The sequence below is a fragment of the Xenopus tropicalis genome, chromosome 3, assembly GCF_000004195.4.
Source record: "Xenopus tropicalis strain Nigerian chromosome 3, UCB_Xtro_10.0, whole genome shotgun sequence".
Classification (NCBI taxonomy): domain Eukaryota; kingdom Metazoa; phylum Chordata; class Amphibia; order Anura; family Pipidae; genus Xenopus; species Xenopus tropicalis.
Window position 1 is genome coordinate 112,193,656 of NC_030679.2, and position 141,846 is coordinate 112,335,501.

Below are 141,846 nucleotides of genomic sequence, written 5' to 3' on the forward strand. Positions count from 1 at the left end.
ACAACACCCCTCCCCTCCTAGATAACATAATCCTCTAGGTAGCGGGGCTTTTGAATGGCCCTTCGGGGCCGCTCCAGTGGGACACTGATAACCTCTCCTTGTAGATTGGCCTCAGTGTTATCGGGTACCCTCTCAGGTACATCTTCTGTTTGTTCAGCTGCAGGAATCTCTTCCTCTGGAAAAGCTAGAGGAGTTAAGTCATTTTGCAATCCAGACTGGCCATGGTTGCCCTCAGTGTTAGGACAAGCATTGTCCCCTAGTCTGCTCCGCAGCTGATCAACATGTCTTCGAATAACACGGCCATCCGCAATCTTAACCTTGTATGAGACAGGGCCCGTGGCTTCAACAATGACTGCTGGTATCCATTTTGGTCCCATTGCATAATTTCTGGCATACACACTATTACCTGCTTCAAACATCCTCACTGTGGAGGTCTGTGCATTCTTATGGAATTGATCTTCTTGTTTATTTTGTAAATCCGAAGCCAGGTCAGGATGCAGTCTGTCCAAACAGGTTTTAAGACGTCGGTTCATCAAAAGTTCTGCAGGGCTGCAGCCAGTGCTAGTAGAAGGAGTTATATGCTGCTGCAACAGAAATTTTGCCAGTCTATAATTCCAGTCACCATCAATTATCCTTTTTAATGCATCCTTTGTAGTCTGGACCATTCGCTCAGCTTGCCCATTTGAGGATGGATGGAATGGTGCTGTTGTCACATGACGAATAAGATTACTTTCCATAAATGCTCTAAAGTCTGCAGATGTAAACTGTGCTCCATTATCTGATACAATTGTGTCTGGGAGCCCATGTGTGGCAAACAACTTCCGCAACACTTGAATGACTGCATTGGTGGTTGCAGATGCAACTGAAACAACTTCCAACCATTTGGAAAAGGAGTCCACTACAAGGAAGAATGTTTGACCTTGAAATGGGCCTGCAAAATCTATATGTAGCCGAGACCATGGGCTCCGAGTCACCTCCCATGGATGTACCCCGGCCTTAGCAGGGGCATGGCGGGTGGATTGGCAAGGAACACAACTTTTTACCCATTTTTCAATGCATTCATCCACTTTAGGCCACCAGACATAACTTCTTGCAAGGGCTTTCATATTTACAATACCTGGGTGACTCTCATGCAGGGCTTTGAGAACATGGGTTTGCCCAGCTTTGGGAATTACCACTCTATTTCCCCACAAAAGGCACCCTTTGTATGCAGAGAGTTCATGCTGGCGTTTCTCAAAAGGTGTGAACTCTTCTTTTAAACTTATTTTTGGCCACCCCCTCCATACCCAGTTCAACACTCGAGACAATACTGGGTCGGTAGCTGTCATGCGAGCAATATCTGATGCCTGTAGAGGGGGACTAGCTAAGGACTCTAGCATGAGGACCTCGGACAAGGCCGGTACTTGAAAATCAGGAGTGTTTAGAGGCAAACGGCTTAACGCATCTGCATTACTTATGTCTTTCCCTGGACGGTACTGCAACTCATAGTCATAAGCATTCAGCAATAAACACCATCTTAGCATGCGTGGAGAAATTATCTGTGCAGTAGGCCCAACAACGGCTTATGGTCAGTAATAATAGCAAAACCTCTGCCATACAAGTACTCATGGAATTTTTTTACACCTGCCACAATGGCTAGAGCTTCCTTATCAATCTGAGCATAATTCCTTTCTGTGGTACTCATGGTCCGTGAATAGAATGCAATTGGAGCCTCACGACCACCACTTACGGTATGACTTAAAACCGCTCCTATTCCATAGGGAGAAGCATCACATGTCAGGGTAAGAGGTTTATTCAAATCATAATGTACTAACACACTGTCTGATGATAAAAGTCTCTTGGCATCACTAAATGCCTGCTCATGCAGGGCTGACCACTTCCAGGTAGCATTTTTATCCAGTAGTCTGTGCAGTGGCTCAGCCACAGTAGCTTTGTCTTTCAGGAAGGAATGGTAGAAATTTAATAGGCCAAGAAATGCTTGCAGCTCCTGTTTATTTTTGGGGAATGGAGCTTCATGAATGGCTTTCACTTTTGTATCTGTTGGATGTATTCCATGTGCATCAACTTTGTATCCAAGGAAATCAACACTTGGTACCCCAAAAACACATTTTTCTTTCTTAAGTTTTAATCCAGCATCTGAAAATTGCTTTAATACTGCTCTCACCCTTTCAGTTAATGATTCCACAGAGTCTGCTCCAATGAGGACATCGTCAAAATATGGCACCACCCCTGGCAGGCTGGAAAGAAGGTCATCCATCAATTTCTGGAATACGCCTGGTGCAATGCAAACACCAAACTGCAATCTAGTAGCTTTAAATGCTCCTTTGTGTGTGATAATTGTTTGTGCATCAGCAGCTGCATCATCCACCGGCAACTGCTGGTATGCTTGCGCTAAATCAAGTTTGGCAAATAACTTCCCCTTAGCCAAGGTGCTGAGAATTTGATTGACAGCAGGAATTTGATATGGATGTTCTTGTAATGCCTTGTTGATTGTGCATTTATAGTCAGCACATATCCTCACTTCTCCATTTGGCTTCAGTACAGGCACTATTGGGGTGGCCCAAGTTGGGTGGGTTACTGGAATTAGTGCTCCTTGTTGCACTAAGCGATCTATTTCGTCATCTATTTTTGAACGGAGAGCAAATGGTACAGGCCGGGGCTTCATGCGTATTGGGACAACTTTGGGATCCAGTAGGAATGATATTGGTGAGCCCTTAAATTTACCCAGGCCTTCTTCAAATACACTGCTAAAGTCTTTGATGACTGCTTGCAAAGAGTCTGCTGTTGCATAATTTACTCCGGTTAACTGAATGCCCAGGGGTTCAAACCATTCTACTCCTAATAAACTTGCTCTTTGACCTTTAGTAATGATGAGGCGTAGTTTTCCTCTGTCTTTTTCATAGAGGACTTTAACAAAACATGCACCCACAACATCCACAGGCTTTTTATTGTAATCCACAAGTCTAACGTCACATGGTAAAATAGGTGGGCAATTAGTGGGCCATAATGCATGGAAGGTTTCCTCTGAAATTAAGGAATAGTCACAGCCTGTATCTACCTCCATTCTACACTTAGATCCTTGTAGTATTACATCAGTGTATTTCTTTTTGCACATTGGCTGATTTTCAACACTATTTATTATTTCAGAGATATAGATACCTGTATCTGCCTCTTTCTCAGTGGTGTCATTTTGGATTTTCACTATATGGGTTGCATTCCCAGATAGATTTGCTCTGGCTTGCTTGGGTCTCTGTAGATTATCAGCTTGGCGGCAGACTCTCTGTATGTGGCCACGACGCTTGCATTTGTGACACACAGCATTTTGGAAACGACAGTTGCCACGCAGGTGGCCTCCCCCACAACTATGGCACATTACTTTTGCTTGATCTGATACTTGTGCTAATGCAGGCTGCAGTTTAACATCAGGCTTGTTATACACTTGATGCAGCTCCGGTGCAATAACTGAACTGGGTGAGGCCTGTATTTCCTTGGAATGCACAGATGCAGCCTCATAAGCAAGTGCTTCCTCCTGGGCCAAAGCAAAGGTTAGGTTGTGCTTAGCTAGCAGCCTTCTTTGCAGTGCTGCATCCCTGACCCCACACACAATACGGTCCCTTAGCAAGGATTCCAAGCTGCTGCCAAAATTACAACTTTCTGCCAATCTGCGCAGCTCTGCTATATAGGCAGCAATACTCTCATCCGGCTGCTGGCTGCGTCTGTTAAAGTGGAACCTCTTAACAGTCTCAGATATGGTGGGTGCAAAATGATTTTTAAGTTGCTTAATAATTTCCTCAAATGAGCAGTCACTGGGTTTAGTGGGGGACACCAGAGAGCGCACAATCTCATAAGTCTTTGAGCCTATGACACTGAGCAGCACTGCACGTCTCTGCATAGGGTTTGTCACATTATTTGCTTCTAGAAAGAAATGCAATCTCTCTGCATAGGAATCCCAGGAGGATGGCCTGGCAATATCAAACTCTTCTATGTGGCCCAGGGACACCATTATGGAGCAATAAGGTCTCAAGGTTTCTGTTTACTCACTGACTCTTGTAGATTTTTTTTCATGCGTTAATCCCAATCCTCGTCGCCAGTGTTGTATTCTGGACACAGTATTATAAAAGAGGCTCACAGCAGCTGTAGTGGAACAAACTTTACTTAGAACAAAACATGGCTGAACTGCCAACAAGTTGGGAGGAAGGCAAGGATAGACAGGCAATGCTAGGGGAAACAATTATTAGCAGAACCGGATGACACATATCAGTTTTGTACATGTAACAGCGCCATCTAGTGATCACACATTAACAGTCAATACACAACAAAACCTATGGAGGGAGCTCAAGCTCAGAGTTGCACAGAGACAGCCTCGAAACCTTAGGGATTTAGAGATGATCTGCAAAGAGGAGTGGGACCAACATTCCTCCTAAAATGTGCGCAAACTTGGTCATCAATTACAAGAAACGTTTGACCTCTGTGCTTGCAAACAAGGGTTTTTCCACTAAGTATTAAGTCTTTTTTTGTTAGAGGGTTCAAAAACTTATTTCACTCAATGAAATGCAAATCAGTTGCTATCTTTTATTTAAAGTTATTTTTTCGATTTTCCTTTTGATGTGCTATCTGCCACTGTTAAAATAAACCTACCATTGAAATGATACTGTTCTGAGACTTTTCATTTCTTTGTCATTGGACAAACTTACAAAATCAGTGAGGGGTCAAATAATTATTTCCTCCACTGTATATATATATATATGAATATACTTATATATACATAGTTTAACTATATTTTGTATGCTAACAAAATTTTTCAAAGAGTGACCATGTACTTACAGAAATATATTTTCCCACTTAGAAGACTGCCACCCCTGTCCATCAATAATGGCATTTGAGCAACAGAAACAAAGTTCAATATTATTTGCTTGTATAAAGAGTGGGAGGGAGCAGGTCTCTAAAATGCAGCGGTGTTGGTGCCAATTTACAGGGAGAAGGAAAGAATAAAGATACAGTATGTTAGGCAAGTGGCTCGGATTCATGCTGCTCAGAACACTTTTTCAATTATCTGTACATTTACATGGCTGGCAGGCAATGCATTGTGATGTTGAAAATGCCACCTTGCAGCTTATAAATTGGGGGCAGTTCTGGGAAGGTGGATGTACTGTGAAAGCTGAAGGATTTCTATTTTTAAATTAAAAAAAAGAGCAGATACATCAAATAACATTATAGACCTACATTCCAGTGATATAGATACAAACCCCAGTTTAATACTGGTTTACCATTCCAGGACAAACCATTATACTATTTATACTATTTGACCTGTTTGAGCAAACAGCATAATGAGAAATTAGTACACATCCCTGACTGAGATAGTAGTGCAGCCAATCAAATCTGGGATCAAAAATAGCCCTAGGGTTATAAAGTGAAGTAAACTGCAGTGAGACATCAACAGCTTGACCATGTTGACAGTTATTAGAGGCAATGACCTCACAGCCTGCCTGGCACCTGTCGTATACTGTAAGTTTATATAAGAGACAGATGGCAGCACAGCAGCAGGTACTGGCAGAAATACCCTTTCTGTAGAGCCTTGTCCGCTTAACTAAACAAGCAGTCATGATGGGAGTTATAGCAGAATTTGACAGATCTGTTTCAAAACAGGTTCATTTGCAGGTGGGCACAGACTGTCCTGCTAAAAACATGAGGGATCCCTTAATGGGGTAACCCAACTTTTAGATGGTTGTCAAAGATTACCTATTCACGGTGTAAGTCAGTGCTCTCCAACTTATTACACATAATGAGCCAGATTAAATTAAAATGATGATGTCATACAATGAAGTCTATGGAGCCTAAGCAGACGGAGGACCATAACAATCCTTTTGAGGGCCACATTTGGCCTGTGGGCTTATTTTAACTTGTTTCAGTTTGAAAATATTTCCTCCAGGCAAATGGCATACATAAATGTTATCCAAGCCTGTTACTTGGGGGTTCTCTGTAACAAAGACAGTGGCAATAAGCAGCAAAAGCCCACCTTTTGCCATCCTCAAAATTTTGCCACAAAAAATGTGTGAGAAAACCAATGTGAGAGAAAAAAAACAGAACTAAAATGCCCATTGATTTCAATACATTTTGCACAAGAAAAAGAATTTAAATAAACACTCAAGAATGTTCAGCAAAAAAGCTGACCATTGACATCAATGCATTTCCTGCAAAAGACACATTTGTGCTCAGGGGACAGATTCGCTCATCACTAAAAATCAGTGGTTGAACTGCTTAAATGGACACCTCCTTCCTTTTTGGACAGATAGTTTCATGGCATGTGGACTGGTTTCTGCTTTTATTTTAGCAAGGCAGAAAACTAGCCAAACCTACGTGAAACGCGTAGAGCTGTTTGTGATACATTTTATTCTTACCTGGATACTGTAAGTAGCCGGTACTGCAGCAGGACTATTTTTAATAAAGGGTATTACACTATATTTTGTTTTTATCTTTTGCTTCCCCAAATTGAATGGAGACCTTGAACCTACCTCTATCAACAGTGGATTTCATTTACCTCTGCATATCTTAACTACCATCTGGTGAGTGTGCAACTACACCACACTGCGATTTGTATATTTTATGTGCACCTTGTTGTTATTTGGAGTTATAGGCATAACTCTTACATTTCAGTTTGATTAACTTTTGAAACCTATTGCATTTTGTATTTTTATTTTTTATTTTTCATGCGCTTCCAACACATTGGGTCTAAACCTGCAATGTTGCCTGGCATTGACAGTATTGGAAATCAGTCTGCTTGATTCATGCTTTTTAGTCCTCCATCGCAGGTTACCCAGATATGAGAATATACTCTGTGTATTTCCTATAGAGCTTCTGCTCAGTTAAACATCCCTTATTATACTTGCCATGCATATTTATGTATATTTATTCATCCCCCAGTTTCATCAATCTGAGTTTGCACAGAGCTCCAGACAGAAGGAAAAAGATTGCCAGCACTCAGTTTCAATCTCTGTAAATATGAATATCTAATACAGAGAAAATGAAGGTGCCAGTGTGACAGTTTGGTTGAAACACCCACACTCTTGTGCAGCATCAAGACCCCTCATTATAACTGAGTCATAAACTAGCATATTATTAAATTAAATATTGTGATAGATTTAGAATTCTCAGTCTTTTGCAAGAATATGCATTAGGTCACGTGCAGTTCAGTGTTAAAACTAAGCTCACACAGCAGAAAATGAAATATTTTTAAACCCCCGCTTATTCTGAGGCATATCTGCATAGTTACTAATACAGGTATGGGATCTGTTATCCAGAATGCTCTGGACCTGGGGTCCTTCCGTAATTTCGATCTCCATGCCTTAAGTCTACTAAAATCATTTAAACATTAAATAAATGCAAGAGGATTGTTTTGCCTCCAATAAGGATTAATTATATCTTAGTTGGGATCAATTACAAGGTACTGTTTTATTATTACAAAAAAAAGAAAATCATTATTTAAATTTGGATTATTTGATTAAAATGGAGTCTATGGGAGATGGCCTTTCCTAAATTCAGAGCTTTCTGGATAATGGGTTTCTGGATAATGGACCCCTTACCTATACTTATATAGGTAAGTAATAATAATAACTCTACTTTAGAGCTGAACAGCTATCATTATTTTTAGCTACCAACCTGTTCTTGATTCTTATACAGGTATGGGATCTGTTATCGAGAAATCCGTTATCCAGAAAGTTCCAGGTAGTTACGGGAAGGCCATCTCCCATAGACGTCATTATAAATGATTTCGTTTTTCTCTGTAATAATAAAACAGTACCTTGTACTTGATCCCCAGAGATAATTCATCTGTATTAGAGGCAAAACAATCCTATTGGGTTTAATTAATTTTTAAATATTTTTTTAGTTGACTTAAGGTATGATCTAAGTTACATAAAGTAACCCGATGACCCATAGCAAAGTGCAAGGAAGCAGGGGCATGAGCTGTAGGGTTTGTGAAGCCACTCCCAGTTGGTGGAGATTGGTGGCTTTGGAAGTTGCAGGGAGAAGCGTTAGTAGGAGTATAAATAGTGAGAGGATTCTTCCCGCTTCCCATTCCATTTTAGGCAGCACAGTAAAACACTGACCCTCCCTCCCTACACAGGTGTTGGTACTGAAGTGTTGGTGGCGGGGTGGTTGAGCCAATGGTTAGGTTAGGAAGGCAGTTGCACAGTTAATTGGCGCTGGCACGCCTGGAACCTCAGGGGTAAGGAAGTGTATCAGGAAGTGAATTTTATTGGGGTTCTGGGCTAAAATAGCAGCTGGCGGGCTAGTTGCGTTGCACAGTTATTGGGATGTTATGATGCATGGTTATTTAAGAGTAACATGTGTTACGTTGGACTGTCTTATGAGATGTTTATGATATGCTATTTGTTCTTAGTTGTTATTAACAAATGTTCTGCAGCCATTTTCATCCAAAACTGGTGTCTGTGTGTTTCCTGGGGATGGAAAGTAAAGGATTGGTGGGGTTTAGTTGTCAAGGGGCAGGGAATAATCCAACGATACTCCTGTCAAGCCCTTATCTGAAAACCCCCGGGTCCAGAGCATTCTGGATAATAGGTCCCATACCTGTATTGCATTTCGCAAAGATGATATATTTAATTCTGCTGAAACAGAATCTTGTGAGGTGTACAGAATACATGCAAAGGAGAAACACGGAGAAAACAGAAGACTTAACAACATTAAAAATAAATAAGGATATAGAAAGGTCACAGAGAAGCAACAATAAGGGAATGAGGGTAACAAAGAAGAGAATAGTTATTAGCATGACTGGCTATGAACTATTAATGCCAAGTTATGAAGATTACAAATTATCATTTGTGAAGTTCTCATTAAAACTGGAATTTTTTTAAGGCCATTACTGAGTGACCTGGTAGGAAAAAAAAAGTAGGTTTCTTCAGGCATAACCGAGTGCCCTTAATGCCTTTTTAATAAATGTCTGTTTAGGTTTACATATATTATTTTTTTAAACATTCTAGGCATTTTTCACAGAATGTTAAATGCATTTGTAACCCTAATATAGATTCCGGCATGGATGGAAGAATTATACCCCAAATATATTGTTTTTATAGTGCTGATATATTCTGCACATCAGACCCTGGCCCATAAACATGAAAACGTTCTTTGGGGATGCCAAATAATGACTGGCCTGCAGGAGGCTCTGCTTAGAGTAGAACATTATCTCTGTGCTTCTCAAACTTGCCTCCAGGCCAGAAATGTAAAAATGGGCACCTACTCTGAGGCCACTGGGAGCAACATCAAAGGGCTTGGTGAGCCACATGTTACTCCCGAGCCATTGGTTGGGGATCATTGCTTTAAGGTATCCTATATTCCAAAGTCCTTTTTATGTACTTCTGAACTATTATAAAGCATCAGAGTTCTCTTTAGTAAATAAACCCTACACTTATTTGTAGAAAACTGACATATTGGGCTTACATGCAAACCCGACCTGAATTCTCAGATCTTTACAACTCTTTTGTGCAAATACATTTCCTTGGCACAACGTATGTAAGTAAGTATGTATAATTTATTTTTAAATCACTACTTACACAGCTGTGTATAATTTTACAATATGGATAAGTAAACATAAGGAAGATAACATTATAATAAATAAGTATAGTAACATAGTAAGTTAGGTTGACATATTCACATGTTGAGTCTGTCAATCTTATGTTCTACCTAAGTTTGGCATTTTACTTGGCATTTCATTTACTATGAGCAGGCACAGGCGTTGGAGTGCTAATGGGTAAACAATTGCACTCCTTAGAGTTTCTTAAACTAACTAGAGGTCAATAACTAAGACTAGATCCCAGCTATACAATTTAATGTTCAACACTGGTAGTAGGAAAATCCTGTCTTATAAAGGCCATTGGTATTTCTGGAATCTTGCATTAACAAAATATAGAGGTAACAAAGATTGTAGAAGATGTTTTTGAGTGCTATTTACAAGGGCACACTTAAGAGGCACCTCTTTTGTCAATAATTGTGTAGCCTTTACCAGGCAGGATCTGACATAATGTTGCATGTCCAATAAACGTCCCTTTGCCAATTTTCCTTACAGCTCATGGCTTTCTCTACATTCAGCTCCTCAGCCCTTATTCCTCTGTGTCTGGCTGTGAGGTTTCTGCTTTCTGAATTTAATGGGCTTAGGTCTAAATTGTGCTCACCATTTATCCTCAAAGTGACACACGTCTTCTTTTCTGTGGAATGTCTAGTCTATCAACCTCATCGATGTGCCAGGATCACTTCTTCCGGACTTAACTGAACATAAGTCTGACCCATAATGTTTGAAGTTGCACTGCAATGGTGGACAGGAGGGACATTGGAATCAATAATTAGTAATCTCATTATATATCACAATGCCGGCCTACAAGTCATGCAGCAGTACGATTCATGTTGACAGCCCTATGCCATGCCGCTGTCTGCATTTTATTTCACAGAAAGTTTAGTTTGTTTATTGCCCTTGCATATATTTTTTAGTAAATAAGATAGCAGCTTCCTTCACATTAGTTTCTTTGGGGTTGTGATTGGTGGCTTTCTGTATGCTAAAATTGGAAGTTACAGGAGGTTCATTTCATTGTGTTACTGTCTGCATAAAATCAGATCTATTATTTGTTTTAATATCTTGCATATTTACTTTATTGCTTATGTATGTCTTTTTCTCTATGTGTTTTTGCAGGTGTTGTTCTTATTGTTGTTGTTTGCTGTTTGGGTTTTGGGCCATTATATTGTAGCAGGTGTTCCTGATGCTTTTCACATTCTCTGGTACTAATATTGTTACAAGGACAATAAAATGAAAAAGGGAATTAAACCCAAATCATGCATTATCATCATAGCTGGGATTTTTCCGGAAACCCTGAAAAGGGATAATTAATATACTTCAAAGGATCTAGTGAATACAGTTATTTGAATCCACTTTTAGAATATCCAGTCATTATCCAGATTTCTTTGAACTTATACATGAGAATAGTACTTTTTTCCTCTATGTACAATAGGAGTGAAAATATGCAGTTTCCTCACACCAGATTCTATAAAATGTGGAACTATCATTCTAAACATGGCCTGTGTATATACAGTATATGCGTCTTAAAAGGAATCATCAGCATTGCAATCATTCAGATACCGTGTAAAACTGTCATTGACTTATCTTGTTTATTAGATCAAATCCCTTCATGTTGTAGATGACACCTCAGAGTAGTGATGAGCTAATCTGTCCCGTTTTGTTTCACCGGAAATTCGGAAACAGTGAAAACCTTGCGTGCACAACAATTTTTCTCGACGCAGGCGACGTTTTTTTTACACAGGCGACAATTTTTTGACACACAGCAAATTTTCTTGCTGCCAATTTTGTGGAAAAATCCACAAATGCGAAACACAGAAATTTGCCACGAACCCATGCCTGCCGAATTATTTCTCCCATCACTACCTGAGAGTCTAGGTTGGCGCATGTGTGTGGAATGGCCAATGATAATTATACACAGATGCTCTTTTAACAGCTTGTGACTTATGTGCATAAAAACATGTTGTGTTAAATAAAGAAGGTAGCAGCATAGTTCCAGCATCAGTATGTCTGTTTCCCACATTCTTTTGCTTGAATCGACTGTGCCGTGGGACCTAAAGTTAAAGGAACGGATACAAACAACATATATCCACAACCTGGTTCAACACCTTTTTACTTTACTAATTTGCAATGCGGAGCTTGTGCTATGACAACATTATCCCCAGGCAGTTATATAGATTATTTGTGGATACCAGACTACATTGTTTCTCAACATATATCAGTCTTGCCTATCTTTCTCATTCCTGGACACTGTTTCATCTATGAGCATTCAGCAATATCTTTTCTACCAGTTTGTAGGTTTACCCAGATGTTGTGTCAGTATGCTTTACCCAGGGCATATTGTCCATCTCCCTGCAACATTAGATTCATATATATATCTGTCAGGGTATAAATCCTTGCCTAAAAGTAAAAGGGAAATCAAATGTATGTATGTATATATAAATATATATATATATATATATATATATATATATATATATATATATAGTCCAAGTCGTTTCGATCCTCATAGGATCGTCATCAGGATCCTGATGACGATCCTATGAGGATCGAAACGCGTTGATGCGATGATTAAATAAACAATAATTTTTTACTTTATATTTTGATGCCGTGAGTGCTTTCTATAAACCTGCTATATATATATATATATATATATATATATATATGTAAATATTTAGCATATAAGTAAAACTATATTATCAAAATATTTTGCAGCACTGAACTTCAAGGTCATTTATATATTTAACATGTATATATGTTTTATTAACATATATAATTGGCTCCTAGCCTACTTTATAAAAATGAGGCGAAGCCTGTGTGCTCTTAGGGAGGAAATGGACTATCCAGAAATGCTTTATGATCTGTCAGTTGCTAGGGGAAAGATCCTTTATGATAATTTATTGGAACAGATAAATATTTGCAATGGAATATATTGTGAAGAAGGCACACTGTGTTCCTAATGACCAATGAGAAGGTCATAAACTGACCTCCACAAATTCTTGCTTTAATCTGTGCTCAAGACATGAGACATTGGAGTGCCACACTGTGTCATGGGATGAACTGAGTTATCATGTTCATTGTCTAAGTTATCATTTTGGGCCATGTATATACTGTAGCTGTATTATTTCCCTTCACATTAAAATAGTAGTTAATGATTTATTTGCTTATCAAAAGGTTCTTACATATAATAAACAGTACAACAATGGCACAAAATGTAGCAATAAGCATTTTGAGGTTTTGTTTTAAATAAATTCTACAAATCCAAGCTAAACATGGCAACTGATGTAAAATACAGATTTAAAGACGTGGCTAACCTTTAAGTGAACTTTTACTATTTTATAGAATGGACAATTCTTAGCAACTTTTCATTTGGTCTTAATTTTGTATTTTTTTGTATAGTTTTTTAATTATTTGCCCTCTCCTAACTCTGTCTGGCTTTAAAATGGTAGTCACTGACCCCGGCAGCCAAATCTGTTGGTCTCTGAGGCAACGATTTTATTGTTATTGATACTATTTCTTTCTTATCTTTTTATTTACGCTCTCTTCTATTCATATGCCAATCTCTTATTCAACTCACCGCCTGGTTGCTAGGATTATTTGGCCCCTAGAAACCAGACCAAATTGGAGAGCTGCTGAACAAAAAGCCAAATTAATTAAAAAACACAAATAATAAAAAAATAAAAGCAATTGCAAATTGTCTCAGAATAGCAGTCTCTATTTTTTAACCCACAAAGCTGCATTTTTCTCACTATTCCAGAAACATTGCAACCATAAGGGGAGTTGTGTGTGACCAAAACAAAAATAACTGCACTCATGTTTTGGTGCAAATCAAATGTAAATTGCAGCTGTTCATAGTGGGGATGTAAATAGTGCAAGTCTGCTGTTCCAGCATCTGGAATCCTTGAATTACTGCCACATTCACTTGCTCTCGATTCAAAAGATGGGACAAGACAGACACACTGGTGTTAAGTGCAATTATACAGGAGTGAACAGAGAGCCTTTAGATACTGTACAAGCACCTAATAATTGGCATGCACTTGCATTCATGAATGAGCCCTAATCTCTTTAACTGATATGGGACCAAACAAATTAATAAATCCAAGAAAAACTCCAAAAAGAGGTTTCATTTGTACATACATAACATACCAAATATACATTACCAAATAAGAAATCTACTTTTTCTCCTATTATTCAAATATTCCCAAATAAGATATAATTAATTCTTATTGGAGGCAAAACAGTCCATTGGGTTTATTTAATGTTTAAATAATTTTTTAGTAGACTTAAGGTATGGAGATCCAAATTACAGAAAAACCTCAGGTCCAGGAAAGCCCTGGAGCTATAAGCGCAGGGGCTGCATGACAAGGGGTCCGAATAACCAGCAGCCAGATTACACTGGTTTATGTTTAGAGATGCACCTGTTAAAGAGTTAAGGCAGGAGAAGGCTGGCCTGGGGAGGGGCGTAGAAAGAGAGGGATGTGATGTCAGAAAAGCACTCACTTCCTTATCTTCTGAGCAGGTAGAAACATCCCACCCTCCCTCTTTTTGCATATTTTGCAAAATGTCAGGAGTTTCTCTTCTTTTGGTTTTCATATTATCTATTAATAACTGAATGTGGAATTTTACCTGAATGCATTGTTATATTGTGCTTTCTGTATCTTTATATGGTATAAACTTGAGAGTCAGCTTTGTGTTTAATTCATGTTAACAACGATTTCTTGATCCAGGGAATGTTTCCGATCGCATGGGGGTCAGGAAGGAATTTTTCCCCTCTTGAGGCATAATTGGCACTAGCTTCAGGTTGGGTTTTTTGCCTTCCTCTGGATCAAAATAGTGGATATATGATAATATATTTTAAGTTTTATTTGTCACAGCAGCGGTAGGACCTTGCCAGAGTACTGCACAGGTCATTTTAGCAGAGGGAGAAAGGAGGTACTACTGCTTGTGCTAGGTGATTTCCTATCATCGAGACACTGCAGATCCAGGACCGGCAGCAGGGCTGCTGAACTTCTCTCATGGTTGGTAATGCAGCTCCTGCTGGTAGCAGAGTTTGGGGCCATCCTCTCTGTAGGTAGAGGCAGCCTAATACTCATTCAAGTCTTCAGCGAGGAACGGCAGAGCATAGTAGCGACCTCTTATGGAATTATGGCTTTAGAATATTGCCTTGGGTTAGGCTGGCAAGGTCCTATTTATTTGATAAAATGTGAATAAATGCTGTGACCATTTTCTCCACCTCTGTCTCCTGGTGTTTCATTAAGGTAGGTAACAAGGGGGTTCAGTGGGGTGCCTCAAGGCGAAGGGTCAATTGAGGAGTCCCCTTGTCATGAGCATTCTGAATAACAGGCCTCATACCTGTATTAACATATACAATATTTTTTTTTTGTGTTGTTAGCAGCAGGTACTCCCTTGAGTACAACACACAGCGAGGCAATAATCAATTGGCACGGTGTCATCAAATCCAGTCCTGCACTTTAGGCAAAGTGTCATCCAGGAAAAACTCCCAATTACTCTCTTCAGTAAAGTTGATTTTGCTCCTTCTATCTGTTCTATTTAGCGACAGCAACTTTTTTTGATGTGACTGCAACTTTTTTATGCGACCCTGACTTTTTTGACACAATTGGGTCTTATTTGACACACCACCCCTATTTTTGATTTGATAGTTTTTTTCCCTCACTATGCAAATGACTACTTCTATTCACTATATACATATTACTACAGGGGGCCCTGTTTCCCCCAATTTTGCTAAGAGGTTGACTTTCCTTAGGGTACAAAAACTATAATGAGGCCTTGTTCTCTATGCTCCCCATCACATCCACCCCTGGAAACTGGTGTATGGGACTTGTTATCCAGAATTTTCAGGACCTGGGGTCTTCCAGAAAATGTGTCTGTAATCTGGATCTCCTTATTTTAAGTGTAATAAAAAAAATGATTATATATACCCAAGAGGATTATTTTGCCTCAAATAAGCATTTATTATATCTTAGTTGGGATCAAGTACAAGGTACTGTTTTATTATTACAGAGAAAAAGGTAATCAATTTTCAAAATTGAATTGTTTGGTTAAAATGGAGTAATTCAGAGGCTTCTGGATAGTGGGTTTCCAGATAATGGATCTTATACCCTTGAGTAAAGCAAGTTTAGCAATGTCGTGTTGTTTCTGTTATGGTTTTCTGTTTCCTAATGTCTTTCTGTGTGTGTATTCTCATTGTATGTGAATAATGAAATTGTCTTCAGGTAGATATATATCTAGAAGGAAGGAAGCCTAAGGGCTCTTACACACTGGCTTTTTTGTGTGTTTGATGCATGTTTGAGATGCAGGTTTGACAGTACCTAAACACATTAGCTTATCGATTCCATTCTATTCTGCCTGGCTGTACTCATGAGCGTTTTATGGCATTCAAGTTTCATTTCTTTTTTTTTTTTAAGCCACATGCTGCATTTTAATAGATAGAATAGAGGGTTGCCTTTGGAAGTGCCAAAAATATACATATGAACACAATATATGCATTTTAGTGTGCTTAGAATGCATTTCTAAATGCCCGTGTGTAAGAGCCCTATTCATCATTCTGACAGTAAGTAGTTAAGCATAGCAGTCTTCTACTGATGGCGTACAGGCCAAGAGTCCAAGTCAAGTGGGACAGGCCAGAAACTACACATTCAGAGTAAAGCCCAGTGTTCTGTTGTTGATTATGAAAAATTGTGCAAATAAACAGAGAATTCCACACAAACTTCCATATTCCATTGTACAATGAACCTGTGCATGCTAACTGAACCCTACACTTTACATTTGCAAGCAGTGGGCTGAACTGGATGAGTTGGATGTCTATCACATAGCAAATACAGGTAATAAATGTTAGTTTTAGGCGCATATAAAATGGGCACTTTATCATGAAGCCACTTTAAACGCCCCTTTGGCTGAGCAGGAATTTCGTTAAAAGGTAATAGATCATCTTTGAACCGCGTAAAAGTGTTCATTATAAATGAGTTTTCTATTTCCACAGGGAACGCTATGTTTAGAAAAGGTTTCATAAATCTAAAGCAAATCCATGTAAAAAGGAACAAAAGCAAAATGTAAGGTATTATGAATGCCCCTTATTTGCATGCCATTACCCAGAGTTCCTGGATACAGCGAGGGCACTTTATGCGGTGTGATTATGTGATAATGAAAGTTTTTGGACCTGGCTGAGTTGTGAGAATGTGTTTAGAAGTGTTCATTATCTTTTGCTGAAATGCTTCTTCTGTTCTAAGAGGGAGGCAAGCAAGGTCTTTGGCAGCAACAAAACGAAACAATAGGGAAAATAACCGTTCTTGTATGAAAAATATCCTTTCAAATAAAAAACACCTCTGTGCTGAAAATGCAGTGGTGGCTCTGAAACAATTTGGTGAAGCCTTCCCCAAAAGGAATGTATTTAGCCCCTTTGTTCTGATGCACATGAGCTTTGTCCTAGACTTGAATAAAGGAATAAGCCTCAAACATGTAGGTCATTTTATTTTCTCTTTTATCTGCTTCTCTAAAAGCGCAGCTGTGTTTTTCATATTGGATTGATAATATATTCAACTGCACCCTCCCCTCAGAATTGGCTTGGTTTCCAGATGGTTCCTAGCTAGTCCCACATATTTAAACCAATCAAGACAATATAAGATAGACTGTAATAGATTAGAAAGACCTTAGCTAACCTAGGTGGCCTTTTATCTTCTCAGCATAGCAGATTTATCCCCCAACCCAATGCAATGTGATGCACTTACAGCCAAGCCACTTCTCTCTTCCAAAAGCAATTAGTGAACTATTGTGTTTCCTTACAGTATATGGAACTGGATGCTGTTGCTTTATCTGCTTTGCTATGGAGGCATTTATAACAGTTCTGCCATTCTTTGTTAGCTATTTTTAATTCTCAACTTCTCTTTTATGCTAGTGTCACTAGAAGTCAGTCTGACAATGGAATAAAAGTTTGTCCCCATGAAAACATATTAAATCATTGAGCTTTGCATTTTCAGATTAATGTGAACAATACTAATCAAAATTGTACTGCAGCAGAGAACCTTAGGGCAATGACACACAGAGCTACTTGTAGCCAGATACTTGTTGCAGCTACAAAGGTTAGCTGCAACAAGGTTAAAGACAAATGGGGTGATTAGTTGCCATGATTTAAAAGAAAAAAAAATTGAAATGCCCCATTTGTCTTCTGTTCTCAAACATGCAATTTGCCACGTGCAAACGTACCCTTGCAAACGTAACCATGTGCAAACGTACAAATCGCTGCTTTAGGGCTCTGGCACACGGGGAAATTAGTCGCCCGCGACAAAACTCCATGTTCGCGGGCGACTAATCTCCCCGAGTTGTCATGACCCGCCATCCCACCGGCGAACATGTAAGTCGCCAACGGGATGGCGCCGCCGCGTGTGCCATCCCGCCGGCGACTTACATGTTCGCCCCGTGTGCCAGAGCCCTTAGCAGTGGCGATTAGTCGCTGCAACGAATTACCCGTATGTCTTTGCCCTTAGCAAAAACAATTGTCAGTATTGTCTATGGCAGGGTATTTTCTGGTGTTTTGTAGCTGCAACAAGTAGCTGGCTATAAGTAGCTCTGTGTGTCATAGTCTTTACTGCAAGACACAGGCTATTTTCGAAAGAAATCATTTACACTCCCTAATCTGTACTTAATCTTATTATTGCTATTTTGCAACAGACCCTGTGGTTGTATTGGGGCCTGGTCTGCTCCCTCTATAGCTCTATTAAATCCCCCCTCCCCAGCCACTTTCTTACCTACCTGCCAAGTGTGGCTGGGGAGCAGAAAAATACAAGAAGATGGGCTAGCAGAGCTGGGTATGTGCAGCATTGTTTGTATGTGACTCCTTCAAAGATTTTTTTGTAGGGGGTCTGGTGCAGCATTGTTCCGCCACTGCCCTTACTCCAGTCACTTAACTTTTCTTGGTTGCCTAAAAAATATTATCACTGATGACTGCAGGTCTCTATACAATGGTGAGGTGGGAAAGCAGAATTTCTGTTTTTTGGAGAGATATAGCACATAATAAGGGGGTGCATTTCTTTCCTCCTGTGATAATAATAACAGCTAAATGTGAATTGTGCCTTAGCAGTTAAATAAGCTGCGGTGATGCTTACTGGTAATGCACTGTGACTGCAACAAAGGCTGAAGGCTGTAATTTATTGTCACAGAGCAGGAAGGAGACCAGAAGATGGCTGATCACACCTGTACCATGCTACCATTTGAGATCCCAACTTCCAAAGGGTGTATCAAGAGAAGGAGCAGCAAAGTGTCTGAATGGAGCATGCCAAGGAAGTACACAAGCAGATGATCAGACTGTCTGAGGTTGCTTGAAAGCTAGAATGGGATAGTAGGTTAGAAAATAGGCCGAGTCAGAATCAGACAGACATGGCATGGTCAGAGAACTGGACAAAATAAGGAAACCATGAAAGCACTCAGCATACAAAGGCTCAATATTATAGCAGGACCAGAACGTTCACCTCACATTTAAAGGTTCCAATGGCTATTTAACGCCAACATGCATGCACATATATCATAGCCCAATTGTGCAAAGCTACACAGTTTAACATGCTGAGGCCACCACAGCGGCCAGAAGGTCCTGTGCACATCAATCACTCCCACCAACAACAAACACCAGCTGCTTATGACCAGATCAGATAACAAGCCTCCCCTTATTTTTATATATGTGGGTCAACAAGCATGTAATTAATTTATCTACCAAAGTTTGAAATCTAGCCAGTTTGCCTGGCTTTGTGCTGTAGTGATATTAAAATGACGGTTTCTGCAGAAGCTAAAAAGTGATTCAGAGAAATCCTATTAATTCGCCTGCTTGCTGGATGCCAGTCAATCCCCAGACTGTGTTTACTGTAGATCTCGTTTTCTTTTCTATTCTTATATCGAACATGTACTTCCAGCAGGATTTTGCAATACTCCATAGCTCCAGATACAGCGCTGGATTCTCTTATTAACAATGACCGCTTTACAGATACCTGCTGGGGCCCACTGGATATTGATAGACGTCTGTGTGTGTATATTGGGCATAGTCAGTAGCTAAACTCTAATAATCGTTCCTTGTACATTTCCCTGCAGAAAATCATGAATAAAAGGGTAGGGCTTTTAAATGACTGCAATGCTTTCTGCATAGTACAGTATATACATAGGATTGTTTTTGTTTAAAGCTTAAAGGGATTCTGTCATGATTTTTATGGTGTACTTTTTATTTCTAAATTACACTGTTTACATAGCAAATAATTCACTCTACCATTTAAAATGGAATTCTTGAACTAAGAAATGTATTTTTTAGATGTACTATTTGTGTGTAGGCGCCATCTCAGTGCATTGTGCCTGAGTCTGATTGTTTCTCCTATTCCCATGTAACTGGAGGAGTCCCAAGCCGGACTTGAATTTCTTACTATTAAGTGCTATTCTGATACCTACTGGAAGCTTCCCATTGTTCTGCTGATCGGCTGCTGGGAGGGGAGTGATATCACTCCAACTTGCAGCTAAGCAGTAAAGTGTGACTGAACAGGTCACATGGCTGTGGCACCCTGGAAAATGAAGAATATGGCTAGCCCCATGTAAAATTTCAAAATGCTAAAAAAAATATGTTTGCGTTTTTGAAAAACAGATTTCAATGCAGGATTCTGCGGGAGAAGCTCTATTAACTGATGGGTTAGGAAATAACCATGTTTTCTTTTGACAGTATTCCTTTAAGAACAAATATGAATACACAAAAAAGAAGACTTTTCTTGGATAAGGCCTGTTGCTGGATATACAACCTGACACTCTATATATTTCTATAAATTGGACACAAAGCTGCAAATCTGAACTAAAAGCATTTATGTAGGTAGCGCGGTTCATTTAACATAGATAGAGCAGTGCTTCTTTAATGATTGCTGTGTCATGTCAGCCAAATTTTTTCATGGGGCTTGCACTCCCCGTGTGATGTGAAAGCAAAAGTACATCAATTGCAGGTTAACCTCACCTCCAGGAGCTGTGTGCTCACATCCAGGGAACCACTTAAAATGTACTGCGTGTGTATTAATATGTACATCACATTACTGCTCAATATACAATCATTTTCATTAATCCCCTTATGTTTTGATGCCTCCTAGTTCTTCTTAGGTACCGCTGCCCTTTATTTGAGAGCTCTGCTGTCCTTCTGTCTGACAGCCTGCTATTACCCTGTCTTATAGAAAAATGGCAATCTGCAGTGCTGTATGTACATGTATTATGCCTCATTTGACACAATCACATATAAAAAGTACAAAGTCGTGTCAGAAGGGTCAGTAAAAACCTCTTTTCCCTTGTCATATAAAGGTTGAAGACAATTAGTGATGCCTGAAGCTAGACAGGCTAAACACTACAATTGTTGAAATGGCATGCCGTAATTTATCTGCACTCTTCCTGTTGCTGACTTTTTTGGAATACCAGATAAGAGTGCAAGCACTAAAAATCTCAAAGCAGTGTTTGCCTCCCAGCTACATCTTCCATAAGTAAAATATCTGAATTCCATATCTAAAATATCTGATTCCTACTCCGGTCTAGAAAGTGGGAAATGCAGTAAGGATACCCTGCAACCTGCTGCCAAGAACAGGGAATGAAGCTAAATTAAGAGATGGGGGGAATTGAGTGAGTTTTGTCCCATTGCAAACCTTATTGAATCATTTTATCTCTGTTCATATTCAGTGAAGATAATACCAAATGCTTTATCAAGGTCCAGTGCAGTCTCAGAAAAGAACACCCCTCCTGAGTATAGAGACCAAGATACCAAGCAGGCCCAGACTTGTGGAAAAGGCCTAGGGTGGCAAAGTTTTAGGGGCGGCATGCCACTCCATTACCTACTAGAGCCACGCTGGCTGGGCAGAAGATTTGTTAAATGTCTGAATTTCAGTGCAGCTCCATATTATACTTATCTTTGGAGTGCTCCCACAGCCTCCCTTTTTGTGGAATTGAAGAAATAATAATAAACTAACCCTTTTTGTGCCACGCAATAAAAAATCTACCACATGCATATATATAATGTAAAATATACTGTAAACCATACAGGTACGGGACCATAATTTGGAAACCCTTTATCCAAAAGACTGTCTCCCATAGACTCAATTTTAATCAGTGAATTCATATTTGTAAAAATTATTTCCTTTTTCTCTGTAATAATAAAACAGTACCTTATACTTGATCCTAACGAAGATATAATTAATCCTTATTAGAGGCAAAACAATCCTATTGGGTTTATTTAATGTTTAAATGATTTTTCCTTTTCAGATATGGTGATCCAAATGACAGAAAACCCCTTATCAGGAAAACCCCCAGGTCCCAGGCATTCCGGATAAGAGGTCCTATAGAGACAAAGAGAGGGCATGTGTTCTATACCCCCATTTTAACACTCTTTCAGTACTGAGAGAATTTGGGCACTGGCTGGCAGTAAGAGAACCAATTTAATTGGCTCCTCATTTGACAAAAGAGAAGCATGCAGCCAATGCTCCCTTCCCAGCTCTCATAGTGCTGTGCGACATTCTTGTTTCACATTCAATTTGACATTTTTGTTTTTCAAATTTCTGTAGTGTAAGCTATTCTAAATAATATTAGAAACGTATTAAATATAATTGTTGCATATTAAGTGATTATTACTTAAGTACATAACCAGGTAGAAAAATAATCTCCCCCTAGTGGCCATGTGGCATAAAATGCTCATTTTTTAAGTGACATTTATTTTCATGAGACTTGGAAATTATCTAAAAATCTAAAAACGAAAACCCCTCTGCTGTGCTCCAGATAGTCAGGCATGTCCATAAAACAATTGAGATTTGTTATTGTCTTGTTTGTGAGGTATTGAGGCTTTCGAAATCTGTGATTTCTTGCTTATATAATTCTATGTTTACATTTTCCTTCTCTGTATTATAAAAAAAGGGTTGTTTTATTTGAAAGAAGTAAAAGCTTATATTGTCTTGTAAAAAAAGGAGACAACCTCCAGCATTGATGCTCAGCTACCAGGGTGTAGAATGCAAGACTGGTTGTCTTGGTGGCATCTTGGATGTGGCAATGTTTAATTTTTGATGGGAACAGGAATGTATAGGAGAAGGATGGGGCAGATCTAGAACATTACCCACAGAAAGAGTTTAAAGCGGTTGCAGTAAAACCATTTTGGGAAGAGAGGTCTAATTTCAGAAAATATGTTTAGTGCTGTATGTGCAACAAAGGCTCGCCATCCCCTTGTCTCTGTTCTCTGTCCAAACTGTTCTGTGTCTGCAACTTACTCTCCCTGATAGAGGATGATGATGGTGTGGTGGGACCACGGAGGGATGCAGTTTGCCAACTCCCCTTGGGCTCCAATGTCCCTTGGTATGGCTCTGGTATGGCTACACTGACAGCAAGGTGTGGGCACTGAGCACCCATTTCTTTATTTACTATAACTCTTACACTTGCAATGGAAATTTAGCAGGATCTTTTACTGGAACAGGATTCACATGGGGTTTAGGATGCAAGTGGCATGAAACTGTTGCACATAAAAGTAATAGGAAATTAAACTGGTTCAGTTACACACACTTCCATGCATTCTCCACTAAGCTGAATGTAGCAGAAGCCATGAGAAGAACACCCACCCTTTGCACCCACTGTAAATATTATTCAAAACATGTTTGCGTCTACAAGTCATGTGAAACTTTACATCTCTACACTTGTGCAATATATTTCCTAAGTGGAGTCTTGGAGATAACAGGGGTGGCCAGTTCCTTAGGGTGACTTTATTGTATAATAGAAGAACATCAATAATGTGCATTTGGTGCAAGCATTGTAAAGGGCTCCCCACCTGCTGCAGAACCTCTTGGAATTCAGAGCATTAAACATGTCAGCATACCAATTCAAGCAACTATATACTGTAGCTGGGATAACTTCATCTTAATCCCTGTATGAATTTCTGATGCAAGTGTGAGAGCTGCTGCAGATGTCTCTTTGGCCAGTGAGAGACATCTATTGCCTGGATGAGAAAGCTGCTGCTTTGGACCTATCAGTAACCCATTCCTTGCTTAGGGCTAGAATTCCTATTCTACTCCCTGCTTTGCCTGTGACAGGTCTATTTCTCCCCCTAGTGACATGCAGCAATCTACAAGCCCCCACCCCTCCCTCTGCTGCCGGTGACTATTCCCAGGTGAGGACTTCTCCTGTGTCAGAATAACTTTAAGAAAGAGAGGGAGAGGGGGAAAGGGAGGGTCTCAGTGTCAGGCTGGGGATGGCAGAGCTGTGCATGGCTCTCTCTCCTGTTCTTCCCAGGGTGTGTGAGAGCAGCAGCATGTTCTCTGCTCATAGGTGACAATGAGTAACCAGCGGCACCATTTCCACATGCAGCCATCGCAGCACGACTAGGAGCAGCCTGGCCGGCGGAGCTGTGTGTGAGAGCAGCGGGCAGGGAGCGCTTTGCGGCGGCAGCGGCGGGGCTGTTCTTGCGTTGGGATTGACCTGGAGCAGAACGGATCGCTCTCTCTCTCATCTTCCTTGATTCGCATCGCCAGCCCCGGGAAGCAGCAGCCAAGCCATGAATCCGGACTTCAGAAGCTGGGTGCTGGCCACTGTCACCTTGTTGGTGGTTTTCCTCATCCTAGCGGATATCTCTGAGCTGGAGGAGGAGATCGGGTAAATAATAGTCTTCTAGACACTATTCTTGATTTGATTTTTACCTTCTCTGGAATAGTAGGGGGATCACTAAGAGCTTAGGGTGTCCTTTGTTTCTTTGTCTTCTTCACACAGTACTTGCAGTCCCTTCTTGGTTAACTCTGACTTGTGCTGCTAAAGAACTGGGCATCTGTCAATAGACAACATACAATAGCATCTATAATTGGAAATGATATTGTAGCTGTGCACATGTTCCTTAAGGTACCCTAGCTGGAGAGACTTTGCTACACAGCACAGTGAAATATTCCCAACCCATATGGTTTCCCTTTGCTGTGTAATTAGTCACAGGGGGGTTCAAGCACTTGTGTGCAAGGGAAAGTAGTAAAACTCCATTGGCACACACACATGCATCTGTTTCCAGGGAAGAGGCTGTAGGATATGTATATATAGTAAGTAGGGTGGTATCAGTCCCACTTTTCATCAGGGGTGTATGGGGAACTAAAGCCCCCAGAATCCACACACAACTTTAGGCTGAATTATAATCCATGGGAGTATTTTGCCCTGAGCTCTAACACTGTTCAACCAAAGTGCATGAAAGTGAAGATCACAAGAGGTTTCAGAGGTGTCAATTACCTGATACTGGACAGCCGGGTGTTTAATTCAGGACCATACCTTGGAGACACTGAGCAGCAGTTTAAAATGCAAAGCAGGGGTTGTTGGAAAACAATGGGATGCAAGGCAGGGCTCATATCACAAAGTCAAAGCCTGGCTACTGATTACAAAGAAACCCTATACTTTTAAAGTGTGTATTCCAAATGCCAGGCTCGGAGTGCTGCACAATACATGGCAGCAAGTAGATAAGGGCTCAAAGGGAGATGCTGAATGCCTTAACTCCAGTCCTTGGCCAGTTATTTCTGGAATGACAGCTATCACAGTGCATCCATCTAGCCAAGTCAGGGTGCTAGGAGCTGGTTAAGTTCTCTCGCTGCTTCACTCAGAAACTCCAATAAAATAGCAATTATCTCTCACCGTTTAGTGTTCTCATGCCTTCATGCCTAATAATTATTAGATCAATAAGAACCTGGATTTCTAAGGTGACAGGGAATGGGATCTCCAAACTCATTCTTCTAAACAAATGAAATTAATCTATGTGACTCTATGTGATACTTTTGGATCGGTACACATTTGCTCCAACTATTCTAAACAAAAATAGAATTTCACTGATTACAGTATTGGGTAAATCAAACAATTAGAAAGAAGGAACATATATTTTATGACAATCATCCTAAAAATGCATTTGGAGACAAGGAGAAGGAGGTCTAATAGTGCTTTAGAGGAACAGGACTTAGACAGTGCTACCCTGACAAAAATTACAGTCATAGTTTTAAAGTGACAGGACCTTGGAGATTGTACAAAAGATCTCTTTCTAGTTTGCAATGCATCACATAGTGTCATAAAGATCTCAAATTGTTGCAGAAAGTCAAGAATTACTTCCATTGAGACATAAATGATGAATGTTATAACATAATACACTGAGATTCACATGCTTTCATATTAGTGTGGATGCCCCAGTCCCTGCCAGTCATGTGTCTGAAACAGTGATAGACAGCAGTGGGTTTAACCTAAGTTCTTTCTTACCTGCTGCTCAGGGAACAGTCAGGAACATCATTTTCCATTTATCAATATGCAAGGAGTGGGTGGAAGGTTAGGGTGAACAAGTCTGTATGTCTATATCAGCGATCCCGGTGGAGTCTCGGGAGCAACAAGTTGCTCACCAACGCCTTGAATGCTGCTCCCCGTGACCTTAAAGATGGGGCTTATTTTTGAATTCCTGGCTTAGAGGCAAGTTTTGGTTGCATAAAAACCTAATGTAGTTCCAAACAGAGCCTCTCTAGGCTGCCAGTCCACAAAGGAGCTGACAAATAACCAATCACAGCCCTTAATTGGTACCCCAGGTACATTGTTCATGTGATGCTCCCCAACTCTTTTTACTTTTGAATCTGGCTCACGGGAAAAAGAAGTCTGGGGACCCCCGTCTATATGATCTAACGCATATACAGTAGGTCATATACAATGTGCACATATAAAAAGGATGCATACTTCTCAAAGGTGTGTAGAAATATACTAGATGCTGTATAGTAATTAAGCTAAAACTGCTTATACTTTGCTGTACTAAACCTTTGCAAATAAATTGTGTGCAAATCATATGAAAGCACTCATAATGCTAGCTTTTACCAAGTTCATGGGATGAGCAAGCCCTGTGATAACCATAAATAAACACAAGCTGACAAGAGTGGTTCAATGGCTGCAGCTTTATTGTAGCTATTGGCAATCAGCTTTCCATTTGTAACAGATGATCAACCCTAAACCTTTCACAGTTATTTTAGGGAATAGTTATAGGAGAACATTAAAGAAGAACAAAATTTTTTTATATACCATGGATCCCCTGCAGAGGACCCTCTCTCTAACCGTTCCACCCTGCCCTATTCCCCTATACCTAATTAGAAAAGGTAGGGAACTGCAGCAGGGTTGGCACCCATGTGTTACCATGTAACTTGGAAGTCAGAACCAGATTGGCTTCCAGTGCAGACATTCCTGTCCAATAATTAGTGCCAGAGACAAAAGCTATAGGGCTACACATGGCAGTTGCTAACCCCCTGGCGAGCATTGTTCAATTTATACAGTATGGTCAGCTTACTTTAAATATTGAACATCAATAAAATCTATGCTTGTAATTTTTAACCTCTCTGCCCAGCAACCCCCAGCAGCTAATCATAAAAAGGCAGGAAAAACAAAGCTCCCCAATAGAATCAGCTGACTGCATAACTCAAGTCATATTCAGATTATTTCACTTCACTGTGTATGACCTACCTGTATCACTACCAGCTACAAAACCATCAATTCCATTCTGCTTTAAATAACCCAAAACCATGGCACCAAGATTCCCTAAAGCACCTTCCCCACAGAATTGCATTGAAATTGCCTGACAAGTGTTTGTGACAGTGCTTGTAAGGTGAGATCCACAGTATCCAGCTACGAGAGGTGAGAAGTACGAAGTAAAAACATTATAGTATCCATTTGTGCGTGCAGTGTTAGTGTCATTTGTGTCAGTGTTTAGAAGTGGACTGTAGGGCATCTGAGTATCACTCCAGGTATGTGTGCCATATACACTGACTGGCCCAAGCTGTAGCATCTGCCTCACTGCCATTGGGTGCCTATGTATGTGCATGTGTGCCGCAGGGAGGGGGCTGGATGTATGTGAATGTGGGGCAGTCAGCATATATATATAGTAGATGTGACAAGGGTAATGGTTTTTAAATTGGTTATTTAAATAGTTACATTATAGTAATTTTGTGTGAATATATTGACCAGCATCACATTTCAGCATGATCAGGAGCGACTGTTTAGAAATATATACCCTGGGACCCAGGTTGGAAATACATGGAAAAAACTGGGTTAAAGCGAGACGCTTGCTGTTTCTGGCTATAAATAGCTATAGCACTTTTGTTGTGTGATCATTTCTTAAATCTCTAAAGCACCATCTTCTGAGCAGAACTTGTCATCATTACTTTGATTCTGCCCAGAAACATTTCGGGCTTTGACCTTGCCATCACTTTAAACTGTATGAGTATCACATTCATATCACCATGAGCAATTTATAGGGCTTTTCTGTGAAGATGTATTGCTCTGGGGATAGATTTCAACATAGCAGATAGGTAATTAATTATTTGCTGATATGACATGGAAAAAACATAATAATAACCTAAACGCATAGAAACATCCAATGTTCATGACAGCTGTCAGAAAGACTTGTCAGGGCCACTGGCCACCAGTATAGGTTTAATATGGACTTAGGAGGAAGCATGTACTGGGGGACAGGTAAAACTGGCACTGGGTTCAGGCAGGACAGACTTTTCTCTTTATTTGGTACAATCTGGATACACAAGACAGGCAAAATGCTGAGCAATGGGAATCCAACAGGAACAGGTAGGGCATAGGGCTCAGGAACAAGGCAAGGTCTACAGTGAGGCAATGGCATTGGCATCAATGGGGCTTTAAATATCTAAAGTTCCTGGCATATGTGGCATTGACTTTCTCCCCTGCAGGCCTTTCTTCATTGCTGACTTAATTGTTGAGCATCTGCACTGGTGCCAGCCTTCCATCATGGGCTCATGGTATGGTTCTGGAGACATCAGCACCCGCACTAAAGGTGCTTCATCACAGTTTCCTTTTCATATGTTGCACCACACAGACTATTATAGCTGCTGTTGGAGAGGTGCTTATCTGTAGTATGTAAAAGAGGGGGAACAGAGGTAGTGAGACGCAGATGAGAGGCCCTGAATAGTTGGTGTCCGTAACATGAGAAAAATGACATAACTAGAGATGTCTTGCCCTAGCTGTTGGACATTACCAACGTCTAAAAAAAAGTCCAGCAATTATTTACCCAGGGCTTGTTTCTCAAAACTGGGCAAATTTGCATCTGGGCAGTAACCCATGGCAACCAGAAGCCCACTCTAATGCTGACAGCTCAGTGTAAATACAGTAAAAAAGTGCCACAAGGAAATTGCAGTTGGCTGTGTTCACGGCAGCTAATGCAGTAAAAGCATATGAAAAAAGTAGCCTCTGCTTTGTTCAGCCATATAGCATCTGCCTCCACTGATACAACACTAATGTGAAGAAAAGAGGGTTCTCACATGTAAGCAGTGCATTGTGCTCTTATACATCGGTACAGTTAGGGGAACCTTACGTCTCCCATCACTAAGTGCCATGTAAGTGACTTGGCTTTCTTCACATTTGTAGCTTTTCACATAACTGTTACTCATTGCTGTCCCCCGTACCTATTGAGGGGATGTGTCATCACAACTGAGACATTGCTGAGAAGTTGTCTATAAGAAGTAACACTTGTAATTGCCTTTCTACCCAAATGTGTTTTTGTTCATTGCGGAGAATTCCGCATGTAGATTTCATCAAGGAGACAAACTGAGAATAAACTGTACTGCTTGCAGGAAAGAAGTGGAGAACTGAGCAGTATGTGCTGGTGCTGTATGAATGAGGGATACAAACTTTGGAAACCCTGGAAATCTCACATATATAGATGTAGCAAGATTCCTTCCCCCTCAATTCAAAGAAATGGTTATGTAAGTGCGCCATGCACAGGAACCATTACAGTCAAGCCCTACATACACTTCAGTCCAATGTCGGACTCGCCCACCAGGATACCAGGAAAACTCCCAGTGGGCCCAGGTGTCAGGGGGCCCTCCTGCTCCTAACTATTTGGCCAATTGCATGGTCATTCCCTATTTCTGTATGGAAAAAAGAGATGGAAGGATTAAGAAAAGGGACTTGGATAATAGAGAGGCTAAGGGAGGAGAGAAGGAATAATAGTTTAGAAAGTGGGCCTATGGTCCAAGGTTTCCTGGTGGGCCCCTGGCATCTCAGTCCAACACTGCTTCAGTCGACCCCAAACTCTGCCCATTCTGTCAAAAGCCCACCCATATTAGGGTCTGCAAATTCAGAGAACTGGGGGGAAAGCCTCTTTTAGACACATCTAGCAACCAAACAGGTGCTACATGTGTAATGGTGGCTATAGAATACTAGACCTTGTGCAAACTCCGGGACGCTACCCTTTGTTCTGCCACTATCTTCTTTCCCAGGGAAACAGCATTCCAAGTATTCTCTACTTCATCTTCTTATAGGGGGACACTTTAGTAACTAACTAACACTTATACTGGTGTCAATTGGTCAAAAAGGTTGAACTTGGAGGAGGAACGTGTCTTTTTTCAATCTGCATTAGTATGTTACTATATTAAAAGGGAATTGTATTATATGATATGACTGCACTATCTAATATACTTTGTTTTTCTTGTAAATTTGTTTTAGTCTGCCGACTGTCCTCTATAAACCTATTGATTTAGATTGTTTGTGTGGAATAGTAGAGAAAGGCTATTGCTTATTCATAAGGAACAATGTAAACAGTGTTTTTTCAAGCAGTAACTAAATGTGATAATAACTTGCATTTAGCAGGAATAACTTCACAGCTCAGTTTGTCAGATAAAACTCTTGTTACAAAATATTCTGCCTGCTTCTATTCTTCTTGTCAGTGTAAGGGTCTGCGCCTGGAAACACAGGTACCTGAAAGAGCTTAAACGCATCAATTAATAGAGCTTCTCCAGCAGAATCCTGCATTGACATTCATTTTTTAAAAACACAAACCTATTTTTTTTATATTTAATTTCAAACTTTAACATGGTGCTAGCCATATTCTTCATTTCCCAGGGTGCCACAGCCATGTGACTTGTGCACTGATAAACTTCAGTCACACTTTACTGCTGCGCTGCAAATTGAAGTGATATCACCTTCCCCCTCCCAGCAGCCAATCAGCAGAACAGTGGGAAGGTAGCAAGATAGCAGCTCCCTGTAGATATCAGAATAGCACTCAGTAGTTAGAAGTCCAGCTTGGGACTCCTCCAGTTACATGGGAGTAGGAGAAACAATAGGTTACCCGAAAGAAGTTCTAATGTGTAGCACTGGCTCTTTCTCAAAAGCTCAGACTCAGGCACAATGCACTGAGATGGTGCCTAAACACCAACATTACGACTAAAAAAAATTACATTTGTTGGTTCAAGAATAAAACTTTAAATGGTAGAGTGAATTATTTGCTATGTAAACAGAGTAATTTAGAAATAAAAAGTATACGATAAAAATCATGACAGAATCACTTTAAAAGGAGAGCTGAGGCAATTAAGAAAAAGAAATGCTGAAGAAATCCTCTAGCTACACAGCCTATGAGTAGGGGTCCATTATCCGGAAATCTGTTATCAATAAAGTTCTAAATTATGGGAGGGCCATCTTCCATAGACTAAATTATAAGAAATTAATTCTAACTTTACAAAATGTTCTTTTTTCTCTGTAATAATAACACAGTGCGTTGTACTTGATCCCAACTAAGATATAATTAATCCTTATTGGAGGCAAAACAATCCTATTGGGTTTAATTAATGTTTAAATTATTTTTTATTAGACTTAAGGTATGGAGATCTGAATTATGGAAAGATTACTTATCTGGAAACCCCAGAGAGCATTCTGGAAAACAGGTCCAGTACCTGTAGCAGAGAAGAAATAGTTGCCGTCTACAGCATGCAGTAAAACCAAATAAGGGTCACTAAATTGAACTGTTACATTATATATATATATATTTTTCTTTTTTCTTTTTCACACCTATTCACACACACATTGTAATGCAGTAACCCAGATCTGGCTCTCACAGTAAGGCAATAAATCAATAAATGCTGCATCACATTTTTTGCACTTCAATACATTATAAATTAGTTCTTGGCAGTTTTTTCTTATAACTTGAGATATACCATTTTTATAAAAGTGCATATTTTAAAACCACTGTATTTTGTTCTTTTTTTCTTTTCTAGTAGGGCTTTTTACCCCTGGGCCCCACCATCATAAGGGTTGCCACCTTCCTGGTATATTACCAATCTGGCTGTTAAAAGTAATACTTCATGCCAATGTCATTAACAGGGAAGAAAGCTAATTTTTCTTGAAATAGAGGCAACCCTACGCACCACTCCCGTAATGTGCAGCCCCCCTGCAGCTGTGTGGTTGGCTCTACCTGCTGTTCCTCCACTGATTGCTAGCTTTCTGAAGAGATGCACTGAATGCAGCCGGAGGTGGGATTCTTTATAGCCCTAAACATTCCTGCACTTGCACATAGACCTTTATAAATGGTCAATTTTAATTTTTTCAGATGTCAGCAAAACTGTTTTTTAATAGGTTAACACTTTAAATATAAAATGGAATTCTACTATGCAAATGTAGATATTGTGTTTATTACCATACTTGCAGTGCATGCTGATCCTCAATTTGCCATGAACAAACAAACTGACAGCAAAGGTTAACACGGAGTAATGTCAGGCATTTAGTCGAGGTCCTACAATCAGCCATATTTACAGAATTTTATTTATTTATTTATTTTACATATTCTTAGATGTTAGATTGAAGGTTAATTCTTAGGGTCATTTACAGGGACTGTTTATTTTAAAATTAACTTTTAGTATGGTGTAGAATACAGGTAAAATACTGTAATTCTTCTTTTTTTATTTTTTTATTTTATGTTCTCATGAGCCTAAAAAAAGGGAAAGCAATAGAAAATAAGAGAGGTGTTCAGTGACATTAACATCCATATAGCATTTTAAAAAATGGAAAAATGCAGAATAGCAAGGCTGATAATTACTGTATAAAACATAAGTCCAATTGAAAAGTTGTTTAGAACAGGTCCATTAATGCCCTTCAATGAGCAAGGCCAAATAACAATATCTAAGCCGATACTTCAAGAATTTTCAGTGTAACTCGTTTAGTACACAGACATATCAGCATTGTAAAGGAGGGGGAGGAAAGAATAGGAGGAAAAAAATGAAGATAGGAGAAAAAAATCCACTGTAATATATTTTAACTACAAACAAGTGATGCTTATTCTAAGGGATATTTGGGGTTTTAAAGAACATTTTCTTGGATGGCTCAATAATTTTGATGTGAATAGTGAGTTAAAATATAGCTCCCTACACTGTCTGAGCACACATACATTTTTAAGAGGTCAATTATGAATGCAACCAGTCCATACTGGATAGTGAATGTTAACACAATTCATTAAGGTATTTGTGTGTTGACATGACCCAGCAATTCCACCTAGTGCCAATGTGTCTGTCCTGTACATTCTAATGAATAATACACAGCTGCCTAGTGATGCTGGGGGACCCTGGTGGTATCGCCACTATAGACCCTGCAGTAGCTCCATGTATCCTAATGTGGGTTGCATTATTTTTCTCTTATTTTATTTTGCTCCCATCTTTGCGCTTGAACAGAATTGGTAATATCCTTTTTAAATAGGATACATAGCGCCCTTCGCATGCCCCTTCAGACACAGTCCCATAAATAAAGTCTGTCTGTCTACATAAGGGAGTTTCTAAATCTTGCTTTGGGCTGCTGATTCTTTTCTGCTGGTTGGTAGCAATGCCAAGAGAGCACAGTTCTAAAGCCGTCCATACACGCACCAATATTATCGTTTCATACGATATTCGGTGCTTGTATGGCGGTTCAAAGAGGAGACCGATATCGCAAAGGCTGGTTAAAAACATTTGATTGGGCACCATTGACGGCGCCTGAGCAAAATCTATGTTTAGGGCTGAATCGGCAGATGGAGGTAGAATTTCTATAGTTTCTACCTCCATATCTGACGATTCAGCCCTGAACGTCAGTGGAGGGTGGGAACGATCATTGGTCACATGAAAGATCGTTATTGCTACATGTATGGCCACCCTAACATGTGCAGTGCTGCTTCTTTTCTCTGACTGAAGATCATACACGTGTGTAATCATATGAGGGATCCCAATATCCGAAGACCTCAACCTCCTAGGGGCAGTAGCTGGTAGATCTTTGCCCACACTCTGCTATGAGCCAGCTACACAGTGACCATTGCATTACCCTAGCTCAGTATGTAAATCTGGGACATTGCCCTACCTCAGTTTGTAAATCTGGGGCACTCCCAAAAAATATAGGAGAGATAACAGATCTGAATATTATAAGTTTAAGTTTTGCTATGTCCGGAAAATAATTAATTGTCCTGCCCAATCGCTGAGGCGACCAATCTACAAAGCCTTTGCGATATTGGTCATCTTGTTAATCCACCATGTAGGGAGTGTGTGGAGTAAAATCTGTATATACATTTATTAGCAATCCAGGATGCATAAAAATATAGCAAATGTTGCTTACATGATAAGTCTACACAGCTGCACAAACAGTTGCGTAATTGTATTGCAAACAGGTAACTACATTTACATAGGGGTTGAATATTAATAGTTTTTGGGAAAACAATAGGGATACAAAGCAGCTGAAGTCTAGATATCTGGACTTAGTAAGTTAGTAGCGTAGTAGGGTTTTAGGGCAGCAGTGTTCTGTGTTGTCTCTTACTGTGTTGTCTCCATTCCTGTGCTAATAATTTATGTAACTGAACCTGTATTAAATATATATGCTTTACCCTGTTCTTTGAACAGAGAAATAAATATACTGTATTTTTTATAAAATATGACGAGCCTGAAGATTATTAACATACCCCTAGACACACAAGTGAGTAGGCACTTGTATTAGTAGTTGTTTTATACTGCTAAATCTGTAAGCAGTAGCGTTAACACTTCCGACACACATAGACTGAATATCCTACAAAACCTAGATTCATACGATAATATCGGTGCGTGCATGACCAGCTTAAGTTTAACAAGAGATACTGCATTCTATGTAAACAACAACTCCCTTTACCCCTTTGTTGAGACTCTTTTAACAGCTACAACAAAATCTAATTAGCTTCCTCCCAAGAACCAGGAAGCTGAAAACATGGAGTAACTTCCTTTTATCTCTTTGCCCTGTTTAGTAAAAAATTAACCCACACTTTTTTTTAAACTAATAGATAAAAAGCAAGTTTATCACAAGCACTAGTTATTAAACCAATGGTAAACAAACTTTATATACATCAGCCAATTTCTTTATATTCCTTATATTATTTTCTATCTTATTTTACAATCCATTTACTTCATTCATTACTATACCCTTTAATGTTAATGGCATACTAGTGCAGCTACGTCATTATATCATTAGAAACTGAATAGGCTGATTGCCTATTTATAGGGTTAGGAATTGATCTGCGGTAAAGTAGCTACTTCATTCTGTACTTCTGCAGGTAGAATTGATGAGCAGTAGGGACATCTCAGTGCTTTTTAAATTATATAGATGGCAGATTCCAAAGCAAGGCATTGAAGACTGAATTGATGTTAGCTTATTACAGCAAGCACAAGGAATGGATTGATTTGTATGAGATCATATAGCATCAGCAACTGAGACAGGAATTGAACTCACAGTTGTGTGTAATATGAAATAATAATCTAGCTCAATAGGTAAGAAAACACTAGACTTAGGGCAGAGTTATCAAAATGTGTGATTAAAACTCACCACAGAGTTTTTTAGAAGCGTATTTATCTATGGGTGAAAGTTAGAGTTCACCATTTGATAAATACACTTCTAAAAATCCCATAGGAATAAATAGAAATTAATAAAATAAATCAAGTCGAATAAGTAAAATAGAATAAATCAAGTGGGTGAGTTTTTCTGTGATAAATTCTAATTAGGGATGCGCCAAATCCAGGATTCGGCCAAATCCCTTAACATGGATTTGGGGGTTCAGCCGAACCCGAAAAATTGAGTTTGGTCCATCCCTAATTCTAATCTGACATTTTGATAAATCTGCCCCTTAGAGGTGCTACTTCCAAATACACTTCGAAATCAAACAATAACAGTACAGGGTCCCACAGACCCTAAAGTTGGGTTGCCACCTTTGCCGGCAGCAAAAACCGGACAAAGGGGATGAAGTGATGATCTGTAGGACAGGACTGTTTAGGGGTGGAACCCTGATGTCAGCGGGTGGGCAGTGACATTCACCTTTAAAATGGGTTGTTCAGTTTAAACCTGACAGGTGGCAACCCTACCCTAATGAGAATTCATGCCTTTGGCTGCCTTTCCCCTGTTTACACTAGTGTGTGGGACATAAAAAAGTGGACCTACTTTTTACTTATGGGTCTTAACCATGAGTAATAGCCCACGACTTTGTATTTGGGGGGTATTCAAATAAGAATGGAACTGGCCTCACCCCAGAGTGACTATGCTCTCCCTGTACAGTGGTCTATGACCTACGACTCCTATGTCTCCCATAACATATGCCTGGAGGGGAAGTTAGAACTAATACTTATCCAGTGGAATGGGGACAGGTCCCAGTAGCCTGCTCCACTTTTCTTGAGGTGTATGACTTATTTTCTCTTAAGGAGAAAGAAAAAATGTTTTAAAACCTGCAAAGTTTGGGGCACAGACTCTTTCCTTTATCTTGCTGTTCAGCACAAAAGAAATAGTAACATCCCATTTAAATCCATTGAATATGTGAACTGAAGCCTTGACCAGCTTTGGTAGGGGAAAGTGCATTAATAGAGCAGAGTGCACTATACAGATACATTTTCTGTAAGATGTGGCCCTAATCCTAGACGGTCTTCCTTTTTAGCGAAGTTAATGAAGTTATAATATCATTACAATGTGCAAATCATGTTTTTAAATTAAAACAAACAGGATGGGCATTATCTTCCATACTCAAATGAACACATTATAACCTATAAGTTATTTTACTTCTTTGTTTCTCTTTTTCCTATTAACTGATCATTATAACGTTCCACAATATTAGTTTATAGAGGATACTAATGAGGATACTAATTTTTGGTTATATATGTATGTTTTGCTGCTGATCTCTTTTGGGGGAAGCTGTCAGACTAAATCTTTATTATGATGCGACTATAGTTGAATTTCTGTTTTAAAAGGTAATGGGTGTTGAGATGCAGGCAGCTTGTAGTCCATCAAACACATTGCTAGTAAATCGCCACTGATGTCTTGTCCAGATCAATGAGATTGTCTCTCTTCCCTGTGTGATAATATGGTTGCCTGGCACAGAACTCTGTCTGCATGCTCCTCCTGATTTATGAGTGTATGCAGTGGATGGAGCATAGCAACAGATTAAAGTGAGACTTTAGATCGCTGGACCATGTGACTTAAAGGAACAGTAACATAAAAAATTAAAGTGTTTTTTAAGTAATACAGGGAAACCTTCATTTACATACCCTGATTTTAAGTTGTCCTGCATTTTACATTGGGGTTTTTTTGGTGTCACCAATTTATAAAGCATTTCAAAGGGTGCTTTTCCATGATTTTTGCATAATGTTTTTGCAGATTTTAGATAAAAATTTTGTCCTCCCAGTGTTTTCAAAAATGACTGCTAGTCCTCTATGAATTTTATTATTAGTAAAATGCTAACCAGATGTATAGTTTACCGTGGTTCTGTCTGTGAATAGTCAAGTCCAATTAGTCTGCACCTCATACACGCAGGCACAAATCACTTTATTGCTGTAGGTTGTGCATGTGACTGACAGGTCTTGCCCCGCCCCCTATAGTGCACTGCTTAACCCTCGTCATTAAACATTTCAAAGTAGAACTGAGCCCTGTGCTAATCTCCTTTGAGCACTTTAAGAATACATTGCTATATAACACATTTCCCTGATTTTACACTATTTATTCCTGGGTCACTAAAAAACATAAAATGGGGGTTCTACTGTATCATGTACTCTTGCCCTGCCCTGGTAAAATTGATCTGTTTGCTTTAGAAACACTGCTATTGTGTATATAAACACACTGCAGTATAGCAATGGAGGCAATTGAAATAGGGCTAAATGGCACAGGTTAAATGGCAGATAAGCTCTGTAGAACACCATTATATCCTGTAAAGCTTATCTGCTTTCTGCTATGTAACCTGAGCTTTTTCTTTGAATGGCTGTCCCCATGGCTACACAGCAGCTTATTTATATACTACTATATAAACAATGGCAGTGTTGCTGAAGCAAAAACACAGCTTTTATCAGTTCAGGGCAACAGTACATTATATTTTAATTACTTTAAAACACTTTCATTTGGTGTCACTTATACCTCTGAACGCTCTTTGAACTGCTGTTCTGATATCTGGAAATACCATACTTAAGGATCTTGCATGAAGATGCAGCGCACAAGACCTCAGTCCCAATTTGCCTTTTGGAAGCGTCGCATAGACTTTTAGGGGAGTGCATATGCAGTGTGAGATAATGTACTATTAAATCTGCAGCTTAAACACATAATCCCATTCAGCCTGCTTAATTTGTTAAAAGCTCAAGAGGCTATGGAGGCAGTTTTTTTGTTGTACCCTAGTAATATCAATATGAGCTTTAGCTTTTAACAGCTCACTTCCTTCTAGTTGACAAAATGGGCTTTGATTTTGGAGATGGTTAATTGCCTTGCAATCACGAATAAAATGCACTTACCCTGTGAGATGTCTCGTCCAGCAGCAGGTGGGTTAATGATGACATGAAGCTCAGGCTGTTCTCTAACTTCAGGGAGCGTTTTTAAATCGATATATGTCTCTTTGGCTTAATGATCTTTCCTTTTGAAATGGAAATCTGGAAAGTCTAAATCGATGAAGAAAAAGTAAATAGGTCAACTTCTGGGAATGGACTTTATCATTAGTGTACTTTTCTTGCGTGATATGCTCTTTACTAGTTTTGTGATTCTTTTCAGGAGGGAAACCAACATCTCATCACCTTTTATGAGAAAGGGTAATGCTGCTTCTGTATTGGCAACCTGAGGTAACAATTGTTTAAATAACAATTGTTTAAATATATCCTTCTGGATTTATGAACATTTATATAATATATATATATTTTTATATATGTATGTATATCTTTATTTATAAAGCGCTACTTATGTACGCAGCGCTGTACAGTAGAATACATTAATACAAACAGGGTGTTAATAAGATAATAATAGATAAATACAATGTATAACAATAAATACAAGATAAATACAGCTGCAATAAGTTAAGAGTCGAGGACACAAGAGGAAGGAGGTCCCTGCCCTGTAGAGCTTACAATCTATATATATAAATAATCACAATGTGCCAGCCTCCTTATGTCCTCCAATTAGGATTAATTATATGTTAGTTGGGATCAAGTACAGGTATCGGACCCCTTATCCGGAAACCCGTTATCCAGAAAGCTCCGAATTACGGAATGCCCGTCTCCCATAGACTCCATTTTAATCAAATAATTCAGAATTTTAAAACTGATTTCCTTTTTCTATGTAGAAATAAAACAGAACCTTGTAATTGACTCCAACTAAGATATAATTAATCCTTTTTGGATGCAAAACAATCCTATTGGGTTTAATTAATGTTTTATTGATTTTTTATTAGACTTAAGGTATGGAGATCCAAATTACGGAAAGACCCCTTATCCGGAATACCCTTGGTCCCGAGCATTCTGGATAATGGGTCCTATACCTGTACAAGGATCTGTTTTATTATTACAGAGAAAAAGGAAATCATTTTTAAAAATTAGAATTATTTGCTTATAATGGAGTCTATGGGAGATGGCCTTTCCCGTAATTCGGAACTTTTGGGATAACAGGTTTCTGGATAAGGGATCCTATACCTGTACACTGTAAAAATAAATAACACTAAATGGGCCTGACAAAATTTGGGTTTTGTTCCCACGAGTTCTGACCGCTGCCCATGCTTTTGATGAGAACTGCACTTCATGCTTAAAAAGGTATCAGAGTCTACAAGCTTTTTGATTATTTAATGAAGTCATATTCAAAGAAAGTCAAATGAGCTGGACATCCCAGAGAGATAAAATGATGGATCGTTTCATTTGTATATCAAAGGGAAATAAAATCATTAAAAACTGGAAAACATTGAAATTAACTATGTTTTTGTGGCTGGATTTTCCAGAAAGAAAGAAAATGAAAAATAACAAAATAGTTCCTGCAGAGTGTGGGACAGGAGTCAGGATGCATTAAAGGATAACTATAGCGCTAATGGAGCCAAAGGTTATTTCATGCCTAGTGGAACACAAATTCCAGCTAACCTTCACGCTTTACCCTATGATCAGAAAAAAGTAAAAACATCTTGCTGTTTGGAACAAAAAGTCAATTTTAATTACTATCGTGGGAGGATTTCAGCTAACACACATTTTTTTAAACAATTGATATACAAACCCTTTGTTATGTTCTAGTTATTTGCTTGCCCAGTTCTGCTGGATAATTTTGCACAAAGATATGGAATCGTAAGAAGGAGCATCTATTTTGCTAGTTGTTAGTTATAAAGTCTGCCTGCTTGATAACTAGTTAAAATATTTTTAATGAGAAATACAAAAGAACATTGTATTGCTTTTTTCATCCCATTTACTCTTATTTTCAGGCACTGATTATGCTGAGCACCTTGGAGTGTCTCATTAGTGTCATGTAGTGAAAGGCTTCTACAAACAGAAGGTATTCACATGCCTCATACTACACACACATATAGCATGGGTAACTATAACCCTCACTTAAGGAATGGGCATCCATAACCAGTTGGCCACAGGGACATGAAAGAGTAATATGCCTGCCCCCCTACCATTGTTCCTTGAGTCAGAGCAGGTAAATGCCTTCTGTTTTAATAAGCCTTTTAGTCATGCATTGCAATGCATCTTTTGACCCTTCTCCCTGTGATGATTTCTCTGCTTCATTATTGTTAGTTTACAGAATTTTGCACCCATTAATGGACCTAGTGGTTGTGCCCAACATTAATAAATGACCCCTAAAATGTGGTTGAGGTTTTACTATTTTTTTTTAAACATATTTGCGTATTAGGTGTAATTTAAATGTTTATTTATATATGACATGCATTTGGGCTGAAGGCACATTAATTAAACCCAATAGGATTGTTTTGCATCCAATAAGGATTGATTATATCTTAGTTGGGATCAAGTACAAGGTACTGTTTTATTATTACAGAGAAAAGGGAAATCAGTTTTAAAATTCTGAATTATTTGATTAAAATGGAGTCTATGGGAGACAGGCTTTCCATAATTCGGAGCTTTCTGGATAACGGGTTTCCGGATAAGGGGTCTGATACCTGTACTAGCGAAAAAAAAGCTTTAGCTCCTAGTTGTTGCTCTGTGCTGCAACCAATTACAATTGTAGAAATCCAAAACATAGGAAAAAAGCTTCAGCAGGTTTGCTGCAAAACATTTATTATGGGTGGAGCAGTGGACCACTACCCATAATAAATGTTTTGAAGCAAACCTGCTGAAGCTTTTTTCTGAAGATTTTTACTGAGGTGTGTAAGGGAGCAGATCTGCTTTTCTCAGCCTGCAAAAGAACACAGGCTAAAGGTAGCGGAGCAAATACTCCCTCTGCCCCAGGATTCAACAATCAGTATTCCCCACACTCCCCATACTGAGTGCGTTTCTCTGTTTCCCATTTCCCCCTTCTCTACAGGTTACAGGTTATGGGGTACAACAGAAACAGTGCATTCCCTTTAAATTCCCCTATAGTAAGATTTGTCTTACCAATATTTGTATTTTGTTTTCCTTCTGTAATAGCAGGAGTATTTGCTTCATCATCATTCAAAGGTCTGTTTAAAAGAAAAGTAAATGGCATTCGTGTTTTTCTATTTAATTGTACTGTTCATGTAAATCCATTGTGTTTGTTCTCATACTGTATGTATGTTAATATATGGTGAAATCATTCCAAACACAAGAACCTCTATTGGCCCCATTATTTCTGTATGTATCTGGGATTGTTAACCTATAGGCAGATTCATTCAAATTCACATTACATTACAGATCTGAAACCAGAGCAATTGCATCAAAATTTAATAATTAACCCTGTAGCATGAGTTTATATATATAGACAGGCCAGTCTCATTTTCTGCTTGATAATTTGCTATGACCCCTAAGTTTAGCATCTTAACAGCTGCTCAGAGCTCACTGAGCATGTGCATTGTACCAGACAGATCTAAAAGAATCCAAGATGAGGAGCTCCTGAGAAAGCTAAAGACCTATATCATTACTACTATATAAATGCTGAAATTTTAAGCCAGTGCAGTCAGTTTATAATATAAAATATGGCATATCTAGCCATATTCATATTTAGGGTTTAGTTCTCCTTTAATGCATGTGCCATGCCTACCTTTACTGATCGGGGTGCTCTACTTCAGATTGATCCCTGAAATATCCTGTTTTAATTTTCATCCAAGCGAGGAACATTGTTCAGAAGCAAAGCCCTGAGCATAAGGGGGCAACGGAAAGATCACATTGTTTCAAAATTTAGGAATGCACAATAGGAATAGGCTGACTGGTAGGTATTCTTATTCACCTGCTGTATATTGGCAGTGTGTACTTGCTGGCGACTGTCACAGTGTGGGCTTGGGGTATAAAGTTCTCTCTGGGGATCACCTTGCTTTCACTGAGAGCAAAGTGATAACTTTTCCCTGAAACAGGTAATTGGTTTGGGAATAATCCTTTGTTAAATGCATGCTACATTTGGTGCTTAGTGCTGGCATATAAGGGGAAAATTACAGGGGCATGCCGAAACGACCTCAGCGGGCCTCCACAATGCCTTTGAAGCTTCATGGCTCTAAGTTCCCCAACTAAACCTGTCCTAGAAAGCTTTAAGCAGACAGTAAAAACCCTTTTAAGAAGGGAACTGCAGAAGCTGCACAGGGGACTGTATTTGCATTGCAGATTCTTAATACAGTGAACAAAGCTACAAAGGACTTGTCTTTCCTGTCTACCTGCACAGTTCATTCTATGGGTAAATGAAATAATAAACTGTGTTTTCAGAAAAAAACAGAGCAATTCACTCCTAAATCCCACACAAATCTAATGCCTGGGTGTAAGTGAATAATAGGGATGAGCGAAAATTTTCTCCAGGCATGGATTCTAGGCTAATTTCCACACTTCACATATTATTTTGCAAAAGGGCGCAAAAATTAGCCATAGAAAAATGTGTCACCCGACAAAAAAAAGTGATTTTTTTTTTTTGACACGTCATTTTCTCTGTTTTGAAAATGTTTTGTGAATCTTTTTAAAGTTTCGCAAATTTAGCTGTGAAGCGAAACGGAACAGATTCGCTCATCACTAGTGAATAAGCTTAAAGTAGTAGTAACCAGCAATGCCTTGAACAGGTCATGTTCAAAAAGATCAAGGGGCACATTTACTAAAACTCTATAAGTTCTATTTTTTTTTTAATTATCAAACTCGACTAATCTCATTTGTTCAAATATCAGATTTACTAAAAAAAAAATCCGAAAAAAAATTCTGGATCAGAAAAAAAATCAGTTATTAAATGGCCCAATAATTGTGCAAAAAAAACATTGTCCAACTGTGACCTTTCCCAAGAACAGCATATATATATATATATATATATATATATATATATACATACACAAACGTTTGCCCCTTAGATTTAACCAAACCTGCAATTATTTCAGTGTGCCCTTGTCCCTAGGTGTTGCCATATATCAGGAAGTATAATGTAAGACTAAGCAAGTGAAAGCTGCTCTACACCTAAAATAGCCTGTTGCCTTTATATAATAATATTTTCATTAGTCTAATATAATGTGAAAGTAGAAAATGGATTAAACCTGTATGCCTGTGTAAAAGGTCTTTTTGACCCAATGCAGTCACAATGCAGTATATTTATCAGGCAAGATAACTTATAGGTTGGGGATACGATTTTCTAGTAATTTTAATCAGCAATTAGCACAAGAAACTGGTGCCATTTTAAGATATAAGTTCATAAGAGTTAGCGGCACCAACTGTCAGGATTTCCCTAGAATGTCCCACAGATAGTCCACGTGTAGCCAAGCCACAGATACAGACTGCTAAACTGCAGACATTGATGTTCCTCCAGGTTGCACAGATCCAGTAGGACTTATGATTCCATAAGAGGAATATTGGGCCTCCCGTCCTAGTGAAAGATTGTTCCTTTTCCTTAGGGTAGTTTCTAGTTCCAATAATGTGGGTTAGGAGCCATAGTCCCAGTAACATCCTAGTGCTTTCTCTGCTAAACATAACCTTTCCTTTGTATTTCCCTGGCCCTTCCATCAGAAATAGGATGCTATTTCATCCTTTTGTTCCCAGTGGGTGAGCTTTAGCCTATAGAATAAACCCATGTAAATGGTCTTTTCTAGGAGCTTAAAGGAATTTCTTCCCAGAATCCTGTTATGACATTTGCATACGTATGAGGCGGTCTCCTCAATCCCTTTAGCTTGTTCGTGTATCCCCACTCCTGGCTCTACCTAAGCTGATCAGAAAACCCTGCGCTACACTGATGAGCCCCAAAAAGGGCCTTAAGGAATTTCTTCCCAGAATCCTGTTATGACATTTGCATACGTATGAGGCGGTCTCCTCAATCCTTTTAGCTTGTTCGTGTATCCTTTTGTTCTAATCCCCATTCTGAGCTCTATGGGTAAAGCTGTGGGCAAGTTATGGACAGAAAATACTTACAGCAGACAATGAAGCTCTCATATTGAAAGGTGTTGAAAGTAAGTTACCCTCCCATCTAGAGTGTAAGCTCTATGGGACAGGGACCTCCATCCTTTGTGTCTTGGACTCTTAACTTATTGCAACTGCATCTTGTATTTTTTGTATTTATTGTTATACTGTGTATTTATCTATTATTATCTTTAACCCCCTGTTTGTATTAATGTATTCTACTGTACAGTGCTGCGTACATAAAGATATGGCACTGAATCACCCACATTAAATCAAGTTATAAGTACAAGATAAATGGTGATAGCATGCAAACCAATGACAGTCTGGGTATAATAAAGATGACAGCACAGGTGTAACATTCATTTAATTTCAAACATTGCATTTGTTCTTTTGACAATATAGATATAAATACACATTGCTCTAGGGCTAACAGAACTAAATGTACCCAATTGACATTGTTTCTAATGACTTACATTTCCAAAGTATTCTCATTGAATATCAAGCAAACCATACCAAGATGTGTTTAGATGTTCAGTGTTCTTCAGAAGGTCTTCCTTTTCCCCAGTGGGCACACTGTCACTGCAGATAGCAAATAATCACTTCTTAGAATGCCTATTATAAGAAGGTGCTTAAACCTCATAAAGGATGATATCAGTAAAGTCTAAATAATGGCAGAATAAAAGTACCAGACATAATGCAATGAGTTTGTAATAGTTTGATTATAGTAATTCACACAATTATTATTTTCATATAATACAACTTCATAATCCTATAATTAATGTTGTAATATAATTTTCAGCAATTCCCATGGCTGGGCTCCACTCTTGCATGTTTAAGCTTTTTAGAGTGCCGTAACTTCACCAGGAATTAATGATGAGTAATGGGAAAAAAGCTTTCATTCACTGAAACCTCTGCGGAGCTATGTCAATAAAAGCCAGTACAGAATTCCGCCTCTGTCACATTAATTATCCTCAGTTGAACATTTGACTCATTAACATTTTTTCAGTATAATATCTCTGCTGTTTTATCTTCCTGATCTGTAATTGTAAATGAAAAGGATGGCAAACACTCATGTGATGTTCAAGAGCTCTTGTACCTACTCTTTGAAAGAAAAAAACATGAATTTTCATTAAGATAAAAGTCACCAAACCCCACTGCAACAGTTTGACTCCCCCAAATGATGTGTCCATAATCTCAATGTTATTTTAGCAAATAATGATGGTAAATGGCTATAAATGCTATATAGAGTTTCCTACCATTATTTGTATATAATTCTAAGGATCCCTTGGCATGTGGAATTTTTGCTGCCCCTCCCTAACCACTGGGCTAAAAAAGCATGGAAGAGGTGTATATTGAACTCGGGGTTGCTACCTGCCATCCCTGCTATGTTTTTACAAATTCTAACAGTTTTATTGGTTTAGGTGCAACCAATTATTGCTACATACCAACTATATAATAAACTATTTCCTGCCCTGAGCATTGAAACTTGCCTTGTTTTTCAGCCTGGCAACTCCCTTCCTGGTGTGGGTCTTAAATGCCTCTGCATGGAAGAAGAATAACTCCACATTTTATGGGTTTCCACTCACAATTATATTTTATATTAAGTAATATGTATTACAACAACACATATTGGTTGTAATGGATGCATTTTATTAAAGTGTGTAATTATTTGATAGGGACTAGTAATATTTTTCATAACCTGTATGATGTGGGGGTGAAGCAGGACTTTACATGTAGAAAAGCAGTTGTAGAGTATCTAATATAATTGCAGTGCTTATGGCATTGAATTGTGTTACTGTGAGTTTTGCTTATATGTTTTTATAAGTATATGAGACTAGGGGGCACATTTACTAATCCACGAACGTCCGAAAGCGTCCAAATGCGTTTTTTTCGCAATGATCGGTATTTTTGCGACTTTTCCGTCGCTGTCGCAATTTTTTCGTATTTTGCGTGACTTTTTCGTCACCGTTACGTCTTTATCGTATATTTTCTGCGACTTTTTCGTCACCGTTACGTCTTTATTGTATATTTTCTGCGACTTTTTCATCGCCGGAAAAATCGCGCCAAATACGATAAAGTCGTGACAGCGACAAAAAAGACGCGCAAAGTACGAAAAAACCCGCGACAGCAACGAAAAAATTGCAAAATTTTCATTTCCAATCCGATTTTTTCCCATTCGGGATTCGGATTCGAGGATTAGTAAATGTGCCCCTAGGATAGCTTCTCTTAGAATTGGGGTTTATTTTAAATGTAATTAGCTACTATTCTGTTCTGATCACAGACCAAGATCTTGCTAGGGTGCTAAGATTTTTAATACCCCTCATTGGGATTAGAACTTCCTTTTCCTTAGCGTGTGGCTTAGGGGCAGTAAATTTCTTAATCAAAAACTGCCTTTGGTTTGGAGGCAGATACATGTCTGGACAGCTGCCTAGATGGGCAATAGCACGTAGGGATATTTGATGCTGCAGTAAAAATGCGCTACCGAGGGCATTAGTTGCCCCATGAAAGACTAGAGGCCACTTGCTGCTTACCAGAGCCTGGCAAGGAAGTTCTTAGCAGTGATTCCTGGTTTCTGCACAGACAAAAGCAGGAACATTATTAGTAGCAGTGCAGGAACATAATTATAAATTGAAATTTGATTATTAGAATTTGCGCTAGAGGGATATCAAATAAAGCAGGCACTTGTTTTGTTTGCTACAGTAAATTGATTCTGTGTTTTATGTAAATTGATGGAAACCTTCCAGAAAACTAAGTTTGAACTTAAATTTGATGTTCAGCAATTCTGTTCAGCAACCTTGTCCAAGTTTAAATTCTTCCAGACCTTAGAGAATTGTTGTTTTATTATATGACTCTTTAACATATTAAGTCAGTTTCTGTTGTAAATATCCTGCTCTTATATCAATGTGCACATCTATAAAATGTTACAGATCAATTTTTGAACAAAATTGTTATGTTATATGACAGCTCCCAATTGTTAACATGTTAGTTAGGCCATAAAGGTTTTCCCTTACATTACATATACTTTAAGGGATAAGTAAACCTTTTATTTTTATCCTCAAAACTACTCTGTACAGCCCCCAGAATAACATACCTTTATCTGCAGATTTATTTTGTTTTTATTTTACAAACAGCTTAACTGCATCTCTTTTACTGACTTCCTTGCCTGGCGTGAAGCTCTGCCCCCTTTTGCTTTCTGAGCCATCCTTCTCTCTCTGACTATGATGACCTCAAAGAAGTCTACTGGGCATGCTCACTGCATCTGCTCCAATTAAAATCAACCAGGAATGCACAGTAGTCAGCTATTTGAGGTCATCATAGTCGGAGAGAGAGAGGGAGTGCTCAGAAAGCAATAGGGGGACAGAGCTTCATATTAGACAAGGAAGTACCTAAAACAATTGCTGTTCAGCTTATTGTAATAGAGAAAGTTAACAAATCTACATGCAGGAGAAAGGTATGTTATTATGGGGGCTGTACAGAGATTTATAAAAAAAAAGGTTTACATTATTTCTTCTTGTCTCTTGTAATCCATCTTTTTTTATTCAGGCTTATTCAAACTCTGATTTACTTCACTTTCTCTCTTCATGCCCTTCGTTAGACTTTATTCTGGATTTTGCTCTTTGAAATCCACAGAAATTCTAGAAAAGTTGCAGTTTTATTGCTGCTGTCTTTGCGGCTCTGCTATTGCTGGCCAGCATATTTTCATCTAGTTTGGCCTTGATCACATAGACAATGATTCAAATGATCATTCTGCTATAGAGATTGATCTGTCTCCTGTGTAGGTTGTGTAGTTCTGGATCATTATACTGATGGTATACATGTCCACATATTTTTACTCTTGACTAATGACATTGACTTCCTGTCGGCTGCCTGCTCTTAGTGTCCTCCAGATGTAAGTAATGTAACTTGTGAAAGCAGTTCCACTAACATTTACTCATCTGAGATTTCCATTTCTTTAAAGAAGTGCAGTGTGATACCTGTTCCTTAATCTCTTGGCACATCACATAAACCCCTAATACACATAAGACACTACCAAACCATCAAAAAAACCCACTATGTTTTCCGTAAAATTCCATCTGAAAGAATAGATCTGGTTCTTACAGATTTAACAGTAATAATGCACAATAATTGCCTTGCCTTAACTGAAAAAACCCTTTCACGCACATTTTTATTGATCAAGGATCTTTATTACCTAATACTGACCAACTACATTTGATACATGCTAAACTTAAATTCTGAAGTTTCCCTAGTGTCCAAACTAACATACATAGTAACATGGTAGATAAGAAATGTGGAGATGTGGAAAAAAGACCATCCATCCATCAATTTGTGAGCCTTTCTAGGTGCTTGTTGATCCAGAAGAAGGCAAAAAAAACCTATCGGAAGCCTCTTCAATTTGCCCCAGAGGGGCACTCCAGCCATGACGCAAGTTGAGATATTTTCCTCAGGTGGCAGCGTCCCACAGGTTGCATGGAGTGGCAAAAAGGTACCCCTGGTAACTTTAAGAGCTGAAATTCAAATTTTCCAGAATTTTGTCTCTTCTAGTGTAGAGCGTGCAGTTTTGCTCTCTGCACTAGCAATTGTACTGTCTGCATTAGAGATACACCACCTCAGGGCAGTAGCAGAGGCTGAAATACCCCTGTTCCCAGCTTCAAGGGGGCAGTGAGACCCCTTAGACTTTGAGGTAAAAGCTGATTTCAGAAATCCTACATTTTTTTCACTTTTCACAGTACAGCTGCTTCAGGGAAAAAATCCCACAACATCACAGTCCTCACTGTAAAATTCACATCTTAAGATGCAACCTCCTTTCTTCTTCAGCTCTAAATTAAAGCCCCTGTGTCCTCTGGAAGGTTCTCCTGTTGAATAATGCATCAGAGAGTTTACTCTATGGTCCCCTTGCGTATTTATACAAAGTTATCATAACTCCCCTTAAGGGCCTCTTCCCCAATACAAACAGACCCAACTTGGTCAGAATTTATAACAGAACTGAGTAGTGATGAGCGAATCTGTCCCGTTTTGCTTTGCCAAAAAATTTGTCAAACTATGGAAAAATTTGCAGAACGGTGAAAAATTTGTTCTTCACCTAATACGTAAGCCCTCTCATTACCCTCCACAACTTCTTCTTTTATGATATAGGGTAATCCAACTTATTCTAGTTTACATGGATGGTACATTTATAACGGGGACTCCCCTTGTATTTTAAGTTTGTTAATATTGTTATTATATTTACATTTTGTGCATTCCTTATGATGCTATTTTGAGTATTGCCAAATAGAGGGATGGAACAAATAGACTTTATTCCTGTTTAATAATGATATGGTGTTGGTATTATTGTGATCAATAATAAACCACTGTTCTATTCTTTTAATTATATTTAATCATTGGGTGTGGAGCACCCCCCATTTTTGCAAATTATTGGGGACCTGTGATTGTACCTGTGCCAATTGTCTTAATTATTCAAATCATGCTTAATTCCAGCTCTGTCATTTTACCAGCTAAACTTTTCGTATTAAAGACTTCTATTAAACATTGAAATAATAGATTCCCTTATTACTAAAAACCGCATTTTGTTCCTAGCTCCCCTTCCTTCACCTGTAGTAAAGCCGCTGCCCATTTGGGTGGTTCATACATCTAGTTCAATGCTTTCCTCCCCAACATCTTCACCCAATGGCAAATCTGTTGCTGTTGATTAGCTGTGAGCCAAGCACCCTACCCTTCCACCCCCTACTTATCTTGCTCTTTTGCTTTAACTCTCTCTATCCCCCATTATATAACGCCACTGATTAGATAATGAAGTTAATACGACTAGATTATCCAAGATTAAATTTGGTGCTATTTGTACAACTGTGATGCATTCTAATATGTTTTGTCTGGTTTGATTTCTAGTAACCAAGGGCATGTTTAGCAAATTAATATACACTTACATTCTTTTATTATAGTAGGCTTTCAGCGTAAAGAAGGGACTCAGATCATCACCTCAGCCTCTGTTTGTATTGCCTCATTTGCTGTATTCCTCAGCATTTCTTTATTGCCTTTGTGCTTGTGTAGGCACTGTTTAGAGGTAATGAAGACATCTTTTCAACAAAGATAATAGTGTTTTTGTTCCACTGATTGTTTAGAAGTCTATTGTACATATTAAAGAGAGCAGTGTTTGAGCAATGCACTCATTTGGCATGGTTTCTCTTTCCCAGATATGACAGGAGGCAATGTTGACCTCATCTTTACAGATACAGTGTGTTCAGACTTACACATGCAAAGTGTGTATTCTAAAATAGATCATTAGCAAACGTCTCACAGTTTCCCTGTTTGTAACTGGGTTACCTTGGCATCTAATGGTTTTAATGTTTTGAAGTGTGCCTTCCTATTTGAGAAGCTACAGTATAATCTGCAGTATCTAAAAGTCTTTGTTTCTGTCTTAAAATTCATAGTTCATCGCTACCCAAATTATATCAAAATACCTTTGTGGGGTCATTGTGTAAAGCAGGCCATAGATATGTATTCCTTATACTTAAAAGGACACTATACCTCCTCTTCAAAATAAAATCCGTTTATAGGATTTGTGCTGATCATACTTCTTACCTATTGTTTAAATCACAAAAGATTTTTTTTTTATTTCTTAAGCTAAAAAGGGCAAACAGTGAAATTAAAGCTAACCATGTTTGGTCTTTGCAAGGTAGATAATTCCCAGTGCACAGATAATCCCCCTGAATAATGGACTCCTGCTAACTAAACAGTCACAACAAATGGGAAAAGAAGGGGGTCTAATTATCGCAATGACCAAACATGGAGTAGCTTCAATCTCCCTGTTTAGCACAAACATTTTTTTGTGATCAAAACATAAGCACAAATCCTATTCATTAAACTCATGTTGAACAAGATAGTATACTGCCCCTTTAACAGTAGTCATCGTCTGCAAGAAAATAATTGCCCTAGTAACCAAGAAGTGGATGAAAAGCACCATTTAGCATTAGTCCATGATCATTTTCTGTTTAATTTGTAATAAACTTTAAAAATTGTGATCCCACTACACAAAATAAATACGTTCCCATTTATTACCAACTACGCTATTGTATCTCTTATGAAGCTATACAGGTAGCAAAAATATAATGCACTGAAAACCCACAATGACATTGGCCATTATTTATTGTTAAATATTGTTATTGTATTCCTCTCTTGTCTTGTTAGCTGCATCTTTGTAGTAATAAGACCTGGTAAAGCTTCCAGAAGAAATCTGACTGAATCCATTCTAACTGGACACCATGCTTCAAGAAAAGCTAAAGCCCCCATAAAATGAGTTTAGAAAGTGCAAATTGCTCCTAGAAATACTTCCAGTCACTGCTGGCATCTTTATATGATCCTTCTATTTCTTTGCATCTTTATAGAGATAAGTGAACAGCTCATTAGAAAAATGCCAACATTCTGATTTAACATGTCATTTTTAGACTACCTAATTTTCTACTGTCATACAACGGATAGCCTTAGAATGACTGTTTCATAAGCAGGATATGGCTGAACAATTGTCACAAGACAGTTCAAGAAAATAAAAATACATATGTATAATAAAGGTGGTTTGAGGTGGTGCTCTCCGGCAGCTTCATGTTTTCTAGCAGCACAATTAAGCACTTCTCTCTGATATTCCTGCCAGAGGGAAGCTATTACGAGTGTGACCAATAAATCAAGCCTGAAAAGGTTATGTCTGATTGACAGAAAGTGATCCTAGACAGCCAGGTAGGGATAGCTCAAAGCACTAGTATTACTAACATAAGATCTAAAAATTTATTTTATAGTTGTGTATTTTTTGACTGTAGAAATGGGTTAAACCTCATTAAATGCAAAATATTCTATGGCAAAAAATCAATAATAAGAAAAACTGAAATGTGTTGCTTTTATATGCACCCATATTTTTCATGAAAATTAGGTTGTAAGCCAATAAACCAGCTATAATCTTGATGAGTGGATTTGACTGTCTCTTTGTTTTGTGTTGATAGATTATAATAAAAGATTGTCAGAAAGCTGGGTCATAAATCATAGGCACTGCCAAAGACAATTGTATTTTCCACCAGCATCCAATAAGGAATGGAAGAAAACACAAGGCAATTAATAGCACGTACATTATTTTGTTATGAATATGGATTAGTGATGTAATGTTCAATAAAATGGAATTAGATGCCGGCCTGACCAACAGGCAATTGAATGTACTGTTATTAGTGTAACTGCAAAATTGAAATGTCTGATGATGCTAACTGTATTTTTTCCATAAAGGACATTTGAGCATATTCAAGTCTAAAGAGTAAATTATGTGTTTACATTATAAACTCAAAAGGATGTAAAGGTCATTTCACAAAGATAATAGTTTAGTGTAGTGGTGCAGAAGCCTGCGAGTGGCTCTACTTTATTAGCTAAGAGAAACGAAGATATAATCAGGAAGGATCCAGCATAGTAAAAGACCCACAAACACCTCCCTCATCCAGGGCTTACCCAAAGGTTTGACATAGAGCTAGTGAAGTGAGGAGTAGACTTTCAGACTATAAGTGAGTGTGGTATCAAAGGATGAATTAGTGTCAGACAGGCCCATTTCATAGGCAGGCAGCACAGGTCCAGAACATGGAATCAGGTCTTAGTCAAGCAGGCAGAGATAATGCAGTCAGGTCAGGCTGGGAACAGATTAGGAGCACTGAGAACAAGGCTAGGCATCTGGGAGAAACCAAGACAACCAGGAAAGAACCAGAGTCAGCTTCTTAAAATAGGCAAATCACTAAAAAGATCTTTAGGAAACCCAAGGGGTAAATTTACCTACTGGCTCAGGGAGTCCCAGTAGCTGTAACCTATGATCTTGGGGAGGGATGTGTTCCCATAGGCCTAGAGGTAGTATTACTTTTTTCCTGCCCTTAGATTATATAATGAGAGGGAGTACACTGCTGTTTCTCTTTAGACTCCACCTGCTTCTAAGGGTGGATGTGCCTGGGAACCTGCAGCATAAGGCCCCAGTAAGAAGATTTTTTTGCCCTAATGAAAGTCAACCCCTCAGTGAAATTGGGCAACAGGTACCCGTGAATGAGATGTTGAAATCTGGCACACTTCTAGGAGTTATAAGCCTATAGGGTAGGTATAAAGAATAGCATGAGCGACCCAGAGGAAAGATCATTAGAAACTAGCTTATTTTGGGCAATACCATGCCTAAGGCCAGTGCCACACCCCATTTGTTGTCTGTGGTAAAAACGCAAATGTAAGCAAAGAGTATGGCATTTTTGTAAGTTTTGTTGATATTTGTTCATTGATATTTGCCTCATTGGTTGTACCTGCTGCTACCTGTTAATAAACCCATATAATGTTCATAAACCACTGTCACTCTTTATCATTTTAAGTAATTTTGTGGGGGGCAGCAGGAGAAAGGCCTATAGCCAAAAAAGTTTTAGATCATTATAATACCTTTTCAGTGTCTTTCGAGAGTATTTAGTTGCTTACTCTGATCGCATCTATAGCATGTATAGTATGATGTGTGTGCTGACTTGCAAATTACTAATGTGTTGGTTGGGGACCTAGAAGACTTATAGTGGGATTCCTCTCTCTCTTCCTACTTTCCAAATGGCAAGTTGTCAATATACAGTATTGTCTCTGTCCTTTAGGATGCCCTTATCCCATTTTTCACTCATTATTCTTTGCTTAAAATATCACTGAAGCCCTGCTGTTTTCTCTTTGCTTCTTCTAACCTCAATTCAAATCCCCCCGCCCGAACACCTAATTCAGTCTACAACTCATCAACCTAATTCCACATTTCTTACCCTTAACCTTATTTGTCCGACCTTTCTAACTAGATTATGAGCTTTCAAGCAGGACTGTCTGTTCTGAAGTCACTGCAGATTTTCTCTTCACCCGCATTTCATTAGTAACTGGGCAACATCATGTAAAATGATCTGCTCTTTAAAAGCAAGAGAACAATAATGATATACATTAACAGTATACACACAGGGATGTGTAATATATGGAACTGTAATGATACATTATAAATAGTGGGGATTTTCTGTTTCAAGAGAGCTTGTGCTTTGAAGTTAGAAAGGGAAATTTACTACAAAACCAGTTTGCTTTAGCATCTCTTTACAGAATGAGGGTAGATTTATTGACTATTCCTGTACCGGAATGCTATAATATGGGGATGTTTCTAGTGGGCAGTCAGTTAGTTTGCGCAAATCACTGTGATTAAGGCAATTTTAACTAATTCACCATTTTTTCTGAGGCTAGCTCAACGGAGGGTTTAGTTGCCATGGCAACTGAATGGGGCCTAAGCTTACAAACAGGGAAATAATGAGCTGCCCAGGTTGTACTGGTTATTATAGGCATCCGTGGAGAAAACACCTGTTTCGAGTATGGTCTTTAGTATGGCAACTCTGGGACTTCTAACTTGAAACATCAATAGCTGAGGGGTTTAAATGGATAGCTGAGTTGATACTTTCTGCACTGTCCCTCTGGTTCTCTTGAGAGTAAAATCAAATATATTCCAAGTATAATTAGAGAAGCGATTTTGTATACATAACATTATTTATTTATTTATTGTTTCTTTCTTTTGCTTTTTTCTATAAAAAAGCCAGTGTGAATGCAGCGTCAGGGGGGCACTGTCCAGCCCTGTCATTACAGGAATGGGATCCATTGTCTCAACCTGTTATTAAAAAAAATCCAAATTACAGGAAGGCCATTCCCCACACTCCATTATAAGCAAATAATTATTTAATTTTTAAAAAATGATTTCCTTTTTCTCTGTAATGATAAAACAGTTCCTAAGATATAATTATTAGAGGCTAAACAGTCCTATTGGGTTTATTAATGTTTACATTATTTTTTACTAACCTTAAGATATGGAGATCCAAATTACAGAAAGAGCATTCTGGATAACGGGTCCTACACCTGTACTACCTGCCACAATAATGCCTACATGGCCCTTCCCAGTTGGTAAGGCTTCCATAAGGACATTAGATTGTAAATTGCACTGGGCAAGCTCTTATGTGAGAGACTGAAGGTTATATGTAAAGCGCTGAGGAATATGTTGACCCTATATTAACCTCTTAAGTGCCATACAATGTTAAATCTAATGTGCTTAAATAAAAAAGGCACCCTAGACAGTTGTTTTCAAAGACTTAGGAGAAGGAAAGGCTAATAAAGAGTTAATCTCAAGCTGCAGGCATCCCTTCAGTTCTCTCAATAGTGCCCTCAAGTCTCACCATATTTCTCCTGTTCAGATGATCAGAAGCCTCATTGGAAAAAAAAGCTAAGCTGTGTAAAGAAAGTTCCCATAATGCCTCGCTCCTGCACCAAGACCAAGACTACTGTACATGCTCAGTTAGTAAGACTATGAGGAAGCTTCCTGCTGATTGGCTCAGATCACATATTCCAAAGGGGGGGAGGGAGTTCTTAGCATTCTTAAGGGAGGGGGAGCAGGAGAGGGGAGAGAGAGAATAGAGCTGTGCAGACTCTGGCACAGGAAAAAAGTAGACAAGAGATCCTGTGTTTCTTTTGATAGAGGGCTTAGTTCTGTTAATGTTTATGGCTGTATTTACATGGACCTTTCTTATAAAGCTTACTTAGTTTTTACCTTTCCTTCTCCTTTAAGTGCTGAAAGCCAGCACAGAAAGAGTTAATAAGCTATAAAATTATACTCTTAATGTTGCTGTATTGTGCTTAGTGGCATACTGGTACTGCTGAGATTACATAGGGAAGAAACTGAAAACAAACAACAAATGCTTTACCAATTATCAGTTACAGGCTGTAGATATATATAATACTGTAAATACCCGGCCACAGACACATGTGTTTATCCATTTCTTTCCACAGTAATAAATATTAGCAAAGCAATGGCTCATTTTTCCCCAGAACTCAAATGAATACAGCCATACAAGTGATCAATAGCATATAGATTCCAACATAACCCGCTTCTGAGATGTGTACAGATATAATAACCATTATGCAGCAAATCAATATACAGCATTGGCTTTTCCGGCAGTGCAAGGAATGCTAAAGAAAGAGGCGCTAAAACTCTCCAGTCTGTAGGTAACTCATTGCACTGCATTCAGATCATGATAAATAGCCCCGCTGTATATTTTTAAATATAATCATTTATTAATTCCCGCGATATGGTTTTGCAGTGCATTATTTGATTGCAATGGAGCATAGCACAAGACTTGTGATGCCGCAGATGCTGCTGTTTATTAGTACTGAGTCCAGGACAAAATTTGAAAAAGGTAGGGCTGAGATCTGTTATTTGTACAATGGGAATATTTACTATGACCCCGGACACAAGTGCTAGTGTGTGCCCCTTAGTGCTCATTCAGAAAACACTTGCGCCCAGGACTAGACATGGAAATGCTGTGCACCTAGCTCTGGATTGGAGTAAATAAATAGCAAAGATTTTCAGTGGAATAAAAACAACAACATTTATTGGCTCAAATTAACAATAACATAAATTATATGAAAAGCATACTATACCAAACAATGACCAGGTGCATCCTAATCTCCTAACGCGTTTCGCACCATGTGGCGCTTCATCATCCTCCTCTGATGAAGCGCCACATGGTGCGAAACGCGTTAGGAGATTAGGATGCACCTGGTCATTGTTTGGTATAGTATGCTTTTCATATAATTTATGTTATTGTTAATTTGAGCCAATAAATGTTGTTGTTTTTATTCCACTGAAAATCTTTGCTATTTATTCTTATACTGATTCAGGACTTATTCAGTGGGATATAACTAGTAGATTCTCTTTCTGAAACTCTGGATTGGAGTGCAGAGATCTATGACAATTCAGAGGAATGCAGGGCAGAATACAAGTGTGCAAGCAGGAACATTGCCTAGAACAACTCCTATTGAAATCTCCCCCAAAGTGTTCCAACTTGCCATAATATCTTGCTATGCTGTCTTACTTATTGTACTCATACCCCTCTGCATTTGCAAATCAAAATTCAGTTCATTTAGGCCATGACGCAGATCCATCCTTGTGACGCTTGGGTATGCCGACACAGGACTCTTTAATAAATGAGCAAAAGGACCTATTTGATGGGGACCCACCATCAAACTTTTCAAGTGCTTGAACTTTTGCTTAAAGCATCCCTTAGAAATGGCAGACCCCCTTATTTTTATCAGCTTGAAGCGCTAATTATAGCTATTACTTTAATCTTCTATTAGAAAACATGTTACTTACAGATTTTAAAAAAAATACAATGCTGATATTTGTGCTTATCTGCTTGCATCACTGTTATTCCAGGGCAGCACGCCTATATCTCACATCTACTTCACTAACGAAAGGCTTTTTTTAATAGATTCAAGTTCTCAAGTTCTCCTTCTCTTAAAAAAGTATTGGGGTAGCTTTGGGAGCCCACCAATGAGATCTTTGTCCGTGCCCACTGGTACTTTAGAGTGGCCCTGGGCCTATACATTCCAACATTTTATTAAGCCCAGCTTATTTTGTGGGCCGTGATTCACTACTGTCCAGCCAGTACTGTCAAGACCATTGAGACCTGTGCTATACCTAATATTTTACTATACCTCTTGCTGTGCATGGGGCCCCATACCTTCTGCCAGCACTATTTGGCCCACTTAAATGTGATGTCTACTAATCTGATGACCAGCCAGACAATAAATCTGTTAACGTCACCTACTGTTATTGATGCAGAAGCCCTGTGATGTTCTGTTTCCAAATATCTGATTGTGATTGAAATCCCCCAAGCACAATTTTGTGTATGGCTATAAAATGACAGCTATTTAAATAAACTGATATTCAATCCATGTCTGTAACCTTCACTCCATATACAGAAAACTGTAAATTGAAGAAGCACAAAGCTGACAACATTATTTAGAAAAACATATTTTTTGTTGCCTGAAGGTGGACATCAATGCCAAATGACTGCTGGATTCACTTATCTTCCAATTCACAAATAATAAGTTAGGCTATTATTTCAACCTGCTTTATGACAATACTGGAAATGATCCATGCAACAAATAATAGATATACAATACAGCTTTATAAAAATGGTTAGATGGCTGTGCAAAAATTGAAAGCTGGCATGAGGATACTGATAATCACAGCTCTTAATCCAGTATGTATAGATTAGTTACACCAGTATTATGCTCAGGTTTGGGTTTAGGGTGGTAAACTCTTTTGGGCAGGGCCGTCTTTACATATTATATTGTTTATTGGTTGCTCTGTATGTAAATCTGTATGTTCAATGTATACATCCATTTATTGCATTTTATTGCTATGGAACATGCTGGCACTTTATAAATATGTGATAATAATAATTATAACCAGTAATACCCTGGTGTTTTTGCAGTGCCTAGCTTGAGTTCAAGTACATGAGCACCTGGGGCTGGTTGCATGTAATACTGGAAGTGGCAATGTAGTTACAGTTAGAGTACAATCTGATATATAGCAGCTTCTGTGTGTATTTCTATATGTGTGCTATACTAGATATCTATTTTCACTAACCTGGAGTATAGCTATAGTGGCATCAGATCCACTGCCCCTGTGGTGGACAGTTTCAGTATAGTGTGAGAGATGGCAAAAAGAATTTGGTTTTATACTAGTAATTTCTGGGTTTTGCTGCCTGTGCCCATAGTTGTTGAATTCTGATACTGAGTGCATTATTCTTGCTGTATTGTTCTATAGGCTAGATGTTTCTGTTGTACCTGCCTTATTATTGGAATCTACTTTGTTTGATGTGCCTACTACCCAGTTTGATTATAAGGTGCCTGTTCCCTGCCTTCCTGTCCCAATGGTAGCTCTGTAGCTATGAGGATTTTATGCTTTACTCTTGTACTGGAATTTTGCTTCTCTCCTTCCCAAGAAAGAAAACACAGATGGCACTTTTGATGCTGTGAAACAAGTGGTAACTGATAAATTGAGCTAATAAATCACGTTTCATAGCATCAGACGTGCCATTGGTGGTTTGTTCTGCAAGCTATAGATTTTTGGCCCCTGGCAGTTTAGGCCCCAACACCTGGAGGCTCCTGAACCTAACATGTATTTTATAGTGGTGGAAGCGCTCCATTCTACATTCTACAAGAAAAACTGAGCTGGTACATAATAATCTTTTCATTTTTTTATAAGGAGAAGGAAAGGTAAAAACTAAGTAAGCTTTATCAGAAAGGTCTATGTAAATACAGCCATAAGCACTCACAGAAACGCTGCATAAAGTCTTCTATCAAAAGAAACTGGATTTGTTGTTCTTTTTTATAAACGAACAGAAGAAATCACTCTCCTTCCCATCAGATTGTGTGATCTATGCTACCAGTCTCTAGAGCTGCAGCAGGAAGCTACAGGAGACCAAGCTGAAATGGCAGCTGCTATCTTAAAAAAATGGAGGGAGTTTCTAGGGCTCTTTACTCAAGTATAGTAAAGCTTTCTGGATAATAAATATAGCGTTCTAGGTAAATCTAGCAAATCTATTGGCAGTAAAATTCCAAAATGACTTTCCTTCTCCTTTAAATGTCCTCCATGAGAGTGCCTATGATGTCTTCTGCTGGATCCTCATTGCCATTACTAAAAGAGTTCTGCCTCAGGCAAGATTTCTCACTTCCCTTCTCATTTCAAATGCCTCTGGCTGCAACTGAGTATCTGAGGGCTATTTTTGTAGCCAGAGATAACTATTATACACTAAATGCAACATATCAGATTAACAGCACTGAAAGCTTAGATAACCTTGTGTTACAAGGATATGATTATAAATGTATGATTGTTCAATGGGGGAATTGGAATGAATAAATCATTTATATACTTACTTGTTTACTCTATGTGTACTTCGTGTGCTTCTCAGGCATAGCAGATATAGCACTGCATTAATAGCATGGCATGTTAGTCTATATTGTACAGAGAAGCAGACTCCACAGACTCCACTGCTGCAGGGGGCCCTGACTGGCTTCCTTTGTAGGTGGGCTTGTGGGTTACCCTCAACGCACCAACACATTTTTTTCCTACTTTGGTGACTAGTGATGAGTAAATCCATCCTGTTTCTCTTCTTGAGAATTTGAATTTTTCAAAATATTCGCGAAATGGTGAAAATGTAATAGAGTAAAAAAAATTGTTGCGCAACAATTCTTTCAACATGAGAAAGAGACAATTCTTTTTGACGTGAGAAAATTCTTTTGACAAGTGAGACGATACGTTTGATGGAAGACAATTCTTTTTGACACAGGCGACAATTCTTTTGACGTGGACAACAATTCTTTTGATGCAGGCAAAATTTTTGGACGTGCAGCAAATTTTTACGTGGCGAATTTTGTTGCCTGCTTCGTGAAAAAAATCTGCCAATGGCGAAACACAGACATTTGCGGAAAATCCATGCCTGGCGAATTTTTTCACCCATCAATATTGGTGACCTATGATTTTGTTTTTAAGTCACAGGTGACCCATGATTTTGATAGGAGGGTCCCCCAAAGTTACACATCTGATGTACAATGTCTGTTACTGAATGTCCTAGGTTTCCTTGCACTGCTGTTATAATTGTTGCATTGTATGATTTAGGGTAATAAAGCTTTTAGCTGTCTTTTAACTGTATTAGCTTGTGTTATTAACACTTTCCTGCTGTCACAACATTTTCCTGAGAATTGACACATTTATCAAATCACGGATAATGTTATGAAAAGTCTGAAGTTTGCCCATATCTAGAAACCCATAACAACCAATGAGATGTGTGCTTTTAAACAGCTGACCAGTAAATGCTACCTGCTGTTTGATTTTTATGAGTTACTAGACAAAGCGCAAACTGAAGACTGTTTATTACATTAGCTCCTAAGCTTTAGTGCTCTAACACCCTCTGGATAGTTAATCCCCAAAATTATTGAGCACTGAGTTCCTAGAACACAATGCAATTCAATGGGAGGCTTAACAACTTAATTCAACACTGTAACTAATTGTTACAGCAGTATTGGTATTCTATAGTGTTCAATGTGGTTATCCCTTGAAAAAAATTACAAGTCAGTAATTCTGCCCATCAGTGTTGGTTGCAGGTTTGAGTTGGTTGCAGAACAACATACTTTTAATCTAGATTTGAAGACTTTATTCTACCACCAGGGTTTCTTTTTTTGCTTTGTGAGTTGAACAGGGAAATTGCTTTTAACTTCAATTTATAGCCATCATCGTATTTCAGTATTTCAAGTTTTGCAGTAGAGTGCACATAAGGATAATGTTTTTACTGCTGTTCTATATAAAAATCCCAGTACCTTGGCTCTATATACTTAAAAAGAATGTACGTTTTGTCATTATCCCATTATAGCCTGTGTGCAGCACATAAGCATAAAGAATTGACAGGAACCTAATGTAGGCTGATTACAGATATAGAAAACAAAAAAGACCCTGTAGATCCTATTTATATACCTACACTAAAGAGTGTTTCCAGTGTTAGTGGGGGTTTTTAGCCATCCACACAGTCTGTATGTGTGGCTGCTTGTCCATGTCCTGCATTACTCAGTGAGACAGTAATCAGACATTAAGCAGTATTTTAATAATTAGAGAGCAGGTTTATGAATTACTAATCTCATCTCTCCATCTTGTTCAGGCTGAAATCCATTTTGACACTTGTCTGCAAAATGTTGCCTAATCGAGCTGAAGATGGTTGCAGTATTGGCCTGTTCTGCCATGTGTGCCCCACAGTTTGGCAATGAGCCTGAATAAAGCCATTAAATTAGAACAAATGATTTCAACTGTTACTTTGTGCTGGATCAACATGCCAGGAGGGAAAGAAGTGGGAAGAACTTGGCTTCACAATTTCCTCCTCACATACTACAAAAGTCATATCTAATGAAATAACATCCTTTTCAAGGTCTTGCATATGTTATCACAATGCAAATATTGTGCGATTTAATGGCAACATTTTTATGGAGCTGTAATTATGTATTTAACATCTCTTGCCATGAGGTTAAGCAACGAGAACACAAATAAAATAGAACATAAGTTTAAGCTTACAATTCGAAGCTTGAATAAAATATTAATCTTGGGAGCTGAAGGGTACAATCTTTTAACATATCAGTAAAAGAAGGCCCTCGAGCAAAAATGTATCAGGAGATATGCTGAGATGGCAAAGAATGATATGGCCTGAAAAGCCTTTCAAAAAGTGACAGCATATTCATTTGTCTAAACATGACTGTCTTCCTGAAGGCCTGAGGGACAGGTATAAGCCTACAATACATGTTTATGGCCCCTAGCCTGCTCATGACAATATGGACTTCTTCGTATAATATCATCAGTTAATAGACTGCAAGGTGTTGTATATTATCAGCCCAGAACAGGATAAAAAAAGTAGAAGGCATTATGATATTATTAATAAACATTATGCACTTGATAATAGACTGTCTGCAAGGTACAAGAAGAATCTACCAGTGAATGCTGTTAGTCGCACTATGATTGTGTTTTCCTAGGTTTATATGTAAAAAGGCCACAAATTTCCCCACTGATAATGGAATAATGAAGGTGGTATCTAGGTAGAAATAAATCATGCTGGGTGTTGTGCCTCTTTTCAGCCATGTAAAATGGAAAGTTTAGCTTAAAATAGACTTTTAGTATTATGTATACATGGATTTTCTGTGACAATATGTTAGTCTTTGCTTCTTTTTCATTTCTGCCACTTTCTAACCTGAAGTTAATGACACCTGGCATGCACAAAGCAGATTCTTTCCAAGGCTCCATTTCTATGGTTATTATTGTTTTTTATTACTAAGCAACCAGATAACAGTTTAACTTCCCAAATGGAAAGATAAAGAAGAAAACCGTATATATTGATTTATTGCCTGTTACTCAGAATATTAACATTTAAAAGTAAATGTTAAAGGCTGCATTTCTCTTGTGCAGTGGTTCCTAAACTGATAGGCATGGAGCCGTGGCAGCTGGAGTTCAGACTAAAGGCCAGTTAACAGAGAATGCCTCTTTTCTTTCATTTATAGATCTAAAAGCCCAACTTGAGGGTCAAATACAGTGAAAGCTTTGTTGAAGAATTATATAATGCCCTTGATATTGTTGAATGACAACAATGACGATATGGGGCTGAATGACTGAAACAACTATCTTTTTCTATATTTACAACTTTGTTAATGATCAAGAGGGCCCTTAACAAAGGTTAGACCTTCAAGGGGGCTTAAACTGACAACCAGTACTTGGTTCCAAGGTCTAGTGTCTGACAGTAATGGTTTATTTTCTCTGGCCATGTAGCCAATGACATAGTTGCCAATTGTATTTGTATTTCCAGGGTCAGGCCATAGATTGTATCACTGAAACTGCACAGAGGTAGTGCAATGATCTTTTGTGACAGAAATCACAATTGGTATCACAATTGGTACTTAAAATACAAGAACACTGAGCCCAACCATTAATTATGTCATTTTCAGTAGTTTGGTCTTTTGCTCAGTTCTTAAATGGTACAATGGTGTTTTCAAACAAGTGTTATGTAGTTATGCCATTTTACATACCTACGTTTTAGAGGCTTTATCCAATGTTTAATATTGTTGAAGGAATATGAGAAGGTATTTTTACTTACGTTACTTATACCCCCCCAGCAAACAAAAGATAATTGCACATACTGTTAGAAAAGTAAATTTTTTTGAAAATGGTTTATTTAGATTTAGATTTATTTAGAAGTAGTGTTTTGCATATGGGCTGTTTTATGCAATACATTTTTATAGAGACTTACATTGTCAGGGGTATAGTTTTCCTTTAATATAGCACAAGGTGCAGGGTGTAGCCATAACTACAACTTGATACTTGAACTTAATACAAATTAATTAGTCTTTAGGTAATCTAATACTCAGTCGATTTCTCATCCATTTTGGTTGCATCTCACTTGCAGCAGGTTCTGGAACCAGTGGATTTACAGAGGTAATACTAAACAAGTTGGCTCTGACTTTTTAAGTAGATCACCCACCTACTTATAAGTTATAAGCAAATCTATAACATGTTCAGAAAAGTGGTCAGGAGTGTGTTTGCCATAGGCACAAAGCTAGGGCAGCAAGCTAATTATGTGTAGCAGGAAATAATGTTTGGGGTGAAACTCAGCTGGGAGACATTAGGATTCATTGCGGGGGAAATGCAGGGAACAGAACATTTAAGGTTGGTTTGCTAGAAATACAACTCGTCCCCTATTGTAAATATGAGGATATTATACATCACCAAAGAGTACCACAACGAGACCGAAGGCCCAGAGTTGGCAACACAGCACAGTTGCTAGCCAGGGGATGTGGGCCAAAATGTTTGCATGTACATCATTGACGTCACTGAAAGTGATGTCACCACACTTTTGCACAGCAGGAAGTGACATCACTGCGCATGCGCACCTGCACTTTTGAAGCTTCCGAATGCCACCCTTAGGCGTTATGATGGGAGAGGGGTGGACTCCCTACAAAAGCAGGGGGAGGGTTGAGAGCTCTAATATCCCTAAATTTTACATCAAGGGGTTCATTATTTATTATAATGCACAAGTTACAGTGAGTCATGTGACAGTCAAGGACATCACTAAGCATGGTTTATAAGGATATCATTTACAGGATATGTATGTCTCTTGTGTATTATAATAGTATAAGGTATACCTGAGCATTACCATCTTAAATTAATTATTAAAAAATACTTTCAAAGGGATCTGTGCCTGAATGCAGTAAAAGGGCTAGTGAAGACATTTAGTCACCAGAGCAGTGCAAATAATTGTAGTGTTCTGTCCAACTTCTGCAGCACAGAGGGCCGGAATTTTTCTGACCTGCATATGCCTCCCCTGTAGATGCACAGCAACCCCCAGCACATAATTACACACCTTAGGGACCAAATACACAGGCAGCATAGAATAGGCAGAATATGGCACACACAGGCAGCATAGGGCAGGCAGAGTATGGCACACACAGGCAGCATAGGGCAGGCAGAGTATGTCACACACAGGCAGCATAGAGCAGGCAGAGTATGGCACACACAGGCAGCATAGATCAGGCAGAGTATGGCACACACAGGCAGCATAGGGCAGGCAAAGTATGGCACGCACAGGCAGCAGCATAGAGCAGGCAGAGTATGGCACACACAGGCAGAATAGGGCAGGCTGAGTATGGCACACACAGGCAGCATAGGGCAGGCATAGTATGGCACACACTGGAAGTGCAGGGCAGGCAGAGTATGGAACACACAGGAGGGAGGGCAGGGCAGATAGAGTATGGCACACACAGGCAGAATAGGGCAGGCAGAGTATGGCACACACCGGGGGCATAGGGCAGGAAGAGTATGGCACACACAGGCAGGGTAGGGCAGGCAGAGTATGACACACACAGGCAGCATAGGGCAGGCAGGCAGAGCACCAGTTGGACAGCCCTGTGCTAGGGTATTTCATGAAATAAATCTCTAAGTCATTGTGTTTGATACACTGGTTAATGATGCATTTACTTTATATATCTGTACTGAACATTACCTGTGACAGTCACTGATTACTATTTATGTCTGAGCATACATAAAGTAGTAGTCTGCCTGAGTATTAGAATATATCCAGGATTTGGAAGAGCATTGTGGTAACTGCTAAGCTTTCTTTATGGGATCACTTGATTGTTAAACCAAAGCTTGTAGACAGTAACACAGCTTAATAAATAATGTATTGCTTTTGTCTTGCAGGAGCACTGGAGGGAGCGGCACAATCAGATCAGCTGTGGGAAACATACATAGAAAATCTAATAGGTTTGTAAATTAGATTTTTGTTCATTTGTTTTGGCTGCAAGGCAGCTATTAATCTGCTTCCATCCCGTTTTAAGATTCTTTTTCTTGGTAATAATGGTAAGCACTCTCCATGTCCTTCTTTTCATTTATCCTATCAGTGAAGTACTCCGTAAAGAGGTGCTTTATATCTTCTGTGTCAGAATTTGCTTTACAGTGCTGATCTGCAAGAATCATTGGCATCCAAACGACAGTTTCAAGATTAGAGAGGCGAAAAAGAAATTTTCTAATGTAATCAATGGTCTGGGATGTATATATTGATGTTACACCAACTTGTTCAGTTGTACTATGATACAGAACACAAGGGCACAATTGCTTGTTTTTTGTATTAGTGGCTAGTAAACGTATTTTTAAAAATATCACATTGCAACGGTATGTAGAATTCTGGATGCGTACTAAAGGGCACTTTTATAGGGTTTGAGGGCTAAATTATAGACACAAATTAGCATTTCACCCCAGCATAGATTTTAATTCTCTTGTGATGAGACCTACATATTGTCAATTCCTTCATCTACCCACAGTTTCTAGCTTTTGTAGTAGTACCCAAGGCAGAGACATAATTTGTTCTATCTGCTATAACATATTATTGGTACAAATACATATACACAGGCAGCAAGATTATATAAACATTTACTACCAAAAAAAAGCATATTGTAGCAATCCATTGTTCATTTTTAAGATTTGCTCCTTGTTATAGAGCTGCCCCATGCTGGGTACAGAGATACCAATCCTTTAACAGGGAAAGAAATTGTAACAACAATGTTCTCTTCTCTCTCAAGCGAATTCTCTCATCTAATATAGCACCTACTAGACTGGAGCTAGCAAGGGACTGTGTAAATTTGGCTACAAGTACTGAAATCCTGCTTCTTTTACACAGACTTGAGCCAGGCATCCTGAAGCTGGCCCCTCCAGAACGAGCCACAAGCTTATTTTCCCATGTATGGGCCTTCCCCATTGCTTCCTCAATAGATATCTGGCCAAAACTTGTCCAACTATTTTATTGGACAGGTTTGAATATGCCATTTGGTGGATAGATGCAGTCCTTTGCTAGCTGGCCTGCATAGGTGCCAATTTTATCTAATCATTGGCTGGGGTCAAGTGATCAGATGAGCCTGATTTGGCCCAGGGTGTAGATGGGCAAATTAGGCAAAGATTCACTGTATACAGATCTTAACTCATGCTAAGGATAATTAGAGAATTCAACTCAAATCAGTAGATATAAGGGGCGCAGTGGGACACTGCTTGATGAGCAGATTTAATATACACTTCTGAAATATGTCTTGTGTCCTTAGTAAAGGGGCCCAGTAATTTCTGGCTGCTCTTACCCTTCTGTTTCACACAGAAACCCTTTTTACTTTATACTGCATTCCCAAATGAATGTTTTTTTTCTATATGACCACATTGCCCTGCTGCAGCTCCCTTTTTTCACCTCTGTTTCATCTCAGTCTTTATCCGAGAGACTGAAAGAATCTCACGTCATACCACATATATAATTTTCATTGCTTTGGTACTGTCATTAGACTTAAATTTGACATATAAAGTTATATTTAAGAATATATATCTGTTGGTTTCTTCCTTTTAGCCTTTATAGCTTTTATTATTTCTGACTTTGAAAAATGACTGTAGAAACTGTGTTGGCAGAAATATGTGGCAGGCTCCATGTCACTAAATTCTAGGTTCCGAGTAATTAGAGTCCATCCACAATTTACTCTAAATGTTTCTTTTAAACCTTTCAGGGTATTTTATGGGCTGGTTGGACAGACCTGTATTAGATAGATGGTTGATTTGCCAAATGAGCACCAATTACATTTCTTTCCATTTTCGCACTGATTAATTATAATCTCTTAATAATATTTATCATACCACAATAAGGAACTAAACAGTTACATGGTCTTACTATTTATAATGCTCAAGGATAAAATAATGTATTGTTGTTGTTATTATTAATTAAAATATAGACAGCATTAGGCATACTTTACAGCAATTTTATTTTATTTTTATTTAAACCTTATTCCCTGAACCTTTTCCCTTACATCCGTACCCACTGCAGTGTGCACTTTATGTCACTTGCCTGCTATAATATAGTAAATAGAGGCCACACTGTGTCCTGCTCCTACCAGGGCTCCTAATTTGTGCATCTGACTAATGTACAATGTAGTGGGCTCATGGGGGTAGATAGGGGATGCCTATGTACTGCCCCTTGTAAATACATCCCTACCCAATGCAGGCAGCACTTTGTTCACTCAAGAGGCATAGGTCTTTCTCCCCTAAGAGGAGGGGAGGTTGCAAAGCAAATGAGTCCTGGAACAGTGCCAGGCCATGAGCAGATTGTGCCCAAGTCAGATGTCACTCCTTACTCCTACTCCTCCCCCCTCAGCAATAATCTTCCCCTGCTGCCCTGCTACCTGCGCTACACAGTAAGTGGGGCAGTCTGAAGGAGGAGAGGAGCCGCAGAATGGTTGGAACTCTTGGTAGGTACTGTATGTGCCTTTTCTGACTAGCTGTAGTTTCGGCCCTGCCCTGGAATCCTTTGGTAATTATTAGTGTTATGGGGTCCTCCAACAAGCCCTAGGGCCAAACAATCGCAATAGCCTGATATCAGGGGAAAGATTTGCACATTTGGCAACCTTAACCAAATCAAATGATTGGCAGGGCTACTCATTACCTAAACAAGTACATTAAATAATGTGAAATAAACCTTTTGATTCAAAAAATTATATTTTCAATGAACTAATCAGTGTCCCTGTTAGAGAAGACTGGTGAGTTGTTTGTATGGGGAGTGCTGTTATATATTTCCCACACAAGTCAGTAAAAATCTTCTAAGGGAATATTCTCCTTTCTCATTCTGAGCACTATACAGTCTCTCAGTAGGGGTAGCAGCAGCACATCTCTCTTCAGGCATCTCTGACCATTGTACCCTGCTGTGACAAAGTGATGTGCAGGAAAAAAATAAGAATTTGCCTTTTCAAAATACAGCGATTGAGGGGGAAGTGGACTGGGTTTAACTCTTCTGAGGCACAAACAGATGAAAAAGAGCAAGCATTTCCTGAGCAGCACAAAGCTCATTACCTAAGTCGGGAAAGAGGAAAGAGTCTTATGAAAAGAACTGATTGAGGACTCATTTGAGCAGGTGAATTTTGTGCCTGCTGTGTGTGCTTCTCTCAGGAGTCGGAACTGTGCCGTGATTACGCTGCTGAGTTAATCAGATGTGGGATTGCTGCAGCTGGCTGAGCACATTTCCACTACAACAGTGGCTTATAAAAGTGTGGCCACACCACTAACAGCTTCATTTCTGCTGAGAAGTCTTCCAACCCCTATGTCATTAGGGTGACAATGGTCTAGTTCTCGATCTCTTTTAAACTAATTACTTTTCACTCTAGATGATAATAAAATAAAAAAAAGTCAGTGGCTTAACTAAAGGCCTTTAGGCCCCAAAGTTGCACTAGGGCCCCATGCCACCAGCTTGTCACCAAGAGTCCCATAGAGCTGCAGGACTCTGTCCAACACCCTTTTTGTGCAGTCACACTCTCTGCTCCACTGGTAGTCATGAGTATGTAGTGCCATAACTATAGAGGAAGCAGTCCCCACGGTGGTCACAGGGTCTGCTTCCTCCATGGATCTAAGAAGTAACCCCATCCCAGATGCCCTCTTACCTACTGAGCACAGGTGGCCAGGGAGTGGGGGACACGGGTGGGTGTTTGGAAGGAGGGCCAGGTAAACACTCTGGGCCCCGTTGAAGATTTTTTTTCTGATGGGGGACCCAGCATGTTCTTTAGGGCGAAGACACATGGGGCGATTAGTCGCCACAACTTTTTAAAAAGTCGCGTTGACTAATATATGCGTCAAAAATGCACAAGCGTTTTGTCGCAGCGACGCAATAGTACTCGTCCTGTGTGTCTTCACCCTTATAGTGTACCGCAGAAGAGTTAAAAATGTTGGGGTGTTGGGGAAACAACCAACACTTAAAGGAAAACTGTTTGTTGGTCAATTAATCTTTAACCAACAAATAATGTTGATCATAATAAGTGACCTATTAAACATTCTTACTATACTGGGATATATATATATACAGGATGGACAGGATGCCAGTGAAATAGAAGTATGTGTGCTTTGCTTTCCTGCAGATGGAGACAGCTGATTCTAAATGTGGATGCATGCAGTCTCCAGCTGTTATCCAGATGCTCGCAGGCACCTAAACTATTTGTATAAGCAACATGATCTCAGATACTCTTGCCCTTCACATTCCTCATTCGCATTTATAGACGGATGTGTTATTAATATAATGCACAGACTGATACATAATAATTAGATTCAGTTCATGTGTCAAATTTTAACCAGAGTATCTTAATAAAAAAAAAAAAGAGAGGGAGTTGATCAATGCACATTCTTGATTTGTAACTCTTGATGATACGATGGCAACTTTCCTTTGCTCCAAATAAGTACACATAGAGCAATGTATTTTTAGGCAGTGGTTCATCTTATCTGATCATGTCATGCTTCATAATTTCTGTTAAATGAAAAAAATAGTGTGACATTTTGTGCCTTGGTGAGCTGCAATGTGCTATGTGATCCATGTGATGTTAAAACAAAGTTTGCTCCAACCATAATACCACTATTCTCCTTTAGAAGCAAATGCATTCTTGCTTAGACAATACCGGGGTGGGGGGGAGGGTCCAGGTGCAATTCCAGGGTCTGCTAGTAGTGACGTCATGGTAAAGAATAAATTATTTGTTGTTGTTAATTACACATTAATAACATCCCTCTTGTCTTTCTCCATTGTGTTTTTTATCCATAAACAAGTCACTTAGTAACCCGATGACCAGTAGCAAAGTGCAGGAAAGCAAGAGCATGAGAGAGCTTTAGGGCTTGTGAAGCCACTCCCAGTTGATTGGGATTGGTGGCTTTGGAAGTTACAGGGACAAAGTATAATTAGGGGTATAAATAGTTAAAGAGAATTTTCCCGCTCCCCACTCCATTTTAGCAGCACAGTAAAACGCCCACCCTCCCTTCCTACACAGGTGTTGGTACTTAAGTGTTGGTGGTGGGGTGGTTGAGTCCGGGAAGCAATGGTTAGGTTAGGAAGGCAGTTGCATGGTTAATTGGGGCTGGCACGCCTGGAACCCCAGGGGGAAGGAAGTGTATCAGGAAGTGAATTTTGTTGGGGAGTAGGTGGTTCCGGGCTAGAATGGCAGCTGTGTTGCGCAGTTATTGGGTTGTTACGGTACATGGTTGTTTAAGAGTTTATTGTTTGTTATACAAACATTTATGTTACGTTGGATTGTGTTTATAAGATGTTTATGATATGCTATTTGTTCTTTATGGTACGTTTTAAATTAAAACTTCAGTTGATAATAAATGTTCTGCAGCCTTTTCATCCCAAAACTGGTGTCTGTGTGTTTTTGGGGAATGGGAAATATAGGAGGGGTGGGTTAGGTTGGCGAGGGGCAGGGCAAGATCCAACGATGCTCCTGTCATGTCGCTCATAATTTTCACTCGTGATTGAAAAATGCATACCATTGTTTGGGAATATACTTGGTGATGGAGGACAATTGTCAATGCATGAAAATTTGTCTAGACACTTTTAGAGGTGTTTCTCCTCCTGTCTCCCTACATATGCTCTTTTGATAATCAGGGTGCCAGTAATTGAGCAGAGTACTTAAACTGTAAAAAAAAAGTTATTTTTATGTAGCCAGAAGCAGTTTTATTTGCTTGAATGGATAAAATGTTTAATATAAAACAACAGCTGCTGACATCATTGGCTTCTGTGTGGATATTATTGCATAAGGGTATGAGCTCACCATTACATCTCCTATTTGACTGTTTTATAGTCATGGATGGAGACATCACTGTTAAACAGTAATGTGTTGAAGCCATATTTTACAATTCAATATATTGGGAACAACTGCAGTAGATGGTTCATAATAAATTAGTATTTAAGGTCATTTTTGCTAGACATTATGTAACTGTCATAAACAATGGACTGGAGACTGGGTACCAAGCTGACAACATGGTCACCTTGTCCATTAAAGTTGGTCAGCTGGTTGGCTGTAGATTTCTTTTTCTTCTTATAAAAAAGGTGCAGTACATTTATTTTAAAATCTAACTGAGTCTTTCTTCTTTTCCCTTTTTCAGAGTGGAACTGGCACTTAATGACTCGTCCACTTCAAGTAATGAAAGCATTAAGTACAGAACCAAACCAGTCCCATATATATGGAGACACAACCAGACACTTGCACTGAAAATCAGGTAATTAATAGTACGACTGAAATATAATGTATTATTGCTTTATAGTGGAGATTATTCAACTTATTCAACTATTCATTGTCAAGACCAGTTTTAGAGTAAGTCAGAAAGGGTATTTGCCCTATACCCCCCAAAGCACCAGTGGACACCCTGGGGGAAAGAACATTAAAAGCAAAGGATACTTTCAAGGGGTTCACCTTTAAATTAAATTGTTGTAAAGATTGCTGTTCTCACAAAAATGTGCAGTTGGTCTTTATTTTTCATTATTTGTGGTTTTTCAATTATTTAGCTTTATATTCAGCAGCTCTCCAGTCTGGAATTTTAGAAGCTATATGGTTGCTAGGGTTCAAATTACCCTTGCAACCTGCCAGTGTTTTGAATGAGAAACTGGAATATGAATAGAAGTGGGTTTGAATAGAAAGAAAAGTAATAAAAAGTAATAATAACAATGAAATTGTAGCTTCAACAAGCAATAGTTGTTTGGCTGCTGGGGTTATGACCCCTTTTTCGAAAGCTGGAAAGAGTCAGAAGAGAAAAGCCAATATTTCAACCAATAAAGAATTAAGACAAAAAAAACCTGTTCACAACTGGCCATTCTATAACGTACTAAAAGTGAACTTAAAGGTGAACCACCCCTTTAAAGGAGCAGTATTCAGTATATTCCTGAAAAACCCTATTGATTGAGCTCATGTTGAACAACTGGGTATGCACTCCCTTTCAGACTATCTTTGTTATTAAGGCCACAAGGCCACACTTGAGTTTATAAGACACTTTTCCATGCCTGCGTTGTTCTTTTTAGTCAATGTAATGGTCTTTTTTCTTTTTCATAGGGTAAATGCTGGCTGAATATAGTTCTTTGCAACAACAACTCTACTTTTTTTTAACTTGCAGACCAATGCAGTGCCACTTTCAGGGCCTCGTTGTTTGTTATATGTTCAGTCTCTCAATGTTTGTTTTATTTCAAAGTATTTTGCACCCCACTCACATCCGCATCCCACTCACTCCACAGGTGTAGGAAGTTTTCTGCCTGTAACTACTCATTGTGTATGTAATTAATATCTTTGGTCTGAGGCTCAAACCCAGTGAAAGCCCCAAAGATCTTACTCATTATGGAAATTCTAATGAGCAGATGTGAATGCCAACTGAAAAAAGACTGTTTCTCACATAAAAAATTATTATGACAAGAAAAAGAAATACTGTGAATCTACCATTTCTTGTGGATCAGGGACAAAATAGTGAGCATTGCTATACAGGGATAAGATCATTTTTTTTACCAGGTTTCGCTCCAGAAAAACACCCATACACTTTGATGGGCACAACAAAAAGGGTTGCACGGTATTTTGGCAAAGTTAAACGGGACAAATTAGCTCATTTTTAATGCTGTATCATGCTGCTCCAATTGAGGAAGGGGAACCCTGGAGCTACCACCGCCTCCTGACCAGATGATAGCGCCATAATCAGCGCCATGTGTCAATAGGTGCAGAGTGCTTGTATCTAAAGAATCTGACACACGTGTCATTCTTAAGGCAGCTTATCGGCCGTGTATGGGCACTAACAATGGGCCTGCCCGACCAACATCTGGCCTGAAATGGGGCAGATCTCAATCAGACAGGTTTAAAAATCGGAATCAGGGACCACATCCGCTTGTTGATGTGGCCCCCAAACCGACGGATGCCTATACCCGTCGTTCTAATTTGATCGTTTGGCCCCAGGGCCAAACAACCGAATTAGCCTGATATCGCCCACCTGTAGGTGGGGATATCAGGAGAAGATCCACTCGCTTGGCTACCTCACCAAGAAAGCGGAGCTTAGTGTGTATGGCCAGCTTTACACCAAGCACCAGAAATGACATCAACTTGGCAAGCACAGGAACAATAGAATTCTAGGGAAAAACACTTCTGCATTCTGGGGAAAAAATGGCAGTTGTGCCAAAAATGTCACTTTGCTCACTGCACTGCGGTCATAAATGACCCTTTTCTATTGAGTATTTTATTAATGTGTAAATGGGTTTTTTTGTATTTTTAAGATTTGGTGCTTTAGCTTACAGACAGATGTCTTATCTGAAAAACCCTTATGTCCTGAGCATTCTCGATATAATTGCCCATATGTATATTCAGTTGGAATTTTGCCAAAGCCATGAAGCTTTTTAAGATTTCGTATTTTTAGTATCCGATCAAATTTAAACCATAAACCATTGGTGTCACATGAAATATAACCAATTGGTAACTTGGTTTGTTATTTGCACTTCTAAATATTACAGTGAGAACAATTAAGCAGTTATGCAACATGACAGCAAGGGGGTAAGTGCCAAGTATTTGGGGGGCTTTGACACTGTGACTGGTGAGGTGGATCTTCTCCCCCCTGGACAGGAAATGTGCTGGAGATTATGGGTAAACCAAGGCATTTTAACTGCATACAAATACAAATACAGGTTTTTTGTCACAAAAAAAAAAAGAAATTTTCCTGTGATTTGTTATTATTTTAATTAATTAATTATAATATTTGTATTACTGTTACTACAATGACAGAGAAGTACATATAAAATCAGCACTTTAAATGAGATTTTATGGTGCATATATTAGCTGCCGCTGGACTCCAGATGTCTTTTTATACATATGCAAAAGGTTACATGACCTTTCATCTCTGAAGAATTAATTAAATTGCTGCATGACTTAATGAACTAACTGCATTGAATAACCTGCTGCAACCTAATTAATAGAATATCTAACAAATGGACTTGCTTTGTCGCTCTAGGAATCAATCGTATCATTTAAAATGCTTATTAACTGTCATAGTTCCAATATTTGGTTGCACAGTTTATTAAAGGTGCATTACCTGATGATGTTTTACTTATCAGTATAAACCCTAGTTGCACAATAGAGATATAGGATCTGTTATCCAGAATGCTCGGGACCTGTAGTTTACTGAATAATAGATCCTTCAATAATTTGGATCACCAGATCTTAAGTCTGCTACAAATATTTAAGCATTAAATATTACCAATAAGGATTCATGCAGCTTACTTACCATTATTATTATAGGGAAAAAGGAAATCATTTTTAAAAATCTTAACTATTTGTTAATAATAGAATCTATGGGTGATGACAATCCTGTAATTCAGAACTTTTCAGAAAGTGGGTTTCTTGATAACGGATCCTATACCTGTTAGGAAATTACATTTTGAAAGCATACTTGAGCTTGTGCTGTAATGCAATCTTGAGGTGTGTATAACAACAAACCTTTCTGCTTATTAAAACACACCAGATGCACACAAACCCAAACTAATAGGGCTTGTTTATACATTCCCACTCCTAAGGTAGGCAGGTTGAAGTATGTAAATGGCAGAACACCTAAAAGTAAATAAGTGCATGATTGCCCCCAATGTTTATATTACTATTAAACCAAAGAAAGCCCAAAAAAGCCCATCAGCTTCAACCTTTCCAGAGGTTGAAGCAAACAAAAATCACTTATAAACTAAATATTGGTTCACCCACCTAGGAAAAAAAATAAATCCTATCTGTAATTAAACTGCCAATGAGATGGCTTCCAGGGTCACTGTTGATAGTATTAAATAATCATTGCTACATATTCCTTTTCTTGTTATACAATGTCATACAATTCCTAATGGTGCAGCTGCTATTGTTTTTATTCCCCCAATGATGGAAAGGAACATTTTAAAATATGTCTTTGAATGCACTTTTATATCTTATCCTAAAATTTTCTATTCATCTGTATTTTCTTTTATGTTTTGTAATGAACTTATTTTGCTCCAACTAGCCTCTGATATACATTTCCCTGTATTTTAATCACGTCATAAATTCAGGCGCATCCTGGGTTCCAGAGGTCACTGTATATTATACACACAGAGGTCTTATGACACTGTGAGCTTGTGGATATCTTTTTATGAACTCTGTTGGCTGATAACCATTCTATTTAGGAAACCGAAAATTTGATAGTTGACATTTTGTCTATGCCTAAACTTTTAATTCCACTATATGAATTCCACTGCTATCACTTCCTTTGCTTATTATTTGCACTGTTTCAATGTATATAACAGTATGAAAGGTTCTTTATAAAGAGAAGATCATTAACAAGTGGACAAGTCAAACCTAATGTGTGTGTTTGCTTGAATTGCATACATTCGCTTTTACGATGTATTTTCAAAAAAATAATTAAAATAGATTGGGTGGATAGATTATAATCAGTGTTATAATTGGGGTTCAAGAACTAAGTGAAACTAAATATTCATTGGAAAATAATCACAGAATAGTATTAATGACTTAAACTTAATTTGGATCTGCTATAGGACTGTTTTGCCTCCCATAAGAATTAATTATATCTTAGTTGGGATCAAGTACAAGGTACTGTTTGCTTATTACAGAGACAAAAAAAAACATTTTTAAAAATGATAATTATTTGCTTATAATAGATTCTATGGGGACCTTCTCGTGATTTTGAACTTTCTGAAAAAAGGGTTTATAGATAACAGATCCTATACCTGTATCTGTAGTTTTACTATAACTGCTTGATCTTTTTGAACTTGACGACCATTTACAGCAATTTTTTTATTAGTTAAAAATGTACCCTCCTAAATAAAAGAGCCATAAAGCTTTTTCAGTATTAATCACATTCTAGTAGTTTACCAAACTGCCCAAGAGTTGACGTTGCACCTAATTCCAGATCATTAATGCTCACATATATTCCTAGACTTCCTAAATTCCTACTGTAGCCAACTTGTCAACAAGACTACTCTTTCAGGACTCAGGTCCCTGGGTGGGTCAGTACAATAGGTGCCCTGCCTCAGCCCAGTGGGTCAGCCTCCTGTGAGAGACCAGCATCAGTGTGGCTAAAAAGCAAAATAATATCATGATTATGAGTTTTGCTGATATACATATGACTTGTGCAGAGTCACATACCAGACTAATGTCAAGTTATTTTTTTATACTCACCAAGTAAATAGAGGTACAGGACCTGTTATCCAGAATGCTTGTGACCTGGGGTTTTTCGGATAAAGGGTCTTACTGTATATTGGATCACCAGACCTTAAGTCTACTAAATAATCATTTAAACATTAAATAAACCCAACAGGATTATTTTGCCTCCAATAAGGATTAATTATATGTTAGTTGGGAACAAGTACAAGGGACTGTTTTATTATTACAGAGAAAAAAGAAATCATTTTTAAAAATTAAGAATTATTTGCTTATAATGAAGTCTATGGGAGATGTCTTTCTGGATAACAGGTTTCCAGATAATGGATCCCATACCTGTAAAGAGATCTAATTCAACACACAAAAAGCACAACAAATATGCTGCTGTTTGTAAAGTTCCCTGCCATTGTTATTAGCATATAAAAATGTAGGAATTAAACATTAGAAATCCATGTACAATATTATTAGGGCGCTTCTAAAAATATCCCTACATTATGTGCTATGCTGTTATTTTCTTTTATATGCTTATAGCTGGAATGAAAAAGTACCTAGTTCCCAGCTAACCTCTGCAGTTGAAATAAGCAAATCAATAACCTACCTTGTTAGCCCTAATGTATTAAGGTTTCCGTTGGGGAGGACAACAGCAACCACATATACATTACACACCAAACACAGTAGAATCCAATTTCCTGTAAATACCTGCAAATTATCTCCTGGGCTTTTCCATTTATATGCTTTGACTCTTACAGTGAAGCTGAAGAATATTTCTAATTGCAATCAGATGGCTTTATGCAATGCTTTAACTTTATTGCTTAGCAGCCATAACCTTTTGCAGTGTAGCGGCTATGTCCAGAAAAAAGAAATATCTCAGTGGTGAAAATGTACTTTGGACCCTGTAAAACTGTTTTTAGGCTTGCTTGGTAGGAAAAAGTAGAAGCCCCCATTGCAGATGTATTTATAAAGTATCAAAATGTAGTGGGTGAAAGTAATAAACATTCATAGAAACGCATCTGTGCACACAATGCAAATCATCTGTGTAAATACTTTTTCCTCTGAGCAAATGTTATTGTAAATCCATGAAACTATTAATTGACCCGTCCTCCAGTAAAAACAGTTGTGCATTGTATAGCTTGCACCAATGCACAAATATATATATATAGTAACACAGTTGAAAAAAGACAAAAGTCCATCACGTTCAACCTTTTAAGTCTATCTGAAACCTTCCTAACTACTAGTTGATCCAGAGGAAGGCAAAACACCATTCTGAAGCCTCTCTAATTTGCCCCAGAGGGGGAAAAAAATTCCTTCCTGACTCCAAGATGGCAATCAGAGCAGTCCCTGGATCAACTGGTACTAAGAGCTATCTCCCATAACCCTGTTCTATCAGCCGACCAGAACTAGGTGTAAGCAGATAGCTATTATTATTATTATTATTAACATTTATTTATAAAGCGCCAACATATTCCGCAGCGCTGTACAATAAGTGGGTTTCATAGCTAAGGTACATGCCTAGTGCCCCCACCCTCCTCTCTTTTGGCCTAGGCACGTGCTTCTTCTGCCTACCCCTAGTCCTGTCCCTACTTGTATTGATTATTTACTGACCTTGGCACAGTCTTATTCCTTTGGTACGTTGGTGACATACCACAGCACATGGAGAGTGGACAGTGAGAAAGTCTGAGCAAAGCAAATGCAAAATCCCTTTTCTGTTTGTCTTGCCTTGCAAAGGAGAGGGAGGACACACTGGAAGTTTACCAAGGCCAATAACTGCAAAGTAGCATTTGTAGCTGTACAGAAGTTTATGCAATACCTATATAAAGGAAACAGCTCATAGAATGAAAGTACTATTGTTACTTTTAAAGTGACTATGTTAAGAATTAGTGATGAATCTGATGAATGAAAAAATTGACGTGCTCAACTATTTTTTTTGATGCAGGCGAGAAGTTTTGGTTGGAAATTTTCTGCGCTGATTTTTTGCCATTGGTGGATTTATTCGCAAAACAGGCACAAAAATTTGCCACTCTACCAAAACTTTGCGAATCCATGGCGAATAATTTCGCTCATCACTATTAAGGACAGTTTTGTAGTAGTGAATCCACCTACACTAATTTAGCATTATGAAGATACAAAAGCTTTTGTGTACTAGCAACAAGCACTCTACTATAAATTCTGCCATTTGTGTTGTTTCAGAAAACAGATACTGCATTTTCTAGATGCAGAAAGGGACATTTCGGTTTTGAAGGGGACCCTGAAGCCGGGCGACATTATTCATTATGTTTTCGATCGAGACAGCACTATGAATATATCTAAAAACTTGTACGAACTTTTACCGAGAACTTCTCCTTTGAAGAATAAACACTTTAAGACATGTGCCATCGTTGGAAACTCTGGGATTCTTCTCAACAGCGGCTGCGGAAAAGAGATTGACTCGCATGATTTTGTGATACGGTAATGCTACAGTCTGCTCTCTGGCTTCTTGTCATATTAAAAGTTTGATAATAAGAATAAGAGAATTTTTATCATAAGATACAAGATGCATTCCATGATGATAAGCTTACAGATGTAGTATAGGGTTAGTAATATATATGAGATCATTTACAATGCAGGAAGCAGTAACAAAGCAGTGCAATCAGCCATTTGTTGCACTTCTCACACTTGTGTAATGTACCACAGTTCTCTTCATTCGTTTTTGTATGAAAAGCATGCCATTGGATTGAGCATTGTCTGCATTAGGCAGCGCTCGATTTAAGAGGGGTGGGTGGGAGGAGGCAAGAAGGTGTCCTATTAGTGCTCCTTTTAGCCCCCTTTAGTACTAGCACTAAACGCCCCTGGCTTTGGTAAATGACCCCTATACTGTTATAAACAACTATCATTGCATTATACACCTATAAAGATAGAACTGTCCCTTTAAATATAAATGTTGAGCTCTGCTCAAATTTTGCTAGCAGCAGCCATCCATTACTCTTCCACTGAATGCTTTCCTGGATGTTCAGGAGAGCATGATTTTGTATAATAGGATGCCAGCCAATCCCAAACTTATGGCTGGGCAACCAACAGCTTGATAGACATGATAGAGAACTGAAGTCCATCTTTCCCTGTGTCTGGCTACCCACATCCTACTGGGCTTCTGATCAAGTCTATTAGGGCATGAGCACTGCTTATTTGTTTTATGCCAAATTAATATCAAGTTCCATGTATGATTTATCATTGCCTACACAATGTGGGTGGTTAAAAAACTCTTATGTTGTAATCTTGTTCTTAAAAATAAAATTAAATTATTGCTTACATTTTTAATAACCCAATTGATTCGCAAAGGGTTGTCCTTTAGAACACATGTTATTGGGTGCTGCTGAGGGGTTAATAATGATGAATATTTTTTTCAACCCACTCCAAAATACATGTATGTAAATGTATAGAAATATTCAGTTTGCATGTATGAAAATAAGTGAAATACAATTTAGTGTCTCCTGTAATTTATACATGTATTCGAAGATAATCAGCTTTTCCAATGACAATATAAAGGCACGAGGCTCCGGCTGCATGCTTATGTGCAGGGCTCAGAGTTCCAAGGTGACCTGTGGTACATTATTTGTTAGAATATATAAGATACTGTTTTGAAACATAATTAACAAGTCTGAACCTACCTTCCCAGTGTGCAACCATCCTGCTGTTAAAAAACACCCTGCAGCCATCACAAGTATCATTACTGGTAGGCTGCGTCTCTGAATGTCATCTGATGCTCGGCTTTAGTGTTTCAGCACTGGCATGGTGGCACAAACTGCCAATCTTATGTCTTACCCTTAGCAACTAGAAGAGGCAGCTGGCTCCAACTGCTGTCATTGCAGCACTAAAAAGGTTTTGCTCCAAGGATGTAGGATTTTAGCTGTAGCATTTGTAGAAAGATTACGATCCCACATTGTAGCAAGAAGCCTTCAATCACCCAGAAGTGGAACACAGTAGATATGTCAGGGACAGCGATTGCTTTAAAATGAGGCTTGGACAGATGTTTTACAGTTAAATAGATTGATAACCTCTATAAATTACTTTTGACACCTAAAAAGTTGTTGTAAGGGATCATTATTACAGTTTTGCACTTTTGTGCATTGTAGGTGAAGTCACAGTAATCGTTGCTCCTGTCACACAGATACAGTAAATTTATATACTATTAGCTAAACTATAATTTACTATACTATTAGGTGGACAGAAGAGATCTTAAATAATTCCTTTATTAGACTCATCCTGAAACCATGAAGTGAAAAGTAGTGTAGCCTTAGAAAAGATTTGTTTTACTTTACTGCTGGTAAATGTGTTTGAACTTTGCCCGGAGGAATCCATTTGCAGGTACCCCTGTTACTAGGTAATATCACTACCAATATTAACAACAATGGTATCTCGGCAACCTTAAAGTAGAACTAAACCCCAAAAATGAATATTAAGTGACCTTATTTATAACCCATTGATGTAGAACAGTATTCTGTTGTTTCATTTCGACATCTTTAGTGAACTACTAATTTATAAAGGACTGAAAATTGTTCTATCCAATTGAAAAGAAATAGTTTGTGGGAAATAGTTGTCGAAAAGGTACCCCTGTTGCTAGGTAATATAACTACCAATATTCACAACAATGGTATCTCGACAACATTAAAGTAGAACTAAACCCTAAAAATGAATTTGACTAAAATTGTCATATTTTATACACTGTACTGACTGTGCTAGCTTAAAGTTTTAGCATTTCAATAGCAGCAGTGATTCAGGCCTTCGAACTTGTCACAGGAGATCCCCATCTTGGAACGTGTCAGTGACATTCACATGCTCAGTGTGCTCTGAGCAGCTGTTGAGAAGCTAAACACAAATCATCAAGCAGAAAATGAGATTGGCCTGTAATATAAGCTGATGCTACAAGCTTATGCTGATGCTGAATACACAGTTTTCTGAGCTGCCATGTAGCAATTATCTGTATTAATGACAATAATGAATATTATGAATATTATGGGTCAGATTTATCAAAATGTGAGTTTAGAGTTTAATACATGAAAACTCGGCCACGTTCTATTGATTCCTATTGGATTTTTAGAAACGTATCAAACGGTGAGTTCTAACTTTCACCCATTAATAAATACGCTTCTAAAATTCCCATAGGAATGAAAAGAGCACAGGTGAGTTTTTATGTATTAAGTTCTAAACTCACATTGTGATAAATCTGCCCCTATGAGTCGGCCCCTAAGCTCAGTAAGTGACAGCAGCAGAGAGCATGGGCAGGGAATCAACAGAAAAGAATATGGGGGGCTACTGGGGCATCTTTGGAGGCACAGATCTTCCCTGCTAAAGGGCTGTGGTTGCCTTGGGCTGGTACAGAACTAGAGATGTAGCGAACTGTTCGCCGGCAAACTAATTCGCGTGAACATCGGGTGTTCGCGTTCGCGCAAATTCGCGGACTTTTGGCGATGTTCACCATTTTGGGTTCACCGCGGTTTTTTTTGGCGGTTTTTTTTTTTTGCGTTATTTTTTTGCGTTTTTTTTTTTTTCCTTTAGTTATTTTTTGGCGGGTTTTTTTTGGCTTTTTTTTGGCATTATTTTTTGGTGTTTTTTTTGGCGTTTTTTTTTTTTGGCGTTTTTTTTACAAAGTATTTTTCAGAGAAATTTTTGCTTGATCCCCCTCCTGCATGCCACTGTCCAGGTCGTGGCACCCTTTAAACAACTTTAAAATCAGTTTTCTGGCCAGAAATGGCTTTTCTAGGTTTTAAAGTTCGCCTTCCCATTGAAGTCTATGGGGTTCGCAAAGTTCGCGAATATTCGCGAGTTTTGCCGAAAGGCCGCGAACGGGTCCGCGAACATTTTTGGCGATGTTCGCTACATCCCTATACAGAACCCCAAAACATAATGTGCAACATTTTTTCCCTACATTAGTTAAGCTTTAGTTCTCCTTTAACACAATGAATCCTGGCACGGAAAGTGTATGTGCAGAAAGCCATAAAAGTATAATTTATTACATTTATTATAAAAGATGATTGAAAACGGCCAAAAAGAGTAGCAAAAAAAATGCACAAACACTGTTTTTTGGAAGAAAAATCTAAAAGTTTTTCCAATAACAAAATATAGTTAAAAAAGCATAATGCCTGTATAGTCATATGATGATGCCCCCAAACCAGTGCTGAAGTGGAAGAGGCACTGTGCCCAGATCTACCAGCCCCAGATATATATATCTTGGGGTCTATAAAGCTCCTCAGTAACGTTTTTAGATATTCCTCCTTACAGACTATTCTAGTCTTTGTCAGCAGTGATACAGGTAACATCTGTAAGCAGAAGCTTTCTTGATACTTGGGAAAATAGCAACATGAATATATAATGTATATAAGTATATATGTATTTAGCTAGAAATATTTCTCTTATATTAATAAAAAGCCAAAAACATGGAAGTGGGCTGGTTTGTTTCCCACATGATAGGGCTGAATTACAAACAAAGGTGCTATATTGCATGAGTACTGTAACCCATAGTAACCAATCAGATCACTGATTGGTTTCTGTATTTGTATCCAATAAATATTTATTCACATGGTTTATTCTATACATCATTATTTCCCTACATATGTGTTTTTTTTTATCAGTGGAAGGCATTCTGATTGCTGTAATTAGGCAACTTAGGCAAAATGAAATAATGATCTCTGTTGTGCACATTTTATTGTACAGTAAAAGCAGGATGCTTGCAAGGCATCTTGCAGGTATGGGGTCCCTTTAGTTTTACACATTCTTTACATTAAAGAAATCTGTTCTTTAAAGAGGACGTGTCTCCTAGATCTCAGGTTGAGACCTAGGGTCCAAGGGAACCATGTTGTCTACCAATATTATAGTGTTGGCCACAACCGTCTTGGCTGACAATAAAATTGTTAAAAAGCTGAGCAGTATTATTACTGTTACTACTATACTTATATGTAAAAAGCTGAAAAAAGCTAAACTATATTGTCATTAAAAACCATGAAGAAAGTATTATGGGTACAAACAGAACCAGAGAATTAATGCTAACACCTTCCAGTATATTATACCTAGTGCTATAAGGGAGTGTGCAAGTAGGAGACAGCCAGGAGGTTTAATCATACTTTTCAGCTGTTAATAAAAACAGAGCTTAGTGAGCAAAGCATTCATTCATATTTATTTTTTGCACTAATATAACAAAATATTTGACACAATTATTCGCAGATGAAATCATTAAATGTTAATTAAGGCTTTGGCTGTGCTGGCACGAATTTCATTTAAAAACTAGATTTTGGAAAGATAATTGTTTTTGTAGAGATGATTATTTATCAGAAACCATCTATAATTTTCTGGCATGCTAAACCAGGCTGTGTGTTTCACAACCTGCTGGCAAATGGCAGTTATAAATATAAAATGTATTCGTGCCAAGGGAGTCTTCATGGAGTAAAGCGTTACATGGCTTTTCTGTTTTGGAAAGTGCAGAGCAGGAATGAGCCGTTACACACACAATACAATTAAACTCTTTGAAAAATGATTTTTTTCTAATGGGCTTCTGTGGCGTAAGAACAGAATTGGTTCCCAGCTGTGATCGTACCAGGCTATGAGATTTTTCTCTCGCTGATACCGGCTGTTATTACATTCTCAGTTTCCTCCTATTCAACAGGTGCAAGGTAGCACTGTGCAAGCTAAGAGTATTTCTGGGATCGCTCTTTGCACAGAGACTCTTATAATATGCAGCAAAAGCACCATTATATGAAATTACTGCTACTACTTATTTTTAACTTCATGAAAACCCCTTATGAAATATAATATTATACAGAGAATCATGCACCTCCAACTGTAACATATAAAAGAATATTAGAAGTCACAGAGTGCTTCTGTGACCATGTAAATGCTTAAGGGTGTTGGCCATGATAAAAATCATGAAACCCCTTCTAATATCTCCAAAATACACTGGACATGTTTGTATTAGTTCACTGATACGTATAGTTAGGAAATATATGCACTAGCAGAATACTACCCTCTTGTCTTTTTTGTGTATGTAGTTGACAGTAAAACATAAATCATGGTAATATTGTTAACTGACCTTATTTATAACCAACTGAAGTAGAACTGTATTCTGTTGTTTCATTTTGACATCTTTAGTGAACTACTAATTCATAAAGGACTGAAAATTGTTCTATCCAATTGGAAAGAAATTGTTTGTGGGGAATAGTTTTCAATACTGAAATAATATTTTGTCAAAATAAAATTACATTCACTGATAATAAAATGGGCCAGGGTACTATTCTAGTGAGTGCAATGTCATCAACTTGCCTCCTGTCTCACCACCCTTGTGGCTGCCCTGGGCCATAAAGTCAAAATTTGACTTTCACCATCTAAGTTTAGATTTACTGCAGTGTGGATACTCATAGCCCAGCCGTAAAGGGATAACTGAGAAGATGTAAAACAGTAAGGTGCTCACTAGAATAGTACCCGTGGCCAGTGAGAGAATGCCTGGCCTGGGTCTTAGGTTAGCGATCATGATCACTAAGGGATGTTTGGCACGTCCTTAATTAACCCTCACCTCATATTTTAAGCCAGAAAATGTTGATGAACAGTCTCAGTTTTAAAAAAACAAAATCATTAGATTTCCAGAGGTAGTATGTGTGTGCTTAACGTTGTTGACTTTTTGACTACCAGCATCTTAGTACAATCTTTGGATACCAAAAGATGCTGGTAATTGCAGGTCCACCGTCAGACAGAGAGGGTATTCATATTCAATGCAGTTGACAATAATTGGTTATTTTTCAGATGTAATTTGGCACCTGTTGAAGAGTATGCGACAGATGTTGGCACAAAGACCAGTCTTGTAACCATGAACCCTTCAGTTGTGCAACGTGCCTTTGAGGACCTGGTCAATGACACATGGAAGGATAAATTCTTGCAGCGTTTGAAAAGCTTAAATGAAAGCATCTTGTGGATCCCTGCATTTATGGCCAAAGGTGGAGAGGAAAGAGTAGAGTGGGTGAACGACCTCATCATCAAGCATCATATTAATGTGCACACAGCCTACCCTTCTCTACGACTTCTACACGCTGTTAGAGGGTAAGACATTCCCAGGCAATCAGAGCTTGTAGTCTGTATTTGGTTACAATATTCTGAGTGTCTCAAAATACATGGCTTGAATGTGGCAGCAGAAATACGTCAAACTGGGTTCTCAGATTTATTATATATTTATTATATTAAAATCAATCAATTAAGTGGCCAGCCAGCCTGCTATACATAATCCATTCAAAGAATACTAATAAAAATCCACTGATGAAAATATAAATAGTAAAACCAACAATTATTGTGCTTTAAAACACTATGGAGTTCATATTATCATTAATTAGTAGGGATGCATTGAACCCAGTTTTTCGGATTCGGCTGAACCCCCTAATCCATCATAAGTGATTCAGTCGAATACCGTACCGAATCCGATTTAGCATACGCTATTTCGGATTTGGAAGGATTAAATTTTCCACTTCTGTGTTCACACGGCAACATTTAACCCTTCCAAATCCTAATTAGCATATGCATATGAATTCGGCCGAATACAAACCCTGCTGAAAAAGGTTGATGAATACCAAACCGAATCCTGGATTCAGTGCATCCCTATTAATTAGTATAAAAGGCACATAAAGTCCATATGAATAATTAAAAATGGGAAAAAGTCTCAAACAAAGTCCTTAAAAAGTACATAAATCCCAAATATTTTATCTATATAGTTGATTTGATAGTATATTGGTATAATATGGAGTCGCTCTTCCTGTGCAGTGTGTTGCACTACAGGTTTTTATAGAAGCAATTTCAAATTACACCAATATCCTCTCAGATCAACTATATATATAAAATATTTTAGTTGTATGTGTTTTTTGTTAAGTTGGGACTTTTTGTCTTTTTAATTATTTATAGGGACCTTATGCAGGGGAGTTTTTGGCCCCTTAGCCGCCTGAGGCAGCTCCTCCGATGCGCCCCCCCCCGGCCCCCTGCGCTTACATTAACAGTGCCAAACAAAGGGGGTCCAGGGGGCCGCATCGCTAGTCTAGAGCAAGTGTATGAGGTGAGTTTCTCAACTCATGGTTGCAGCGCCCCTGACTTTATGGGGCTGATTTACTAATCCACGAACGGTCCGAAGGCGTTTTTTTCGTAATGATCGTAATGACTTTTTCGTAGCCGTTACGACTGTTTCGCAAAATGTCGCGACTTTTTCCTAGCGTTACGACTTGCGCGAATTGTCACAACTTTTTCGTAGCCTTCGCGCCGAGTACGAAAGTTTCAGATTCATTCAAGCTTCAGTATCGTGACTTTCCTTGAGCCAGGTTGGAGCTGCAGAGTGCCATTGAGCCCTATGGGAGACTTTCCTTGGGCCGGGTTGGAGCTGCAGAGTGCCATTGATTCCTATGGGAGACTTTCCTTGGGCCGGGTTGGAGCTGCAGAGTGCCATTGAGCCCTATAGGAGGCTTTCCTTGGGCCGGGTTGGAGCTGCAGAGTGCCATTGAGCCCTATGGGAGACTTTCCTTGGGCCAGGTTGGAGCTGCAGAGTGCCATTGAGCCCTATAGGAGGCTTTCCTTGGGCCGGGTTGGAGCTGCAGAGTGCCATTGAGCCCTATGGGAGACTTTCCTTGGGCCAGGTTGGAGCTGCAGAGTGCCATTGAGCCCTATGGGAGACTTTCCTTGGGCCAGGTTGGAGCTGCACAGTGCCATTGAGCCCTATGGGAGACTTTCCTTGGGCCAGGTTGGAGCTGCAGAGTGCCATTGAGCCCTATAGGAGACTTTCCTTGGGCCAGGTTGGAGCTGCAGAGTGCCATTGAGCCCTATAGGAGACTTTCCTTGGGCCAGGTTGGAGCTGCAGAGTGCCATTGAGCCCTATGGGAGACTTTCCTTGGGCCAGGTTGGAGCTGCAGAGTGCCACTGAGTCCTATGGGAGACTTCCAAAATCATGCTAAGTCTGAAAGTTTTGCCCGCCGGTTACGAGCGCTCAATACGAAAAAGTCGCGACTTTTCGCGCAAGTCGTAACAGCTACGAAAAAGTCGCGACAATTTACGATAAAGTCGTAACGGCGACGAAAAAATAGCAAAAAATACGAAAAAGTCGCAAAATGTTCGTTTCCAATCTGAATTTTTCCCATTCGAATTCGTGGATTAGGAAATCAGCCCCCTAGTGTGCCTTTAATATACTAATTAATAATAATATGAACTCCCTAATGTTTTAAAGTGTATGAATTGTTGGTTTTACTATTTATATTTTTATTAATGGATCTTTATTAGTGTTCTTTGAATGAATTAGTAGGCTGTCCAGCCACTTAACTGCTTTTGTATATAATAAATCTAAGAACCCAACATGACATATTTCCATTGTTATTTATAAGTCTACCTTTGACTGGTTAATACTACTGCTGATTGGTCCTCGGCAGTGTGTGGGTTCTCTTCAGCACTGCATTATTCCTTCAAGTGTTATTTCTGGAATGTGGCAGCCCAGATATTTTCTCCTGCTCACTAGAGGTAACAAACAAAATGCTCAGTATTTACATGTCATTTTGTATTATGATTATGTAAACTTAAGAATTTACCATCGCAGATGGGAAGATGTCCTGGAGGTGCTGAAAAAATCATTACATGAATAAAATACTGCAAGACAGAGCAGTCCTTTTACTAATACCTGATAATTAATTAGGACCTGTAGACAATGCTAAATTGTAGATTTATCAAAATGTGAGATTAGACTTTACCACAGGACAATTCACTCAATTTCTATTCATTCCTATGGGATTTTTAGAAGTGTATTTATCAAATAGCGAACTCTGGTTTTCACCCATAAAAAACCCATAGGAATGAATAGAAATTGAGTGAATTGTTCTGTGATAAACTCTAATTTCACATTTAGTATTGTTACAGAGTTCAGACACATACATATTTACAGCTATAGGAAGGAGCAAATATCCAAATGCAAGGAAGACTGTTAGACGCCTCCTAGTGGAAATTATACAAGAAGAGGCTTTTTCAATCTGTTCAGTAGAGTTGAACATAATGCTCAGAATTTGCTCACTGCAATGAAAATGCTACGTCGCATAAAATAAGATAACGTCACTGAATCATAACACATTTTTTTGTTATATATTTAGACAGCCACTATATATCTGCAGTAGGCTGGCAACTGATCACATTGGTTCCATGTATTTACACATTGCCTCAGTTCTTTCATGATCAATATTTTACATTGTAGAGTATTAACTTTTTATTGGATCGTAGAACTGTCAATCTTTGGTCTGAGCTTGCCTGCTGGATTAAGATTTGATCAGTGGTGCACTCCAACAGGAATTCTAGAAGCTAAGTCCAGTGGTACTGTTGTTGTATTGAGAAGCATGAGGCCACATACCAAGTAGCTGATTCCACATGTACAGCTTATGCTTTCTTCAGAATGATGAGAGCAGGATTTGTTGTAGCTACTTGGTCATGCTGATTCATTTGCACAATTGTTTTATTACTGGCTTTTCAACTCCCCAAGGTACAGATTATGCACATCCTTGCCTTTATATTGTGCCTCTTGCTTATACAACATATAATTCCCCCCCTCCCAACATCCTCTTGATGACAGATTTGAAGGGTCCCTAGAGCACTAGTTTCTGATAATGTTTGGCCCTAGTTACAATATATAAATATCAGCAAAGAAAGCAGGCGTTTTCTATATATCAAAATTTGAGTTTACTTTGCATTTGTGTACCTGTTCCTGTCTGTTAACTGTCCACATCCCTTGAGCTACAAGCTACACCCTCCAGCCTTAACCTGTTAGCAGGGCAGGCAGTCCCACCCTGTCATGCACCCTACTGCTGTATTCTCCATCCTTAGGCTTACTTTCCTGTAGACCTGTTCTCTAGTCTATAACAAACTGATGGAGTTGAAGGCATCAGAGCACTGGCCCATGGTACAAGCACAAATGCTCTTTTTCACTCTTTTTGTCATTGTCTCCAATGTTGGGGAGAAGTAATAGTGCAATATCCAGTGCTGGAATTAGGGAGGGATGTGGAGGGATGCCATCAGGTTGCTTTAGGCAGCATGCAAGAGTTTTGAATCCTGAAAGTTTTTTAATTGTAATACATTAACTTTCTTTTGCTCCTCTCTATGTATGTATGCAAATAAAATGGAGAGGTTAAAAATGTAATGTAAAAGAGCTTATAGAGAATTAAAGGAGAGAAAAGATTGCTAGAGGAGAAGTAGAGAAGAGATGGAAAAGTATTATACGGATGAAGAATAATATTAAATAATATGGGGTAATATAGAACATGCTGTGGTTGTGCTGTTTACAACGGACAATACACAGGCAGTTTACTGAACTGAATCGCCAGTCAAGAAAATTCATATCCACTATTTATATTTTGGGGTTCCTACATGTAAACTGTTTAGTAGATAAAAATTGCAAAATGGAATTGCTTCAAAATGGGTGAAACCCGAAAATGTTGGCTGCTGAGGCTTACAGTAGGTGTGGCTTTAATTGTAGGAGGGGCTTGTTTTTGTCATGCTGTGCTATATGCAGCGCACATAGCATCCCTCTTCTTTTTTCGCTCCAATTCAAGCACTGGCAATATCACTCTTTGATTATAACCCTTGGTGGTGTTTAATTGTATTAAATAAAACACACAAACTATCTAGAACTTTTTTACATAATATTTTCCTCCATTATTAGTAATAGTGAGGGACACCATATCAGTTCATAGTGCTCCACTAGAAATCACAGTGCTGCTCTTCTTGAATTCTTTCCTGACGCATTTGCAGAAATGTAATCAAAATAAATGGAAAAAAGTTGCCATAGATATGAACAAAATTAGCAGTTCTTTCACTTTGAATTTTAATTGCACATAACACATTAAAAAAATAAACTTTCTTGAAGGTGGAACATTATCTGACACAGAAATACATTTTTTAGTAGGAAACTTTATTACATATACTGCAAACTGGCACACACTACAGAAACATGAATCTTTTTTCATTTTTTCCAGGTCGTGCAAAACTGTTATGTTGTTGACATTTTCCCATCAAGAATAAGTTTATGCATATTTTATATTCTAGTTCTCAAGTAATCTAGTTCTTTATAACTGCTCAAATGATTTGTCTGTAGGGTAGGGGGTGGGTTCAAGTCAGGTGTTAGAAAGGGTTAAAGAAGGAGAAGGAAAAGAGAAGAGGTCAAGTAATGGGACTTGAAAAGAAAAGCAACTATAAACCTGAGCTTATATAATAGCTGTTAACAATAACAATAATGGTGACAATGTTACCAAGAATCTAAAACTATTGCCCGACAATTGAATACAGTATATAAAATAAACAGAGATAAATGGTGCTTATGCAATAGGATTTCAGGCTTCAGCACCAGGCGATTCCCTCCCTCCCATTTCCTCATTTATTAGTTGCATTTATTTCCCAAAATTACTCTCAGTACTATAATTGCCTAGTATTTTAAACATAATGCATTTTTGCTCAACGTATTTAGGAAAATGTCCAAACCTCAGTATGTTATAAAACTGGAAAGAATCCAAATGGTATGAGAAAGCAAAGTTATGAAAAGTAATTTTTCCTCGCTTGGGTACTAGTGATAACCCTCCTAAAACAATAACAAACAGCTCATTCAGCCATTTAGACATTCTCTCTGGCAAAAAGCTGAATCCCTTCCACACTAAAAAGACTCCAGGTGACAAAAACTTGGGGGCAGATATAACAAATATCGAAGAGGGGAATCCTGAAGTGTTCCCAGTAATTCAGAATTCTGCCCCATTTACAAAAACTTTTCAGATTTGACAAATTGACACATTTATTAAAGCTGATTCATCAAAATGCATCCCACTGCTTTGAAGTGTCAAACACCATTCTCCTGTATGGAGTGCCAGTGCTCAGTGCTGCTCAGCAGCTGTCTGAATTCTTATTCCCCGACGTATATTGCGTGTGGGGAGAAAGAATTTGGACAATTATTCATTTTAAAACCATATGGCAAACCAGCAGTTACCATGTTGTTTTTGACACTCATATCAATCTACACACAGGCCACACCCATTTGAAAAAACAAACTGACAGAGGTATCTGCAAATACCAATGTTTACTTGAGTAACTGAGTTGAGAAAACTCTAGATCCTGGTGATCTAATTCCCATCTGTCCCCACTCTTCAGACACTGCCACAATTTTATTGCATCCCCCTCCCAAGCTACACCAAATGGACTCCCAATAGCCCTTGGAAATCAGTACAGGGGACAAGGGGGTTTTGTGCATTGGGCTTGGTGGCTAAAAATGCATTGGTTCCCTGATTTTCTTTCCTTTTGTTTTGGAATACTTTGAATTTATATGGCTCCTCTGGCATTTTTCATCTGGCAGAGAAGCACCCAAGAAAAGTAAGAGAACTAAGGGCACTTCTTCCTTTGGTCTGCACTCTGAACCTTGTGCAAGATGACGTACTAATAAGAAGGAGGGGGGTGCATTGCCAAAAGCTGTATTTATGGTGTCAGCTTCAGGTTTATGTGTATATGTAGTTCCAAAACAGAGACCTTCAATAATTCATTGAAGCTGGAAATTAAATTAAACAGTCAACCTGCATGACTATAGACAGCCACCTGGGCAGTTTGGTGCTTGGTAAGAGTTCAGCACACCACCATTAATCCACAACCTGCAAAAGATGTTGTGTCCCGAAACGCATCTGATAGATGGGCCAATGTGCATTGTCTAGCACACAGACACTGCTACTAAAGTTGAATAATGAAACAGAATATATAAAGTCAATAACACATTGAATAGTTCCATCTCTTCTGCTTGTGATTCCCTTCCTACTGACCTCAACATAAAAGCTCTGCAAATAGCCCTTCACCTGTAATTATCACCCAAAAATACATTACGGAATGGGTAGAGAGACCTGTAGCACTTTCCATTAATGTCAGTGGAAAGTGACCCATGGACAGTAGTGGGAATTCTGCATTACACCACCATGTGTGATTTTTTCCCCAATGTTACTTTCTTATCAGTACTTGCAAAACTTTCAGGGTTTAACTTGCAAGAGAAACAGGCATTTGGAACATTTCAGTTGTTACACGGCAGGACTGCAGGGGAAACATAATTTTATCCATTGTTTCAATACATAAACCTGCAAGTGCTTTGCTCATCTATCATTTTTAGCAACATGACTTACATTATTAGGCTTTTCACTCTTGTTTCCTCACTACTCTGTGTCCCGCCTTGCCTAACTCCTGCCTTGGTCACGGTTTCCATGTTTGATAATGAGGCATAACGGCAAGGAAGCAAGATTTTTGTTACAAAGATGAATGCAAGCAAAGGCATGCTGCTATGTGTGTTCCAATTTTCTGAATAGGCCACATAAATAGCTTAAAATATATAGTTTGCCAAATAATGCCCAGGAGTTTGAGTACAATCTAGAAAGAACTGGCTTTAATGTGAGCACTACAGGCCAGGCATTGTTTGATTTCTGTGCTTTTCTTGCCCAGTGTAACTGAGTGTATCTCGCAACAGGAGACTATACAAGTCATACGAAGCATTAGCTTAAGGTCATATCTCGCTATAGAGGTAAGGCAATTTATTCTGGAAGCCTTAAGGATATATGAAGCTTTTCAGTAACTGCTTTTCCTGCTTCTATTGAATTGTTCTACTGTAATAGGCTCTTTAAACAAGCCTGCTTCTAACGTGGCCTTGTGCCGTATCCTGCAGGCCCCCTTATCTAATAGTATTCATACTGGACTTGCTCCAGAGAGTTTTCTGTTTAGCTGCTACTATACTGTATGCTGCTAATGTTTTGCGCTTTTAATAATTGGGCCACAGAGTCTCTCAGGCTTTTCATTGGCAAGATGAATAAGGCATCGAAGAAAAAGCACATTTGTCCTAATGGCAGGGTGCTAAAAATACAAATCTGGATATTATCCAGCACCTGCCATGGCTCAGCTAGATAGAATAAAAATATGTCAGATACTGAAAATGCAGGCAGGCATGCACAGCACAGATTAGCAGAGTGATAAATAATAAAAAGGCAAAAGCGGTAGTAACAAAATATATATGCATACATATATTTATACTTTTTCCATGCATGAGAAATTTGCTGTTATTGAATCGGTGTTATCATATTTTGAGATGTCAAATGATGCAAGAAGTAAGCTGTATTAATATTAAAATACTATTTTGCCAGTGAAAAGGATAGAGATCTGTAATGGTTAATCATTTAAAAATTGCATTTCTGAAGCATGGTACAAATGGAGGTAAACCAATGGACTCTCCAGCACCTAAGATAAGAAATACATTTTAGGACTTAGTTTTCCTTTTGCGTTTTGTCTGTACTTTGTGCTGAGGGAGCCACCACCCTGCTCTGCAGCGAGCCTTGCCTTGTGAGCAATGCAGTCATATATAGTGTGGCTATTTTACAATGGCCCAAACTGTCTGTACATGATGTCCTTATAATATACAAAAGCCATTAATATCCTGGAAATTATATCCTTATAACTGGTGCTTAGTGACATCAGTAATAATCAGTGTTTAGTGATGTCATTTAGGCACGTAATGCACCCCCTGTTGTAAAATATAAGGAAGTTAGAAGGTACCCTGGAGTTTCATGACCTTTATATAGCTTTCTGCCTTAAGCCTCAGGAGGGAATCATTTATTATACTATAAAAATGTTGTGTTCTGACTCCAGAACCACATTTATAACTTAAAAACACAGACAGCACTTGCTGCCATTCTTTTCTCCCAGTCCCCTCAGAAGTAACTACCCCTACACTGAATACAAGGCACTCACTTGCTTCTTGTCTGGTCCTGCTCCGTCTCCCTGTGGAACCACTTGCTCCCCCTCTAGTCCCAGTCTCACTACCTCCCCCAACTGGACCCACCTGCACCCTAACCTTTTGCTCTGCTCTTTGTAACCTTGCAGTGCATCTAATATGACCATTAATTCCACCACTGATGGGAGATAGGAAGGAAAGAAGGATAAAAGAAAGGAAGGAAACAGTAGACAGCATTGGAAGCAGAACTTGGAGCAAAGGCTTCATAGGAGCATAGGCTCCCAAAATGAGATACTGCACATACAAATTCTGTAGATTACAATAAATAATGCACCCCTACTCAAATTTATTAAATATATTAGTAGTCCACTTGAGATTACGTGACTATATGGAAGCATGTTCCGCAGGTGATTTCTAATAGCTGTAGGAATCATAGAACCAATGCATTACAGGGGTTACATTGCACACAGGATTACTTGTCTCCTTTTTTGTAAACATGTTCTTAGGGTATCTGACCTACTCTCTCAGAAAAATCCTTTGTTCCTAGCGGAATCTGTGCAGCTCTCTGCTCTCTCCTGCTCCCCCCTCCCATAAGAATTCATAAAACTCACTCCCCCCACCATTAGGAATGTGTAATTTGAGCTACCAATGGTTAAAGCTGCAAGCAGGAAGCTACTTAAAATGGCAGCTGCAATCTTAAACAGAGAAAGTTCTAGGGCTCTTTACTCAAGTATGATAAAGGGTTCTGCAAAATAAATAAAGCATTCTTGGTGGCACTAATGTGGCAAATCTATTGGCAGTAAAATGCCAAAATGACTTTCCTTCTCCTTTAAGGTATCTTACCCTGCTTATGTAGGGTATAACAGAAACAGAGCCAGGTATTGCATGCAAAGTGCAAGCTCAATAAGCAAATCTTCTCTAGTCTCAATGTAATGCTTCCTCCTAATTACTCCCAACAAAAAGAGATTCATTATACATTGGCATCGTACTATGGGCATTGCAGAGAGATTTTCACTGAGACGTGGCATGGGTCCCTGGGTAGAATATCTGCCTGTAGTGTTATTTCTTTTAAGGCACCACAATCTTTTATAAGGTGTAATTGAATTAAGCATATTCTGTAGCAGCTGCATTCTGCTCTGTGCTGCCACAGTCAATTATTTACTTAACACATCTCTGGAACACATATAGTGGCCTCATTCTGATCGGAGGCGCTTCTGGCTGGATCATTTTCTTGCTAAGAGCTGTGACCGGCTTATCTACCTGAGCACCTGCTCACAAGGATTCTCAGAGTGTTTGTAGTTTAGATTGTACCTGTAATGAAACAGAACAGCCTGACATTCCACCAAAGCACGAGGCCGTTCCTGCCCGCATGTAATTCTTCTCTCATTATGGAGGAAAAGATAAGTATCTGAAACACCATGTGAAGGTGTTAGGCATTTTCTCCAGGATCTTTCCTTAATTACACTTTGCTAATAGGATTTTTAATCCTTTCACAATGTATACTGTAATTCACTTTGTAGGGATAACTTACCAAGTCCCATGTTGGTGTTACTTCAAAACCCACCTATTATTGTGTCCCTCTCCTTTGCAAAATAATCATTTGTTGCTTTTTAACAATAAACCATATTTGAAAGAAATACTAGCTGGAATTAAAAATTGTCCCTATGTATATGAGATGTCCCTTTGCCTAAAACCATACATGAAACCCAAAAGATATGTATAGGACCAAGCATGTAATGGGCTCATACTAGGTTATTTCCTGGTATTTATATAGCGCAGACACATTTATACAGCACCTTGCAGAAATGATACATCAGTCCCAGTGGAACTTACAATCTAAGGTTATGAGAATATAGCTTCCCCAGACAAGTAAATGCAGAAAATCATTTATCATACCTATGCCAATTACAAGGGCCACACATACACACATACAGCCAATAGTTCACAGTCCATAGCTAACATCACCATCACAGCTTAGGGGCTCTGGCACACGGGGAGATTAGTCGCCCGCGACAAATCTACCCTGTCACGGGCGACTAATCTCGTGTGCCAGAGCCCTTACACACGTCAGATCAATCTCTAGTACCATGAGGGAACCATCAGTAGTTTTCACACCAGTCTTCCAGTCTTCTAGGCCTCTAGTTTTATGCTTGTGTCTCTAGTATTATATCAGACTAAAGACTAAGGGGCTGATTTACTAACCCACGAATCCGACCCGAATTGGAAAAGTTCCGACTTGAAAATGAACATTTTGCGACTTTTTCGTATTTGTTGCGATTTTTTCGGCTTCTTTACAAATTTTTCGTTACCAAAACGATTTTTGCGTAAAAACGCGAGTTTTTCGTAGCCATTACGAAAGTTGCGTAAAAAGTTGCGCTTTTTTCGTAGCGTTAAAACTTACGCGAAAAGTTGCGCCTTTTTCGTAGTGTTAAAACTTAAATGGTGCAAAGTTTCGCGTAAGTTTTAACGCTACGAAAAAAGCGCAACTTTTTGCGCAAGTTTTAACGCTACGAAAAATCGCCAGATTTTACGCAACTTTCGTAATGGCTACGAAAAACTCGCGTTTTTACGTAAAAATCGTATTGGTAACGAAAAATTCGTAAAGAAGCCGAAAAAATCGCAACAAATACGAAAAAATCGCAAAATACCGATCATTACGAAAAAAACGCAATCGGACTCATTTCGACCCGTTTGTGGGTTAGTAAATGTGCCCCTAAATGTAACACTTTGTGTGCCTTTCAAACATTGTGCCCCTAAAAGAATACATTTGGTTATCTACTGCATGTCCCTCCAACATAATATCTTCCCAGCAGTAAGCACTGTCCTATGGCAGTGTATCCAAAGTGTCCCCAAGACTGTCAGTGCTGTGAGGTCTAAAGCAGTGGTTGGGGGGTACTCAGTATGAAGGCCAGTTGGGGTGAGAATTACTTTTTTAGCAATTAAGTGGGACTCCTAGCCTAAACCTGCTCTGTCATGTCTAATACTACAGTGCACTTACAGAATGCCTCACTGCAGTACCCTTAGGTTCGCACTAGCCTACACCCAAATGCTTCAGTTTCTAACTGGTGCTCAATCGGGGTCCTGCCCTAAACACTCAATGCTTGTTGAGGCTAAGGCTGCCTTTCCAACTACGAAACACAAAAAGAAATTGCCATTGCTCAGTCTAACCCCACGCTGTGGCGCTGGCCAGCTGCTAGTAAGACCCTTGTGCCAGCGCTCAGTAATAGGCACTATAGGACTATGTATAATGACATGGCACGTGAGCTTACATATTTTGTGGGGTACTAACATTTAATTAATAAGGCACTGTGGAGTAGATTTTTTTACTTTTGATAGTCTTTTTGATTTTAATATATGAACATTTTTTACTACTGGAATGCGAAATTGATACTTGAGGTTGTGTGGGTGGCTGCTGGGTGGCTTAACTGAAAAAAGGTGCAGCTTAAGCTGACTGTGTTTTCTAATTGTGATTTTTAAAACTCTTTCTCCTTAACATTTATCTTAACACTGTTTTCCCTCCAAGATCCTTAAGGTTTGAGGTTTTATAGGATAATTTAGTCCTCTAATAAGTATTAGGCAAGGTAAACATTGAGACCGCAGCTACTTGATATCTGCCTTATCTTTGCTTTAATCAATCAGTAAATACTGAGATAGTTAAATACAATTGGGATATCTCCACACCTCTTGAATCTTCCTTTTCTCTCTATAATACCTAATAAGGTGAATTATCAATCAATAATTTGGCTGATAGTTTGTTAAGTCATTGATTCAATAGTATTTTATTTATTTTTTACTTTTTAATAAGAAAACCACACATTTATGGTGATATTTGAATTTGTGGCACTAGCACTTTTCTAATTAATGGTTTTGAAGGAATAGCACATGTATTTGGTTGGATTATTATTATTATTATTAACATTTATTTATAAAGCGCCAACATATTCTGCAGCGCTGTACAATAAGTGGGTTTCATACATTGGACATACAGAGTAACATAGAAAGCAATTAATAACCGATACAAGAGGTGAAATGATGATTTCTAAAGGTCTTATTAAGTGAGATTATAAAAAACTGTCACTCTACAAACACCTGCATATTTTTTTATCTAATTCATTCAGTCACCAATTGATGGTTTTTGATGAGAAATTGTGAGAATAAAAAACTATAGCACTTCCACTTGGTTGAATTAAATAGTTTTTTAGAAAAGGGCTTTTTTAAGTTACAGTATTGAAAAATCCAGTACTTTCAAATTAATTGCACTTTTCTTATTTAGTTAGCACAAATCACTTGAATCAATTAATAAACTCATGATTGGGAAGTTATTGTTAAAAGTGTTTTCTAATTAATGGCTTATCTTCTTATTCTTCATCTAACACCTAATTTTTGTCAAAATTATTATCTAAGACAAACCATGCGTTGGCAATTTTTCTCCTTTTTGCCCTTTCTGACTCCCCTAACTCCCTCTTACCTCTGAGGCAAGCTAGCACAAACTCTCCTGTCTTCTACTTAGTCCTAACAGGCTGCAGTCTCCCACTTGGTCTGACTCATCTAAACGTCAGCCTCTCAGTTTCCTCTCAAGGCAATTGCGGCGCCGCGTGTGCCATCCCACCGCCGATTTACATTCTCGCTGATGGGATGGCATATCGGGGAGATTAGTCGCCCACGACAAGCAAGATTTATTGCGGGCGACTAGTCTCCCCGTGTGCCAGAGTCCTATGGGTTGGTGTCACCTGCTGAACAAACTTAATTTTGACTAACTATATATATATTTCACCTCCTTTACATATGGTCCTAGGTATTCTTGGAACTATGGCTATATGTGTTGAAGGGGCATCACTTGTATGGTTGCAGGAACAGCACATCAGTAAAAAAGAACAGGACTTCACCTATGTTTTATTCACAACCGATCAGTTTTAAGGTTTCTTGTAGCAAAACTTACTTTGTCATTCATCGGAACTCAAAGTAGTCATTAGCAACTTGTAGTCTTCAACAATTGGGAATTTTCCCCTTTGGACAGACATGAATCAATAATACAGCAAAAAAAAAATCCAACACAAATATCAGTGTCACTTTTTCAACACTTCTTTTGTGGTTCCTTTTGCCCTTTCAGCAGCAGCAGCTCCTACCCAGCTCCAGGTCTGAGAGAGAGAGAGATGCTTTTCTTCCATTATTTTTTCAGTAACTGTGCCTCAGCCTCTTTAGCTATTGTACCCAATAGGCGTTGGGTGTCTTATTGCAAGGCAATTTATGTGTTAATGATCCTGTGATTACTGTGGGTCACTTGGCAGGCAATGAAGATAAGAACTAACTAAATGTGTTGATCAGAGGGAAGCATAGACTGCCAGGCAGTGGAACTTATAGAGTGCTTTTAAGGGCTCTGGCACACGGGGAAGATTAGTCGCCCGCGATTAACTCCCTGTTCGCGGGCGACTAATCTTCCCCGTGTGCCAGAGCCCTAAAAAGTAGTGAAAGCTGGTGTTTATGCCATGTTTGTATATTAATGTGTACAGTATATATTTGCACCACATGTAAAACTCATTAAAAAAAAGTGCTAGTATACACCCTGCATTAATTTTTCCCTGTTATATTTACAGTATTTGTGTTGATACAAAGCAGCACTATAATGTTACAGCTTTATGTACTCTCTTTAATATCTCTCCTGTCTGGTTTTTATAAATACATCACAAGAAATTACATTAACAGATTTTTGGACAAGCTTTATGCCCTAATGAAGATCAGTAAATGCGTGTGCATTCAGGCACTAACATTCTAACTTGAATATGCAAAATTCATTATTTCTGTTTTCATTTCCCTCATTGTAGTCTCTATGGTGACCAGGAAACACAGAAAGAGAAATGTAAAATAAAAAGAGGCAAGGTCTTCACTTACAAAGTATCTTTAAGAGTTAACCTATTATCTGGTTACATGATAAAGAATGTGTCTAATGTAATATATTGTGTATTTAGGGGGTGATTGCCCAGTAAGTGTATGCTTGTTTGAAGGGATTATAGATCTGAGCTCCAAGTTGTATATATCTGAAAAAGTATTATTTTCTTTTAATTATAGATATATCAAGAAGAGACACATTCCCTCTGTTGTGCCCCATTAAAAAGGTACAATTTATAAAGATTGTGAATGCGGGGCTGACATTTTTGTAGCCCCACATAAGGTAGACATTTAACAGAAATATTTCTCTCTTCTTGTACCATGTAAAGGGGAATGTTGGAAGGAAGGGAGATCTTCCTTTTTGCATTTTGGATTAACAGGTACAGGTTGTAGCCTTTTGCAGTTGTTCCTATGCATTCCCTTGTGTAGAGCGCAGTATCCTGCTAGTATTCTCCACACATATTCTATAACCTTGAATTTATTATTGTTATTTAGTTGGCATTGTTCCTTTTTCACTCTGTTGGAATCAAATGGATGAGTAGTAATAAGAAAGTAGACAACAAAACACATTCTGTACTAGCATAATTATTGGTTTCTGCCCTAAAACTAGACACATAGTAATACAAAAATACAAGAACAAGTTCCTATTTACATTAAAAAAGGGAAAATATGAAAATGAATGCTGTGCATTTTGTTGAAAATATCGGCATGCAATACCATTACTGAAAACTACTTAATAGATCCATGTTCATTTTTATTGAAACCATTTTGCCTGAATATGTACAATTATGTTGCAACAAGATTTCTGGAAATGGCGCTGACAGCTCAGAAGGGCACAAACCAACACCAACCAGAACAGACCAAGCGGAACACCTGTAGAAAAGCCCATGCAGACATGGGGAGAAACTCTTTGCAGTATTTATTTATTTATTTATTTTAAAGAAGCATTTTCTGTATAATATTCTAACCAGTTTGTCCTTGGAGAACAATAGAGTCTGGAATGCCTAGCAATAAAATCTTTATTATGCAGCTCAATATAAGTATATAGAAATGCAAGAAGGCGTTTTGCCACTGTGGTGCTCATTTTCAGCAAATGACGTTGCCTTTCATTGTGGGCTTCTTTTTTCTGCATGCCTGAATCCTAGCAGTCATCCCAAACTCACCCATGTTGAGAGGTTTATATAAAAGCATTTGATAGGCTTTTTTTTTTATTTCGGTTCTTTGCCGTCTGTATGGTGTTTAGCATTTTTTCTTTGTTTATACATAAGGTTGCTATTTTATTTATAGAAAGTATTTGTAATGGGATTGAATGAAAAGTGTATTTTCCATATATCATCTAAAGGTTAGTGCTGTGCCAGTATATATTTTAGTTCTATGCTATGACTAGAAGTTGTTAATTTCTTTTCTCTCTCTCTTCCCCCCTTACTTCCCTCTCTCCAGTCCTTTTCCCAGTCACCATAGCAAACAGCAAAGCCAGAAGGTGGAAAATGTGCTTTTGCAATGTCAGCAGAACCTTAAATCACAAAAAAAGGTCTTTTATTCATGTAAAATTCTGAACAGGGCAGGTGTTGTACGTTGTCAGGGGCTGCTGCTTCTGGTAAAATGTCCATATTTTTTCATCAGAAATGCATTCCAACCCCCAGACTGCTCTAACACAAAAGGGATAAGTGTAGGGATAGTAAGGGGGTGATGGCAGCAGAAGCTGCAACCCCAAAACGCCCCTGATCATAAAAGACTGTAGGGCTGATGTATAAATACAGTGCAGTGTCCAAAGTGCAATTTTTGACACAATTGGCATGTTTGGATGAACACTATCAGTAAATGTGTTATAATGAAAGCTGAGAAAAAATAAAATTATATAATATATAATACATGATTTGTACAGGGCAAATATCCTGTAATTATATTTTATATTGTGTATTGTTAGTAGTAGGTAGGTAAATTCAATAAAGTGTATTGGTTTGTAAGATTTTACTTGTAAATACATTATCTTTTTGACCATAAACAGCCATAACTCTTTTCAGCCTGTGTTGCTAGGCATATTTAAGTTTATATAGCACAGGCAAGGCCTAATTTTGGTGTTCACCCAAACTACAGTGGTTCACACAATGTGTAGTAATACATTTTTCATTTTTTTCCCCCAATAGGTACTGGCTGACTAATAAAGTGCATATAAAAAGACCAACAACCGGCATCTTAATGTACACTCTGGCAACCCGCTTCTGCAACAGAATCTACTTGTATGGGTTTTGGCCATTCCCCCGAGATCTCCACCAGAACCCTGTAAAATATCATTACTATGACAGTCTAAAATATGGATACACATCTCAAGCAGGTCCACATGCAATGCCCTTGGAATTTAAAGCACTAAAGAACCTTCATCTCCAGGGGGCTTTGAAACTTAATGTTGGCGAATGTAGAGCTGCAACATAGCACTTCACTTAGCGCATGACTGCATCACGAACACCAAGTTGGACAACAATAGGAGGAAGATAGTAACACAGTATTTGTCCAAATGTAAAAGCGTTATGATGGAGGAATTGGTGATCCCAAGTAGGAAAAAAAGGCCTTGTTGTGGAAAAGCTACAACTGGTGAACTGCAGCATATAGGAGACATAGAGGTCTATAGTTTTTAATCCCATCAATGCTCAGAGACCCGGCACATGCGGTACAATTTCTATGTCTTGTCCACGGTTCCGTCTGGAAATGTTTCTTATAAGCAATCATGTACTGAAAATGATCCGTTGTATGATTTTGTTTACATTGTAACTGTCCCCCTTCTTTCCCCTTGAAGTTGCACTTGATCTACATTAGCAAAACAAGTGGTACTTGCACTTCTATCACTTGAAATGTGTGGATCTTTGGAACACACAAAAGGCACTAAAAGACTGTTGTGGTAACTGAAAATGAAGTAGGAACATGGAAAATAGGAATTTCGAACTCAGTTTCTACCAAATCCATCGAGTACTGTTGCTTTAGACAAACTTGTGTTTGTATCTATAATTGACTATAAATATTTAATGTGAATGTCAGAACAATCATAGTGCAAACATGCTCACTATGTAGGAGTCACGCAGCAAAGGGGAATGTATGTTATAGATGTATTGAAAACCAAGAATTGTTCGTCCTGTACCAATCACAATGTAATACACAATAGAATTAATGTCACCATGTCACAGACTTCCTGAAATTCCTTCCAGAATTTCTCCTGTTTCTGACAGTGCCCTTGGAACATTTAATATTCCGTTTACACTACGTTGAACTTTACAGAGTAATTCAGATCTTTAGTTTAGTTCTCCAGCTGTTGCTGAACTAACCCCCCCTTCAACATTTGCCAACAATCGTAAGCTGTTAAGTGATATGAGCTGTTATATGGCAACATGGTGTAGAGTCATCAGTGGAAAATCCCTTATCTAAAACTTTCAACTGGAATTGTAAATGGAACTGTAGAATAATAGAGGAATACACGTCTTAGGAGCAGCTTGTAGAGTATGACTGATACATACCAGTCCAGATGTTCAGTATTTGAGGTTATGCTTTAGATATCAGGTGTAGCACTAATTAATATGACAACATGTTAAACTGTCTAATAGTTTCTGGTTTTCTGAAGTTGATAAATGTGATCCTGGATCCTTATGGGTTTGGCTTAGTCTTGACCTGCTATTTTGTTGTTTGTGAACTGGGTAGCAAGAGGTACCATAATTTAAAGTTTTGTATAACTCAAGATGCTTTGTATTTGATGCTCTTAATATCTTGGGACAATTAAAGTCAACTATAAATAGATGGGCTGGCATTTTTTTCCCAATAACCATCACAGGAAAGTTGAAGATGCTGTGGCCGCTCCTTTGTTGAAGTTAATCTCACAGCACACGCTTTTAGATGTCATGAGGGCTGTCTTTCAACAAGGAGACACAGGTTGGTTTGCGGTGAATTAAAGTGTCACTGTCTCTTCCTGGTATCCCACAAACGCACTCCACTCGTTAAGAAATATCCCCAATTCCATGGCCTATGCTGTTCTGTTGGCATTTAAAATTATGATGGTTATGTTTGCAATACCTTTGGGTTCTTCACCAAACAGAACTTAAGGAAGAAGATGTAATACATGGGTGACCAGTTAATGTAGTAGGTAACTTTCTATGACTAAAAATGCAGGTGTTGTGAGAAAACATGCTGCGCTAATCAGATCTGTATTGTATCCTATATTATATCTTAACAAACATGGACGTTTCTCCTAGACCTGCAACTGCAACACTGAAATCTTGGCTTCCTAATGTTGACACTAATTGATATTTTAACTACACTGCTTTGCATCTGTGGTTTGAGGGGGTCCTGTCTGCACCTCAAATCAAAACATTATAACCAACTATTCTTTTCAAGTCTATGGAGTGTGTATTTACTGATGCAAGAGCACACACTCTCCTATATGGTTTCTGCTGCTAATTATCTTTAGTACAAAGTTGGATTTTCACCTCAACGGCAAATTGAGCTAATGAGAAGGAAATCTACAGAAGGTTAGTGTGATGTACTAAACATCTGCTTTTGGATACACAAAGTATCACACATGAGCAAGCCATTCTAAGTCTGAGCAGTGTTACCGCCTGTATAATTGTTGCCATCTTTATGCACGATATTATTGTGACCATTTTCGTGATATTTGTGATCATTAGAAATTATTGTATCTAATCCAAATTTTACCCATTTCGGGATTTGAACTCGTACTTTGATGAATCAGCCCCTCAGTGTTCAGCTGAAGGGAGTCAAACTCCTGCTCACATAAATAATCACAGGATTTCGGTAGCGCTAAAACTAACTGCAGTCTTAGTTATTTCTTTGAGTGAGGAGACCCTCATTTCATTTGTATGCAAAGCAAAAGGAATCCTAAGAAGAAAACGCAGTTTAAGTGCTAAAATGTATATTCACTAAAGCTCACCCACTGGGGTTTAAAGCATAGCTAGGGCAATGGTTAAGTTGCCAACTGCAGTCTAGTATCTTTGATCTGTGATATGCCCTTAAATGTCTCTATTCCGTGGCAATTTAAGTGAAGTATCATTCTAACTACAGTGCCTTATCATATCAATAATAGACAAAGCACATAAAGAGTAAAAGGATCTTTAACATGTCAATTCACAACAAAATGTCAAGAGCTTGCTGTATGAATAGTTTAATCAATGTTACTTTACAATATAAAAGGATACGTAAGGTTCATTAATAATGTTTCGATGGGAAAAAGAGATCCATATGCCATTAATGTTTCAAATGCACAGGCCATTTTCCCTACAGTCACTAAAATATATTGTTGTAAAATAAACATCACACGCTGGCTAAACTGGGATTTCTAGGGGGCTGTATAGCATAGAAATAAATATGCATGGGCTGTACAGACATGTTGTAGAGCATATTCTCTATTGGATACTAAGCTAAAGTGTCTCTTACAGCTAATGTGATACACAAGTGGGGTAGGAGGAATGACATCTCTGCTATACAAGCTATTTAGGCTACATCATATTTCCATTTCCATCGCTGTAGTTAAAATAATTCCTGAACCACTTAAAGCTGGAGAGCCAGATGGGGAGTGTCACTATAAGCATGTTGCAGTAGGGGACGATGTATATTTGGTGTTCAGATGATCCTGGTTTGTATTAGGCATTAGGTTTGTATATTTAATTATCCATCCTACTCTTCCTTTACACTGTTACCAATCTAAGCCTCCTATACCCTTAATGATTGTAACTGTCCTCGGATCCTTGAAAGACTTTAAGAACATACCACTGGTACTAAAATAACTTTCTTTATTGGTAACATCATCAGGATAGGGAATCAGGAACAAAGATGATCAGTTTTATTAATATTGTTGCGATATACGTGCAGTAAGTGCGCGTAGAATGCGGTAGAACTATTTTCGCCTCATAGGATCTTAAGGGCAGTTTCATTACTCTGACATGCTCTCTGAAGATTCTGTCTCTAAGATGGCTGCTGGCATGTCTGGCTAGATTCTAGAGCTCCCAGAGTGAGGCTGGGTTCTGATTGGACTAGACTGTCAGGTGACTAGAGTACTCAGATTAACCCTGTAATGTCCTGTGCTTAGCTGGCTATATTAGCTGATGTTGCTGGCTATTACTCTACACACAAATGAACTTTAACAGCAGGACTAACTTTTCTGCTTACCATACAACAGAGCATATAAAAATATATATTGTTCTGTACTGCAAATTAGCACTAAGTTGCTATAAACTTCTCTTACATTAACAGTCACAATGAATTATGCAGCTCAAATGTTAGGTTGGCTTGGGCGGGCAGCTACAATGATCTTGACTTCCTGAATGTCAATAATGCCCCTTTTAAGTACAGAAGACTAAAGCCACACTGCATAATCAAGATAGGGCCTTACTGGTGTTTTGTAATTGGAGTATTCTTTGCTCCCATGACTCCCATATACTCCTTTTAAATACATTAATACATTACGTTCACAGATGCAGTGGGCAATTTGTACTTTTCCCCACAATGAGTTGCACATAACACCACTTTCATTAAAGGTACTTGCATCAAAACATACTCCTTCCGCTCCTTATATTTGCATTGGCTAGCAGCACATCATAAAGAATCCTAACCCAATTAGTGAATGTACCATTGGCAACTATTCTGTACACAACCTCCTAGCCATGTTTCTAACCATGTACAAACGGCACGCCCAAGACCAACAGGATTTAGTTTAGGAACAACTGTTTATGTTAAACTATATTAAGTGCTTTGGAGCTTCTGTGTCCCCACTGACCAACACTACTTATTTCATGATAAAAATCGAGTTGATTGAAATTTTCTATCCTTCATAAAACCATGCTGATTACCATTTACAATGCCATTATCCCCTCCAGCATATAATCTTAAATGTCATCCTTAAACAAACCTTCAATTAACTTTCTCACTACAGATGTCAAATATATAGGTCTATAATTGCCATCTTGACACTGCAATCCCCTTTTAAATATTGGAATTAAATATTGTAATTACATCAGGATTTGTCTAATCCATTGGTACCATACTAACCAAAGGAATCCACTGGAGAGCCTGTCAAGCAGTGATCATTTGATGTTTATTCAGAGATGTGTTTGCACTACATGCTTTAGATACCTGCAGATGAAACAGAAAATGAGAAAAAGTGGCCTGGCTAAACCTGAACTAAGCTCTCTGGGTACTCAGTGGTGTATTAAATCAGGCCTGGTGGCCACATTCTAATAAGCTTTGATTAAAGGAGAAGAAATGTTAGGAACCCCAGTGTACTCATTGTACATGCAAAGGCCCTGCATCGCGAAGAAATAAAACAACAGGAAGTGGATCAGGTAAGTGATTAAAATCACTGGGGGTCCCTAACATTTGGCACTCCCAGTGATTTTACCTTTCCTTCTCATTTTTTAGTAAATTGTAGAAGTACAGAAGACTTAAATATGTTGTCAGTGGATGACACAGCATATGCTATAGAGAGCCCTAGAAAAAAAAAAAAAATCTTTAGTGATAAGCAAAAAACTACATTTTTTGCCGAAATGCATTAGAACCAGTGGGAAATTACATTATGGTTAAAGGAATACTGTCATGGGAAACATGTTTTTTTCAAAGCACATCAGTTAATAGAGCTTCTCTAGCAGAATCCTGCATTGAAATCTGCTTTTCAAAAACACAAATTTTTTTAAATTTAATTTTGACATTTGACATGGGGCTAGCCATATATCATTTCCCAGGGTGCCACAGCCATGTGACCTGAGCTCTGATAAACTTCAGTCACACTTTACTGCTGAGCTGCAAGTTGGAGTGATATCCCCCCCCCCCCCAGCAGCCGATCAGCAGAACAATGGGAAGGTAGCAAGATAGCAGCTCCCAGTAAATATCAGAATAGTACTCAATAGTAAGAAGTCCAAGTCTGGCTTGGGACTCCTCCAGTTACATGGGAGTAGAAGAAACAATATGTTACCTGAAAGTAATGTGTAGCGCTGGCTCCTTCTGAAAGCTCAGACTCAGGCACAATGCACTGAGATGGCGCCTACACACCAATATTACAACTAAAAAAAAAATACATTTGTTGGTTCAAGAATAAAATTTTAAATGTTAGAGTGAATTATTTGCTATGTAAACAGTGTAATTTAGAAATAAAAACTACACCATAAAAATCATGACAGTATCCCTTCAAGGTATGTTTAGCTCTGCAGTAGCATATACAGGGCCCTACCTGTTAGAGAAGCTCCTATCCACTATGCAGGGCCGCTCCTGCCATGAGCCTTGCCTCAGGTGGTAGGGAGAGGCCAGTTACCAGGGGCGGCAAAAAGCCAAATGGAAGAACACATTGCCAAATGGTACCAAATGGTACAGCTGGAATTGTGTTGCTCCTACGATATTACCCCAGGCCACTGCACTGACAGGAGCATCATTAATAAGAATCATTGGGGGGTGCCTAACATCTGGTACCCCCCAGTCTTTATGCATTTCCTTCTCTAAAGTAAAAAACATGAACAGGTATTGCAATATTCTTTTTTAATTAGCATAGGGCCATTATCCTGCGGCTGCTAGATTATATGTTTTATTGTTGAGCCATTAGAAGAAAAAAAAATCAGTGCAAGAAGCTTATTAAAAACAACTTCAGATTATTACAGATATAATTCATGATACTGTATATATTAAATATCAGGCAGATTTAATTGAGTGGGGGGAAGAGAAGGCTGAGAATTAGGCAAGAGAAATGGAGATTGCATTTATTAAATAATTACATGGATCAGCCAATTACATCGACCAAATGTGATATAAATTTGGAGCACAAACATTATTACAGCTGTAATACTATGCGCCAGGCATATTTATTACACAATTCATAAGGTTTCTAATATATTGCAACGACACAAAAAAAATGAGTACAGAATTAATAATAAAGAATTTAGGTAGGATTGTGTCAGGGCATTTTATACTACAATATCATATAATTTGATGGCAGCAGTAGTAGAAGTTATTGATTTTCTATTTCATGTTTGTAAAGTGAAGTGGGCTAATGGAATGTTTTATGGAATATCAGCTTTCCTTGAATTAACCTTTTTTTCCCCACACAAATGGGAGAGAAACAGCTGACAGGTTGCCCAAAACAACCTCAAAATTCAAGCAAGGGATAGAGAGGTTTGGCCTGAACACTGTCTGTGCTTTCCTTAGCAGTCTGTCTGTATCCACTGCTTTGCTCCGTGTTCTTACAAAATTTGCACAACACATAGAATAACACAGTTGCCCACATACAATTAAGGTGGCCATACATGGGGCGATTGTAGCTGCCGATAATGGTCCCTTGGAACGATTCGGCAGCTTATCAGTCCGTGTAGGGGCAGGAACGAGGGGCATGAAAAATGGGCAGATATCGATCAGGCAGGTTAAAAGCTTTAGTCGGATCGGGGACTGCATTGGCTCGTTGATGTGGTCCCCGAATCGACTGCCCCATTGCCGCCAATAAAATTTGATCGTTTGGCCCCAGGGCCAAACAATCCAATAGCCTACATGTTCCACGATATCGCCCACCCGTAGATAGGGATATCGGGTGAAGATCCGCTTGCTTGGTGAGGTCGCCAAGCTTCATGTGTATGGGCACCTTTAGTCCTGAATGTGTCCTGTCCCACTGCTCAATATATGTATGTATATATATGTATAAAATGTTTCCCATAGTTCTCCATGAACTGGCATGTTGTGGGCAAATTGTTTCTCAAAACAGTACCTTTTTAGGGCTTGTTCTCTGGTGGGTCATTGGTGCCCCAGATCAACTTTGTTGGAGCCCAAAAGGATAACAATTTGGCCAATTAAAGATACCCCCTTGTTCAACACTGAATTGGGTTTGTTTGGCCATTGTTTTAATCACATAAAAAATTTATGATTTTCGTTATTTCTTGATCTAAACAGAGAAAATGAAGGTGCTCTATATTTGGTCCTTGCGAGGTAGACAATCAGATACCCAGTGCTCTGGGAAACAAATGATCTACCTCTCAAGGACCAAACATGGAGTAGCTTCAGTTTGCTTTTTGCCCTATCCATGTGTCTATAAATATGTGTTAAAGGGAATTATGTCACTGATTCATTAGTTTATTTATTACTTTGTTGTAATAATCAATTTGATACACTTATATTGCATATAAAAATAACCCCATTTAACTCCATAATTAACATTTGTATTCTTTTAGTTTATAATTCATTTAGTGTTCAAACCAATTATTTATTCCCAAAAGGATATTCAATTATGTTTTAAATTGATCTTTTTTAAAGAGATGCTTTTAACGTAGTACACACATATTACTGTGTCCCTTGAGAGCAATGTGAATTATTTAGCCATTAGTGGAGTCTCGTAAAGTAGTGATTTACTGCCTGATAACATATTTTCACTTTTCCTGCTTGCGCACATTTCCTGGTAATTTCCTGTTTTTCTGGTAATCAGTACAGTGTGGTGTATTTATAAGGACCCAGCATTTTATGAAGCACTTTGCAAAATATATGCATTTTATACATGTCTTAAAACAGACAAGGCGGAAAGATTACAGCACCTCATAAACATAAACTAGCAGTGCGGAGAAATAATGGTATAATTCTCATTAATCTTATGTTAAAATTTGCATTAAATATAGTTATTTAATAATAAAAAAAACATCATGGAGAATCCTTACCATGTCCCCCATCCATTCTATAGTTTCATAGGGAGTTGGGGATGCAAGAAATTAATGACCAAAAATAGAAACATTTTTCTCTTTATCATTGTTATCGTCCTGATGACGATCCTACATGGATCGAAACGCGTAGACTTTTTTGTTTAATAAATTGTTTTATTTTTATACTTTACCATAAGTGCTTTTTAAGAGACTATATATGAAATTATGGTTAGCACCCGGACATTGGCTTCTAGTTTGGTGAGTGCCGATTTTTGGACTTTGTTATTATTAACATGTATAAAGCGCCAACATATTCACAATAAGTGGGTGTCATACATTGGACATACAGAGTAACATATAAAGCAATCAATAAACGATACAAGAGGTGAAGAGAGCCCTGCCCAAAAGAGCTTACAATCTACAAGGAGAAAGGGTTGAGACACGAGATGTGGGAATGGGCAAGATCAGAATGAAGCAATGTGAGAGGTGTGACACAGGGTATTGCTTTTAACAGCACATTGAGGTTATGTTAAACTAAACAAGGGTAAGCTTCTCTAAATAAATGTGTTTTTAGAGATTTTTTGAAGGCAGAGAGATTCGGAGCAAGTCTGTGTGTATGTAGGTAATAAGAGCAGGTTGGTTGGTATCTAGAGATAAGTTCAGAGATGTAGGGTAGGGCAAAGTTATTAATTGCTTTAAATTTTAGGGTCATAAGTTTGAATTTCATTCTGGATGGTAGCGGAAGCCAGTGGCATGGCAGAAAAGGAGCCAAAATATGGGATTTACCCACTATCCTAGGCTAAAATGGCCTCTTGCAATAATCTATAGGAGAGTCACAAATTTTTAAGTCACTCTACCTTTTGATTTTTTTATTTTAGTCGCATCCTGCCAACTATGGAGACTGCCTTAAGCTGGCAATACACAGGCCAATAAAAGCCCTTGCAGACCAAGTTGGTAGCTTAATTGCGCAAATATAGGGCCCACCGAAAAGCCTGCCTGAAAATCAGTCAAATATCAATTGGGCAGGTTTGATTTTCACGCACAATGAGGACTGCAGTCCTCATCTGATTGGCCTGTAGGCCCCTCTGTATGATATGATCCTTGGCCAACAATTGGATCAGCCTGATTTGCCCCAGCAAGTGGGTGGTCTAATTGAGCCCAGAGCCACTCGTTTGGTGACCTTGCCAAACCAGCTGCTCTGCTAGTGTATGGCCAGCTTTAAAGACACTTAGGAATTGGTGCAGAAGGAATCCCATATAGTTTCAAAATTCGAAAAAGCTTGCTGCCCATTATAAAGAGCATGACCAGGAAGTCTGGTGTTCATAAGGTCACGTGACAGCTTGGCAGGATTCAATAAGTGGGCCTGTGGGTTGGCAGCTTTAAATCAATCTGTACCCAGAGCACTGAGTTAGTTACAATGCAAAGAAACAGGCGTTAGCAGAAAAGGGAAAAGCAAGAAAATGTATGTTATGAAGGTTATACATCCAATGTGTTGAGATTTCTATTAAAAATACATTTTCTTATAAAACTGTTATCTGACAAAAATGCATTCTTGGGAATCAGCAGTAGCACAGCAGTAATGCCTGTTCAGGCAGCAAAGAATCAAAACCAGAAATGTAATAGGATTCCAGATGAGTTACCTGGGTAATGCCCTGCCAAAGTAAAAGAATTCGAAATGACAGGGTGTTGGGAGGGTGTCTGGGAGAAACTAACAAACCTGTGATGTAAAATTACAATGAGCTGCTCTATCAAACAATGAAACATTCCATTGCTCCCTGTAACTCCTTTCCATTTGCTTCTTCTACCGTTTTTCTGCAGACATAGAAAATATTAGTTACACAAATCTTTTGCAATGAAGATCTAATGGTTCTGCTGACAATATTTTAGCAGTTGTACAGTGTCTAAAGATTTTGAACGTGGCTATTCTTTGACGATCCTTGGGAACAATTTGGCTTTGTTGTATGCTGGCTATTGTAACAAAACTTTATGCAGCAAATTGTATATAGGTATAGCACTGGAAGTGTAGAGTCCCTTTGGGTAGAGATTTCAGCAGGGCTAAAGGCAGGGGTGTTTCCGAAGTCCAATCGAGGTGCGAGGGGAAAGTCCAATGCACTCTCTGTACTAGCAGAGCCAAAACTCCAGTTTAGAAATAGGCTTTTTGCTGCCCTTGGTATGTTACGGGCTGATGCCTGAGGTGACTTTCTCAAATTGCCTTATGGCAGCAACACCCCTGGCTAAATGTAACCAAGAAAATTAGCATTGGTGTATGCTACAAACCACCCTGTATAAGTGAGGAGAATGAAGCCCAGCTACTATTGAAAATGGAGGAGGCCTCAAGTTGGTCAAGTTGTTATTATCAATTATCCAGACCTTAACTGGAGTAATGTGATGGCCATGTCAGAAAAAGCTAGCAGGTTTGTAAATATACTAAATGGCAACTTTTCATTTCTAGCAGTTCAAGAACCCACTAGGAATAATCCTTTTTTTGGACCTAGTAATAACTAATAATACTAAACTCATCTCTAGCATTTGTGTGGGTGTCAAAGACACTCTATAAGGGAGTAGCTAAAATACTAAATGTTAGTAGACATGCAAACTTTGTCAGTATAAGGGCATCTCTGCAATATATTAACTGGGAAAGGCTTTTCACAGGGTCAAATAATGAAGGAAAATAAAATGTCTTTAAAATGTTGCTTAATAAATATACATGTCAGTATATTCCCCTTGTAAGCAAGGAAAGGCATCACAAAGCAAAACTTTTATGGTGTAATAAAAGTGTTAGTGTCAAGGTTGGTAAGAAAAAACATTCTTTTAAAGCATTCAAGTTAGCTGGGACAGCAGAAACTTTCATCAGATACAAGGAAGCCAATAAAGCAAGCAAAAAACTATTTAGACAAGCTAAAATAAATCCAAAATCATTGTTAAGGTACCCATACACGGGCCGATAGAAGCTGCCGATATCGGTCCCTTGGATCGGACTGGCCGACCGATATCTGGCCTGAAATTGGCCAGATATCGGTCGGCCAGGTTAGAAAATCCCGTTGGATCGGGGACCGCATCGGCTTGTTGATGCGGTCCCCGAACCGACTGCCCCATTGCCGCTTGCAAAATTCGATCGTTTGGCCCCAGGGCCAAATGATCAAATTCACCGGCATTCCTCCCCGATATCCCCACCCGTAGGTGGGGATATCGGGTGAAATCCGCTCGCTTGGCGACATCGCCAAGCGAGCGGATCTGCCCGTGTATGGCCACCTTTAAATATGTAAACAGTAAAAAAATTAAGCAAGATGAGTTGAAAACATTATTATCAGAGGGAGGTCAGTTGGTTGATGAGAGCAGGGAAAAATTAGAAATTCTGAACTGTTTTTTTACACAACTGAGGTACCGGTTAACAAAGGTTTCCTTTTCGATAGACCCAATTCTAGTAATATAACTACTGATGCAGGGTCACTCAGGAGGAGTGAGACTTGAACATGTAAAGGTAAACAAGGTCCAGGACTGGATGGTATTCATCCCAGAGTACAAAACAAGCTTATCTCTGTGATTGTCAAATCCCTTTGTTTCATTTTTTTTTAGAATTCATTAAGGTCCGGCATGGTGCAGGGAGAATAGAGAAATGCATATGCACTGCTGTTATTGTAAAAGGACCCTCAGCCTTGAAACAACTCTAGGCCTGTTAGTCTGACATCAGTGGTGGGAAAGCTTTTGGAAGGGTTAATAAGGGACAGAGTACTTAAATACATTGCAAATCATAATACTATAACTTTGGGCCAGCATGGTTTTATGCATGGTTTTGAAGTCAGAAATAGTTTACTTTGTTTCATTTTAACTTCATTTTAAAATCCCCACTTACACAGCACCCACTTACCAAGCAACTCTCCACAAGTGCAAGCTCCACAGGAGTTCCAAGGGTTTCATTTATACAGTCTGGTCAGGCACAACTAATCAATCATCAAGTGATTTATGGCATTTTACATTTTTATAGTAATTTCTCAGTTGTTTTTTGTGCTAGTTGCAAGGCTGTTTGTGAAGCTACTTGCCATTGTGCTACAACACTGTTCCAGTGTATGCAATTCTGTTTTAATTTATCTTGTCAGAATTAATACATCTAGAAGTTAGCCTACTTCCATTGCTATTGCTTTGTAATCTAGAAGTGCTCCCGGAATTATATTGGATCATTTTTACTAGAATTTTGTGAGTGATGTGCTTGAATGCTAAGCAAATTTCACCAGTATTTATCATCAGTATAATGTCTATTTTCTTCCATATCTAAAACAATGCAAGAATCACAATCTAGGAAGTAGTTCGGACTTTTGTTTGATAGTGTTGGGTTTAGATTTAGTCTTGCTTTGTAGAATAAAGGTGCAGTGGCACAAGGTGGCCTGACCAGCAAATATCTGTAGACCACAAAGGGCATATTAACAAAAGTGTGAATTTTCTCCTCGTCTCCTTGTTTTTTTTTGTTTTATTCATAAGTAGTCCCCAGGGCCTTTATGAAAACAGTTTATTTTATTTCTTGAGGATCTGTATATTTTTGGAGTTCCATATCTCATGTTATTTTCCAGACTTTTATTAATGTTCTCAAGTACTGAATATTTCATTTCATAACCTCGGGAAAACTAGAGTATGTATCAAATATTGCCAGATGTTCATTTCCACCTAAAATAAATAAATCAGCTCTGAAGCTGTACCCAAGGTCCACCAACATCTCTCGCCGTGTGTAAAGGCTCCTGTCGAACAGCTGGTGTAAAGGTTTAACACGCCTTGAAAGTTTTTACAAAATGAGAAATATCATTAATCATTAAACCCCGGAAGAGTGATTGCCTTGCATGATTTTTCTTCAAATTGAAAAAGGCATTATAAAGTGAGATCTTTTAGGCAATACCCTGTTGAGTGGAATAACCAGAGGTCATTTAAGTACACAGTAAAATATTTAGGGACCCAATCCTCCCAAACTTTAGGGAAATTATGTTTTTTTCACATATTAACATCAGTGGGGACCTCCACAGGGACCTCAGTCTCCTACCCGAAATGCGCAACTGGGAATACTGTACTACTTATTGTTATATCCTCGATTTCCTCTCATATATAAGACCCTACCATTCAGAATTTAGATGTATTAGCTTCCCTAGCCATAAAGGTTGTGATGTGTATCTCTACCCTTTCCCCAACCAACTCAATGTTCAATATAGTGATGTAAACAAAAGTAAATGGGTGGATTTAGTGTTGTTTGTTTATTTAATAAGACTGGGCATACCGAATGAAAATATGAGCAAAAAGAACCTCTTGGCATTGCTTTGAGATGTGAGGCTTTTCGTAATCATGCGCACAGAAGAAAATTCATTATTGAAACAGATCACATGCCTCTGCTCATGATCATACTGAGAGAGCATTGGAAAGTACATTCACTGATTAACATTCTGTTATGAACCCTGCGCAAATATGATTCCACAGTGGGATTTACTCCTGTTAGATTCCAGCAACTTGCAGATGCTTTTCCAAGGGCATGGAATGAAAAAAAGCGTTAGGGGAACAGAGATAAACACTTTGCAGCAAATTTGCTTATTTTTTTGCTTTTTGACCACCGCCAAGAAATACAGTACGTGATAGTTCTGCTAATTCTGAAATTGCTGGTGAATAAATAGTAGCATAATAGTGTCTAGCCACCACCTCCTCCCTCCGGTTGCTTTAAAAGATAGGGCAAGAAAAATTATTATATATGGCCAAATATATTGCCTCTCTATCCCAAACTGCATAGTTTTCTCAGTTAAAAAGAAATATTTATTCCCTGAAGGACAAGCAGAGAGAAAACAAGCTGGCAGTTCTGCCATCTTGTACATGCCGTTTCCAGATGTGACACAGCCAAGATGGTAGAGCTGCCAACCATTCTGTAACTGTCATATAGCAAATAAGTAACTTTCTATTGTAAAAACTGTTGCAGATGTGGTCTCTATGATGATTGCACAGGGAACACTCAGCGCAGCAACTTTTTACTGGTGAATAAGGGATAACACAATCAACATATTTCACAGTGTGGACATCAAAAACAATATGGTGGAAGAAGAGGAAAGAGAAAACAACAGAGAACAGTAAAACTACAGCATATATTACAGTAATGAACACACATTAACAACTTGCACAGTGCCACCTTGTGGCCATTTCTGTATAGCACACAAAGTTTAAGCATAAATGCTGCTGAATATATATACTAACACTACTTTTCAACAGCGAAAGGCTTAAACCAATAAGCCAATCTTCTTTAACAGCTCCAGACGTCTTTTCACAGGCAGAGGATTTGTAAGGATATCTGCAGTCATGCTGTCTTAGCGACTTTGGCTTGCCTGTGCTGCTTCATATTCTGCTTCAGTAGAAAAAGGTGTTACAGTTGACTGTTTTCTGCTGGTCCAGCTAATGAGTTCACCAGAGAGTAAAAACAAGTGGCCACTTGTAGTCCTCAGCCCAGTCAGCAGTCATATCCGATGCGGTTACATTTTCGAGTTGCAGGCAGTTTTACTTACAATGCATATTTAGATCTTCAGGTTGCCAAAGCCAAAGGTCACTTTTCTATACTTATCCTCCTCGATCTATCGGCTGCGTTTGATACGGTAAACCACTCCCTCCTGATGCAAATTCTACATTTGATTTGTATCCTTAGTTAGGCTGTATCCTGGATCTCTTCTTACCTCTCTAACCGTTCATTCACTGTCTCCTATGGAAACAAAACCTTATCTCCAGTTCCACTTAATGTGGGGGTACCCCAAGGCTCTGTACTTGGGCCGTTATTGTTCTCCCTCTACACACTGTCCTTGGGAGATCTTATCCATTCATTTGGTTTTAAATATCATCTGTATGCTGATGATACCCAAATTTACTTTTCGACCCCTTCATTAACAGCTGAAACTGAGACTCAAATCTCTAACTGCCTCCTAGCTATCTCCAATTGGATGAACCAACGCCACCTCAAACTGAACCTAACAAAAACTGAACTAATGATCTTTCCGCCTAAGCCTGGTCCTACCCTCCCATTTACTATCTCCATTGACGGCACCCTCATCATTCCTGTCGATTCGGCGCGTTGTTTAATGGTGATCTTTGACTTCTGTCTCTCCTTCTCTGACCATAACACCACTGTCAAAACCTGTCACTTTTTCTTACGTAATATTGCCTAAATCAACAGCTAGGCTGCTCATGCATGCTCTCATCCTATCCCGACTTGACTACTGTAACCTGCTACTAACCGGCCTCCCTAACTCCCATCTCTCCCCCCTACAGTCTATATTAAATACTGCTGCCAGAATTCTCCTCCTCTCATCCAGGAGAGTTCAGGCCCTTCCCCTGCTAAAGCCATTATCGTGGCTTCCTATTAAACAAAGAATATCTTTCAAACTCCTTCTCTTAACCTTCAAAGCCCTCCATTCCTCTGCTCCTCACTACATCTCTTCTCTTTTGTCTCTGTACGTTCCTGTCCGACTCCTCCGTTCCTCGCAGAGCAACTCCTTGGTTACGCCCCCACTACTACAGATACTACAGAATGCAAGTCAAAATTTAAAAAGCATACTGCCCATACTCCTCCTATTGTTTAGTAAAAACGCCACACTTTTGGCTCACCTAATCAAATATTTACTCACTTACTTCACATTTTCTGTTTTCTAGAACAGGCAGCCATCTTTAAAAAGGCATTCTCCCTCCTTGCTTCATACTGTTCATGTGTTTCATTCCCCCCCCTCCCCTCTGGCAGATCCGCTTCTGATTGGCTGGTGGGCATGTGTAGCTCAGAACAGGAGCCAGGATCAAGTTACACACATGCTCAGAGAATAGGAAGGCTGCCGCTGGCACCTACAGGAAGGGGAGAGAGATTTCAGTGATGTCACTGTAGTCTTCACACTGCTGTAGGCTGCCAGCACCATATCTCAGAGAAGCAAGCAGGGATCTGGGAATTTAGATATGCAGTAAGTACTTAAAAAGAATGCCTTTAGACTTACTTTTAATTTATATTAACCTTTCATTGTCCTTTAAAGGAGAAAGAAAAGTAAAAACTAAGTAAGCTTTATCAGAAAGGTCTATGTAAATACAGCCATAAGCACACACAGAAACACTGCACTGTGCAGGAGCGAGGCATTATGGGAACTTTCTTTACACAGCTCAGCCTTTTTTCTTCCTGTTTGGCTTCTGATCATCTGAACAGGAGAAATATGGGGAGACTTAAGGGCACTATATAGAGAACTGAAGGTATGCCTGCAGCTTGAGATTAACTCTTTATTAGCCTTTCCTTCTCCCTTAAACCTTTCTGCCTTGCTGCCCCTTACATTTGGAATGCCCTCCCTGATTTCCTCCGGAGAGAATCCTCCCTCAGTCTTTTTAAAACTAAACTTAAAGACTACCTTTTAGAGCACTCACCCAACACCTGATCTGGGAACTGGCGCTTATATTGTAGTGTCACCCACTGTGACCTTCAGCACTTATATTTGCCTATTTATGTCTGTAAGTTACCCCCCCATATAGATTGTAAGCTCTACGGGGCAGGGACCTCCATCCTCTTGTGTCTTTGACTCTTAACTTATTGCAACTGTATCTTGTATTTATCTGTATTTATTGTTATACTTTGTATTTATCTATTATTATCCCCATGTTTGTATTAATGTATTCTACTGTACAGCGCTGCGTACATAAGTAGCGCTTTATAAATAAAGATATACATACATACATACATACATAGATCCCTTTAATTTTACAGCATTCCACTTAATCTGATTTGGCTTAGACACCTTTCTGAATGAAAATCCCTCTGCTGTCAGATCTTGCAATGTAAAGCAGTTATCCTATGGCTTTTCTGTATGGACAGTTGCTTGGTACAGGTATGGAATCCATTATCCAGAAACCCTTAGTTCAGAAAGCTCCAAATTATGGGAAGGCCAGCTCCTATCGGCTTAAAATGGCAGTTTTCTATTTAGGAGTACCCAATAGCACATACTACTAAAAAAGTATATCTGTATTAAAGTGGTTTATTTAGATGAAGCAGGGTTTTAAACTGCATATGGCTGAATAAAAGTGTTAGTGTCAAGTTGGTAAGAAACATGCTTTTAAAGCATTCAAGTTAGATGGGACAGCAGCAACTTTCATCAGGTTCAATGAAGCAAATAAAGCATGCAAAAAAGCTATCAGACAAGCTAAAATAGAGATGGAAAGGGATATTGCAGCTAGGAGTAAAAAGAATCCAAAATTATTTTTTAGATATGTGAATAGTAAAAATAAATTAAACAACCTTATTATTATTATCCCAGCTAATGAAACACAAGTACATTAGAGGGGATTATAGACAGATAGGGGATTTTTTGTTCCCATAAAAAGGATCAACGCACTAGAGGTCACCCCTTTAGATTAGAGGAACGGAGCTTCCATTTGAAGCAGCGTAGGTGGTTTTTCACAGTGAGGGCAGTGAGGTTGTGGAATGCCCTTCCTAGAGATGTGGTAATGGCAGATTCTGTTAATGCCTATAAGAGGGGCCTGGATGAGTTCTTGAACAAGCAGAATATCCAAGGCTATTGTGATACTAATATCTACAGTTAGTATTGATGTTGGTATATATGGTTTATGTATGTGAGTGTATAGATTGGTCAGTATAGATTTGTGTGTTGTGAGTTTACTTGGAAGGGTTGAACTTGATGGTCTTTTTTCAACCCTATGTAACTATGTAACTATATTGCATTTACCAATAAGGTCACACAAGAATAACTTGAGGGAAAAATCTTTTTTGTGTTAACTCTTCTACAAAAACTATATTAATTCTTAATATAAACTCCAGTATTAATATTGTACTAAATTGATTCCTATAGTTTCACTCTCTTTAGATTCCTATATGTTTGTACACCACACTTACAGAGCCCTGTCTTATATCACAGCAAGAGTCCATCACACCATGTTAAGCAAAATAATTATACTTTCTACCATTTAATGTCCTTTCTTCACAACAATTGCATGTATAGACAATGCTACCGTTACCTGATAATCTGGTTATTCAGCTTTCATGCACCTCACAAAATGTATTTCTCTTTTTAGAGGACGAGTCAACCTGATTGAACTAATACTTTGAGCTGCTGTATAATCAGCTGCCTGACATATGTTCATCACATTGTCTGTTGTTTGATCATGATCTCTATGTAAACAGGAATAAAACTTTTGGTTTTCACGATGCCATGACCAGTCTATCCCTTAATGATTTATTTCAAATAATTAAAATAAGAATCTACATTTAACTTACAATTTCATCTGTGCATTTTAAAATAAACAGTGGCCTGAAGGGTAAAGGGTTTAGGGTGAAGACACACAGAGCTACTTAGCAGCAGTTACTTAGTAGCAAGGAAGTCTGAGAACCGGCTTCACCCTTAAACAGGAGAGACTGGTAAAACTCTGTGCACAGTCTTTTACACTCCCAACTCTGGTCCAACATCTACATTACATTTAATAATGTTTTATTTTTCTAATGTTATCTGACCACCAGTCTATGTATTACTTCAGATGTGAACAATAGTATCTTCTCCCTCATTCCTTTTTTGACTGAAGCTTCGTATTATTACTGCAATTGCCCTTTTCTCCCGTATCACAGAGAAAATTTTGTTTTATAAAAAGCATTAACTTTCTATTTAATTCCTATTCAAGAAATTAAGAAAGCATTGTATTGCAGGCTCAGTATATCTTACTTTGAGAACTTAAAGTGTCAGCTCAGCAGCTGTATTGCTCTTTCCATAGACTAAATAAAATATTGGAATTTATTTATGAACTCTACATTTTAGTAGAGGCACCCCCAATTCATGGTTAAAGAAGTAATTAAACAAGTAAAGGTGAAATACAAAACTTTCTAGGAAACAAAACCCTGGAACGAGAGCCATTTTTCTGGAATAGAAAAGCAGCGTAGCAACAAGAAGAATGAAGGTCAAAGGGGCCACCAACACAGAGTTAGACAATGAACTCTACTAACATCATGTTTGATGAGAAGAGAGAATTAGGAAGTTTAACTTTTAATAATTAATTATTAATTTTTGAATTATTGGTGTTCATATTCTGCCTATTTCTAACCTGCAACTCCTTATACTGTCTTGCCTATAACACCTAAAAAAGTAAGACGGTTTCAGAATATTGCTGCCTCCATCATATTAGCGTTTATTTTATAATGAAAAAAACTATACTAGTGAAAAAACACTATATTAATATATGTGGATTCTGACACCTAACTTCTTTAGTACACTTGTGTGATGATCACATATGGAGCTGACAGTTAAAGCAATACTTTTTAGAAGAATTTGAATAACAGAGAATGTGTAAGTTAATGAGGCTCTACAACATAATCCACAGCATCAACTTCACAGGGAGCCATAATGTATGCACACAACATTATGATATATAAAAAAAGAACATTTCTCGGACAATCTGCAGAGAAGGGAAGTCATTATTTGTGCGGCCCAGCGAATTCTTAATGAAAAATGATTATGTGTCTGACTTAAGAGTCAAACAATTCATTAACCTTTTCTATTGCTTGAGGCCCTCAGTTTCTTGAGAGGGATCTAATAGATGGTCCCAATGGAGGAAAAATGGTTAAGTCACATTTGGAACTTTACGTTTAAAATAAAAATAGAAATTCTTTTAGCCATTCTCTGTCTGAGCATGATATAATATTGTAGTTCGTTATGATTTATAATTCATGTATGTTGTACGTTTTATTTTCCACACGTTCTTTTTTTTTACTAAACAGCTTCAGTACAAACTAAATAAGAGCATAAGTAAAATACAATAGAACAATACAATTGTTTCTAGGAAAAATGTAAAATCCAACGTGCAACAGGAATATAAAGGCCCATATGACCTTTCTGTAATCGAATCCTATTAACGTTAGTTAAGACATATGCATAGAAAATTCACTTCAGAGCAGTATTCCTTTAGCCTGTTATATCAGATGCTCCATGTCTTGTCATGTTGTGCTTTAATACATAATAAGGATGACATCTAATCATGCTGTTTGACTTTTAAGGCCTCAAGTGGACAAGGGTCTAAATACAAATTAGAATCCCTGTGGATCAAATAGTTTGACACACTGTTTTGTAACTAGATTAAACACTGATTTGTGACACTTCAAGTGATGTACATTGACATAAAGAGACATTTTCACTGACATTTTATCAACATGGGGGGCATGGGGCAGTGACAAGGGGGGTCCAGCCTAAAGGCCAGTTAATGTGAGAGGAGAATATTATTTGCTTTCTTATTTACACCTAAAAGGCAGGCTAACTGAAATTAGGGTGAGATATAGGGTAAGATGTTTTACGTGATAAATTATACAATAGGACTTATATGATTTCTAAGATATTCTTGGAACCCGGGGTAATGAGAGGGGTGACCCGCAGGTTCAGGCCAGGAAGGTGAGCCCCAGGAGCAGATTTGGGTGGATGGCGGGTCAAAATTTAAGCAGGGTCTCTCTCCTTTGGTGATGCCATATTGCTGACCCCTCCTGTATGATGGTAAATCCCATCCATATATGAGTCATCATATAGGGGAGTTAGCTTGAGTGTTAGAAGAGGGTTGGGTTGAGTGTGAGTTGGGAAAAAGTGGGTTGGGGTGGGGTCAAGTTAAAACAAAACATTGTGACCTGCTCATCACTAGGCTGAATGGCTGTTACATGAATGTTTTTCTGTATTTGTAGCTTTGTTAAAGAGCTTTGGGCTCCACCCACACACAACTATTTTAGATTTATTAAAATATGTTAAATGGTTTTAAAGTTATTTATAAAAGCAATGGAAAGCTGTATTTGTTTAAACTAGATCTAAAGTAAAAGGAGTCCAGTCTCTCTTAGGTTTAAATCAGCTGGCTAGCAACATTGTCTTAGGAATCAGAGCCAGCAGTGACAGAATATAAACAGCCAGTAAGACACTGCTCTCAGTAGTAAATGCATACAATTTTGTGTATGTGCCAGAAGGGGGAACCTAATGCACAAATCCATACACTGGTTACACAATTGTAGACTGTCAGGAGGGAGGGGGAATGTGAGTGCAGTGACACCAAGGAAGTGCAGAATGGAACATTAAGGTAACTGATATGCCTGAAGGCAATACGTGTATATGATTTACAGCTTATATTTTTTAATACATTTATAACAGGTAAGGAAGTTTTAATTGAAAAGATTGGAAAAAAAAAATAATTTGCACAGGACTTTTAGTATACTGCTTTTTATGTCTGTGTGACAGGTCCCCTTTAAGATGAAGAAGTTTGACAACCACTCCCATATTGCGTTCATTCCATGTGCTGTTTCCCCATAGCTTCCTAGGATAATTGTGTTTACTCACTAGTGTAAGCATAATATCAAGGTAATACCCAGACCATTTCATTAGTTCTCTAGCAGCAGAGTATTATAGGTATCACTTTATTCTCCGCCGGAAGCTTTTAATCTCTTCACTGTGTTTTATCCCCAGGTTTTATTCTCCTGCCATCTTTTTCTCTTATATTAACTACACAAACAGTGATGAGTAATGGCTGCGCAAAGCTATTTGTTAAATACGCTATTAAAAGAGTTGGCTACTGGGAAAAAAACAATGAATGTTTATAACAAAGCCTGAAAAGATGTATCCTGGGCAAGGTTTGTATAATAAACATGTCTGTCACCTTTTGTTATAAAGGTACAAATCATTGAGCATTCCCACATTTTTTATTTCACAGCCTTCCTTACAATCTGTCCTTAGAAAAAGATTGCTGATAGAAAATGCTTGCATCTCTCTATTTATCCAACAAGCAAATCAATATTAGAAGAGGCTTTATATTGCTATATGCTAGTACAACTTATAATGCTTACATTCACTAACTAAATATCAATATACAGGGGGCAGATTTATTAAGAATCAAAGTGGGGAACCTAGAAGAGTTTCCTGCAGATCTATCATTTTCCCCATGTATGAACACTTTCTTGCCTGTTAAAGGGGAACTACACCACAAACACAACTTTTTGAAAAGAAAACACAATTTTCAAGCAACATTGCAATATAAATCAATAAAAACATTCAGCCTTTTTATGATTTTTTTATGTAATAATATGGTTTGGAACAGTTCCCCTGTTCTCCTGGCTGACTACTTTGAGACTCAAATAAAATGTAATGTTTTAGCCCCTCCTCCCCTGCCAGGATTTCATATAATGCAGAAAGATAACAGTTTCACAGCTGGATTTTGGCATTCAAAACATGGTATTTTTCACACTTTTTGAAGAAACAGATTACAGTGATAGGTATATTAGGGGTTTCTGTGTCGTGTGGGGCTATTAACAAATTTGGTTTGAAAGTCAGAGTTCCCCTTTAACCGCTCGCTGTAAGGATTTAATGTGAACTAACAGGAAAAATAATTTTGAAAGTTAAAGTCACTAAAGAGCAACATTTTCAGTACAAATGTTTTTAACTTTAAAATGTAAGCTCCCATACTCAAAGAAACAAGTTAGTAACTCATAGAAAGATCAATTATTAGCTTTCAAACAGCAGACAAGAAAATGCTATCTGCTGATGGGTTGCTATGGGTTCATTGACCCAGTGCCAATTGTGTGTTTTTAATTACATTGTGCACTAAATGAACCCTCATATAGCTTACAGTCATATACTACACCCCTGGCCCTGTAGTGTAAGGCAGCAGTTTGCAACACCAACTGAAGATATAGGCCACATGTGCACTGATAGCTTTCCTAACAAGCCCTAACTGGCCAATAAATGTTACCTTCTCACTGGCTTCAATAGATAGCACCTTGCCACCTTTAATTATATTGCCCCGTATGTGAGTAATTTAATGCTATAATGCCCTAGGTCTAGTAACCCCAAATGATTGGTTGTTATGCTTTACTACCATTGCACCTTTATTAAACCAAAATGGTTCATTTACAGTGTTTTACTTACTGTAGGTTAAATAAGCCTTCTATCATAAATGCCCCTAAAAAACTCTTTACACCCCAGAATAGCATACATTTTAGCATACTTTTTTTTCCCTCACTCAGTTTCATGCAGATTCTGTACCACAAGCAGCATAACTGTAGCTCTCTCAGCTACTTCCTAGTCTAGCATGAAACTACACCCCCTTTGCTCAGCTCTCCTTCTCACTCTTGACTGTACAGATGGTTGAAGAGGTGCCTACACATGCACTGGGCCCTATGTAGTCATTTTAGAGACAGAAAAAAGTCTTACTTATTTTTAAGTACACAAAGTTTGGAGTAGAGAAGTGGCTTTCATAAATATAAAATATGTGGGAAACTGGTGCTAGAGAAAGAAAAATCACAGCTTGCCAGTTTATTTTAATAAACGAACCCCTTATTTTTGAACATTTTAGTACAAACCAGTTTAAAAAGAATATTATAAGAGTTATCTAATCTAAGCCCTCCAGCTGTTGTTGAGATACATCCCAAAACCCCCTTGTAGCCCAATTGGCAATTTCTTTTCTACACCAAACCTTCACGTTTTATGTTGCTTAGTCTTTCCAGCCAGAAGCAGAAGTGAGTCTTTGATAAATCCCTTACAAGCATTTTAAGAAGAGCCTCACACAGAGACAGAGGTAAGGCAGCGGATTAAACGAGACATCTTCTTAAAATTAATGAGAACGACTATGAAGGAAAAAGAGCACAAGATCCTCAGTCTGAAATACCCATCCAATTAGACTTCCAGCAGATCCTCATTACTAAAGCAAGGAAAGCCTTTCAGCTACTGCTTATGGCAGTTTGATGCATTGTGTTGTTTTTATCTGAACGTTAGCACACCAGGTGAAATCAGACAATGGCATACCCCACCCACACTTACACCCCACCCTGTGAGCTGGGTGCTCAGTGTCCCCCCAACTTCCTGGCTTTAAACAGGCTCTGGTGTTGTGCAGAAAAATGACCCTCACCTTGAATCCTGCTGCGATCTTTCCCTTTACGAAAACATTTAATAAGATACCAAGCTGAATATGGCTCTGTTTCACTCAACATTACCATGGAAACCTTTCTTGTGAGGTTATATGAGTCAGGTAGCAACAGCACAGATGAGTTAAAGGTCAATTCCGCAAACAATTATTGCCATTGATAAAGTATATTTAACAAGTCGCAAAAGCCGTGGCATTTGGGAGATGAGGGTATCACTATTCATTATTTATAATTAAAAAAATATAATGTTATTATACTGTCTGATATTTTTCTGTGCACAACATTGTCTTCTGCTTAAGTCATTTTAGCAACTGGCATTTGCTTACTGACACACTAAATAGATTTCAGAATATGGGTGACCAGGTTAACCTATATTTAATTCCATACAAATAATGCAGGTATCAATTCAAAGCCATTTAGGATATATGGATGGAATTTATTTCTTGTCTACCCTTTTAACTGCACAATACCCAGAGAGTGAAATGCAATGCATTTGAGGGTTGAGGCGTCTGTTCCTAAGGCCTTTTCATATGGCCTAAATGCCTGTCCAAGGAAACAAGGAGCACGATGAATACATCTAGTAAATAATCAATCAACAAAGAAATATATAACAAATAAAGAGAAATGTAAACTTTTCTCTAACCGTATTGATATATCTTGTTTAGAACTGTATCCTTTGTATAGTGGAGGTTAACCTTAATGCCAACATAGTGGCAGCAATTTCTTACATGATAAAAGTATTTTAGGCATTTAGTAGGTCAGAAGTAAGTAGTAAGTGGTTTTTCACTTTTTTTGACCCGGATGGTGCACTTTTGGCAAAATTCATGCACAATTCTCAAACTTCTTTACAAGCAGTGGATTTTTCTAATGTTTCAAAAAACTATCATTCAGGCACTTACATATTCCTCCAAAATCCATTGGAAATCATTCTATACATATTATTTTTCAAGGTAGCCACTAGTGATGGGCGAAATGTTTCGGCAGGCATGGATTCGTGGCGAATTTCTGCGTTTCGCCATTGGCGGATTGTTTCGCGAAACAGATGAAAAAATTTGCCGCAGAAAAATTTGCTGCACGTCCAAAAATTGCCGCCGGCGTCAAAAAAGAATAGTCGCGGGCATCAAAAGAATAGCCAGGCAATGAAATGATAGCCGCAGGCGACAAAAGAATAGCCGTGCGACAAAATAATAGCCGCGGGCGACAAAATAATAGCCACGCGACAAAATAACAGCCACGCGACAAAAAAATAGCCGCGGGCAACAAAAGAATAGCCGCGAGTGACAATTTTTTTTGCCGCACAACATTTTCGCTGTTTTGCGAATTTTTCTCCGTTTCGCGGATTATTTGAAAGATTCGCGAATTTTTCTGCGAAACAAAACAGATTCGCTCATCACTTGTAGCCACCCTATCATTGCTGTCAGCAGTTCTTAGTCTCCTAGAGTTTTCTAACAGCAATAGTAGGTTGTTTATGGTAAGAGGTTAGGAGTCATGGTTTGGGTTTCAGGGTTAGGGAACCTGCAGAATTTTAGGTTGGAAACTGCTATTTCTTACGTTAAAATTATCGATTAAAACAGGTACTTGGGAGTAAGCCATCTGATACATATATCAGATGGCTTACTCCCATTTCCCATATAGATTGTAAGCTCTACGGGGCAGGGACCTCCTTCCTCTTGTGTCCTCGACTCTTAACTTATTGCTGCTGTATTTATCTGTATTTATTATTATACTTTGTATTTATCTATTATCTTATTAACACCCTGTTTGTATTAATGTATTCTACTGTACAGCGCTGCGTACATAAGTAGCGCTTTATAAATAAAGATATACATACATACATACATGTGTGCATTTTTTAAACACCCTGTTTCCAAAAATTTGGGGCACTGTGTAAAATATAAATAATAAGATAATGGGATGATTTGCAAATCGTTTAAACCATATTAACTGCAAATAGTACAAAGGCAACATATTGTTTTCTGAAAAATACATGCTTCTTCTAAATTTGATTCCAGCAACACATTTTAAAAAAAACGTTGGGCGAGAGGCATGTTTCATTCCCTCTTCTTTTAAAAACAGTCTGTGACCATTTGGGAGCTGAGGAAACCAATGGCTGTAATTCTGAAAAGGAAATTTAGGATTTTAGCTGTGCAACAGTTTGGGGTCTCCTCTGTTGTATTTTTCAATTCATATTGCATCAAATGTTTTCGAGGGGCCAGGTCTGGACTGCTGGCCATGCTGGTGAACGGCAGAATATGTTGTTCCAAAACCTGTATATGTCATTCAGCATTAAAAAAGAAGGAAAGGTAAAAACTAAGTAAGCTTTATCAGAAAGGTCTATGTAAATACAGCCATAAACGCTTACAGAAACGCTGCACTGATTCCTCTGTCAAAAGATTTGTTGTCTCTTTGTTTTCCTGTGCCAGAGTCACGCAGCTTTCTGTTCTCTCCTCTCTCCTGCTCCCCCTTCCCTCAAGAATGCTAAGAACTCACCCCCCCTTAGGAATGTGGATCTGAGCCAATCAGCAGGAAGCTGACTCATAGTCTTACAAACTGAGCATGTACATGGGTCTTGGTCTCGGTGCAGGAGTGAGGCATTATGGGAACTTTCTTTACAGAGCTCAGCGTTTTTTCCCTATGAGGCTTCTGATCATCTGAACAGGAGAAATATGGTGAGACTTAAGGGCACTATTGAGACAACTGAAGGTATGCCTGCAGCTTGAGATTAACTCTTTATTAGTCTTTCCTTCTCCTTTAATTGTGCCTTTACAGATGTGCAAGCTACCCATGCCCTATACATTAATGTCCCCCCATATCATCACGGATTCAGACTTCTGAACTGTGCACTGATAACAAGCTAGATAATGATATCATGTACCGTAGATGATAAAATCCCCAAATTCTATGCAATTTACCTTTAAGGGATATTATTGTTAAATTGTTGCAATATTTGACCCCTGTGCAGTATTTCATATGAACCTCTAAGAGCTTCTGGGATCTGCTAATTTTACCATCACACAACATTTCCAGTCTTTGTTGTCCCTGTCCCAACTTTTTTGAAACTGTTACTGGCATTACATTTAGAATGAGCAAATATTTTTCAGAAAAAAAAATTCTATGTTGTCTTTGCAGTATTTGCAATAAAATATACAGTTTAAATGATTTGCAAATCATCCCATTCTCTTTATTTACATTTTACACAGTGGCCATTTCAGTATAATGGAAAGATTTTAAAACGGAGTTGGCAAATCTAAATGTAATTTGTATAAAGTATAATAAATTATTATAGAACTAAAAGAAAACTGAAATTTACCTGTTGTTTAAACAGGTTTTCCATGAATATATAAGAATCAAATGAATAGAAATGTTAAGCTTTTGATCAAGAAAGATATGCTATAATAAAAACTGAGAGTGAAAAGGTTAATCTTCTTAGAACATTAAGAAATTACTGCAGTAATAATTTACTCATTTTGCAAGGAGCTTTCTGCACTAAAACAGATAACTTCATAAACCTCTGGACTAAGTATTACTGACAACCATTATTTATTTTGTGTGTATGGCACAAGGTGTGTGGGATGGGGGCTATGAGATCAAGCTACTTTTCATAAACAGTGATACAGCATTCAAATTAACCAAGTAAGATGGACACAATTTTTTCTGTATTCAACCTTTCATTTGAAAAGGCTAGTCCTCTCTTTTTATTCCTACTACCAAATCAGTGGTGCATGGCATTCAGTTTTGGCTTATGAAGCTCTGGAGGAGAACATGCAGTGGGTTAGTGGATCATTTGTAGTTTGTGTTGTACTACTCACATCTGTACCCTCCCAACATATATTTTTATACAATATAAATAAAAGCCAAGACATCGCTATATATATTAACAAATAGCTACTGTTATAGCAAGCTCTGCAGAAGTTATTAAAATGATGTCTAATATATTCTCAGGCAAACCATTTTAACAGTGTAGCTAGGATTTGTGACTTATGGATTCAATTTTCAAAGACTTCATAAAAAAAGGAAAAAAAGGAATAAAGGATCCTAACAAAAGCTTAGCAGCCATTTTTCTTTTCCTAAGTCTTCATGCTAGTTTGCTGATTCATCACAGAGAGCATATGAGCTAAAGTTTAGTTGACAGTCCTAAGTATTGATCACCAAAAGCATTTAGCCTTTAGCCAGTCTTATAAAGAAAGTCATGGTAGAGTTGCTATGTGCTCCAAAATTCCCTCTATGTTCAGGGCACAAATTTATAACATTGTGCCCACAGACGTTCCATCCAAAAGTTATGTTGCTGCCGAACGCCTCTCTTTTTTTTAGGCTAAGAAGTTCACATTCTTTGGCAAAAACTTTTTGCTTATATGCGTTTTCTCAAAAATTCAGAGTTTCTCTTCGTAGACTTTGAAGTCGTACATTTAATTTAGTTCTTTATAGGATATCCATTTCTTCCCAGAGCACTGTGAGGTAGGCTTGGAGATCACTTCTTTTCTCAGCTCCCACAGCTTAAAGCACTTTAAGTTCTTTGCTAAAATTTAGTTGGCAAGTAGACCCATATAAAATGTGAATACACTGCAGAGTCTTATTTTCTGTCCGTTGCTTTGGAAAAGAAAATTGCTGCAATATTTCCATGGCTTGCAAATGCTTCCTTTCTGTTTTACTCTACCTCTGCTCATAATTCCTCTTAGAGAACCATGGAATTGGGTGCAGTGATATACGTGTTCATTCTACTCACACATGCAAATAATCCAGTACTGTAAGTCCATCTGTTGTGTAGCCTTCCAATACAATTTGTGACTTAAAACATTACTTTTGCCAGAGCTTTCAGTTTCTTTCAGACCTTTCCCTTTATTACGCACGGAACTCACTTTCACTAGGTGATCCCCTTTTCTCTGACGATCCTTTACTAGATCAATTATATCAGTAAGAAATTTCAGCTAGTAAGTTCCATTCAAATCCAGGGGCTGCCTTAATAAATTTGGGGGTAAATTGCTGAAATGCTGCATAATGAACTTTGCAACTTAATGTTTGTGCCTTACCTACATAGTTACATAGTTAATTTTGTTTAAAAAAAGACCAAAGTCCATCAAGTTCAATCCCTCGAAATGAGCCTCAGTGCATATATATATATATATACACAAACCTATACAGACCTATCTAAACACTAACATAAAAACTATATATACCAATACCCATACCTAGTATAACTGTATAGCTTAAGACCCCAGTAGCCTTGGATATTATGTTTGTTCAGGAAGTCACCCAAGCAACTCTTACGGCATCTCATATTATTCTCATATTATTATATTAGTTATTAATATAATTGATATCTGCCATCACAACAGCAGACCAGCTGTCACAACATCGACCAGCAGGGCATTACACAACCTCACTGTCCTCACCGTGAAGAACCACTTACACTGCTTCAAATGAAAGTTCTGTTCTTCAAGTCTAAATACAACTTAAAAGGTAAATTACCATTACGAGATTCAATAAAAATTCATTTTAAAATATGTAATACATAGATTTTTTTGTTCCACAAAGGATGTATACACTATATGCTATATTCCTGGATACTATAATGGCTGTGAACATGAACTTTAAGCATGAAATTCTGTCTTCCCATCCCTGCCAGTGAGAAAACGCGGCATTCTCTCTCATATATTCCCAAAACTGATGTATGTAGGTCACACATCTTTTTAATCAGCCTACTTTCAAGTTATGTATTTAGACACAGATTTCTAAGTTCATGATTCCCAGTGTTTAATAAATGCATTTATAAGGCCCTGCTGCGGTGTTATGGAATATCAAGTCAACAAAACAATTCAGATTTGTTGCAATATGTTCTTAGCGCTTGATGTAACCCAGAACTGATCTCTGCCGCCGGGAAGCATCAGTGTTTCTCGCTGACCTCCCCCCCCCCCATCACGCCTAGGTAAGTATGAGCTATGTACGCTGGGGGGTGGTGGTGGTCGGGTGGCGGGGCCCCTGGGGGTGACAGCCTCAGTGGGCCCGCACGCCCCAGTCTGACCCTGATGAAAGGCATACAAAGATGGCTTCTTGAAGGGCATAATTGTGAGCAGTTACTGATTTGTGTCCATATCTCTGTTTGTGTATAAATATCTATTTCTAACCCTATCATTATTCTAGCCAAAGTCTCTCAAGTGTTTTTACACTCAAGTAAATTGAAGTGACATCAATACCAGAGAACAAAAAAGTGCTAGAAACAATACACAGCATTTCTCCTGTGCAAAGTTGATCTCATATGCAGTATTCTGTATTATTTTACTCATCCATGTTCCAAAAATAAAATACACATACATCAAAACCATGGAACATGTATAATTATTTATATATATATTTATATAATTATTTATATTGCTTATTCTAAAGATTCTAATCTGAATAATATTTCACACTTTTTTCACCTTTTAGTACCAAATACAAGTTTTTTCTTTTGCAGTTTACACTTTATTAGATAACACAAACTACATGGGAATCTTGCTGTTGAAAGTTGGGAGATGTTGACCTTATTTATGCGCTATTTACTCACACAATGCATTCACTGTTTAGTTTATGCAGGCTAATGTTCTATGGGACTGAAACTTCCCACGGGAAAACTACATTGTGCCACTTAACACTGTGTCCTGATCTGTCTCTGCCTTTTTCAGTTTTTAATACTTGATTACTGAAAACTTAATTTAACTTTAAAAGCTATTGCAATGCAATGCAATGCAATGGCACATGCCTTTATTGCAAATGCTCAGAGCCCTTGAGCTGCACTTAGGGGTCAGGCAACCGCACTCAAAATGCTAGTGTTTGGCCAGAGATTCACCCTGATTTTTGCTTTTAAACAGTAGCCTTAACGTATCATGCTCCCCATTACTGAGATACCTTTTATTCACAAATATTCAGGACCCAAGCATTTTTAGATGATAGATCCCACAATATATATATATATTTCAAATTGCAGCCTTCTCTCTATGCCAAAAACCTTGTTGAACCATTAGTGCCTAATTTAACTTCCCTTAATGTTTAGAAAGTCATTTCTTGGTAACCTGTCCCTTCGCCAGGGAGGTATTCCCATTGGGCATGTGGCAGTTTAGCAGTTCCTGCTTCCCCAGTCTATTAAAAGGGAGGGATTATGTGTTCATTCATTCCTTTGACTCCAGTTTAGCAGATAGGTGGATGTGCTAAAGGGCTTACAGTGAAGGAAGGGCTCAGTAACCCAAGAGAAGTCCTTAGGGCTCTGGCACATGGGGAGATTAGTCGCTGGTGGTATGACATACGCGGCGGCGCAATTTCTGTGAAATTGCAGAAATTGCCTTGAGAGGAAACTTCCGCGATTTCACTGATCTCCCCGTGTGCCAGAGCCCTTAGGTAATCATCATCTTAGTGGGACATCATGAATAAGGCTTAGCAAGTGAAAGAATAGAACCTGTGGGACACCTCAGGTGTGAGGTGAGGTTAGTATTCCCTACACAACACCTGCCTTAGTTGAGGGACCACAGCTAGGAATGGATTTAGGCTATACTCATCCATGTATGTATGTGTGTATGTACATCTAAACTGTCTCAGCACTCCTAAAATTGAATTAATTCACAAAAAAGTGAATTAACAACCCTACAGGCATCGAGGGAAAATACATGTCCCTTTGAATTGTAGGAGGACCACTGAATATGTATGTATGTATACATACATTGTTTTTATTTATTAAAAATACATTTATACAGTACTGTATTTATAAAGCGTTACAAGGATATGCAGTGCTGTACAATCTTACAATATACAAAATTACACACAGGGTGCATAAATGTTAAAATAAATACAATAAATAATTATAAATACAGAGAGATTAAGTTTATATTTTATTTGTTTGTAGATTACAATATTAAAGGGGCAGTATACCCCCATGATAAACATGAGTTAAATGAATAGGTTTTGCTGAACATACATTTTGCCTATTGTTTTTTGGGGGGGAGGGTTATTTTTTTTATTTTGAGTAAAACAAGGTTAACTGAGATGTTACTCCATGTTTGGTCCCTGTGAGGTCAATAATGAGATTACCAATGCATTGATAATGCCCCTGCTGCTGCTAATAGCTTGGCTTTGTACTGTGCATGCTCTGTGTTGTTGGTGGCATTGAAGAGGATCTGGTTCGTTGAGACCCCAGTGCTGACGTTCAGGAGGGGGTGGAAGGTCTGTGGAAGGGGTCTGGGTTGTCAGACGGCTTTCATTCTACTTTAAAACAATGATGTCAGCGAATGATGGACCAAGCTGTGTCATTACTCATTGCTGCCATGTGTTCTGCAAGCATGCATAAGGAACAATAAATAATGGTGGCTCAAGGAAAAAGATGTGAAAGGGAAATATTTACTAAATAAGTATATTCTTTGATAGGTTACACATAATGAAACTGTTATTTTTTTTTACCAACAATGCAGCATTTTTTCACAGAATTTCAACAAAGTCATGTGCCAAGTCACACCCACCGCAATTGCACATGTACCAAAATGCTAAATTGCTGTGTATGTTGTGCCATAGGTAGAGATGGTGATACATCTGGTGTGCCAATGCATGTGGCATTATTAAGGGCATTAGCTTGGCACAAGTCTGTTGCTATTGTGAACTCCTGGAATAACTGCCATTCCCAGGGTACATCCAGGGTTCCCAGAGTCAATAAGCAGGCTTGATGGGTGCCCGGAGCATCTTTGGGTGCAAGAGCCTTTTCTCAACAGCATCAAAAATACTAATTTATAAAAACAAAAAGCAAAACACAGCGAATATATATCAAACCATTAGAACTCTAATCAACATAGACAACGAAAAACAACATGCCTTAAATGGACTACAGACTTCCCAAATGCAAACACATCAGATATCCTAAAGCAACACATAAAAATGATGAAACTAATCCCAGTCAGCAAATATCAAGATATGACAATACAAATTTTACATAATTTCTACTTAACCCCAGAAAGGAGATATAAAATGGGCAACCTTCAATCAGATAAATGCCACCTCCCAAAAGCCAACCTAATACACAACCTATGGTCATGTCCCAAAATACAAGACTTTTGGCTTGAAATAGCCTCATACTGGACACAGATGACGGGAAAACCCCTCCAAATAAAACAAGAATGGGCACTGTTCAGCACAACTAAATCGCATACACTCTTAACTAAACCTGAAAAACTATTGGCGGGGAGACTGTCGACGGCGGCCCGGAAAACAATATTACACCAATGGCTAACATTACACCGAACCCCCCAGGAGCCAACAAATAAACAAAATGTTGAGAGTCCAGGATGAATAAGTATGAGCTAAAAGTTCAAAATGTTTGTTAAAATATGCTGAACTTAAATGTCACACCTTTCTTTCTGTCAAACTATTACTCACAAGATACACATGTAACAACAACACATTGTTATAAAAAACTGTAATAGTACTGTTTGATGATAAAAACTGTAACAGAAATGTTTGATGACATGAAAATAAAAACAAAAAACAAAAAAAATACTAATTTATGTGGCTTCTTTTTGGTGTTACTGTAAACATTTTCCCCTTTCTCTCTCCTTATATTTGCTTTTTTCTTTTTCAGTCTGGAGCACAATGGGAAAATATTACAGATCTGTATTTTGCACTTTACATCTGTAACATGGAATTGGTTTTCTGACTATTGCCAAGTGGTGCAGATTATAAAACAGAACATTCATATTTTAATAAACAAGCACATTTATGCACTGAGAATTTTATGGCACATTTTCTCGTTGCACTGTAATAAACAGACCCCTTGATAGGCGGTAACCCCAACTTATAAATTCCTTATTCTCTATCGCTGCCATAAATGTTTTTTACATTGGGTTCTTCAAATTGTCGGCAACTCTGTAAAAATGCTTATTTCTCCCAACATTAAAGTGATTTATTTCAAGCCTCAACAACAATTACAAAGTGCTGATTATTATTATTATCGGTTACACTGTTGCAGCTTTCATTCTTACCTGGCAGGAATCAGGGTACTCCCGCTAAGCTGCAAACACTTCACATAATTAGACATACAACACAGAATTGTTCTCTGAATAAGCAATCTGTGCCAATATAGGAGCCACGAGACAGGAGGCTGCAGGAATCATTATGTATTTCATATGCATTTTGCTGAAACTAGGGCACTGCTAGGCCTACTCATTTACCCTCTCGCCACCAGTGTGGCCAGCCGACTGTAGCTTTCATTTGATGCAACAGATACAGCAGTGTAATATTTATAACATAGCCACATCTATATTCATAGCATGGCTGTCTCTTACTATATACAAATGGACACTTCACATGTAGGCACTATTGTAGGATTAAATATTATGATAACATCCTTTTCTTCTCTGTTATACATGTATATGTATAATATATTTAATAACTAGTTAATTGAAGTCTGGAAATTAACATATTAAGGTGGACATTTTCTTTTCTTTCTTTTTTTTAAAAAAGTTGCAGAAGTTGTGACTTTTTTTAGATTTACTACGTGACAAAACAACTAAAAATCATGTTGGAGTCAATGGCAGATGTCTCTTTCCTTCCCTGGAGGATCCTTCATTGCTTTGAAACTTTAGAGGTCTTCAGATTTTTGACATTGGTATTTTCTGTGACAATTCAAAAAAGTAGAGGTTTCGGTGGGACGAATCGAAAAATTCGGAGTTTTGCAACTTTTCTGCAACTTTTCCTCGCACATGCTTTTTCAGTTAAGGCTTTTTAGTAAATATCAGCCATTTGGGGAAATGGGTTTATACGAATGTAAAAAGTCAGGTTTATAGTAAATCTGTCCCTAAGTATTATATTTAATGGGACACTGACAGAACTCAGAAATAAATGTTTCTAAGTTGTATAAGGTATGCTGTGCAAATAATGCGTTCATTTTAAAAGGGAAGGTTAAAGAGCTATATAAACAGCATTGGTTTTAGGGTGTAAAATATCATGGTTCTAGTAATAGAAATAACACATTAAGCCATTGGCTTATGCTTCCTTGTACCCATCGTGCTCTACAGAGCTGTCTTTGTGTATTACACCTGTGCACCTGCAAAATCCCTTGTAGTGTATATGCTAATGGTCTGCTAACATGATGGCCCAAATGGCTTGAGGGCAACTTGTGTACCGCATACACCCATGCTGCATAGTTGCAAAATTCTGCAACTAGTGAAATAACACTGGAATTCTGGGAAAAACATTTTCTGGCTATTCTGCAAGAACTGTTCAAGAGATTATATAAATACCGGTACTGAAAAATAAGCTTTTTCTTACTATCAAATGAAGAGCAAATTTGTGAAATGGCCATGTGAAATACAACATTTTCCAAACAACAATCTTTTAGGCAAGAATGAAACCCCTCTTAAGAGAGAGGAGGAAATGTATTGGTGTTAATGAAGATATTATGTTATTTATGATGTAAACGGTCAAATTTTGATTGTAAATGAAGTTAGTTTTTGAATGCATCAACATTGCAAGTATACTGTATGTAGCCCACTTTTGCATATTCTTGTGGCACTACCTACTGGAGCACTATTCTTGGCGCTACAGGAGTCCTGAGCCCCCGCTTACTATGGGGGTTTACAAGGGATTCTCCCTTAAAATGGCGTGCCTCCACCCAGGGATGGTGTTGTGGAACTATAATCCACCCCCTGGGAACTTAATAGACTTGTTATGCCCCTCTTGGGACCCACGTACTCCTGGCAGATGTACCCCACCCTGGGGTTATTTCTTACCAGCTGGTAGTGGTCCTCTGGGCTTGGCAGATACTCAGATACGCAGACACAATCTTGTATTTGAACTAGATGCACGGTTTATTTAGGCAGGGTCCTCTCCAGGAGTGGCAAACATATTATTGGTACACAGTGCAGGGCATATCTCCTTACTACTCATTGATACTCATTTTCTGTTGGACTACTTCACGGTACTCCCGCCACATGCTCCCCTCTAGGAAACCTTCCCGGTACTCTCGACAGGAGGCACCCCCTCTTGGAGCCCTCCCCGATACTCACGCTAAAAGCATTTCCACAGGGACCCACACCGGTACTCACACGAAGGATCCTCAAATCCGAGATCCTGGACTAGTGGTGCCTTGGTACACCTTCCCTAGCCACTTGTGGCCCTGCACTCCAGCAGATGTAACGCTGGGAGGTCATAACCTCACTACCACTCCTGGAGGGGTCATGTCTGCCCATTCTAACCTATGTTGTACTACATATTACTCCTAGAGCAATCTATTACCAAAACTTCTGACTAAGCTGTACCTGGGGTACTCCTGCCTGGAGCAGTGCCCAAAATGTCTGCCTCCCAGCACATGGCTGCTATCCCTTATATGGGCCTATGCACCACCCTGTGGCCATAACCCGAACTACAGGTGTACACCCTATTAACTATTGACAACCCAGTCATCCCAGTGTCCCTGTTTCCCAGCACCACCCTGTGGCCTGTCCTAGGGGTTTCTGTCCTAAGGGCCCATTTTTGGTAAACCCCTACATGTACATATGACTGGTTACCTATGTCCATGATGTATAAACATGCTGCGTATTACACCCATTCCATGTCCAACTTTTGGTCCAACCCTGCCAGTGATTTTGCTAAACAGTTTTGACTTCACACAGTGATCACACAATGTTGCTGTCATGGTTTTATTGTTTATTATTATTTGATTTTTATTTTACACTGTGTTCCTTTCTCTTTTTATCACCTTTTCCCTTCCTTTATCCCTTCCCCTTTACCCATTTGTTAAGTTCTTCATCGGGACATTTGGCCAGTGGACTAGGGGGGGGGGGAATTTTGGTTGTAAATTGAGATTATTGGTCGGCATGTCGGTCTGAGTTATGTTAATTCTTTCTTGTGAAGTTTTTAAACCTCTAAAGTCCTGGTGACATGACTGGAATATGATCTAAAGTGTATTTCTTTGCTATGTATGTACTGGTGATGAAGCTCATGGTGAATAGTTTTCAAGACTTCATATAGGAAAATACAACAAATACAGAGAATTTCATATTCTCAAGTACTATCATGGGCATTACTCTGTCAGCCAGCTGCAATGGACTTCTCCCTGTAATACTCATCTTGAAGGAGATGTGATGTTTTCATTTATTACATGGGATCATATTTGCAATATGCAAGAACATCTTTTGTATACAGTAAACTAATAAAAATGGGATTGGTCAGTATTGAATATTTAAAATGCATTAATAACAGACCCATTAAAAAGAAAAAAAACAAATATATACCGAAATAAAATATATAACAAATAAAAATATACAGAAATACTTTAGATATATAAATATAGCTGCTAAAATTAGCAGCAAGATTTTGTGCCTCCCAGCCAGCAGGATACCGGCGGCTCTCTCTTGAGGCCAGTGGGTCATGCTTTACTAAGGAATCCCTTGCACAGTGGGGTAAAAGGGTATCAGGTACATGCACAGCAACCATCAACTACTGTATCTGTAAGGTGGCATAGTATACAATATGTATAGGGGTCCTTTAACAGCAGTACCTTAGCTTTTGGGAGTATGTGACAATACCCAACGTAGGGGATCATTCATAAGCCCCATAATCACTGGCTAATAGGAACCATGGTTAAATAAACAAATCAAACAAAGTCATGCCGATTGTTATTAGGAAAAAATATTACATTTAAAAACTGTCCCAGTGCCCCTCTTTCTTGAGGTGCAAAAATCAGTTGCTGTAATAATCTGCAATAATAGCCAAATAACCTATACTGTTAGAAGTCATTGCAGCCAATCACTAAAATGTACCCCCTGACATTTTTTACAGACTGGTTGTCATTTATGAGTATTAGGAGGTTAGGGTTATAGGTATTAGGGCAATATTAATACCTATAGTAGTGTGGGTAATCTAAAGGAGTAGTAAACAGTAGTAAACAGGGACGGTGGATACTATGACAAATAAGAGATTGGGAATACTGGGAACCACACCTTAAGTTTAAGCATGTGGGGGCATAGGCAGGGATGGGGGCATATTAACTACCCCCATACCTATTGCACAGATGTTGAGCAACTAGGGATTATAAATACATGACACCACTATAATAAAGAGTTCTCTGTTTCAGCAGTTTGGTTCAGACTTGCTCCCTTTATATACATGTTCTCCAAATGTAGAGAGTAGGGAAATCCCACAAATGTCCCTCATACCCATACACAGGGTATGGGGTCCCTGCAGACCCCTGCACATGTATTCTTCATGGGAAGGATCCAAAGCATGACCTCCATTCAACCTAGAAATGTGACAATGGAACCATGCTACTGGTATATGTACTTTGTTTTAATTACTATTTTCTATTGTAAATGTAACAGTGTTTAAGGGATCATGGTGCCCCACCCTTAATAAATAAGCACCCATACTTGGGTTCTGACCCATAGGTTTAGAATCCCTGATAAGCTTAGGGTTGCTACCTTTCCTGGGTCCAAATACCAGACAAAGGGGGCAGGATGATGATGTTGTGGCCGTGACTTTGGGGGTGGGGGAATGGCATTGAGGATGATGCCATGGCGTCAGGTGGTCGGAACAGGGCAAAATACACTTTTATGGCAGTTATTTAGTGGCATTGTGATTCCTCTGGGCAATAAGGTCATTTTATAAATTGGAGAAACTGTTACAAAAACACAGACTTTATCATTTTCTCTGTC

General features: G+C 38.5%; 1 protein-coding gene, 1 long non-coding RNA gene and 1 pseudogene across 2 annotated transcripts; 1 reads left to right on the forward strand and 2 right to left on the reverse strand.

Annotated features, from left to right (window-relative positions):
- Positions 1-4,226, reverse strand: part of LOC101731418 — a 4,294-nt pseudogene extending 68 nt beyond the window's left edge.
- An 18,046-nt stretch (positions 4,227-22,272) lies between these two features.
- Positions 22,273-25,006, reverse strand: LOC116409780. Its single transcript, XR_004222059.1, has 2 exons — positions 24,824-25,006; positions 22,273-24,380 (listed from the first exon to the last, which is right to left on the reverse strand). It is a non-coding gene; the product is annotated as an uncharacterized LOC116409780 (long non-coding RNA).
- Positions 23,819-104,408, forward strand: st8sia2 (ST8 alpha-N-acetyl-neuraminide alpha-2,8-sialyltransferase 2). Its single transcript, NM_001078870.1, is given in 6 exon segments — positions 23,819-24,211; positions 65,726-65,788; positions 71,957-72,070; positions 79,186-79,443; positions 85,759-86,052; positions 102,775-104,408. Coding segments are annotated over 6 exon segments (1,113 nt in total). The 5' UTR covers positions 23,819-24,113; the 3' UTR covers positions 103,061-104,408.
- The last annotated feature ends 37,438 nt before the right edge of the window (positions 104,409-141,846 follow it).